The sequence below is a fragment of the Oncorhynchus nerka genome, linkage group LG11 (assembly GCF_034236695.1).
Source record: "Oncorhynchus nerka isolate Pitt River linkage group LG11, Oner_Uvic_2.0, whole genome shotgun sequence".
NCBI lineage: Eukaryota > Metazoa > Chordata > Actinopteri > Salmoniformes > Salmonidae > Oncorhynchus > Oncorhynchus nerka.
This window is the reverse complement of record NC_088406.1, coordinates 59,186,516-59,311,990: the sequence shown is the minus strand read 5'-3', so window position 1 is coordinate 59,311,990 and position 125,475 is coordinate 59,186,516. Positions and strand designations below refer to the sequence as shown.

The following is a 125,475-nucleotide window of genomic DNA, read 5'->3' as shown; positions in this document are numbered from 1 at the left end:
TGAGGTCAAAGGAACTGTACGTAGAGCTCCAAGACAGGTGAAGGGTAGCAAAACATTTCTGCAGCATTGAAGGTCCCCAAGAACACAGTGGCCTTCATCATTCTTAAATGGAAGAAGTTTTTCAACCACAAGAGTCTTCCTAGAGCTGGCCGCTCGTCCAAACTGAGCAATCATGGGAGAAGGGCCTTGGTCAGGGAGGTGACCAAGAACCAGATGGTCACTCTGACAGAGCTCCAGAGTTCCTCTGTGGTTATGGAAAAACCTTCCAGAAGGACAACCATCTCTGCAGCACTCCACCAATCAGTGCTTTATGTTAGAGTGGCCAGACGGGAGCCACTCCTCAGTAAAAGGCACGACAGCCCACTTGGAGTTTGCCAAGAGGCACCTAAAGGAATCAGACCATGAGAAACAAGATTCTCTGGTCTGATGAAACCAAGATTGAACTATTTGGCCTGAATGCCAAGCGTCACGTCTGGAGGAAATCAGGCACCATCCCTACGATGAAGTATGGTGGTGGTAGCATCATGTTGTGGGGATGTTTTTCAGAGGCAGGGACTTGGAGACTTGAAATAGCTGTGAAGCAACGCTCCCCATCCAATCTGGCAGAGTTTGAGATGATCTGTGAATGGGAATGGGAGAAACTCCCCAAATATAGGTATGCCAAATTTGTAGCGTCATATTCAAGAAGACTCGAGGCTGTAATCGCTGCCAAAGTTGCTTCAACGAAGTACTAAGTAAAGGATCTGAATATGTAAATGTTATATTTCAGTTTTACATTTTTAATACATTTGCAAAAATGTTTAAAAACCTGTTTTTGCTTTGTCATTATGGGGTATTGTGTGTAGATTGATGAGTAAAAAATACAATTGAATCCATTTTACAATAAAGCTGTAACGTAACAAAGTGTGTAAAAAGTCAAGAGGTCTGAATATTTTCTGAATGCACTGCAAATGGGAAAATCTGACAATTTCTTCACCCTGTGGAAACAAATAAGTTATACACCAAAATGACTAGGAAACTCAACACAGTTTAGTTAAACATGCTATATATAGATGTTTTAAACGTAACCATGCACACAAACTGGAAAACAGGATAACAAATAAGGATAACATGTGAACGTGAGGTTTTACTTATGGAGTTTTCTTACATGTGAAACGGCAAATGTGATTTTCACGACATTGTTTTACACATGTGAAACTGCACTTCACATGTGAGGTAAAAACATGTGATTATCTCACGTAAGAAAAGGTGATGTTAACATGTTGAATTCTAAATGTGGAAATATGGTTGTTTTTGTAAGCGAACCCTTGTCTCTAATCTTCTGAAACCGAAAATAAACTGAGGTAGCACAAGCCTGGAATCCACCCCGAAGTTTCCCTTCATTCGCTGATTCAGGCTGGAGCTGTCATGGATCTAAACCAGACACTAGTTTCCAAAAGGAAGCTGATTTGGTAGTTCATTTTCTGATCAGTCCCCAGGCACTCTACTAAAACAGGTTCACTGGATGAGTTTCAGAACATTCCATTGATTCTGTGACGTGAAATCTCCTCCCACTCGGGGGAGCCGGCGAGATACGTCAGTGAACGGACGTAAAACAATAGGGAAACAGAGCGACATCCAACGTGGAAACCAGTCTATAGTATTGCAACTCCCACAGAGAGTAAGCATCCTCCTCCATCTCTTGTTAACTTTACCCTCTTTACAACCGGACTCCAGACTGAATCAGTGAATGACATAAAACAATAGTGCAACAGTGCGGTGATATTCAGGATGGAAACCAGGCTATCGTACTGCACCTCCCTGAGAGAGTAAGAATTCTGTCAGCTCCAACTAGGGCTGTACCGACATGCCCATATTCATACACGTAAATTGACAGTTGATAGTCGAGTCGGATCAGATGATACTCGTGATCAGAAAAAGCGGAAGTGTTTTAATATGTCTGAATATGTTTACATATCTTGCATTACTCATCTCATATGTATGTAGTGTATTCTATACTATTCTGCGCTATCTCATTTACTTAATGTTTACATATCTTGCATTACTCATCTCATATGTATATACTGTTTTCTATACTATTCTACTGTATCTTAGTCCGTTCTGCTCTGACATCGCTCGTCCGTATGTATACTACTTAGATTTGTGTGTATTGGATATACTGTATGTTGTGTAATTTGTTAGATATTACTTGTTAGATATTACTGCACTATCAGAACTAGAAGCACAATAATTTCGCTACACCCGCAATAACATCTGCTAATCACGTGTATGTGACCAATAAAATTTGATTTGGTTTGAATAGATTTGGTAAAAATACCACCCTGCGTGTTCTCACTGCAAAAAAAGTTCTATATTATGAGCAGCGCGCCAACAAATGTGTGTTTGTGTCTGTGTCCTCAATTTGCAGCAGGTAGGCAAATTCGCTGTCACAGTCAGATTGCGCATAATCGTTTCGTATTTTTTTCTCTACCCTTGTCCCACTTGTTAGATATTATGTACTTTGATAGCCTGATAGCAAACGTCCTTGCCATGTGATTTATTATGGTAGCAGGCAGCAGCAAACTGAATGATCAGACCGAAAACGTGCAGGGAATATTGATCTTGTGAAATTATGAAGCGAGTGGATAGAGAAACACAGCTTCACTCTATCCATCTGACTAGGTATCCCCCTTTCCCTTTCATTTCCTTTCCAATCAGAGCAGCAGCACCAACGTACAGCCAGCCCTTCTGTTTACAGACAGGAAAACTAGCCAGTTGAATTATTTAGATCACGTAGAACCTCGCACATGACTGCCTGGCATGAGAAAGCTGCGTGCTTTCGCCCAGAAATAAATGTTTTTCTCCATCATGGAAAATTACAAAAAATATTCAGATAATAATCAAATCCAGAAAATTGCCCACATCCGTTACGAACCTGTACAACCTGACTCCAGATTGAATCAGTCAATGAAGTAAAACAATTGTAAAACGTGATATTCAAGGTGGAAGCCAGGCCATAAGAGAGCAAGGATTCTGAAAGCTCCAACCTGCACAACCTACTCCAGACTCAATCAGAAAATGAACTGAAACAGTAGTTAAACAGAGCAATATTCAGGGTGGAAACTAAGCTGTAGTACTGCACCTCCCTGAGAGAGGAAGCATCATGTCAGAGCCAACCGGTACAACCTGACAGAGTCCCCTCCCTAGACACATCAACCTTTCACACCAGCTCAGTCTCACTCAACCACCTATGTGCCCTTTGGTACTACCAACATCACAGCAACAGCTGGAACTGAATATAATTTGCATATAAACTAAGTGTACAAAACATTAAGAACACCTGCTCCTTCCATGACATAGACTGACCAAGGGAATTCAGGTGAAAGGTATGATCCCTTAGTGATGTCACTTGTTAAATCCACTTCAATAAAACCATGCAACTGGATGCTACTAATGTTTGGTATACTCATTGTATCTCTCATGTCGCCTTTTCCCCAGGCAAAGGATCCATCAAATCCGATATCTGTCAGGCAAATGAAACAATTAACATATAAAGCAAAAGGACATGGGCATGGATTAAAGAAAATACAGTTTGTGGTGTAAAGGTAAGGTAATAATTGGCCTATGAGCCGATCTGGTTATGCATCCACCGTAGTTGCTGAAACCGTGCTGAAAGACTTAGCCTATAATGTAGCCTATAATCAAAAGTAAACCATCACAATCTCCCAAAGGGTTAGTGCAACCAGCGAGTATAGATTTACAAAGCTCTTTGTTTCTTTTTGATTTGTAAATGTTTTAATGCAGGGGTATAGCATACACAGACGTTTCGGCTAACAAGTCTCTTCAGTGTGTAGGTTCAGTAGTAGTTTGGTAAAAAAAAAACACATTTGATATAGACTACTAGTGAACAACAGGTGAGCAACATGCGCTTCAGTTAGCTGATTTAATTAGGATTAGGTCCTGTATGACATACAGTATTACAGATAAAACACAAAATACAACAAAAGGATACTGTGAAAAGAAATGACCCAGGCCAGCACAGTTTGGTTCAGGTTGTCACAATGGTTTGGAAAGGGTATGATTAGAATGATTCAAATCATGGAAATAATAGGGGATATTATTATGAATATGATAATCAAGGCAATGATTAGGGCTGTGATTATACATTTTGAAACGTGTCTCTCAGGGCTCAATCCCGGGAAGGTTTGAATATTATGGACTCACTAAGTCTTGTGGTAAAGTGCTACCAATCATTTTTTACCATTGGAACAGATCATCTTTAGTAGTCAGGATTCGTAACCTCACTATCCAGCTTGAAATGTTTCCACCTGTGCTATGGAATTGCTATCGTTTTGGTGGCGCAGCTGGCTAGTGGCTAAGACGTTGTGAAGTGGGCAGTCACGTGTTTGCAAGACGGAGGATGTGAGATCAAGGACAAGTGCGGCCATCGCCAAACTATCACACTAACACCAGCATGCTTGACCGTTGGTATCTGTTTTTTAATAGATTTTTTTGGTACATTTTACCCCTTTTTCTCCTCAATTCCGTGATATAAAATTAGTAGTTACAGTCTTGTCGCATGCTGCAACTCCCGTATGGACTCGGGAGAGGCAAAGGTTGAGAGCCATGCCTCCTTCTTGACACACTGCTCGCTTAACCCGGAAGCCAGTCGCACCAATGTGTCGGAGGAAACATCGTACAGCTGCCCCCTGAAGTCAGCATTCATGCGCCCAGCCACCACAAGGAGTCGCTAGAGCGCGATGGGACATCCTAGCCGGCAAAACCCTCCCCTGACCCGGATGAGGCTGGACCTGTGTCGCGGCCGGCAGCAACACAGCCCGGGGATCGAACCCGGATCTGTAGTTATGCCTCTAGCGCTGCGATGCAGTGCCTTAGACTGCTACACCACTTTTCGCCAGGCATAATGGGACCCATGTCATCCAAAAGGTTATACTTTTTACTCATCTGTCCATAGAACGTTCTTCCAAGAGTCTTGATGATCATCCAGATGCTTTTTGTCAAACTTGAGTCAACTTTTTGGATGAAATGGGTCCCAGTATGTCTGCCAAAATCAAACATTGCATTCCACAGTAAGAACCTCATATCAATGTTCAAGCATGGTGGTGGTAGTGTGATGGTTTGGGGATGTTTTTCTAACTCATGACCTGGACGACTTGCCTTAATAGAAGGAACCATGAAATCTACTCTGTATCAGAGAATTCTACAGGAGAATTTCAAGCGCAGCTGGGTCATGCAGAAAGACAAACGTTCCAAAACACACAATTAAGTCTACATGAAAATGGTTAAAAACGAACAAATTTGATGTTTTGCAATGGTCTAGTCAAAGTCCAGACCTAATCCCAATTGAGATGTTGTGGCAGGACTTGAAACGAGCAGTTCATGCTTGAAAATGTCGCTGAGTTAAAGCAGTTCTGAATGCAAGAGTGGGCCAAAATTCCTCCACAGCGATGTGAGAGACAGATCAACAACTACAGGAAGCATTTGGTTGCAGTCATTGCAGCTAAAGGTGGCACAACCAGTTATTAAATGTAAGGGGGCAATTACTTTTTCCCACAGAGAAATTGGGTGTTGCTATAACTTTGTTAATTAAATAAATAAAATAAGTATCCATTTTTTTTTTTTTGTTATTTGTATACTCAGGTTCCCTTTATCTAATATTAGGTTTTGGTTGAAGATTGGATAACATTAAGCATAAAAAAATCAGAAAGGGGGCAATGCTTTTATACACGGCACTGTAAATGATATAAATGATCTAAAGATACAGTACATGCATATTTCATATATTAGTTAAATTATATTAATATGTTTTATGTTTGATACACACCCTTACATTTGTTTAAGGTATCTGTGACCAACAGATGCATATCTGTATTCTAAGTCATGTGAAATCAATAGATTAGGGCCGAATGAAGGTATTTAAATGTACTGATTTCCTTATATGAACTGTAACTCAGTAAAATCTCTGAAATTGTTGCATGTTGCTTTTACATTTTTGTTCAGTGTATATATATTTTGTAAACAGAACTAATCTAATGGGTGTACGTGCCCCTGTGCCCCTTGGGGCATTTCACCTCTGCCTTGGCCATTATGCCAATAGATCTGAACCTCATGACGATGTCACTAGGTGTTGGGTTAAGGTTGCAACAATATCCAAACCTCTTGAACAGTGTTGCCCCTCACCTTGTTATGTATATTTTTGTTTTAGAAACAAACAAGAAATACACCGAATGAATGCAAAGAACTGAATTTTGGCATCTGGGCCCCTTCACATCTTTTGGCGCATGACGCCACTGGGTTTAACATTCCTAAAGGAACAATTACGTACTCACAAGTTAACGGCTCTAGTTAATTGCAGAAATTTCATAGGCGCAAAGATTTTCGTGAAACTAATGTGAAGTTCTAGATTAGAGAAACTTCATACTCGAATGTGGAGGACACACCAACTCATTCAAGGGTTTTTCTTCATTTTTACTATTTTATACATTGTAGAATAATAGTGAAGACATCAAAACTATGAAATAACACATATGAAATCAAGTGGTGACCAAAAAAGTGTTAAACAAATCAAAATATATTTTATATTTGAGATTCTTCAAGGTAACCACCCTTTGCCTTGATGACAGCTTTGCACACTCTTTTTTATCAGGTTTTTCAGGGGGTGATGCAGCTTTGCTAGTAGATTGAGAAGCAGTTTTGTATCAGAAAGTCAGTCAGTATCTGGTGTGACCACCATTTGCCTCATGCAGCATGATACATCTCCTTCACATAGAGTTGATCAGGCTTTTGATTGTGGCCTGTGGAATGTTGTCCCAATCCTCTTCAACGGCTGTGCAACGTTGCTGGATATTGGCAGAGACTGGAACACACTGTCGTACATGTCGACCCAGAACATCCCAAAAAACATACTCAATGGGTGACATGTCTGGTGAGTATGCAGTCCTTGAAAGAACTGGGACATTTTCAGCTTCCAGGAATTGTGTACAGATCCTTGCAACATGGGGCTGTGTATTATCATGCTGAAACGTGAGGATGGCGGCAGATGAATGGGCCTCAGGATCTCATCACAGTATCTCTGTGCATTCAAATTGCCATCGATAAAATGCAATTGTGTTCGTTGTCCGTAGCTTATGCCTGCCCATACCATAACCCCATTGCCACCATGGGGCACTCTGTTCACAATGTTGACATTAGAAAACCGCTCGCCCACAGGACACCATACGCGGTCTGCCATCTGCCCGCCACAGTTGAAACTGGGATTCATCAGTGAGGAGCACACTTCTCCAGCATGCCAGTCGCCATCGAAGGTGAGCATTTGCCCACTGAAGTCGGTTACAACGCCAAACTGCAGTCAGGTCAAGACCCTGGTGAGACCCTGGTGAGGAAGACAAGCATACATATGAACTTCCCGGAGATGCTTTCAGTTTGTGCAGAAATTCTTCAGTTGTGCAAACCCACATTTTCATCAGCTGGTCTCAGACAATCCTGCAAGTGAAGAAGCCGGATGTGGAGGACCTAGGCTGGCATAGTTACACGTGCTCTGCCGTTGTGAGGCCGGTTGGACGTACTGTCAAATTCTCTAAAACGACATTGGAGGTGGCTTCTTGATATGCCACAAGTGTCATGTGGATTGTCTTGGCAAAGGAGAAAGGCTCACTAACAGGGATGTAAACAAATTTGTGCATAAAATGGTAGATAATAGGCTTTTTGTGCGGAAGGAAAATTTGTAAGATCTTTTATTTCAGCTCATGAAACACTTTACATGTTCATATTTTTGTTCAGTATGTACAGTACATCACAAAAGTGAGTACACCCCTCACATTTTTGTAAATATTTGAGTATATCTTTTCATGTGACAACACTGAAGAAATGACACTTTGCTACAATGTAAAGTAGTGAGTGTACAGCTTGTATAACAGTGTAAATTTGCTGTCCCCTCAAAATAACTCAACACACAGCCATTAATGTCTAAACCTCTGGCAGCAAAAGTGAGTACACCCCTAAGTGAAAATGTCCAGAATACTTATTTTACAAGAGACCTGGCCAAGAAGGGAGCTCAATAAAAAACACATAGATCAAACAGATTTCAGTGCATGCACAACACCCAAAACATATTAAACTCAAACTATGAATTGAGTTGACAGTCCACTTGTCTGTCAAGTGTCTACATCCCATTTGGCCTTCGAATGGCCCCTCAGCACAACCAAGGCCACTCTGCTGCTTAGCTACAGGAAGCTAATTAAGGTTGAGAAAAACGGAAATGTTTGTGTATCACAGGAATGCATTTCCTTCACTGTCTGCCTGGCTGCATGCCTCCGGTCAAACCCGCTGGGTTGTGGGTCAATTACTCAGGATTATTCCAACATCATCAAGAGGTCCAACAGAGCAGATATGGAGGGGGGTGTCACAAGGTTTGACTGCACGTGATGAATATGATCTGGGTTCAAGTAGTTATTTGTTTTCTTTAAAATACATAGAGAGAGTTTCAATGAGCCTGCCTGTAGAGCCAGATGGGAGGGGTTTGCACTTTTGGGAGGATTCAACTGGTTCAATTGTCGGAGGCATGCTCAACCAAATGCAGATATAGTGTTTGAAAGATAACCAGAACGATTTGAACCTAAATCCCAAACACGAGAAGCGTACGGAACAATAGCCAAAACCAATACTGCCTGATGACTGGATGGTGATAAAGTCCAGGTGTTCTTAACGATGGTGAGCAGGTGTGGGCAATGATGGTTGCCAGAACCTTTGGTTAGTAGACCGGCAACATCAAGCACCAGAGGGAGGGAGCAGGAGTAGGCTTGACACCACCCGGCATCCCACTGCTTAACAGGTTTGATCCTGCTTGGTTCCTGGATGGAAGACCAGATGGTGTTGGAATTATAGTGTGGTGTACAATGCACTGCTGAAATGAATTTCAAGCAGAGAGACAGGCATCAGATGACATGTAGAAATGGTGATATTGCACTATGTTGCACAGGGCAGAACTGGCATACAACACTGTGTTATGTTTTTACAGTAGCCAACTGCTTTACAATACTCCTATTTCTGATGATTTGTCCTACATTCAGTGTGTATTGTTGGGTTCTGAGAATATGAAATATACGTTTTCATGTCACTGAGGGAGAGAGGGTAATGTATAATGTTTACATTATGTCAGGATATGTTATTGTTAGCCATCAGGGATCCTATGGGAGGGATCCTCTGGGAGGACACAGTCTGGTACCAGGCACCATGACAGCCGTGAGTTGGGGAGGAGTGAGCACTTTGGGGTAGAAGTTAGGTCGGATGAAGTGAGGAAGAACAGATATCACTAAGGTTCTGTCTAGCAACAGAACCTGTTGGCTGTTGGCTGTTCAGATGTGTAGGAGGAGACTCAGGAGGAAGGGTTAAATATCAGTGCTTGTGTGAAATGTCGTTGTCTAATGCAGCTGTATTGATCTTCTGGGAATAATAACAGTATTGTATAAGGATAATAAAACTGTAAGAATGACATATTTCTCAAAATGCTCACAACCTGCCATTGGATACAAATTATTGAAAAAAAATTGCAATAATATTAATTGTAAAAATGTATAACAAAAAAGGCAACACTGATCAGGAGGCTAAGGGATTATTGTATTATAGCAACCTTAGCCCAACACCTAGTGACCTTGTCAAGAGGTTTGGCTCTCTTGACGTAATGGCTGAGGTGTTGGGTTGACAGTCGTTAGGCCCGGGTTCTTCCCACCCAAATTCGATATACAATATATAAAGGGAGGAGGGAACAAGGGATGTTGTGGCTCTGTTCTAATATCCACACTAGCATACCACTAAGTATGAAGCAATGTATGTATAGGTCTGCATAGGCATGCATACTGAGTCCCATTGAGGTCAGAAGACCTCTTTTAATGAGGAAGAGCTGGGTAAAGAGGGCATCTCAATAAGAACACATACTGTAGATCAAACATACTACAGTGTATACACAACACCCCACCCTTACGATCATTTTGTTTGCTGATTCACATGTCAAAATCCCATTTACATGACAGAAGCTTTCAAATGTGAAAATCTAACATTCACATGTGGAATTCCTAGTTCACGTGTGAAAAACAAACATATGTGTTTTTGTTGACGTTTCCCATTCACATTTGAAAATCTAACTTCCACATGTGAAATTGCAAGTTTACATGTGGGGGTGAAATAGTGTTGAATTGAATTTGAATTGAAGTAGTAAACAGGATACTGAATTGCAATTCAAAATGAAATGAAATGAAATATAATTAAAATTCAGTGAAATTCAATGAATTTCAAATGCCTCTTCTATTGTATTTTAGGTGTAGTCTATACAGATATGCATCTTGTACATAAAACATATACGTTATATAAAATATTCGTTATATACATTATATAAAATATTTCCCAGAATGCATTAGTTTAACCCTCAAGTTGACCCTGAGGCCTTCAAAAAGAAGCCAAACTAATTAAATGGTTAAATGGCTATTCTAAGAACTAAGGTTTAAAAAATCTATATATGAATATTGTTTCCAAAGAATAGTGACATATTCTTTGGTATCTGGAAGTGTGACCTGTTCTATGAGTGAAATTTATTTAAATTGCCCTAAATAAAATCTCTACTTCCTGTCACTCAAACTCAAATTCTTATTATAGAATTCCAAAATTCTGAATTGAGCCCAACCCTGGTAGCAATCTTTCCACATTCTGCAAATTGAGGGCAAGAAAAAAAAAAAAAACTTTCTACAAGAAGATTAACTTGAATTGAACAGTCAATATTCTGAGCGAAATTGATATGTCATTTTTATTTGAAAGAAATATTCTGAGATTGAGCGAAATTGATATGTAATTTTTATTTGAATGATACATGTGAAAACCACACATTTTATTTATTTTTTAAATCTGGAGATATTTCTTTTAAAGTTTCACATGTGATGTTTTGTGTAAGGGCAAACACATTAAGCTCAAACTATGTGTTGAGTTGACAGTCCACCTGTCTGTCAAGTGTCAACATCCCAGTTGGCCTTCTATTGGCCGCTCAACACAACACAACCAAGGTGACTCTGCTGCTTAGCTACTGGAGGCTAATTAAGGTTGAGAGTTAAAACACTGTACACATGACATTTCAAATGTCTTTATTCTTTTGGAACTTCTGTGAGTGTAATGTTTACTGCTAATTTTTGTTTATTTCACATTTGTTTTATCTACTTCACTTGCTTTGGCAATGTTAACATATGCTTCCCAAGCCAATAAAACCCTTGAATTGACTTGAAACTGAAATGTTTGTGTATCACAGGAATGCATTTCCTTCACTGTCTGCCTGGCTCCATGCCTCCGGTCAAACCCACTGGGATGTGGGTAAATTATTCAGCCTTACTCCAACATCATTAAGTCCAACAGAGCAGGGGGTTACTGATTTTTATGAATACACGGTCTGAGTGCACGTGATGAATATGATCTGGGTTCAAGTAGTTATTTGTTTTCTTTTAAATACTTTGGGAGAGTTTCATTGAGCCTGCCTATAAAGCCAGATGGTTGGGGTTTGCACTTTTGGGATGATTGCATTGGTTCCATTGCACCAGGCAAACTCAATCAAGCACAGATAAAGTGTTCGAAAGAACAAGAACTATCTGAACCCAGGTTTAGACATAGTAATAGTTGATGCCAGAAGATTTGCTCATGATGTACTGACACAATGAGGTTTTGCTGTTAAATTGCCTGATAATAAAACCCAAAATAATGTTTGATGGTGTGTGAATACTGAACACAAACTCAACCAAGAGTAATCTTTAGAAGAGTAGTGCAACTATGCCAGGTGAGGAATGTGTGCATGCATGTGCGAGTGTGCATGTGCATACGAGTGTGCGCGTGCGTGCATACGAGTGTGCATGTGAAGTTTCTGTAATCTGGTATTGAAAGAGCAGAATCTTCTCTTATTGTGGATTTCAGTCACACTTCACATTAGTGTTCCAAAAACCTGTGGGCCTATGCAATTACTGCAATTAACTGGTGCAGTTAACTTAATTACATAATTGTTCCCTCTGAAAACAGATAATGCATTTGTACTTTAGAATGACATAAGATGTACACCAGTCCAGACACAGTATACGCGCTTCTCCACTGAGTGTTATCTGTTCCTATAGACAAGAAAGTTTATTACAGTAACCATGCTGTGACTTTGAGGTACATTTACAATGAAAGTAATACTATTCCCTGTTCATACCTGAAATTTTATTTTATTTTTATTTCACCTTTATTTAACCAGGTAGGCTAGTTGAGAACGAGTTCTCATTTACAACTGTGACCTGGCCAAGATAAAGCATAGCTGTAACGGCTTTCTAATGGTGAAGGAGAGTCGGACCAAACTGCAGCGTGTCTATTTCGATTCATCTTTAATAAACAAACGTAACACACAACAAAACACTAACACTACAAAACGAAACGAAACCCGAAAACAGCCTATACAAGTGTCTACTAACCTCTAACCAGGACATCAAGACACACAGGACAATCACCCACAATACAACCAAAGAATATGGCTGCCTAAATATGGTTCCCAATCAGAGACAACGGTAAACACCTGCCTCTGATTGAGAACCACTTCAGACAGCCATAGACTCTCCCAGAACACCCCACTAAGCTACAATCCCACTATACACACATACCAAAAACCCAAGACAAAACACACCACAATACAAAAACTCTATGCCACACCCTGGCCTGACCCAATACATGAAGAAAACACAAAATACTTAGACCAGGGCGTGACAATAGCAGTGTGAACAGACAAAACACAGAGTTACACATGGAGGAAACAATAAACAAGTCAATAACACAGTAGAGAAAAAAAGGGAAAAAAAGAGTCTATATACATTGTGTGCAAAAGGCATGAGGTAGGCGAATAATTACAATTAGATTAATACTGGAGTGATAAATGATCAGATGGTCATGTACAGGTAGAGATACTGGTGTGCAAAAGAGCAGACAAGTAAATAAATAAAAACAGTATGGGAATGAATTGGGTGGGCTATTTACCGATGGACTATGTACAGCTGCAGCGATCGGTTAGCTGCTCAGATAGCAGATGTTTAAAGTTGGTGAGGGAGATAAAAGTCTCCAACTTCAACGATTTTTGCAATTCGTTCCAGTCACAGGCAGCAGAGAACTGGAAGGAAAGGCGGCCAAATGAGGTGTTGGCTTTAGGGATGATCAGTGAGATACACCTGCTGGAGTGCGTGCTACGGGTGGGTGTTGCCATCGTGACCAGTGAACTGAGATAAGGCGGAGCTTTACCTAGCATGGACTTGTAGATGACCTGGAGCCAGTGGGTCTGGCGATGAATATATAGCGAGGGCCAGCCGACTAGAGCATACAGGTCGCAGTGGTGGGTGGTATAAGGTGCTTTAGTAACAAAACGGATGGCACTATGATAAACTGCATCCAGTTTGCTGAGTAGAGTATTGGAAGCTATTTTGTAGATGACATCGCCGAAGTCGAGGATCGGTAGGATAGTCAGTTTTACTAGGGTAAGTTTGGCGGCGTGAGTGAAGAAGGCTTTGTTGCGAAATAGAAAACCGATTCTAGATTTGATTTTGGATTGGAGATGTTTGATATGAGTCTGGAAGGAGAGTTTACAGTCTAGCCAGACACCTAGGTACTTATAGATGTCCACATATTCTAGGTCGGAACCATCCAGGGTGGTGATGCTAGTCGGGCGTGCGGGTGCAGGCAGCGAACGGTTGAAAAGCATGCATTTGGTTTTACTAGCGTTTAAGAGCAGTTGGAGGCCACGGAAGGAGTGTTGTACATGTGAAAACCACACATTGTAATCTCCTGCTTCTCTCTCCTGCTTTTTGTACGACTTACTGTGACATTAAGGAGCATACCCCAGCAGCCTGAGAACAATAAAATATACAAATTCAAAAGTACTACCAGCATACATATTCAAATGGCTTTCTCACTAACAGAAGAGGTACTAATCCAGAATTCCTTCAATGTGTGCGCAATTACAATGCTAATTTAATGTGGTATATTTCTGAAAATGTGATATAACATAAACATAGTGTTGACAAGTAGGCTATGGTGTAATAAAATGTTTTGCCTTGTGTGCTAGGTTTAGTTGGTTTTTACACTCTTATGTAGGTGTCAGTACCAGCCATAAAACAATGCAATATATGTCACAACAGGCCAAAATATACAGTTGGAGTCGGAAGTTTACATACACCTTAGCCAACTACATTTAAACTCAGTTTTTCACAATTCCTGACTTTTAATCCTAGTAAAAATGTCCTTTCTTAGGTCAGTTAGGATCACCACTTTATTTTAAGAATGTCAAATGTCAGAATAATAGTAGAGAGTGATTTATTTCAGCTTGTATTTATTTCATCACATTCCCAGTGGGTCAGAAGTCTACATACTGTACACTCTATTAGTATTTAGTAGCATTGCCTTTAAATTGTTTAACTTCGGTCAAACGTTTCGGGCAGCTTTCCACAATAAGTTGGGTGAATTTTGGCCCATTCCTCCTGACAGAGCTGGTGTAACTGAGTCAGGTTTGTAGGCCTCCTTGCTCGCACACGCTTTTTCAGTTCTGCCCACATATTTTCGATGGGATTGAGGTCAGGGCTTTGTAATGGCCACTCCAATACCTTGACTTTGTTGTCCTTAAGCCATTTTGCCACAACTTTGGAAGTATGCTTGTGGTCATTGTCCATTTGGAAGATCCATTTGCAACCAAGCTTTAACTTCCTGACTGATGTCTTGAGATATATCTTTAATATATCCACATCATTTTCCTGCCTCATGATGCCATCTATTTTGTGAAGTGCACCAGTCCCTCCTGCAGCAAAGCACCACCACAACATGATACTGCCACCCCGCCGTGCTTCACGGTTGGGATGGTGTTCTTCGGATTGCAAGCCTCCCCCTTTTTCCTGCAAACATAATGATGGTCATTATGGCAAAACATTTCTATTTTTGTTTCATCAGACCAGAGGACATTTTTCCAAAGTACGATCTTTTCCCCATGTGCAGTTGCAAACCATAGCCTGGATTTTTATATGGCTGTTTGGAGCAGTGGCTTCTTCTTTGCTGAGCGGCCTCTCAGGTTATGTTGATATAGGGCTCGTTTTACTATGGATATAGATACTTTTGTACCTGTTTCCTCCAGCATCTTCACAAAGTCCTTTGCTGTTGTTCTGGGATTGATTTGCACTTTTCGCACCAAAGTACATTCATCTCTAGGAGACAGAACGCGTAACCTTCCTGAGCTGTATGGCGGCTGCGTGCTCCCATGGTGTTTATACTTGCGTACTATTGTTTGTACAGATGAACGTGGTACCTTTAGGCATTTGGAAATTGCTCCCAAGGATGAACCAGACTTGTGGAGGTCTACATTGTTTTTCTGAGGTCTTGGCAGGTGTCGTTAGTTGTCTCTGATTGAGAATCATACTTAGGTAGCCTGGGTTTCACTTTTGGTTTGTGGGTGTTTGTTTCCGTGTGAGTGTTTGGGCCACACGGTACTGTTTCAGTTTTGTAAATTCACGTCATCGTTTATTGTTTTGATTCAGTGTTCAGTGCTTTCTTTAATTAAAATCATCATGAACACTTACCACGCTACGCTTTGGTCCTCCTCTCTTTCTCCCGACGACAACCCTTACAAGAGTGTCGAATTTGGTCAACAAAATGTTTTATTGCTAATTTGCTAGGTGAGGCTCTTTTGGTCCAATAGAAGTTTCGTAATGGTTAGATTGTTAGAAATGCACTGATATAAGTGGACTCACGTGGCATTTCGGCAACTTTGAAAAAATGGACTTCATATCGGGGTTGTGCCTGTTGTCATAGAGATAGAGGACTCCACATGCATATAACTTAACTATCTTTATGACAACAGGCACACCCATTTTTTGCATGGACATTGCCATTGAGGGCTTTCACCATTTTAAAGTAGTCAACTGGGTGGGGATTCTTATGAGTTGGGAGCAATGGGCCAATGAAGAAGAACATTGAATACTTTAAAATGAGATTGCCTCAATAGCGCTGCCCATGCTGTCACAGTATTTCCATCTCTTATCAAAATGAAAAGAAACCAATAAATACATGTAATGAATAAAATGTTATATTTTTTTATATTTTGGCTACCTCACTGCAGTTCCCCCACGACCCCAACTTTGAATACCACTGCCCTGGAGTGAAGCAATGTTTTGGACCCTGCATTCTATGTGGTAGGTCTATGCAGGTATGGACATTAAATTGTAGCCTGGAGGGCATCGGGTTTGGTAGGGAGTGAACATATCATATTGCCTATGTATCCCTATCTGTATCTGAAGTCGAGCACATGAAGTTTTCCGTTACTTCCATCTCTTCTTCCCGCCTGCTCTCTCACCACCAATCAATCAGTCAATCAAATGTATTTATAAAGCCATTTTTACATCAGCAGTTGTCACAAAGTGCTTCCACAGAGACCGAGCCTCAAACCCCCAGAGAGCAAGCAATGCAAATGTTGAAGCTCAGTGGCTAGGAAAAACTCCCTAGAAAGGCTGGAACCTAGGAAGAAACCTAGAGAGGAACCAGGCTCTGAGGGGTGGCAAGTCCTCTTCTGACTGTGCTGGTTGGAGATTACAAGAGTACATGGTCATTAAGTACATGGTCATTAAATAAAGGTTAAATTTTAAAAAATGAAAGGCTAGATTGCTCTTCAAGATGTTCAAACATTAATAGATGACCAGCAGGGTTAAATACTAATCACAGTAGTTGTAGAGGGTGGAACAGGTCAGAACCAATAAATTGATGAACAGAGTAGGGTCTACCCACTTCACCTAAATCAGACTTAATGAATTCATAAAAAATGCATCAGCTGTTTTCCAATTACTGAGTAGCCTACCCTAATTACAATCTCACATTTAGCATACCAGGAGTGATGCTCACATAAATTGAGGGATCAATGTTTCATTGGCTCAAATGTCTTTTCAACCAGTTCGATGGTAATGATTTGAACAATAAGCTGTAAGAGGAAAACCAATCATCAAGCACTTTAGTAAAGCAGCGCACCTGCGCTGGCTGGGACTCGTTGGGTGGAAGGTTTAACGCCATGACGACCTGTGAGCAAAGGCTTATGCCGAGCAGGGCGCGGCGGGAACTTCCCCTCCTTTCAGAAACGCTCTGGTAAATGCAAGTGACAGGGGCATTGGCAGAGATTTCATGGCTGTCACTCGGGTTCTGATGAGGCGAAGAGTTTTCTCCCTCCCTGTCTCGTTTGTTACGCACTGACTGCCCAAAATGGATATTGCCAAAGTGGAGGGGAGTTAGGAGAATAATTGCTTAAATCCCCCTGATCTAATATCCACTTTGCTGCAGTGGCGCAGGCGGGTTTAAACCGATGCTTTCTGGGTCAATGTGTAGTCCATAAAGGACCAGGTCCCTTGGAAGAAGCCATGCTGTACTTGCTTATAGCAGGGACAATACAATAATCTGATAAGAATCTGATATTTTTTTCTGCAGTCTGAACAACCAAAAAGCACATGGAATTAGATATTTCAAGCCACATTTCAAACCAACTCTGTAGTCCATGGCAGGCATTGTTGTCATCTTAGCTTGCTACATAACTTCTGCGTGATAGGAAGCATGAGCACCACCACCAATCAGCCTACACCACTGCGCAAACACCCGTTGTTACTATGACAACTAGCGTAGCCATGTCGGCAATGACTACAGTCTGAACACAGATTCATCTTATTTGGTCACTCGTAACATGCTGTTTGGACAGTCAGTATTCCAAAATGTTTTTGAAAAACAAAACTTATTTGAGGCCTGCAGTGTGAACAAGGCTTAAGTGGTCTTGAGATACCATCAAAACTACAGGTCATGCACCCCACTACAAAAGTCCGATTTTCAGTCCACTTCCCAAATGCCACGGCCATGTTATATTCATTCAATACATTTAAGACTCCTAAGGCCATATTGTGCAGTGGTGTGTGTTAACTCTGGTTTTCTCACAGATATTTCAATAGTGTGGTACTGCTCTAGACCCAACACCCAATCATATCCATACTGTAGGAGAACACAATTAGGTCTCCTTTGGGAAATCACCTCCTGATTTTATTTTGCATACCATTTATCCTATCCACACTCTAGAGAGGCCATGATTCTCTCAGCATGTGTTGAATAAATTTGTGTCTACAGGGGCATTTCTCAATATAACCTTTATTTAAACAAGGCAAGTCAGTTAAGAACAAGTTATTATTTACAATGATGGCCTAGGAACAGTGGGTTAACTGCCTTGTTCAGGGAAACACCAGATTTTTGCTTTGTCAGCTCAGGGATTCAATCTAGCAACCTTTCGGTTACTGGCCCAACGCTCTAACCACTAGGCTACCTGCCATCCCTATTACCAACACAAAGGCTACTCCACAAGGAGTGTGCGAACGAAACAATGTTAGCTAACTAACCAACACACACAATTATTTAAATGGTTTGGGTCCTTTGCACCAAGTCAGAATTATAGGGCTGAAAAAAAGTAGTTTATCGTGATGAGAGTAAGGGCCGAAGAATGGGCTAGAACAGAGCCAACTAATTACCTCTTTCTATATTGTGTGTACTTTATGTGGGCGTGTATACTGTATAGCCCAGTTGTAAAGCCTACATACAGTATCTATGAGAGCCTTGGTTCTATATTAAAGAGGTAGTCAAGCATAACGGTTGTGTTCCTCAGGCACCAAACAGAAGAAAGCGGACTGAAATAGGGAGGGACTACCTGGACTAAGAAATCGTTTTTTGTTCTTAAAAAGTTTTGCTGTGGTGTGCTTTACTGAACACCACAATGTCTTCTTAACTGACATGCCTGGTTAAATAAAAAATGAAGTGGAGGCATATGGGTCTTCCAGGAACCACATACACTCAATGTAAAGGTGTCCTCTAGATGAACTCTTTTTCAAGGGATAATATGAATGTTAATGTTGAGCTTGAAAGGGAAAGAGACATATAAGGAGGTCTGCATAACTTATACGTAAACTGACAATTTACGAGGAGATAGGAGCAGGTCAGGTCTTCCTAATGCAAAAGAATGAAAAGAATGAAAAGAATGAGGATAATGAATGAAAAGAATTAGGATAATGACACTGGCATCCAATCCATCCAGATAGATACGGTTGAAATGTTCTTTCAATGTATTTTAATGTTAACTAAAATATAATTTGGACACAAAAGAAAAGACAAATGAAGAATTAGCCTAGTCCGAGATAATAACTCTCTTCGAAATACAATAAATTCACATAACAAGCTACTGCAATCCACATCGATATGGCACCTCGGGGAACTATGTGAACCGCACTTGGCCCCAAATGAAACGTGCTTCTGATCTTAAGACTCCCTTCTAGGCTGCTTTTCGTTTCAGGCTTCTGTGGTTATTGCTGTGTCTCAAACTACCCCAAAACGATACATTTGTGGAATGAAATGAGTGTCCCTGTGTGTATGCTCCTTTTCCTGTCTGTTTCATTACCGTACCTTTAGCCTAGGCTAGCCTACTTCTCATTATGTCCTGCTGTGCTTAGTTATTAGGCCTACTGTGACTCAGTTAGGAAGCTAAAATGCTACATTGGTGAGTGGAGATTGTTGTATGCTCCCTAAGAGTCTGTCTCCTGTCTGTATCATTACGAGAATATGAGATATTTCAAAGCAAGAGCTAAAACGGTAGTTTCAAAGGACCTGTTTGACGTAACTATCACCAGTCGGATTGCTGCAGAGGGACTCTGTCGGGTGGAGTCTCACTTTGAGCCACAGAGGAATCAGGGATGAATGTCCAAATAGGATGTTAAATAGAATAGGCGTTCTTTCTCTCATAGTCAATGCTCGGCTGCACTCACATCGGCCATCGTTGTCTATGCTGAACAAAATTATAAACGCAACATGCAACAATTTCAAAGATTTTACAGTTCATATAAGGAAATCAGTCAATTTAAATCAAGTCATTAGGCCCTAATCTATGGATTTCACATGACTGGGAATACAGATATGCGTCTGTTGGATATTAACGGGAACTGGAACAGGCTGTCGTACACGTCGATCCAGAGCATCCCAAACATGCTCAATGGGTGACATGTCTGGTGAGTATGCAGGCCATGGAAGAACTGGGACATTTTCAGCTTCCAGGAATTGTGTACAGATCTTTGCAACATGGGGCCATGCATTATCATGAAATATAAGGTGATGGCGGCGGAGGAAGGGCACGACAATAGGCCTCAGGATCTCGTCACGGTTTCCCTGTGCAGTCAAATAACCATAGATAAAATGCAATTATGTTTATTGTCAATTTATGCTCCGTCGCCATCTGGTTTAGTTTTTCGGTCCCATGGCTTGGATCTCCTGGGTTGACCCCCTGGCAGTGCAGCAGAGGTGCGATACCATCACTGATAAATTGTGTTTTTACCACAGTGGTGGTAGGAGATGTAATCACTCTTTCTTGCTGTTTTCTTTCATAGTCTTTGTCCTGAAGTTACCTACAAATGTCTGTAACAAACTCAGTTTTGATAATGTATTTTCCAACACTTGTCTAATGACAAAAGCAATGTACACATCTGCACAAATCTGCACAGATAACATATACCCACACTGAAATCAAACACGCACACACATATTTGGCCTACACCAAGGCTAGAATAAACAATCAAATGTTTCCTTGAACAGGAAAGAATGCAGCCAGGGTGTCACCATGTAAAGCAATGTACTTGTACATGTTTTTTTGCTGGGGAAAATGGTTTTAAACATTCATGTGAAGTGCAAAATAATATACACGTACAGACACACACACACGCACACACCAGTTTTTCTCTTTCTTCAATACTATGTCAACTTTAACAAGACAATTATTTGAACCAAAAGGCTTTCTCTGGTTTCTATGAATAATGACAAGGCAATTGAGGAAGAATATAGATTAATTAATGAGATTCATACTGGGGCATCCCACGAGATGTGAGACAGGACCTAATGCCCTGTGTTACGTCTGTCATCATGGGTAATTGTTTAACTCCTCTCTTCTCTCCCACCTATCAGTTCTTGCCTCTAAACACGTTAAAGTTCATGGCCAAATACAGCACGGCAGTAAAAGGATGTGGAGCTGAGGATAGTTACACTAACAATGGAAGCATTACCATAAGGTAGAGGTCATTATACTACGTGATTTACAGTCAAATGTGAGGCTATTCGAGCAGCATATACAGTGCCTTCGGAAAGTATTCAGACCCCTTGACTTTTTCCACATTTTGTTGTTACAGCCTTATTCTAAAATGGATTAAATAAAATAAAATCCTCAGCCATCTACACAAAATAACCCACAATTACAAAGTGAAAACAGTATTTTTTTTAAATGTTACCAAATGTATTAAAAATAATTAACAGAAATACATTCCTTTCATAAGTATTCAGACCCTTTGCTTTGAGACTCGAAATTCAACGCATCCTGTTTCCATTGATCATCCTTTAGATGTTTCTACAACTTGATTGGAGTCCACCTGTGGTCAATTAAATTGATTGGACATGATTTGGAAAAGCACACACCTGTCTATATAAGGTCCCACAGTTGACAGTACATGTCAGAGCAAAATCCAAGCCATGAGGTCAAAGGAATTGTATGTAGAGCTCCAAGAAAGGATTGTGTCGAGGCACAGATCTGGGGAAGGGTAACAAAACATTTCTGCAGCATTGATGGTCCCCAAGAACACAGTGGCCTCCATCATTAAATGGAAAAAGTTTGGAACCACCAAGGCTCTTCCTAGAGCTGTCTGCTCAGCCAAACTGAGCAATTGGGGGAGAAGGGCCTTAATCAGGCAGGTGACCAAGAACCCGATGGTCACTCTGACAGAGCTCTAGAGTTCCTTTGTGGAGATGGGAGAAACTTCCAGTTGGGCAACCATCTCTGCAGCACTCACCAATCAGGCCTTTATAGTAGAATGGCCAGGTGGAAGCAACTCCTCCTAAAAGGCACATGACATCCTGCCAAAAGGCACCTAAAGGACTCACAGACCATGAGAAACAAGATTCTCTGGTGTGATGAAACCAAGACTGAACTCTTTGGCCTGAATGCCAATCGTCACGTCTGGAGGAAACCTGGCACTATCCCCACCCACGGTGAGCCATGGTGGTGGCAGCACCATGCTGTGGGGATGTTTTCAGTGGCAGGGACTAGAAGACTAGTCAGGGTCGAGGCAAAGATGAACGGAGCAACGTACAGTGAGATCCTTTATGAAAACCTGCTCCAGAGCGCTCAGGACAATGACCCTGAGAACACAGCCAAGACAAGGCAGGAGTGGCTTCGGTTCAAGCTTGTTGCATCATACCCAAGAAGACTTGATTCTGTAATTGCTGCCAAAGGTGCATCAACAAAGTACTGAGTAAAGGGTCTGAATACTTATGTAAATGTGATATTTCCATTTTTGTAATACATTTGCAAAAATTTGGAAAAAACATCTTTTTGCTGTGTCATTGTGGAGTATTGTGTGTAGATTGATGAGGGAAATAGCGATTGAATCAATTTTAGAATACAGCTGTAACGTTACAACATTTAGAAGAAGTCAAGGGGTCTGAATACTTTCCAAAGGCACTGTATATTATATTCAATAACATCATCCCAGTTCACAATTATAAAAGGAAACCATTGGGAGGGGTTGAGATTAAAATCAGATTGAAAATGTGAGTTGAGGAGTTATAGGAGGTCGTTCGATCTAACACGCACACACAATAAGAATTGACTGGAAAACGCTTCAATATTAGCAAAATGATCAACTTAATTCTTATCAAAACATCATTAGACATGTAAATAATGTCATCTAAAATAAAAATGTACCAAAATACACAGATATTTTCGAAAAATTCTGTCAAGTGAATTCGGTCATATTAAATATAGATTTTTCCTTTATATAATGTGCATCTTTTTTCCAAAGTAGAATCCACATAAGTACTATAAAGAAGATTTACCATAATTTCATTGTTGTATCATTTAGTTTTTAGAATTTTGTTTTTAAAAACACATTTTGTTATATTTACATTGGGGCAAAAAAGTATTTAGTCAGCCACCAATTGTGCAAGTTCTCCCACTTAAAAAGATGAGAGAGGCCTGTAATTTTCATCATAGGTACACTTCAACTATGACAGACAAAATGAGAACAAAAAATCCAGAAAATCACATTGTAGGATTTTTTATGGATTTATTTGCAAATTATGGTGGAAAATAAGTATTTAATCAATAACAAAAGTTTATCTCAATACTTTGTTATATACCCTTTGTTGGCAATGACAGAGGTCAAACGGTGGAAAATAAGTATTTGGTCACCTACAAACAAGCAAGATTTCTGGCTCTCACAGACCTGTAACTTCTTATTTAAGATGAATACACACCAATACAGCACAGTTCAGCACAGTTCACAGTTCTACCAAGTATTTATGCCATTGACAGACATTTATGAGCTGTTTTTACTGCAACTAAGCAAATATCTAAGGCAATTTAGATTTTTTTATGCGATCATACTTAGTTATAACCAAAGGTGAGTACATAACATGCTCCATCTTTGCAGGTGATCTGTCTATCAGGTAGAGATCACTCCAACAGACCCCCCCCCCACCCTCTGAGGATATGTAGAACTTAATAATATGTCTCCAAAGAAGCCAGGATTCAAATAAATACGTTTTTAGATTTGCCCAAGAATAACTCGTTTTCCGAGAATACACATCGATACAGGTCTCTGTGTAGATTCAGAGCGCATTCGAGTTCTGTATTGCAGTTCTATCAATTATACAGTATATACCATTAGAAGACTTCGTATACCATTGTCAGTTGTTAATATTCACAAAAATACAATAATCTTGGTTTTGTACACGATATGTGGTATAGAAAAGTACATTCTTAGATGAGTACATGGGGAGCTACATCACTGCAGATGATTTGTCTATCTGTTAAAAATCACTGATACAGGTCTCCCTCCAACCTCTGGTGTTATTGATAACTTGTTATTATATCTATAGATAAACCTAGATTCCAAACAAGGTCCTATCTATCAAATTACGATAGGTGGAATTAGTTGTTTTTGGCTGGGGTCGAAATTACCCCAAAATACTTGCCTTTTTTAAAAGTCCATATTGATACAGAAACACTAACCAATGATATTGATGTATTAAAAAAACATTGATTGACAAAGTCATGAAACATTTGAAGAATTTAATAAACTAACTTTGGGCTATGCTAAAAAATATTGATAGTAGTTTGAGTAGTTTGAGGGTTAACCACAGCACAATAGTCAAGCTTGGGCAGTATTGCTTTCCGACTGGCAGTTTGCCAATTCATATCATATACTTTCTTCATGTGGTCAATTTGTGTGTTACACATGGGGTCCAAACATTTAAAAAATACCCGTGTGAAAGTAATGCATGTAGTTTTATGGCCTCTGGTGCCCTCTAGTAGTTGAATTATCTTAATAAAAATAGTGTAATAAGTCTGTTACATCAGCTTTCAATAATCATAGATTTCCCAAAAGCTGAAAACCCTTCAACCAGAAAAAATTGCCTTTTGTTTTAACCAATATTCAAGCAGACTTCAATTCAAGCAGTTTTTATTTTTCTAATGGTCTATATCCAGTTAGCTCAAATTGTGTTAAGACCACACAAAAAACGTTTTCTTTTTAAAATCTCACAAAAACTCTACTTCTCCTCCTCCTCCTCCTCCTCCTCCTCCTCCTCCTCTTTCTTCTCCTCATCCTTCTTCTCCTCTGCCTCCCCTTCCTTTTTCTCCGCCTCCTCTCCCTTTTTCTCCTCCTCCCCTCCCTCCTTCTCCTCCTCCCCTCCCTCCTTCTCCTCCTCATCTAGGTCCTCCTCTGCTACAACCTCTCCAGTCAGCCTCTCTATCTCAGCGATGCGTTCCCTCGTTGCCCTCTGGCTGGTGCTGTAGTCTCCCAGCAGCTTCTTCAGCTTGGTCTGCATCAACTCCAGGGTGCTGTACATGCGGTTCACCTTAAATAAAAATAATAATAATAAAATGTCACATTTAGAATGCACTTTACATTGTACAACATTTTTAAAGTCATACAGTTTGTGCATTAAAATACTAAAAACAAGAAACAGATAACTGTACAAAAAGGCAGTTATGCAAAGGAAATGTATTTTAAGGCAAGTTTTAAAAGTTCCAACCTTTTCCTCGATTTCTGTGGTTTCGGGGATAATTTTGGAAGGGTCCAGTTCCAGCAGGCCGTCCTTCAGCAGGATCTGACGACCTTTCTCCTCCAGCATGCCCTTGGCTTCCGGGTACTCGGTCAATGACTCCATCAGGTCATCCTTGGACAGGCAGAAGAGATCTGAGTAGCCAATGCTGCGGATGTTGGCCGTCCTCCGGTTCCCTGCCTTAGAACCCTTTATCGCTAGGATACTAATCTCCCCAAAGTAGCTGCCGTCTCCCAGCACGCAGAACTGCTTGACGCCATCGTCAGCCACCACCGCCAGCTTGCCCTCCTTGACAATATACATCTCACGGCCGATGTCACCCTTCTTACAGATGTAGTCGCCAGGGCTGAAGACCTGAGGCTGCAACTTGAGCACCAGCTCAATAAGCAGGCCTGCTTCGCAGTCAGCGAAGATGCGGACCTTCTTGAGAGTATCCAGGTGGACGTTAATGGCGATTTCGGCCCTGAGCTTGTCGGGCAGGTACCGCAGCGTCTCCCTTTCGTCCTGAGCCTTGTCGTTGGTCCACAGGTAGTCGAACCACGTGATGACTCGCAGCTCCAGTTCCTTGTCCACCTTCCACTTCTGTAGAGGTGTTATAGGGAGAAATTGACTCGTATTCATGATATATAAGACCTACCGTTGTGACGCACCACTTGCCCTTCCAACCCCACAATGGGCGTTAACATAATTTCTATAAAGTGTAATAGTGCACTAACATTTGAGTCAACAAATCCTCAGTACTTTGATGGCTCCTTTACGAACCCCACACACGCACCTGCATGTACTGCTTGATGTTGTCGATGCGTGCCTGAAACTCGACCCGCGCTGCGCTGATGTTGGAGATCATGGAGCTGATGTTGCCCACCAGGGTGGCGAAGATAAGCACACCCACAAGGAAGTCCAGCACATGGAAGAAGAACTCTGAGTCCAGCTCCGGTGATGGCGTCTCGCCGATGGTGGTCAGCGTCAGCGTGGACCAGTAGAGGCTGAAGGAGTACTTCCTCCCCAGTTCCCCGAACTCTGGCTCTTCTGGGTCATTCAGGTCCGGGTAGACCCAGGGGTCAGAGCCGAAGCCGATGGACTAGATTAATTGATTAATTGATTACTCAATTTTTGTATAATCAATGTACACCATAAAAGCACAAAGAAATGAAAGCATTAAACAAGTACTATTGGGCATAGGACAAAACAGGTCTAAGAAATGCATATGAAAAGCAGACATCGACATCACAATAAATACATCCAGCAGCTGAGAAACTCAAAGACCTTAGAGAAGGAGTAGTAGAGGCAGGCGTTCCAGTGGATGATGATGATGATGTACATGACCAGGTTGGAGATGCGGAAGAGGTTGGTGTAGTTGGTCTTGGTCTCGGTGCGGGTGAAGAACTCCATCATACGCGTGATTCGGAGGAGCTTGTTGAGGCGGATCTCGGGGTAGTTGATCCCCAGGTAGATGTAAAACACATCGGTGGGCAGCATGGAGATGGCGTCCAGCTTGAACTGGAGGCTGCTGATATAACGCTCCAACAGCAGCTTCTTGTCTTTGACCAGCAGGCCTTGCTCCAGGTAGGCTGAGAAAATATATTGGAAGAAATAATAAAAGTAGCATGCATAATAATAGAACTGCGACATGTGATTTGAAAGAGCGGACATAAAACATTAAATGAAAGGAAATTAAAACACACTCACTCACACACGCACGCACGCACACACACACACACACACACACACACACACACACACACACACACACACACACACACACACACACACACACACACACACACACACACACACACACACACACACACACACCTGTCCTGGTCCTGAAGGCCATGTCAGCCAGGTAGAGGACATCAGAGATGTAATCCAGAATCATCCAGGTGACTAGGTGATTATGCTGCAGCTCCTCAAAGCAGGCCCTGACACACAGGACACAGAGCAGAGAAAACTGTTAGATGCTCAACCATGCTTTAATACAAGCATCTCTTAAACAAAATGTGACAGTCTTTAAAGAAATGCACTCAGTACTTCGAGTGAGAATTTACTTGCAGGTGAGTAGGAAGATAATGTGAAGTTACACAAAAGAAGAATTTACTGGAAAAGCTATTTTTGTCTTACACTTTGTTTATATAAAGTACCAGTCAAAATGTTGGACACATCTACTAAGTCAAGGGTTTTTCTTTATTTTTACTATTTTCTACATTGTAGAATAATAATGAAGACATCAAAACGATGAAATAACACATTTGGAATCATGTAGTAACCAAAACAGTGTTAAACAAATCAAAATATATTTTATATTTGAGATTCTTCAAAGTAGCCACACTTTGCCTTGATGACAGCTTGGCAAACTCTTGGCATTCTCAACCAGCTTCATGAGGTAGTCACCTGGAATGGATTTCAATTAACAGGTGTGCCTTGTTAAAAGTTAATTTGAGGAATTTCTTTCCTTCTTAATTAACGCATTTGAGCATATCAGTTGCGGTGTGACAAGGTAGGGGAGGTATACAGAAGATAACCCTATTTGGTAAAAGACCAAGTCCATATTATTACATTTACATTTAAGTCATTTAGCAGACGCTCTTATCCAGAGCGTACAAAGACCAAGACATCCAGTGGAACAGCCACTTTACAATAGTGCATCTAAATCTTTTAAGGGGGGTGAGAAGGAATTCCAAGGTGTCTCCGGAAGGTGGTGATTGATATTATGGCAAGAACAACTCAAATAATCAAAGGGAAATGACAGTCCATCATTACTTTAAGACATGACAATCAGTCAATGCGGAAAATGTAAAGAACTTTTAAAGTTTCTTCAAGTGCAGTTGCAAAAACCTTCAAGCGCTATGATGAAACTGGCTCTCATGAGGACCGCCACAGAGTTACCTCTGCTGCAGAGGATAAGTTCATTAGAGTTAAATGCACATCAGATTGCAGACCAAATAAATGCTTCACAGTGTTCAAGTAACAGACACATCTCAACATCAACTGTTCAGAGACTGTGTGAATCAGGCCTTCATGGTCGAATTGCTGCAAAAAACACTACTACTAAAGGACACCAAAAAGAAGAAGAAACTTGCTTGGGCCAAGAAACATGAGTAATGGAAATTAGACCTGTGTAAATCTGTCCTTTGGTCCAAATTTGAGTTTTTTGGTTCCAAACACTGTGTCTTTGTGAGACGCAGAGTAGGTGATCTCTGCATGTGTGGCTCCTACCATGAAGCATGGAGGAGGATGTCTGATGGTGTGGGGGTGATTTGCTGGTGACACTGTCAGTGATTTATTTACAACTCAAGTCACACTTGACCAGCATGGTTACCACAGCATTCTTCAGCGATACGCCATCCCATCTGGTTTGCATCATTTGTTTTTCAACAGGACAATGACCCAACACACCTCTAGGCTGTGTAAGGGCTGTTTGACACTTACACAGAGAATGTGCGGTCCTCCACGGACACTTTGACCCATACTGGAGAAATGAGAAACTGCGACTCCGATGGCAGGAGGATGAAACTCGAGAAACGCTTTTAATTTGATACCATTGTGTAAAATAAATTGAAATGTTACCTCTCACGTATTATGTATGAAGAGTTCCCTGGAGTGCACAAAAAAAACACGATTTAGGATAATACATACAAACCGAGATATGTTTTTGAAAAATAACCCCTAATATGTTGTACAGTTTAATTGGGATTCATATTTAATTGGATATGTAATTATTTACCAATACTTGCATGTTATGAAATACATTCTAATAAATAATAAGGTGAATAGTAGCACAAATTACGTTTAAATTGATGACGGTGCAGATAGGAGTGCACAGTTTCATACATTGTTTTCACATGTTTGTTGCGCAGAACTGTCAATGTGATAATGGCCCTGTCATTGTCAGTTACAATCAGGGTAATTACCACACCTGAATGTGTTACGTAATTTTGTAGCTTTGACAATCAAATGGGTGGGTATTTAAAAGGCATGCAATTACAATGTGTAATGACACATAATGGCTGCTTTGGCACTGTTGGAAGATTTGGCAAATGGAAGAATTCTGAGAACGAATTTCCAGAGACCAAGATTTACTGGCCGATGATGATGAGTGGCTTATGAGCCATTTCCGATTACCAAGCGCTGTTCTCTTGGATTTCTGTGCTGTAGTGGGCCCAGTTCTACAGAGAAGGACCCGCAGAAACCAAACCACGCCTGTCCCACTTCAACTCCTTGGCAACCTCATTAATAGCGTTGATGGTGTCTCTTTGCCTTTGCAGGACTGCATCTGTGAGGACATGGCCTCTGGAGGGTTGTGACGCACGAGGTGCATTGGAGACACCGAGCCTGGGGGCACTCAGCTCCTGCTCAGCTGCAGCACCACCAACCCCACTGGAACACACAGTGACTCATTTTTTTTTGAAAATGTCACAATTGTTTGTGTAAATAAATGTTTAAACACCAACTTCAATGCATTTGGTTTACTCTATTCAAATAAAAAAAATACTAATTACATACCCGGCTCATCCGGTGCATCTTGCCATGTCCCCCTCCACCTCCGTCACTACTCCACTCAGGAGGGATTCCCCTATAATAACCGGCAAGTCGCTCATTAAGGGGTTGAGCTCCGGTGTCCCCTTTCCCCCACCTGTGGCACAAACACTTTGTCTGTGTAAGGCCTTTTGGCCTCCACTTTTATGTCGGACCACTTCTTATTTCTGAGAGGGTCTGACCTTCTGAGCGAGCAACGTTCATAGCGCCCGCCACATGCTACCACTCTAACGCAGTTTTGGCATTTGTAATGGCCACACCAAACAATGTATTTTTTCTTCACAATCAACTTCCCCCTACAAGAACTTCCATTTCACACTGGGTGAAATATATATTTTGTTGCCTTTCTGTCGGGATTTGCCGTCATTGTCGTCATGCAGTCAGTATGGAAGAATATTAATTAGGGGTGTTTCACTGACTATTTATAGGCAACTATGGGCGTTAAAAGGGTGGGACAAGACGCTCGCCCACGTGCGCCAAATTTCGAGTTGATTGTGATTTATAAAGGGAAACCGTGCGTGTGCACTGTCCCACGTGCGTGTGCACTATATTTTTGTGCATAGGCACTTTCTGTGTTTGGTCCATACGCCATCTTTTGACGTGAAACCTACGCATAGTTTTATAAATGAGGCCCCTGGCCTCCACAATCACCAGACCTCAAGCCAATTGAGATGGTTTGGAATGATTTGGATCGCAGAGTGATACAAAAGCAGCCAACAAGTGCTCAGCATATGTGGGAACTCCTTCAAGACTGTTGGAAAAGCATTCCATGAGAAGCTGGTTGAGAGAATGCCAAGAGTGTGCAAAGCTGTCATCAACTACTACTTTGAAGAATCTCAAATATAAAATATATTTCAATTTGTTTAACACTTTTTTGGTTACTACATGATTTCATATGTGTTATTTCATGGTGTTGATGTCTTCATTATTATTCTAAAATGTAGAACATAGTAAAAATAAAGAAAAACCCTTGAATGAGTAGGTGTGTCCAAACATTTGACTGGTACTGTATAAAAGGGGAAACTTTGTAAAAAAATAAAAATAATAACTTGTTTTATAGCCTCAGAATCCATTCAACGCCACTAACTAACCATATATTTTAAACAAACTACATATTTTAAACAGTAGATTTTTACCTGGCTATTATCATGGTCCAATTGTACATGACTGGTATTGTGATAATGAACAGCCAGTTGTAGTACAGACTGCCAGCTGGATTAATGAAAAACCCTTCTTTGGGCCTGCAAGGAAAGGAAGATGGAGAATGTAATACTTAATACATTATACTTAATAATAATAATGTACTTCATATTTAATTTAAACATAGTCATATACAGATATCAATGCTGATATCAGTATATCGCTTCGGGTGAGATATTGCTATCATACACACCCCTCCTTTTTCTCTTTCTCCTTTTTCTCCTTTTCCTCTTTTTCCTTTTTTTCTTTCTCCTCCTTTTCTTTCTCCTCCTTTTCTTTCTCCTCCTTTTCTTTCTCCTCCTGCTCTTTCTGCTTCATCTTTTCTTTCTTTTTCCTGAGAAAACAAATACAAGTTTTTGAAGCTTTTCTGCATGTCACCTCTCTTCTATCTAACTATGCAGCATTCATGGAAAAGAGGGACAAAATAGGTGTTTACTCTTTTTTCTCTTTCTTTTCTTTCTTCTCCTTTTTCTTCTTTTTCTTCTCCTCCCTGGGGTAAAAGGACACATCTTATGACACACACACAGACACAGACACACACACACACACTGAGAGTTGCCATGGCAGCCGTAATGGCTAGCAGACTGCGCTGCTGTCTCTGTAAATAATTTCTGATACATTGTAACAGGCAGGAGATCCAAAAGGGTGGGCTTATTTCAGGCAAAGTGAGGGCTGCCCTTGGGGTCACATGCTGTGGGGCCAATGTGGAGCCGATAAGAAAAGGTGCATATGTCCAATGTGGGTAGCCTATGCGGAGACAATATTTTCACCCACATTGGTCCCACATCGTGCCATTGTGGACATTTGCTAGGTAGCTACTAGCTAGCAAACTGACTAAGTAGCAGTGTTGTATTTTTAAATGCCGTGGCTTGAGGTTGAGGAGAAGTCCGAAGCGGACGGACAATTGAGATGGCTTGCGGTGATGGCAGAGGCTTGAGGACTCTAATAGCCTACTTTGCACTACTGATAACGGGTGAGCTTTCTGGCCCCAGCGACATCACCCAGGTGGGTGCTACTTTTTGGTAGTGCAGGAGTAGCTGTCAAAGTCAAGTGGCTACGCTACGGGGTGCGCTGCTTAATGACTCTGAACCTATCTGATCCTGTCCCACGACCCCCCTGGCTGTGACCGCCATGCTTCACCCCTGTGACCGTGATGCTGCCTCCCACCACTCAGGAGGACATCCTGACTTCGGGGCGTAAGCCTAGTGGTTAGAACGTTGGACTATTAACCAAAAGGTTGCAAGTTCAAATCCCAGAGCTGACAAGGTAAAAATCTATCTTTCTGACCCTGAACAAGGCAGTTAACCCACTGTTCATAGGCTGTCATTGTAAATAAGAATTGGTTCTTTACTGACTTGCCTAGTTAAATAAAGGTAAAATAACAAATAAAGTTTTAGCTGTTTTTGCTTACTTGTATGTGCTGTGTATGAATTTAGCTTTTAGTTGCCATTTATGGCCAACATGTAATGAAATAAAAATACTACTACCACCACTACACACACACACAACACACAAACACACACACAGTATATGTGGATGGACTCACTCCTCATTGTTGTTACTGTTGTTCACATTGAACAGACGCCCTGGGCCAGGAGAGGTTTCATCTCTGGAAACAACAAACAATATTTCAAATACAGCCAATAATAACACGGCGACATCAATAAAGTTCCGTAGCAAACTACAATTGGACCAACAGGTCCAGTTATACAGAAGTTGGAAGTTTACATCCACTTAGGTTGGAGTCATTGAAACTCGTTTTTCAAACACTCCACAAATGTCTTGTTAACAAACTATAGTTTTGGCAAGTCGGTTAGGACATCTACTTTGTGCATGGCACAAGTCATTTTTCCAACAATTGTTTACAGACAGATAATTTCACTTATAATTCACTGTATCACAATTCCAGTGGGTCAGAAATGTACAGGTTCAGAAGTATCTAAATCCACAGTAAAACAAGTCCTATATCAACATAACCTGAGAGGCCGCTCAGCAAAGAAGAAGCCACTGCTCCAAAACCTCCATAAAAAAACCAGACTACGGTTTGCAACTGCACATGGGGACAAAGATTGTACTTTTTGGAGAAATGTCCTCTGGTCTGATGAAACAAAAATATAACTGTTTGGCCATAATGACCATCGTTGTGTTTGGAGGAAAAAGGTGGAGGCTGGCAAGCCGAAGAACACCATCCCAACCGTGAAGCACGGGGTGGCAGCATCATGTTGTGGTGGTGCTTTGCTGCAAGAGGGACTGGTGCACTTCACAAAATAGATGGCATCATGAGGACGGAAAATTATGTGGATATATTGAAGCAACGTCTCAAGACATCAGTCAGGAAGTTAAAGCTTGGTCGCAAATGGGTCTTCCAAATGGAAAATGACCCCAAGCATACTTCCAAAGTTGTGGCAAAATGGCTTAAGGACAACAAAGTCAATGTATTGGAGTGGCCATCACAAAGCCCTGACCTCAATCCCATAAAAAAATTTGTGGGCAGATCTGAAAAAGCGTGTGCGAGCAAGGAGGCCTTCAAACCTGACTCAGTTACACCAGCTCTGTCAGGAGGAATGGGCCAACATTCACCCAATTTATTGTGGGAAGCTTGTGGATGTCTACCCAAAACGTTTGACCCAAGTTAAACAATTTAAAGGAAATGCTACGAAATACTAATTGAGTGTATCCAAACTTCTGACCCACTGGGAATTTGTTGAAATAAATACAAGCTGAAATAAATCATTCTCTTTACTATTATTCTGACATTTCACATTCTTAAAATAAGGTGGTGATCTTAATTAACTGACCCAAGACAGGGAATTTTTTACGAGGATTAAATGTCAGGAATTGTGAAAAACTGAGATTAAATGTATTTGGCTAAGGTGTATGTAAACTTCCGACTTCAACTGTATGTGTTGTTTACATTTCATCCTCACTGTCCTCCTCTGTGTCTGTGGCCATGTTTGGAGAAATGCGAGGCGCAACCGCCAGGAACGGACGAGTGCTTGATGTGCTGATCATGGCAGCCAATCTGGGTAGCCTGTCAAACACAAAGCAAATCGAGACATATTGTCCTTATGCCAAAAACACAAATGTTCTTGCATTGTGAAACTGCATGTTTAGATATAATGAATGTATTCAATACAACAGGGTTTACATAATGACAACAAAGTAGATTAAAAAATATATTTTGTGAATTACAGAGGCATACTCGACATCCGTATATTACTGCTAATGTTGTTATGGTTTTATCTTGACAGCAGACAGAAAAAAATATCACAATTACAAGGACCACAACTTTGTTTACTGAATAAAATGCTACATTCAGTTTCATGTAGCCTTACCTTTACCTCTAGTCAGCATAGTGCACTGTCCATAGTCATCACAGACCTCAAGATAAGCAGTCCTAGAGTTCCCACTCCACACTGACACTTAATCCAAGTGTAATGTAAATATAGATGAACAGACTTTCAAGTTATATATCACACCGATATACAGCTAATTTGATGAATGGATACAAAATAAGCATGGGTGCAGTAGTGGTGTCATTGAGTCCTCCTGACTGACCCTGAGTGGGATTTGAGGATTATGGTGCTGGATGAAAGTGGCTGTGGTGGCAAAGTCTCAGGGCGGTCACCCTCCTCCACTCCCTTTCTATGTTTAGGGCCCTTTGCGGCACCACTCCAGAATGAATGCATTTCATTTGACAATAAATAGTCAAATACATCAAGTTGCCTCATCCATCCAACAATACACAAAACAGAGAAATTGATCTTCCCTTTCACAGCTTCTCACGCTGTCATAACAAAACATCAAGTGGGGGTGTGACGCTTTGAAACTCTGGGATTGCTGCTGATACACAAGGGCCATCTCAATAGTCTAAAGTGGCGTCCTATCCCCGCCCTATTTCCTTTGTCTGAAAACACAGAGGGTAAATCTGTCGGATACCGTTGAAGAGCCTGTGCGTTTCACTCTCACAGTTCATTTTAGGGCAGATGAAGGAAAGGAGTTAAGAGGAGGACACAAAAGTATTGAGATTAAACCACATGCTTTACAAATGATATAAACCAGACAGTTGGGTTGCTTTTGCATGCCTGCTACTATACCACACCTGTGTGTTGGTTAGCTCACCTTGAGTCCCTGAACAGTGGGGAACAGACAGTGGAGTAGGATTTAGTCTCAGGAGGGGCCGGCTTTAACCCTCTCTCCTGCTCTGCCAGCACTTTCTATTCTATCCCCCTGATCCTATTAAAACAAGCCAGCTGGGTAGAAGTTGCCTTCAACCACAGATCTAGGATCAGATGACTCGTCCTTAAATTCTAACATACACTGAGTGTACAAAACATTAGGAACACCTTCATAATATTACATTTCACCCCCTTTTGCCCCCAGAACAGCCTCAATTAGTCGGTGCATGGACTACAAGATTGTTACAGGGATGCTGTACAGGGATGCTCTATAGGGATGCTGGCCCATGTTGACTCAATGCTTCCCACAGTTGTGTCAAGTTGGCTATGTGTCCTTTGGGCGGTGGACCATTCTTGATACACAGGAAAATGTGGAGTGTGGAAAGACCCAGCAGTGTTGCAGTTCTTGACACAATCAAACCGGTGCGCCTGGCACCCACTAGCATACACAGTTCAAATGTTGTCTTGCCCATTCACCCTCTGAATGGCACACATACACAATCCATGTCTCAATTTTCTCAAGGCTTGAAAATCCTTCTTTAACCTGTCTCCTCTACACTGATTGAAGTGGATTTAAAAGGTGACAACCACCCCCTCACATATATTTCACCTGGATTCACCTGGTCAGTCAATGTAATGGAAAGAGCGAGTGTTCCTAATTTTTGTACACAAATTATAAGGGGTTGAAAATACATATAATCCTGGGTCAGTTTTTATGGGCATCCTCTGAGTACCTGTGGATGTGTACTAATCATCCACTGTGGCCCTAGGGCTCCTCTCGATGGTCGTATTGGAGATTGATTTCCCTGTTTATTGACAGCAGGGTATTACAAAGGGCCGGGATTAAATACGATTAACAGTAAATCCACGTTAAATAGATCATGATTTGTAAATGCCATATTGTATTTATTTGTTTAGGTACTTTTCCCAATTAGCTGAAATCATTATTTTTCAAAGCCATTTTACATTTCAACTGTCGCTCTAGCTGTTTGCTTCAAACAGATTCACAAATCATGGGACTTTGTCTCTCTATGCAGACCTAGTCTTCCTCCCAACCCGCCCAGACCAAAAGTTAGGACACACCTAATCATTGAAGGGTTTTTCTTTATTTTTACTATTTTCTACATTGTAGAATAATAGTGAAGATCTCAAAACTATTAATTAACACATATGGAATCATGTAGTAACCAAAAAAGTGTTAAACAAATTGAAATATATTTTATATTTGAGATTCTTCAAAGTAGCCACAGCTTTGCACACTCTTGGCATTCTCTCAATCAGCTTCACCTGGAATGCTTTTCCAACAGTCTTGAAGGAGTTCCCACATACGCATAGCACTTGTTGGCTGCTTTTCCTTCACTCTGTGGTCCAACACATCCCAAACCATCTCAATTGCGTTGAGGTCGGGTGATTGTGGAGGCCAGCACTGATGCAGCACTCCATCACTCTCCTTCTTGGTCAAATAACCCTTACATAGCCTAGAGGTGTGTTGGGTCATTGTCCTGTTGAAAAACAAATGATAGTCCCACTAAGTGCAAACCAGATGGGATGGCGTATTTCTGCAGGATGCTGTGGTAGCCATGCTGGTTAAGTGTGCCTTGAATTCTAAATAAATCACTGACAGTGTCACCAGCAAAGCACCCCCTCACCATCACACCTCTTTCTCCATGCTTCACGGTGGGAACTACACATGCAGAGATCATTCGTTCACTTACTCTGCGTCTCACAAAGACCCAGTGGTTGGAACCAAAAATCTCAAATTTGCACTCCTCAGACCATACAGATTTCCACCAGTCCATTACTCGTATGGAGTCTTTTATCTCCCTCTCTAACTTTAATCATCAACTGTCAGAGCAGCTTACCTGTACCTGTTCACAGCCAATCTGGAAATAGCACACCCAACTACCTCATCCCCATATTGTTATTTATCCTCTTGCTCTTTTGCATCCCAGTATCTACTTGCACATCATCATCTGCACATCTATCTATCTATTAACACTCCAGTGTCTTATACATTTGCACACACTGTACATAGATTTTTCTATTGTGTTATTGACTGTACGTTTGTTTATGTGTGACTCTGTGTTGTTTTTGTCACACTGCTTGGCCAGTTGTAAATGAGAACATGTTCTCAACTGGCCTACCTGGTTAAATAAAGGTGAAATAAAAATGAAATCAAATATAAATAAAATAAAAAATTGAATTAAAGTAATGATGGACTGTCATTTCTCTTTGCTTATTTGAGCTGTTCTTGCCAGGAAGGAGCTGGTACGATGTACATTACTGTCGGTTTTAGATTTGAGTGATGTTATATATATGCAGGCCTCAGCCACTACCCTGAGAGCACTTGATTCAGTGTATCATGCAGCCCTCAGGTTCATTACAAATCAGAAACGTCTAACACATCATTGTGATCTCTACAGCGCTGTTGGCTGGTCGTCATTGACCTTGCGTAGGCTTAAACACTGGTATACACTGATTTACAAGGCCATATTGGGTAAAATTATATATCTGTTATTTTTTTAGCCAGGTCCGTAAATAAATATTAATTACGGTCCCATTCTGATTTGCTTCTAACAGCACCAAAAATTAGAACAGGTCATGGTAGAAATAGTTTTAGTTACTTCGCACCGTGGTCCTGGAATTCTCTCCTGAACATTTTAAAATGTGATGATCTAGTTTCGTTGGTGGAGTTTCAACACTTGATCGATGTTTATATCATAGAAGAGTGTAATTGTTTTTAGGCCAGCTGTTTTTAGTCAAGATGTTTGTCTTTTTAATGTAATATGTAATTGTTGTACTGTATGTGTGTTTATAGTTTTGTTTAATGTTGTGTTGGTGTATGTAAGTTGTTTTGTCTGAAACGTTGTTCCCCCTGCTGCTATTGGACAAGGTTTCTCTTGGAAAAGAGATATTATCTCAATGAGAAGAAACCTGTATAAATAAAGGTAAAATAAAAATAATATGGACTTGGTCTTTTACCAAATAGGGCTATCTTCTGTATACCACCCCTACCTTGTCACATCTCAACTGGTATGCTCAAACGCATTAAGAAGGAAAGAAATTCCACAAATGAACTTTTATCAATGCATACCTGTTAATTGAAATGCATTCCAGGTGACTACCTACCTTGTCACAACACAACTGATTGGCTCAAACACATTAAGAAGGAAAGAAATTCCACAAATGTAACCGACCGGCTCAAATCAGTCTTATGTAGCAACATTTGGAAATGGTGATTTTTACATTGGATAAAAGTAGAGACTAACATTAGTTACAAAATGGCATATCATACACTGCATTATTTGAGGAACAATGGGAAAGTAGTTCTGCTTTGAAAGTTGATCAACTTGTTAACTCACTTATGAGAAAATGGCCTTTGAATGTTTTGGTACGTACTGGAGAGCTCTCCTTTGTCTACACCCATTCAGCGTTGTTCACACCCTCTTAAAAGCTAGCCCCACCCATCTCTTTAAGGATTCACATGAGGTCATGTGCTAAAACAGTGGGTAGTGTAGCAAAGATTAAGACTAAAAGTGGTAAAAGTAGTAGCCTACAACAAGGACAAATTCCAGGGAAACAGAAAGTGTCCAGATACATTTTTTAAATAAATATTAGATGACGCTTACCCAGACACACTTGTCTAAATTGATCGGTCATGTGAAAGAAATGCTAAAAACCTTAGCCACATCTAGCCAAGTGGATGGGTCTCTACAGAATGTGTAATTGGTACAGCCCAATGGTTACTTGCATAGTAGCAATATCAGGAATAGATAGTGTCAATATAAATAAAATAATATACAGTATGTACAATAACAATATCAATAACAATAGCAGTGGTAGATGAGGAAGTTATATGCATACAATCAGGGATAAAGTGACTGAGCAGCAGGATACATTTTTTTTAGCAGCAACATGTGTTAGAGAGTCATTTGAATAGAGGCACTGCAGATAGTGCTGACTGGTCCGTCCAAGCCATGCATGAACAAGGGAACCTATATTTGGAGAGCCTGTTTCTGTCCTCCCCTTGACTTTGGTGCAGGGCATGTGATGTCCATAGCCTCTACGTCGCAAAACTCCCTGATCTTCTCTAAAACATACGTTTGTCTAGCTGTGTCCAGTCCAGGTGGTGCTTCTACAGGCAGACCATCTATGGGAGGAATGATGTCAGCGCTGCGCAGCAGCTGAAACCTGGTCCCGACTGAGTACGAACACTCCTTGGCGACAAAAACACCAGGCTCCAGAGCATCGAAGCTGTAAAACAGGAAATAACAAAAAATTGAGAAGACATTACAACCTTGCACTACATCAATTCACCTCCCAAGTTTAGATAAGAAGGATGACCTCATACAATGCAATTAAAATGATATTTACCTTATGTGCTGGTACTGCTTGAACTGTGGCACAGGCCTGAAGTACGGAGTCAGGTGTTGTTGACAGCCGTAGCTTTCCACCAGCACCGTACCATCTTCCAGTCCAACAAGCTGTGGGATGGTGACCCCTGTCACAGTGCTGTCTTTCACAACACCAGAAATCTCAGACAAAGTGTTCACTCTGGTCTTTCTGATGCGCTGCTTGATGAGGCTGAAGCACCAGTCGGGGGTGTGGCCTGTGATCAGGAAGTGAAGGTCCAGATTGTAGTGGAGCACGTGCATGGTCCGCCAGGCACAATATCAGAGCACAAACTTGTTCTTGTTTTAGCCACTGCAGTTGCGAGAGTTAAAAAATAGATGGAACCTGGCTGCATAGGGTCAGAACGATAGTGCACCTGCAAACAACAAAATAACATTAAGTTAATGGAAAGAAAATATAACGTGAAAGGTAATATCCTTTTTTTATGCATCATTATCAAGTAAGTTTCACTTACCTACAAATGTGTAGAGCAACAGCACTGCATACAGAAACATCATCTTGGAAACTGGAAGTTAATAACACTACCAGCTACACGTATCTCTGGAAAATACAAAATTATGTGAGATCAATAAAAGTAGAGCCAATCATGTTGGAGGTCAATTAAATAATCAAAACATGTTGTTTATGCTTTACATACCAAGTGTTGTCATCGATTCCTTGTAGAGACGCCACAATGCTGCTTTGTCACATGGGATGGCAGCAGCTTTCCACCAAAGGGTTTGTGTCCTGGGTGGCGTCCTGGTAACACTATTGCATTATTGTCTACGTAGTTGTTGATGAAATTCACAGCTCGCTGCAAGGCCTCATGCTTCAGGTGTAACCTGTACTTGCTTGGACCAGCTCTCTTTTTGATGGGAGGCATTAGACCATTCTCAATGTATGACTGGAGGAGAGTCAGGCGTGTTCTACTGATGCTGAAAGACAAATTCCAGATACAAATATTTTGGCATTATTATACAATAGATAGCCGTAATCACTGTCAGACACACCTGGCTAACTCGATGGGTCATGTAATCATCTGGCGAAGTGGAGTCTGTTGTTAGACATGCTAGCTAAACAACTAACCATAATCCTAATCCATAGAGTACTAGCAATACAAACCGATTGTCATAGCTAGCTAAAGTTAAGCAAATAGGTTCAATGTTAGCTAGTTAGCTAGCTAATATCTGTAACTGTAGCTAGACTCTTACCCATAAACATGGATGAATGCTTCACGGCAGACTGCAACCCCTTTCATTATATAAGATGTCCTGTGACATTTCCGTTTTGTATGTACAGCTTGCTTGGCCCATTGTTGTGTCAAGTCACTCTGGTTGACACTGACCGGGTGCAATGCCATAAGAATCATCTTAAACTTTAGCCCCCACCCAAACTCTGACCATTTTACTCGTCCTAGCAGAGCTGGTTAGGCTGTTTTCATGTTATCCAGAGCGTTGGTGACTGTAACTGTGCTCCTGGCAACAATTTCATTATGCTTTCTTGCTGAATGTTTACTGACACCGGTCATATTCAACTGGTGTTGAGCGTTTGTAAATTCATCAGTTATCCTGGGCTCTGGTACACTCAGACGAGAGTGCTCTGAAACAGTTGTTGCAGTGACGTTCTATTGAAATGGATACTTGCACACTGGAGTCTTTTGAAACGTTTGAATTCTGATACATAAAAAAAGCAGCGTTAGACAGGATTACTCTACACATACTGACCAGCTCAATTAGACAGAAACGTGCTATATGGCAGGACAATCGCCTTCGCCCAATCTCGCTGCTTTCTCTTCCTTAACTCCGTCTAGTCCAGAAGTTCTGTGCGTCCATGAATCCATGTCCACCGAATCTGTTAACTTTTCATCTGAACTATCTGTTGCGATCAGGAGAGCGGGCCATCAGTTATTGCTTACAGTTATTACTGCAGAGCGTGGCTTAAAGTGCACGCTTCAAACCTATTGTGTAATGTAAATGGTCAATGATCACGGCCCTACAGATCATCACAGGCCAATCATGCCATCGATATATGGTTAATATGTAATACAGTTACATGTACAGTCGTGGCCAAAAGTTTTGAGATGACACAAATATTAATTTCCACAACGTTTGCTGCTTCAGTGTCTTTAGATATTTTTTTGTCAGATGTTACTATGGAATACTGAAGTATAATTACAAGCATTTCATAAGTGTCAAAGGCTTTTATTGACAATTACATGAAGTTGATGCAAGAGTCAATATTTGCAGTGTTGACCCTTCTTTTTCAAGACCTCTGCAATCCGCCATGGCATGCTGTCAAGTAACTTCTGGGCCACATCCTGACTGATGGCAGCCCATTCTTGCATAATCAATGCTTGGAGTTTGCCAGAATTTGTGGGTTTTTGTTTGTCCACCCACCTCTTGAGGATTGACCACAAGTTCTCAATGGGATTAAGGTCTGGGGAGTTTCCTGGCCATGGACCCAAAATATTGATTGACTTATGGCAAAGTGCTCCATCATGCTGGAAAGGCATTGTTCGCCAACAAACTGTTCCTGTATGGTTGTGAGAAGTTGCTTTTGGAGCATGTGTTGGTACCATTCTTTATTCATGGCTGTGTCCTTAAATTGTGAGTGAGCCCACTCCATTGGCTGAGAAGCAACCCCACAAATGAATGGTCTCAGGATGCTTTACTGTTGGCATGACACAGGACTGATGGTAGTGCTCACCTTGTCTTCTCCGGACAAGATTTTTTCTGGATGCCCCAAACAATCGGAAAGGGGATTCATCAGAGAAAATGACTTTACCCCAGTCCTCAGCAGTCCAATCCCTGTACCTTTTGCAGAAAATCAGTCTGTCCCTGATGTTTATCCTGGAGAGAAGTGGCTTCTTTGCTGCCATTCTTGACACCAGGCCATCCTCCAAAAGTCTTCGCCTCACTCACACCTGCTTGCTGCCATTCCTGAGCAAGCTCTGTACTGGTGGTGCCCCGGTCCCGCAAAGAAATGATGACGGCACGTGTTTCCTTGCAGGTAACCATGGTTGACAGAGGACGAACAATGATTCCAAGCACCACCCTCCTTTTGAAGCTTCCAGTCTGTTATTCAAACTCAATCAGCATGACAGAGTGATCTCCAGCCTTGTCCTCGTCAACACTCACACCTGTGTTAATGATAGAATCACTGGCATGATGTCAGCTGATCCTTTTGTGGCAGGGCTGAAATGCAGTGGAAATGTTTTCTGGGGATTCAGTTCATTTGCATGGCAAAGAGGGACTTTGTAATTAATTGCAATTCATCTGATCACTCTTCATAACATTCTGGAGCATATACAAATTGCCATCATACAAACTGAGGCAGAAGCTCTGGACTGGGAATCGTCGCCGGAAGCTCTGGACTGGGGACCGTCGCCGGAAGCTCTGGACTGGGGACCGTCGCCGGAAGCTCTGGACTGGGGACCGTCGCCGGAAGCTCTGGACTGGGGAGGCACACTGGAGGCCTGATGCGTGGGGCCGGCACAGGTGGCACCGGGCTGGTGACATGCACTTCAGGACGAGTGCAGGGAGCAGGCACAGGACGTACTGGGCTGTGAAGGTGCACTGGAGACCTGGTGCGTATAGCCGTCATCAAATATACCGGAACTTTAACACACTTCACACGGTGAGTACGAGGAGTTGGCACAGGACGTACTGGGCTGTGAAGGCATACTAGAGACTTGATGCTTAGAGCTGGCACAGATGGTGCCGGGATGAGAACACGCTCCTCAAGGCGAGTGTGGAGAGCTAGCAGGACGTACAGGGCTGGGAAGGCGTACTAGAGACTTGATGCTTAGAGCTGGCACAGATGGTGCCGGGATGAGAACACGCTCCTCAAGGCGAGTGTGGAGAGCTAGCAGGACGTACAGGGCTGGGAAGGCGTACTAGAGACTTGATGCTTAGAGCTGGCACAGATGGTGCCGGGATGAGAACACGCTCCTCAAGGCGAGTGTGGAGAGCTAGCAGGACGTACAGGGCTGGGAAGGCGTACTAGAGACTTGATGCTTAGAGCTGGCACAGATGGTGCCGGGATGAGAACACGCTCCTCAAGGCGAGTGTGGAGAGCTAGCAGGACGTACTGGGCTGGGAAGGCGTACTAGAGACTTGATGCTTAGAGCTGGCACAGATGGTGCCGGGATGAGAACACGCTCCTCAAGGCGAGTGTGGAGAGCTAGCAGGACGTACAGGGCTGGGAAGGCGTACTAGAGACTTGATGCTTAGAGCTGGCACAGATGGTGCCGGGACGGGAACACGCTCCTCAAGGCGAGTGTGGAGAGCTAGCAGGACGTACAGGGCTGGGAAGGCGTACTGGAGACCTGGTGCGTGGAGCCGGCAGAACTTTTAACAGACTGATAGCACGCTCCTCTGGACGAGTACGGAGAGCTGACTCAGGTGGCATTAAACCGATAACACGCTCCTTAGGGCAAATGTCGTGCATCCTCCAGCAATTCAATAACTCTCTCATTTCTCTCTCCTCCAAATTCTCCCTCAACTCACTGACAACTCTCTGATTTTCGGGCTGTTTTTGGGGCTTTCTATGTGGCCGCGAACCCCGGTGTCATCGCTGTCCTCCATCATAACCTTCCGTCTGCCGCTCCTGCCAAGGAAGGCAATCCTGTCCTGCCACGATTTCCTCCCAAGTCCAGAATCCCTTCCCATCCAGGATCTCATCCCAAGTCCAGGATACACTCTCCTCCTGGGCACGCTGCTTGGTCCTGTTGTGGTGGGATATTCTGTCATGTCCGTGTGTAGAGACGGACCAAGGCAGAGCGGAGGTTGAGTTACACATCTTTATTTCTAAGTGAAACTTAAGCAAGACAAAACAATAAAGAAACAACGAAACGTGACTAAGTGGTGCACATACACAAAACACAAAACAATATCCCACAAACACAGGTGGGAAAAACAGCGATTACCAGCTGCCTCTAGTTGGGAATCATACAAATCACCAACATAGAAATAATAACCTAAAACCCCACATAGAAATAATAAACTAGAATACCCCCCAGTCACACCCTGACCTACGTCACCATAGAGAAACAATGGCTCTCTATGGTCAGGGTGTGACAATCAGTCAATTTCAAGCCTTATTCATACAGTTTTGTTGAATAGGAAATACATCATAAAATATTTAATTTTCATATTTGTACTTTTGCGCTTGAGGTTGTGTCCTCAAAAATGACTACACCTCAGCAATTTATAAGTATTATTAAAGGAAAGGTGAGATTTTAAACCTTTTTGGAATATGCAGCATTACTAGCTATTGTTTACGGCCCTCTCATAATAAATAATTACTTTTGAAAATTAAGTAGATTACATTTTCGATTACATTTAGTTACATGTAACTGGTTAATGAGGCAATACAAATGTGATGTAACTCAAATAAAAGAGCATTTACTTGACTACAATGGCCAACTGTTTTTGTGATTTTGACAATAACTAGACTAAATGTTTGAATCAAAATTGTTTCCACATCCTTTCAATGAAATGAAGTTGAACCAACATGGAATAGACGTTGAATTGACGTCTGTGCCCAGTGGGTAACATTTAATAATATTTTTGTCAAAATTACTCATTTAAAGTTATTATTTTTTAACGAATGCCAAAATTAGAAGTGCAATATTGGAACTATTTCATATAACTCTCGACAGAGAATTTTCTCCGAAACATTCACTGGGATGGAGACACCATTCAAATGTGTGCAGACTCATTACAACTTCAGCTTCAAGCACAAAGTAATTTCATACATCTGTGACCAAGAAAATGTGATCTTATTTCAATTCGATTAAATTATTTAGTATTTTTTCATGTTGAGAGTTCTAAATCCAGCTGAAAATATAACAGTGAGATGGCGTGAGATGGGGAGAGCAGGGAGAGCAGTGAGATTGCGTTTTCTGGCACGATAAGACACGGGACCCTATGACATACACAGAGTGCATAGTACACCAAAACGTAAGTCGGAACCAGTCCAGAACCACTTAAAGTCCCCCATATTGGGGACTTAACATCTAAGAGGATGTCTTATAGGTTTAACATCTAAACCTGTTATATTAAATGAAGTGCCCTTTAATGTGAACCACATGGAAAATTTGATAAATATCATTTCCTCTGTCCTGTTTATAGGACTTCTAGGAAGATTTTAACTCACATAACCCCAACATGTTTATACGTTTTCACCATCATTGTAAAGCCGTAGTTATTTTGTTGCTTTGACAAAAGCCATTTATCAAAATGATTCTTTAGTTAAAGTGATTACTTAATTTACATCTCCCTAATTTTAAGGTCAACCCTATTACGTGAACTGAACTCTCATTTTATTATGGTGCAACTATTGCTTTTCAAAATAAACATATTGAGCATTTAATAGTGAAATTATAGTGTAAGAGCCGGTGAGCTGGTTCTACTCTTTTTGGCAATTTTCTGCTGTTTTGTAGTGAAAACTGAGCACATCGAGCATAACACGTCAACCCTGTTAGATAGGCACATTTTGTTATTAACAATTTCAAAAATATATAAATAGCATTCCATTGCCACTCCCTGTTACACAGAACAAGCTGTCCTTCCCCCTGTCCACAAAGGGACTTATGGCTGATTCAAGATTAAATCCTCTACCTTGTTACTATCAACCATGTTACTTTCATTGGCCCCTAATTGACAGCTAATATAGTCTTTCTTTGTCTCTCTTGAGATGGGAAAACATGTTTTATGAAGTTGACGTTAGACAGACCAAGTACTCTTTAAGACAAAGTTAAAATTAGGTTAAATAAATAGACTACCGAATAAATAAATAAATAAATTACAATACCCAAAAAGCCTCGTTTTTGTTTTTTTGGGAGGGTGCCCTTTTTTCACTTTGAGCACCTGCCCCCTCAACTGGTAGTTGTTATAAGCTAAAGTGAGTTTGTGTAAAGACACAATCTAGGATATAATTAATAAATCTACCTAGGCTGACACTATTTGTTCATCCACATGTGGAATTTGAATTCCGTTGTTAATGTTGTCGGAAACCTTCCATACATCTGCAATGAGTACTTGTTTATTAAATAATAAGTAAACATGTAAAATAAATTATGTTGTTTTTTAATTATTCATATCCTTTATCTCTAATGCTGAACTGCCCTTGAGCAAGGCAACAACAACAGCTCCCAGGGCTCTGATGAAGTGGACGTCGATTAAGGCAGCCCCCAACATCGCTTTGATTCAAAGGGGTTGTGTTAAATGAGAAAGACACATTTCGGTTGAAAGCATTCAGTTGTGCAACTGACTAGGTATCCCCCTTTCCCCATCATTGACATTGACTATCCCACAAAGTGATACTCGTTTTCTCAACCTCTTATTCTCTCTTTAAGTGAATCTGATAAAGCAAAGCACATTCTTAGCCTTTGAACTGGTTTTGGAGGTAGGTGAATGAGATAAAGAACGCACTCTGTCTTTAAGCTGGTTCTTGATACTTTATAAACAAATAAGATAAAAGTCATACTCAGCCTTTGAGCTGGTTCCACAGTTTTGGATGTAGATGAGAACAATAAACAACATACCTTCCCTTGGATCCGTGGATCTAAGACAGTGAATATAATAAAGGACACACTTTTCCTTTGAGCTGGCTGTGGATGTAGGTTATTGTGATAAAGGACTTCGCGCTAGTTGTTGATTTAGGACAGTGAATATGATCAAATGAGTCATTTTCCTTTGAGGTGGTTGTGGAAGTAGGTGAGGATGAGGGAGGAATCTCCACCAGGGTGGTGATGAAGGAGCCTTTGGCCCCGGTGCCCAGGTGGTTAGGGGCCCAGATGCAGCATAGACGACAGGATGGGGGACAGTTGCAGCTGAAAAGAAGAGGAAAAGAAGAGTTAGAAATAGTATAAGTGGTACGAGACAGACCTGCGTTCAACTAGTATTTGTTTTCTGTGTGGGTTAAATGCGGAAGACACATTCCAGTTGAATGCATTCAGTTGTACAACTGACTAGGCATCCCCATTTCCCTTTCCCTTTCTTTCAGATACTTTGAGTGTTTGATTGTATGGAGTGCCAGAGTGGTGGGGTTTACACTTTTGGGACTATTTCATTGGTTTCCTTGCACCATGCAAGCTCAATCAAGTGCAGCTAACGTATTTGAAAAACAAATACTTTGATCCCTGGTCTGATACAGGACTATTTCCGAGGGAACATTTCACCACTTAGCATTTCATTACATTTACCACAACACTCTCTCCTGACCTGGTGAAGTAGTAGGTGACCACAGCTCCGGCCACAGTCATCTGCTGGCAGGCCAGGATGAACTGACTGATCCAGATCTATTTATATTTATTTAACCAGGAAAAAAGCCCATTGAGACAAGAGTCTCTTTTGCAAGGGAGACCTGGCCAAAAAATCAACAGCTAACATTACAACATGTAAAACACAATACAATTAGTACAACAATGCAATCCGACCTACAGGAAACATTTACACTCCTTCTGAACAGTTTTTTTTTTAACCCGAGTTTTAAACTCATTGAGAGTTACAGAAGAAGCCCACAGTGTGGTACCATAACATGTACTGACACGGTACTACACCAGCCCTGTCTCCTCACTCTGCACTGGGCTGCCTAGAGGGGTTTACACACAGCCAGGGTTAGGGGTAGCTCTGCACAGGGCACCCTATTGGGGCTCACAGCTAAGGTTAGGGGTCAATCTCATTCTTTACTGGGGTCCTATTGGATAGGACGGAGTAGACAGGGCTAAGGTCCGATCACACCTGAGCTGTATTAAATTTGTGACTTGAAAAGCTCCTGGTAGAAAAAGTATTGAAACATTTTCAGTTAATTAAATTGACTGGAGTCAAATGCAAATCCAAACACTTATAGCAACAATACAGCAAGGTGGTGCTATTTTACAGCAAAAAAAAAGACTTCAGCTCAGATGAGTTTGGTATGGGCCCTCTCTTAATTCAATCTTATCTGGTTTATCCGACGGACTCAAGAACGCTTTCTATTTAAAGGATGCTCTTTGTTGTTGTTGATGATGATGGATTTGGTTGAAACAAACAGTTTCTTTGACTCTGTGCCGGAACTGCCACCCACAGCGTTAGACTGACCCAAGAATCCAAATAAGAGTGGCTGGTTGAGTCGTGTCCGTGGCAAAGCAGGAGAAGAGCATGTCCATCACGATTTCAAAGACAAACAGAAGCAGCTGGCCACCAGCAAGGTGAACAGGTCAATTATTATAAGGGGCAGCAACCACACTGTGTAATCCCCTTACAGAGACTACACACAGACAGGGTTAGAGGTCGCTCTACTGGGCTCCCTATTGGAGCACACAGCTAAGGTTAGGGGTCAATCTCAATCTTTACTGGTTCTCTATGGGGGCACACCATATAAAAGTCATGGTTAAGGGCTGATACCAAACGAATTTCATTCATGGATCATGATTTTGTACCAGCTCCTGGTAGAATTTAATAGACGGGAGTCAAATGGAAATCCTGATAGTTACAATACAGCAAGGTGGCGCCATTTTGCAGCAAAAAAAGACTTCAGCTCAGACGAGTTTGGTATGAACCCTCTCTTATTCAAGGTTTTCTGCTTTATCACACTACAACACAACAACATCCATGCATAGCCAAAAGGCAGGCAGGGAGAAATAGTGGGCAGACCAAAATTCAACAAAAACGTTTTGTATTTGAGGTTGCTCTGTTGTTGTTGGGGATGGAGAACATGAAGAGAGTGGGTCGATTTCAGAGATAAGTCATTTCTTTGACTGAGCCCGAGCTGCCACCCACAGCACCAGACTGATCCAAGAATCCAAATAAGAGTGGGCGTTGAGTCATGCCACTCTATCCATACGCTTTCAGGTCCAAAATGTCACGAGTGTGTTAAGGAAAACTAGGAGGATGAAATGCACCAAACAGCCCACATGTACAGTATCCAAACGTTTGGAGAAAAAAAAAATCTAACATTGATAAGAATCTGAAAAAAATGTGTGTTCTCGCCACAATGGTCTATTTAGTTGTAAATATCTTATTGACTGGAGTCAAATGCAAATCCAAACACTTATAGCAACAATACAACAAAAGACAAAAGACACGTTTCCGTTTCATAATGGGACAATGAAGTCACATTGGATTATATTCTGAGCTGTGGGTCTGAGGAAGAGCAGCACAGCAAACTAGGACATCCAGAAGAGCTACGATATAAATGAATGGTACGCTGGCTATCTGAGAATAGAGAGAGGAATAAAGTTGAATGTGGTATACAGTATATTTATTCAGTGCTAGTTATCAAATGATAGGGGTATGTAGGAGTGGTGGATCAGGTCATTTCTGTTTGTGTTATAGACCAAACACTCTGAGAACATGTTTTGAGGCTATATATACAGAGTTGGTTTAAAATTGCGTTGTTTACAAAGACATAAAACCATCTGATATGACAAAACATTTGTTTTTCCTGTTATAATTACATTGGTATAATAAAAAACATGAGTTAGAGCACGCCCATAAAAATGATTTTGTGTGGAGGTGCTGACTAATGGCGAATAAACTATACAAATAAAGAGAGTCGCACACCATATGTAAACTCCCAGTAATTTATTGGGTAGATCTTCAACGTTTCGGCATCACTGTGCCTTCTTCAGGGTAATGTCATTAATACTTGAACCAGGTTATGTAGACAAACCATGCAATTAGTGCAACCAATGTGTTAGGTCCGGGGTGTAGTGGGTGAGAAGTCAGGCGCAGGAAGCAGAGAGTTCAGGGTAATGTTAACTTTTTAATGCACAAAAACGGTGAACATAAGCCAACCCCACGAAACACAGGGCGCACACCAAAACAAATGCCCCAAAAACGGGGGACTTAAACAGTCCAGCAAAACCCCACGAAAATGGGAAAACCGTAACTCACAGACGTGCACACAAGTACACCAAACAATCTCGCACAACCAGCAGGCGGGTAAATAAAGCACGACTAATCAGCCTAAAACACCAACAGGTGAAGCCAATAATCAGAAAGGGGGAAAGGGATCAGTGGCAGCTAGTAGGCCGGTGACGACGACCCCCTAAGCGCCACCCGAACAGGAAGGGGAGCCACCTTCGGTAGGAGCCGTGACACAATGACAATATCAGGGCACAAGGCGAGACCCAGATGCAGACACAGGAGGCATATGGTTGGACTCTTAGGTGTTTATTGATACAAAAAGGGGTAGGGCAAGAGAATGGTCGTGGACAGGCAAAAATATCAAAACCAGTTCAGAGTCCAGGAGGTACAGAGTGGCAGACAGGCTCGAGGTCAAGGCAGGCAGAATGGTCAGACAGGCGGGTACAGAGTCCAGAAACAGTCAAGGGTCAAAACCAGGAGGACTAGCAAAAAGAGAACCACACTTGTTGACTTGGACATACAAGATGAACTGGCACAGAGAGGGAAGGAAACACAGGGATAAATACACTGGGGGAAAAAATCGACACCTGGAGGGGGTGGAGACAATCACAAGGACAGGTGAAACTGATCAGGGTGTGACAGACAATAGTGAGGGGTGTGTCATAATGTTAATTAGAATGAATTGAGTGAAACTGTTAAAAAACTATAGTTTATGGCATATTAAATATATTCGGCTATTGTTATCATATGCAAACATAATTGAATATTGTACATAATATTAGCATCAACATACATCATTGTTTAATTCAATTTCACATATTTAATTGTTTCCTATTTCATTTATATTTGGTACATGTATAGAGAATTTATAGAGAATTGAAGGGCCTGAGATCAAAGTCAATATTCAGAGCTCCTGGGGTCAATGTTTTTAGACAGGATATCCAGTAAGCCTCCCTTTGTAGTAGTAGGATCTCGATGTTACCTCCTCTCCTTGGGAGCGCAACATGCTCAGTGCCTGTGTATTAGAGGGAGGAGATTAGATGGTTAGCTTCAACAAAGTGAGCTACTACTAGATAGTCAATGTTCTCACACCTGATTGAGCTATGCGTGTTCAGCTTGGCGTTGTTTTAATGGTCTTTTTTGTTTGTCCTACGTAGGCTTTTCCACATGAACAGGTGATGAGATAGATTACTCTCTTGGTCTTGCATGAGATGATATTTTACCTGTATGTGGCTGTCTAAAGAAGAATGTTTTTTATAGTGCTATTGGACTGCGCGCATGAGCCATGTTTATAGTTCCCATTTGGAAAGGGTGTCAGGAGTGTCTGAGTGGGCTCAGGAGGCATGTCAGATCTCACCATGCTATCTCCAATATTGCAACCACACTTAGACCACCAGTGTGGGTACCTTGAAGAGGTGTGTGATTTTTGTTTTGTCTGATTGCAGAATATGCCAGTGCTAATTACATTGGTAACCAGTTTATAATAGCAATAAGGCACCTCAGGGGATTGTGGTGTATGGCCAATATACCAGGGCTAAGGGCTTTATCCAGGCGCTCCGCGTTGGTTCGTGCTTAAGAACAGCCCTTAGCCGTGGTAAATTAGCCATATACCAGACCCCTCGTGCCTTATTGCTTAGTTATTATATGTCATTGAAAAAAATGTATCAATAGGAATTGCATGTGGACATGGCCTCTCTGTCCCGGTCTGCGCTGCTGGCAGGCCCGGTGGCGCTATAGTGGCAAAACCGGGCAAGGTCATACATATACTATTTCTTATGTTTATGGTGAAACAAAACTGGGGGTGCACAAATTCTATCTGAGTGGGGTGGGCCCAAGCCTTTTGGGGGTCCTCCCACCTTGCTGGGAAAGCATTTTAGTCGACACCCTCTCGATGGCGGAGAGAGAAAAAAACAAGTTTAGAGTTCATTTCCTGCAATTCTCTCTGTGCTAATTTACCAATCTACATTTTTTTTTTGCTGACATTGGCAGATTGAGTAACTGTCAGTTGTTTTCCTTCCCATAACACCGGGCCTGATGAACTAAACAACCAGTAACCATCACATAACGTGACACACCTTTACAGTTGAGAACTGCTTCCTGTTTCAGGTATTCTAATAAAACGTTTGCTCAAACTCTTAAGTTCCTCACGTCAATTGTATTAGCCTATTATGAATGTGACGGACTATTTTCTGCACTGAAACATCCATGTTGCAAACTGGACACAATGAGTTCAGTACTTTTGAACAGGCCTCAATGGGATAAGAACACAAATATAATTTGACAGTTTGTCAATCAAAGTTAATTGTTATTACATGCCTACAAATGCCTGAGTACTATGTATGTACATGTTGTATTGTAACATAAACCAGACAGGTGCAGTGAAATGTGTTGTTTTACAGGGTTAGACATAGTAGTACAGCACCCCTGGAGCAAATGAGGGTTAAGTGCCTTGCTCAAGGGCACATCAACAGATTCTTCACCTTGTCGGCTCGGGTATTCAAACCAGCAAGCTTATCAGTTACCGGCCCAATGCTCTAACCACTAGGCTACCTGCCACCTGCAGTTATGAAAATGTTGACGTGCTGAATTAAATATTTCTGAGCCCCCTTACAAACTCAAGTTAATGTACAACGCATTTGGCACAGGCACAACGGTTGTGAAAAAAATATTATGCCCCCCTACATTCTGACATTTTATTTGGGAAGTTTTATCATTGGAATGTGATATAAAACGAGGCACCGGTGTGCCTTAGGACCACGCGGACACTTCCAAGCGGTTGGGTAGGCTGTTTGGAGTGTTGACCCGACTGGATAAAAACAATAATAATTATGCCCCCCCACTTCTAAAACCAAAGTTGCTCCACTGACTAAAACTATATCACAAACATTGTGTCAAATGTGTTTTACATTACAGGGCCTCAGATATACAGTATCTTATTCAGCAGATTCTGAATACAACAGGTGTCCCAGACCTGCACTGTATCACATTCTGTCTGAATAAATGATATGTTCTCTGTTTCAGACTCTTTACTCACTAGTCAGAGATGGTTTGGACAGCTGACCTCCTCTCCAATCGGCAGACTCACCTCTGAGAAAGCTGGACCTCAGCAATATGAAGCTGTTTACCAATAATCCTCATTGTGATTGTCATCGTCATAATGATGATGAGGAGGAGGATGAGGAGGAGGAAAATGATCATGTGGATTGTGATGAAGATAGTGGTGATGGGGATGACTGAGGGTTCTCTTAACGGCATTGAAAGGTCCACTCTGTAAACTACAGACACTGAGGTCAGTATTAGTTTTCCAATAAAAAAAAACATGTTCTGACACATTGGGTGTTTCTCAATATGCATACTACCGTGCTCCAGACTCTCATACACCGAGTGCATTCTACGACCACGTTCTCTTGAGTACGTTCTTGTGAGAACGAGTGTGGAGAATGGCTAAAACAATATATTTGAGAAGCACTATCACTCCCCCTGCTGTATTACCTCACTTCCTTTCACTGGACCTTCTTCCAGCCAGGTCAATGGCAACAACAGACAAAACAATATATAACCTAAGCAAACGTATTACTTCATCATTATCAGCGGGACATCCTACAAATGTAGCTAACCAGATAGTTTAACAGGCAGAAATGACCTAAAACTAATATTAAGCAAGATAGATGTCAATAATTTGTGGGTAGCTAGCTAACAATTCTTCGTGGCTATATGGCTAGCTAACAGTACTACTAGCTAGCCAGTTAGCCCTATTGACTTATTATGGGCTTGCTATGTAGACAGGTAAACATGCCTAAATTAACACAGAATGTATTTATTAACATATCAAGATAAAATATTGTTTTCAGGCAAAATATGAGAAGTCGGAGTGTATTTTCTCTCGCTTCGGCTCAAATAATGGCCACCAAAGATTTCATTATATTTTTCATAATTTCTTACATGGTTGCTTCATATGTCTTTACATACTTTCTGTTGAAGCTTGCATTGATGCATGCCTCAAAATACAGTGCCTTCGGAAAGTATCCAGACTTTTTTTATATTACAGCCTTATTCTAAAATGGATTAAATACAAAAATGTCCTTATTAATCTACACACAATATCCCATAATAACAAAGCGAAAACAGGTTTTTAGAATTTTTTGCAAATGTATTAAAAATAAAAACAGAAATAAGAATTATATAAGTATTCAGACCCGTTGCTATGAGACTCAAAATTGAGCTCAGGTGCATCCTGTTTCCATTAATCATCCTTGAGATGTTGCTACAAATTTATTGCAGTCCACCTGTAATAAATTGAATTGATTGGACATGATTTGGAAAGGCACACACCTGTGCCATAAGGTCCCACAGTTGAAAGTGCATGTCAGAGCAAAAACCAAGCCTCAGGTTGAAGGAATTGTCTATAAAACTCTGAGACAGGACTGTGTCGAAGGCGCAGATCTCGGGAAGGGTACCAAAAAATGTCTGCAGCATTGAAGGTCCCCAAGAACACAGTAGCCTCCATCACTTGGAACCACCAAGACTCTTCCTAGAGCTGGCCGCTCCGCCAAACTGAGCAATCACGGGACAAGGGCCTTGGTCAGGGAGGTGACCAAGAACCCGATGTTCACCCTGACAGAGCTCTAGAGTTCCTCTGTGGAGATGGGAGAACCTTCCAGAAGGACAACCATCTCTGCAGCAATCCATCAATCAGGCCTTTATGGTAGAGTGGGCAGACGGAAGTAAAAGGCACATGACAGCCCGCTTGGATTTTGCCAAAAGGCACATAAAAACTCTCAGACCATGAGAAACAAGATGCTCTCGTGTGATGAAACCAAGATTGAACTCTTTGGCCTGAATGCCAGAAGTCACGCCTGGAGGAAACATTGCAGCATCCCTACGGTGAAGCATGGTGGTGGCAGCATCATGCTGTGGGGATGTTTTTCAGCGGCAGGGACTGGGAGACTAGCCAGGATTGAAGCAAAGATGAATGGAGCAAACTACAGAGAGATCCTTGAAGAAAACCTGCTCCAGAGCGCTCAGGACCTCAGACTGGGGCGAAGGTTCGCCTTCCAACAGGGCAACGACCCTAAGCACACAGCCAAGACAATGCACGAGTCCGGACTTGAATCCGATGGAACATCTTGGGAGAGACCTGAAAATAGCTGTGCAGCAACGATCCCCATCCAACCTGACAGAGCTTGAGAGGATCTGCAGAGGAGAATGGGAGAAACTCCCCAAATACGGGTGTGCCAAGCTTGTAGCGTCATACCCAAGAAGACTTGGGTCTGTAATTGCTACCAAAGGTGATTCAACAAAGTACTGAATGAAGGGTCTGAATACTTATGTAAATTAGTGTTTTTGATAAACTAGTGAACATTTCAAAAACATTTCTTTGTCATTATGGGGTATAGTGTGTAGGTTGATGAGGGGAAAAACGATATAATACATTTTAGAATAAGGCTGTAACGTATCAAAATGTGGAAAAAGTCAAGAGGTACTTGACTTTCCGACGGCAATTTCTTCTACGTGCCCTTTGGTTTCCATGGTCTTGTCGATTATTGTTACTATGTCCATTGGTGCGTGTGAGGACCTGTGCTGTGTGTTTTGGGCTTTCGTACCCTTGTGGATTGCGCAGATGATTACGGGTCTCGTCCCATGTAATCATTGTGCGCTTGTGTTATTTATTCGAGGTACTCCTCGCTCTTTTGTTTGGCTTTCAACCCTGTGTTTTTTCTATGTGTTTTTTTGGTCTTCGTCCCGTGCCTTTACACCGCACGCCGTAAACTGGGGCTTAATAAAAAAAAACTATTACGCATTCCTGAGCCAGTCTCCCAAATCTCTTCATACCAACGGGACAATGAAGATGTTTCAGCCTCCGAGCAGAAGCTAACGACTCTTCTCCTACAGCTTTTTGTCTTGTTACTTTGTGATCTATTGTCATTCTGTGTTCATCCGATAGTCTGTCTGCGCAAACAGCAGAGATCAGAACGTTGGCGTTGAAACAGTCAACCATCACCCACAGAAATAGCTCATAGGAGTCTAAAAAGCAGATCTAGGAGCTGCATATGTAATTGTGTTTGTTGAAGTGAATTTGTACAGCTTGTAACAAGCAACGATCACTATTAGACAAGAACATTGAAATGTCTGGGATGAAAATGAATGATTTGAACCTGTTCTGTTCTTCTCAGATGAACCCTGGATGAATTCAGAGGGACAATTTCATTTCAAAAGGGTACAATCTGTGACAATTTAATACTTCTTCAAGTGTAATATGACAACCAAGTGTGCTATTATCAAACAAGCCGTTTAGTTTCTGAAGAAAGAAAGCAATTTAATTTATGCAATTTTTTAACAAAGGCTTCAATAAAAAATCATATTATCAAAAATTGTCTCAATGTTGGTTGGCGGATGCCATTTTTATTTTTATGGGCGTATGGACTGTACTCTCCCCTTGTTTGTTTACCAATAGACCAAAAGAAATTAACGAGAAATGACATTCACACAATGTGGTCAGAAATGACAGATGCTGTTTCTTGAACAATGTATAGTTTGAACCATGTTTTGAGGCTATACAGTGTTTGTTTACAATTGTTTATAAACATTGGAGTAAAAAAGCTTCTATTTTTAGGTTCTGATGGGGTATGACAGTTGGACTAAGCTCATGAAGCATTCGTAAGTTATATTCTTCAAGAGTCCCTGGTTATGTACTGTAATATTAAAATAAATAGAAAATGGACTTGCAATCGCAGATTGACTCTTTCACAGAAAGTTTTACCACAGAAAAGGGAAGAGTTTCAATGGTCCTTTGTAGCTCAGTTGGTAGAGCATGGTGCTTATAACACCAGGGTAGTATGTTCGACCCACCCATATGTAAAATGTATGGTTGCTTTTGGATTAAAGCATCTGCTAAGTGGCATATATTATATTTTTACTTAGATGCTGTGAGAATTTCAATCATTTCAGTGGAATGGGGAAAAACTTATTTCAGGATATCTTTGGCTCCTAAAATGGTATTTACATGTAAGTCAATTATACTGGTTAAAGGAATGGCAACTTAAGTGTGATTATGTTCCTAGCTATTAACTTTAGCAACATTATAGCACAAGGGTGGGTAAATAAGGAAATTGGTCTAGTTTTGGTGATGTGAAACAAGAATATTTTAAAACTGGCATGGTTTATGGCTATAAATATGACACTATGTTTGGGGCATAAGTACAGGCATGAAAATGAAAGCTGTGTGAATGTCCTGGATGTCTGGAATATACAAGTAAATCCTCTAGTGTTTCCTTCTAAAGCCTGACCAGAGAGTCTGCTTTTATCACATGACCCTGAATAAACCAATTAATTTAGATTTCCCCCTTATCTTCCCCTTTCTTACCACTGCCCACTTCTCCTTTCTTATCACTGCCCACTTCCCACTTCTCCTTTCTTACCACTGCCCACTTCTCCTTTCTTACCACTGCCCACTTCTCCTTTCTTACCACTGCCCACTTCTCCTTTCTTACCACTGCCCACTTCCCTTTCTTACCACTGCCCACTTCTCCTTTCTTACCACTGCCCACTTCTCCTTTCTTACCACTGCCCACTTCTCCTTTCTTACCACTGCCCACTTCCCTTTCTTACCACTGCCCACTTCTCCTTTCTTACCACTGCCCACTTCTCCCTTTCTTACCACTGCCCACTTCTCCTTTCTTACCACTGCCCACTTCCCTTTCTTACCACTGCCCACTTCTCCTTTCTTACCACTGCCCACTTCCCCTTTCTTACCACTGCCCACTTTTCCTTTCTAACCACTGCCCACTTCCCCTTTCTTACCACTGCCCACTTCTCCTTTCTTACCACTGCCCACTTCCTTACCACTGCCCACTTCTCCTTTCTTACCACTGCCCACTTCTCCTTTCTTACCACTGCCCACTTCTCCTTTCTTATCACTGCCCACTTCCCCTTTCTTATCACTGCCCACTTCCCCTTTCTTACCACTTCTCCTTTCTTACCACTGCCCACTTCCCCTTTCTTACCACTGCCCACTTCCCCTTTCTTACCACTTCTCCTTTCTTACCACTGCCCACTTCCCCTTTCTTACCACTGCCCACTTCTCCTTTCTTACCACTGCCCACTTCCCCTTTCTTACCACTGCCCACTTCTCCTTTCTTACCACTGCCCACTTCCCCTTTCTTACCACTGCCCACTTCCCCTTTCTTACCACTGCCCACTTCTCCTTTCTTACCACTGCCCACTTCCCCTTTCTTACCACTGCCCACTTTTCCTTTCTAACCACTGCCCACTTCCCCTTTCTTACCACTGCCCACTTCTCCTTTCTTACCACTGCCCACTTCCTTACCACTGCCCACTTCTCCTTTCTTACCACTGCCCACTTCTCCTTTCTTACCACTGCCCACTTCTCCTTTCTTATCACTGCCCACTTCCCCTTTCTTATCACTGCCCACTTCCCCTTTCTTACCACTTCTCCTTTCTTACCACTGCCCACTTCCCCTTTCTTACCACTGCCCACTTCTCCTTTCTTACCACTGCCCACTTCCCCTTTCTTACCACTGCCCACTTCTCCTTTCTTACCACTGCCCACTTCTCCTTTCTTATCACTGCCCACTTCCCCTTTCTTACCACTTCTCCTTTCTTACCACTGCCCACTTCTGCTTCTTATCACTGCCCACTTCCCCTTTCTTACCACTTCTCCTTTCTTACCACTGCCCACTTCTCCTTTCTTATCACTGCCCACTTCCCCTTTCTTATCACTGCCCACTTCCCCTTTCTTACCACTTCTCCTTTCTTACCACTGCCCACTTCTGCTTCTTACCACTGCCCACTTCCCCTTTCTTCCTCCAGATCTACAGGAGACTTGTCATGTGGTCGTCATGGTGTTCCCTTTCCTCCTCTACTACCCCATGAAACACACTGACCTTTTCAAAACCCAGTGCATGTACACACTCTTTTAAGGAAACTCAGAGGCGGACCACTCAAGTGGAGCCATATATGGGGCTAAGTGTTCCGACACAGGGCTTTTGAGACAGAGTGAACCTAAAATACCTGTGCAGACTTTGTTCAAGAAACAGCATTTCTGACCACTGTGAGCGTACCAAGTAATTAGGCGTCACTCTAAAGCGGGAAGGTGGAATAAACGAGTCAGGAGTAGGTTTTTCTGATTGAACACGGTTCTCTATTGAGGGTATTTTGTCAACAAAAACATTCTAACATAATCAATGAAAAATCTTCCAAGGAAAAACACACATCTTCTTCTCCAGATGAAACAAGAACACAATAGGATAATCTTTAAACTACAACAAACATAAATCACGGGCTTGTCACCGTCTTAGTGGTTCTTTCAGCACAGCTTCTCTCTCTCGGTGGCCATCTTCCAGAGATAGTTTCCCCTCTCTCTGCTGGTTCCATACTCTCTCTTATAGGGGAAGGAGAGTATGTCATTAGTACCGTCAGCTGTGCTTAATTGCCTCTGGTTACCTTTTCTTCCATGACTTGTTGTGCTACTATCCATGAGCCCAGCCTGCCCTCTGGTGGTCCTTCCACACCACATTGTGTGAATGTGATTTCTCGTTAATTTATTTTGGTCTATTGGTAAACGAACAAAGGGATAGTACAGTCCATATACCCATAGAAATAAAAATGGCATCCGCCAACCAACATTGAGATCATTTTCGATTACATTATTTTTTATTGAAGCCTTTGTTTAAAAAAATTGCATGAATTTAATTGCTTTCTTTCTTCAGAAACTAATCAGCTCGTTTGATAATAGCACACTTGGCTGTCACATTACATTTGAAGAAGTATTACATTTCACAGATTGTACCCTTTTGAAATAAAATTGTCCCTCTGAATGCATCCAGCGTTCTGACAAATGTCATCCGAACAAAACAGGTTCAAATCATTCATTTTCATCCCAAACATTTCAATGTTCTTGTCTAATAGTGATCGTTGTTTGTTACAAGCTGTACAAATTCACTTCAACAAACACAATTACATATGCAGCTCCTAGATCTGCTTTTTAGACTCCTATGAGCTATTTCTGTGGGTGATGGTTGACTGTTTCAACGCCAACGTTCTGATCTCTGCTGTTTGCGCAGACAGACTATCGGATGAACACAGAATGACAATAGATCACAAAGTAACAAGACAAAAAGCTGTAGGAGAAGAGTCGTTAGCTTCTGCTCGGAGGCTGAAACATCTTCATTGTCCCGTTGGTATGAAGAGATTTGAGAGACAGGCTCAGGAATGCGTAATAGTTTTTAAAAATTATACCCCAAATTACGGCGTGCCGTGTAAAGGCACGGGGACGAAGACCAAACAAACACGTAACAAAAACACTGGGTTGAAAGCCAAAACAAAAGAGCGAGGAGTACCTCGAATAAATAACACAAGCGCACCTACGGGACGAGACCATCATCTGCGCAATCCACAAGGGCACGAAAGCCCAAAACACGCAGTTGGATTGCTATAAGAGTGGCCCGTAAGGCCCTATTTTAAGTTTCTATTTTAGCTGACCGAGGAACGAAGTTGAGTCCAGAGAGAGGTTGGATGGGGATCGTTGCTGCACAGCTATTTTCAGGTCTCTCCCAAGATGTTAGATCGGGTTCAAGACCGGACTCGTGCGTTATCTTGGCTGTGTGCCTAGGGTCGTTGCCCTGTTGGAAGGCGAACCTTCATCCCAGTCTGAGGTCCTGAGCACTCTGGAGCAGTTTTTCCTCAAGGATCTCTCTGTAGTTTGCTCCATTCATCTTTGCCTAATTCCTGACTAGTCTCCCAGTCCCTGCCGCTGAAAAACATCCCCACAGCATGATGCTGCCACCATAGGGACGGTGCAAGGTTTCCTCCAGGCATTCAGGCCAAAGACTTCAATCTTGATTTCATCACACGAGAGCATCTTGTTTCTCGTGGTCTGAGAGTTTTTATGTGCCTTTTGGCAAAATCCAAGTGGGCTGTCATGTGCCTTTTACTTCTGTCTGCCCACTCTACCATAAAGGCCTGATTGATGGATTGCTGCAGAGATGGTTGTCCTTCTGGAAGGTTCTCCCATCTCCACAGAGGAACTCTAGAGCTCTGTCAGGGTGAACATCGGGTTCTTGGTCACCTCCCTGACCATGCCCTTGTCCCGTGATTGCTCAGTTTGGCGGAGCGGCCAGCTCTAGGAAGAGTCTTGGTGGTTCCAAGTGATGGGGGCTACTGTGTTCTTGGGGACCTTCAATGCTGCAGACATTTTTTGGTACCCTTCCCGAGATCTGCGCCTTCGACACAGTCCTGTCTCAGAGCTTTACAGACAATTCCTTCAACCTCAAGCTTGGTTTTTGCTCTGACATGCATTTTCAACTGTGGGACCTTATTTAGACAGGTGTGTACAAACGGAGTACGCATTCAAGAAGTGCCCTCCGTGCTCCGTTTTGCATACTTCGATTTGGACTCATACTCCGATCCCTCCCGTGCTCCAATTTGCATACTCAGAGCACGGTAGTATGCATTTTGAGAAACATCCATTGTTATTATTTTCTGTCACAACTATTTTACTGGGCAGTGGGCAGTCATAAGCTTACAGATACGTATGTAGCCCTATGAATGCATACATCACATTAAAATGTTAATACCCTGATTACTGTCTAAAAGGAAAGAACATATAAGACTCTGTGTACAACAGGTACAGTATGTATAATATCAATACCACCACTATTGTATTCACTGGGCATTCACAGCCATGTAGATACAGACATACACGATTAAAAACTACCCAACTTGTTGACACTTTGTGTTGCCTTCACCAATCATTTGTCCTCATATTGACACATGCACTGCTGGGAGCAAACTTACCATAACAGTTCAGATAGACAGGAGCTCCTAATTTCATTGCATTTACCGCGTGTATAATAATTAAACTCCTTATTGAATACAGTATAAATTATGCCGCAGATCTGCCCTATGTGAAATGTTATGATTATTATATAAACATATATATATATATATATATATATATATATATATATTAAACCGGTGAAGTAAAACAACACATTTCAATTAAATGGTGCTTTCTCTGTCTTTGTAGGCTTGCTGGCTGTACACTTACAGAGGAGTCTGAGGATTTGGTCTCAGATTTCACTTCAAAACTGGATCTGGGTAACATTGACCTGCAAGATTCAGGAGTGGTGCTGCTCTCTGCTGGACTGGGGAACCTGGAAATACTGAGGTCAGGGCTTGTATTAAAAAAACATGTAGCTTTAAGCCTAGTCCTGGACTAAGAAGTACTTAGAGTGGTACTTTATAGGCAAAACTAGGCGGTAACATGAAGCTTATTAGGCCATAAGGATGTGCTCATTCACTTGGTAATGTTTCCTCAACATGCTATTGGCTGTTCCTCAGCATGCTATTGGCTGTTCCTCAGCATGCTATTGGCTGTTCCTCAGCATTCCGGACACATTCAATCGACATCATTGCGTTTCCTTTGCTTTAGTAGAAATTGTCATAATCATTAGCTGGAATGTAATTGCTTTAACTCTACCTGAACAGCTTCACAATATGGTCCTGGTATTTTAGTCCAAACGTAGTTTTTACCGTAACTCTGAGACGTTTGATGATTAGTGACCCAGTTTTCATCACCAGAAGGAAGTTGTTGTAAAATCATGATGATCTCTCTCTATAGGCTGGTATTCTGTGGAGTCACAGAAGAAGGTAGCGCTTTCTTGGCCTCTGATCTGATCTGATGTCTTCTCCCACCTGAAATTGCTGAAACTGAGCTTCAATCACCCAGGAGATGCAGGAGTGAAGCTGCCCTCTGCTAGACTGGAAGATCTACACTGTAGAAACTCAAGTTAGTAAAGTGACTTTTCAAAATGTTTTGTTTGGGTGTACCTTTACAACTTGTTTCACAGTAATAAGAATTCTGATTGAATTCTTGTTGTGGCAATCGTGAATTCTGACATAAATAATGGCATCTTTCTAATAGAAATAATGTAACTGATGCTGTAGCCTAACTTATTGAACTGATATTGTGTCTAAAACTCTTAATTCCCACTGGGCACACACTGGTTGAATCAACATTGTTTCCACATCATTTCAATGAAATGACTTTGAACCAACATGGAAGAGACATTGAATTGATGTCTGTGCCCAGTGGGTTTGTCATTCTACTAAACTGCAGTTTATACACTGGCTGTGTCTGTCACTCACTGTCTGTTCTACTGCCTCTCCCACAGTATGGATAATAATGAAGAGTTCTGAGTGAGTATGTGTGTTTGTGTGTTTGATATAAGAATTTCAAGGCAATAAAAGCATTTCCTTAATTTCATACACAGACACAGGTTCTGATCCAGCGAATTCTCTCTTCTCTAACTTATTTTCTCATCAACAGAGGCTTGTGATCTCACACTGGACTCAAACACAGCCCTTGATGGCATCTTTCTGTCTGAGGAGAACAGAATGATGGAGATGTTGTTTACACAGTGTCTGTGATATCCTGATACTGTAATCCAGAGAGATTTGACTTCTGGGCACAGGTGCTGTGTAGACAGGGTCTGACTGTATGCTGCTACTGGTAAGTAGACTGTGAAGGGCCAGGGGTTGTGATAGGAGTGACATGCACTATCGTTCAAAAGTTTGGGGTCACTTTGAAACGTCCTTTTTTTTTTTAAAGAACAGCTAAAAAAGTTGTCCATTAAAATCACATCAAATTGATCAGAAATACAGTGTAGACATTGTTAATGTTGTAAATGACTATTGTAGCTGGAAACGGCAGATTTTTTATGGAATATCTACATATGCGTGCAGAGGCCCATTATCAGCAACCATCACTCCTGTGTTTCAATGGCACGTTGTGCTAATCCAGGTTTATCATTTTAAAAGGCTAATTGATCATTAGAAACCCCCTTTGTAATAATGTTAGCACAGCTGAAAACTGTTGTTCTGATTAAAGAAGCAATTAATCTGGCCTTCTTTAGACTAGTTGAGTATCTGGAGCGTCAGCATTTGTGGGTTTGATTACAGGCTCAAAATGGCCAGAAATAAAGCACTTTCTTCTGAAACTCGTCAGTCTATTCTTGTTCTGAGAAATGAAGGCTATTCCATGTGAGAAATTATCAAGAAACTGAAGATCTCGTACAATGCTGTGTACTACTCCCTTCACAGAACAGAGCAAACTGGCTCTAATCAGAATAGAAAGAGGAGTGGGAGGCCCCGGTGCACACCTGAGCAAGAGGACAAGTACATTAGTGTCTAGTTTCCATATGACTGCGCAATCCACTGTCTCATCAGCTCAGCCAAGCAATTTATAAACTCTAGACATTATCTCACATTACTTTTAGACTAACGTTTATTTTTCAACAGCAGAGGTTTGTATAAACCTTGCTGTCTGTCTCTCCAACATTTGCAACATTGTTTCAATGTTCAAATTCGATCTTCAGCTGTGCCATAGCAATGCATGTTTCGGGAGTTGGGATGAGACAGACAAGCAGGTAGGGTTTCTTAGCCAGTCGAAATCATGAATCAGCTGGCCTCATTTTTATGCATATAAACAAAGAAATGTAATTTGAAAAAAGGTAAAAAGAAACTAAGTGCAGCTAGTTTGCAGTCTTTTTAGCTTCTGTTTAACGTGACTGTGTTTGCTTTGTTGTTGGCTAGCTCCTCTGAACAACAGTGACTGTGTTTGCTGTGTTGTTGGCTAGCTCCTCTGAACAACAGTGACTGTGTTTGCTGTGTTGTTGGCTAGCTCCTCTGAACAACAGTGACGGTGTTTGCTGTGTTGTTGGCTAGCTCCTCTGAACAACAGTGACTGTGTTTGCTGTGTTGTTGGCTAGCTCCTCTGAACAACAGTGGCGGTGTTTGCTGTGTTGTTGGCTAGCTCCTCTGAACAACAGTGACTGTGTTTGCTGTGTTGTTGGCTAGCTCCTCTGAACAACAGTGACTGTGTTTGCTGTGTTGTTGGCTAGCTCCTCTGAACAACAGTGACTGTGTTTGCTGTGTTGTTGGCTAGCTCCTCTGAACAACAGTGACGGTGTTTGCTGTGTTGTTGGCTAGCTCCTCTGAACAACAGTGACGGTGTTTGCTGTGTTGTTGGCTAGCTCCTCTGAACAACAGTGACTGTGTTTGCTGTGTTGTTGGCTAGCTCCTCTGAACAACAGTGACTGTGTTTGCTGTGGCTAGCTCCTCTGAACAACAGTGACGGTGTTTGCTGTGTTTTTGGCTAGCTCCTCTGAACAACAGTGACTGTGTTTGCTGTGTTGTTGGCTAGCTCCTCTGAACAACAGTGACTGTGTTTGCTGTGTTGTTGGCTAGCTCCTCTGAACAACAGTGACTGGGTTTGCTGTGTTGTTGGCTAGCTCCTCTGAACAACAGTGACGGTGTTTGCTGTGTTGTTGGCTAGCTCCTCTGAACAACAGTGACTGTGTTTGCTGTGTTGTTGGCGAGCTCCTCTGAACAACAGTGACGATGTTTGCTGTGTTGTTGGCTAGCTCCTCTGAACAACAGTGACTGTGTTTGCTGTGTTGTTGGCTAGCTCCTCTGAACAACAGTGACTGGGTTTGCTGTGTTGTTGGCTAGCTCCTCTGAACAACAGTGACGGTGTTTGCTGTGTTGTTGGCCAGCTCCTCTGAACAACAGTGACTGGGTGAGCAGTTTCTATGCCAGGAGAAATCGTGCCTCATTAGCTCATTGTTATGAATGTTTCGAAATAAATGTCACTAGAAAACAGCTTAAAAAAATGCAAATGCTGCTACTTTGCTGTTATTTTGGATGCAAAAATATGAAAATATGTGAATCATTATTTGAACATGTTGGTAACCTGTTTTATAAACGTGATAATATCTCGACTTTGTCTCGGGCCTAACAACACCCGTGCCAATATATCCTCCAAACACCGGTTTCGAGGGCATTATCACTTAAATGACATCTCCACTGATACAATGACCCATCTGTACACATTCCAGACCATAATCACTGAGCCCCTCTACCCAGCATTTGGGGGCAGACATGATGCGTCCACAGAAGAGCTAATGTTCATACTCCCTGCTTCTGTGTCCCTGTGTCAGGTAGAGTAGCCTCCTGTGTCCTGTAGAAAACACCTGAGTCTCCATGGAAACACCCTCTTGTTGTTATCCAACCGTTGTGACATGATAGGGTGTTGTTGACAGTGTTGACTTCAGTTATGGACATTGTTTGTCACCAAAAGCACTCACAAACTTCTACAGATGCACAATCGAGAGCATCCTGGCGGGCTGTATCACCGCCTGGTACGGCAACTGCTCCGCCCTCAACCGTAAGGCTCTCCAGAGGGTAGTGAGGTCTGCACAACGCATCACCGGGGGCAAACTACCTGCCCTCCAGGACACCTACACCACCCGATGTTACAGGAAGGCCATAAAGATCATCAAGGACATCAACCACCCGAGCCACTGCCTGTTCACCCCGCTATCATCCAGAAGGCGAGGTCAGTACAGGTGCATCAAAGCTGGGACCGAGAGACTGAAAAACAGCTTCTATCTCAAGGCCATCAGACTGTTAAACAGCCACCACTAACATTGAGTGGCTGCTGCCAACACACTGACACTGACTCAACTCCAGCCACTTTAATAATGGGAATTGATGGGAAATTATGTAAATATATCACTAGCCACTTTATACAATGCTACCTTATATAATGTTACTTACCCTACATTATTCATCTCATACGCATACGTATATACTGTACTCTATATCATCGACTGCATCCTTATGTAATACATGTATCACTAGCCACTTTAACTATGCCACTTTGTTTACATACTCATCTCATATGTATATACTGTACTCGATACCATCTACTGTATCTTGCCTATGCTGCTCTGTACCATCACTCATTCATATATCCTTATATACATATTCTTTAACCCCTTACACTGTGTATAAGACAGTAGTTTTGGAATTGTTAGTTAGATTACTTGTTGGTTATTACTGCACTAGAAGCACAAGCATTTCGCTACACTCGCATTAACATCTGCTAACCATGTGTATGTGACAAATAAAATTTGATTTGTTCCAAATAAAGTTGTTGAGAGTGATCATGACACCAGATATGGACATAAATAATCACAATGAGGTTGTAATGACATGAGTGATTGTTATATTCCTGTGACTGTGCATCCCTTTTCTGAGGTGAAAGGCCTTTATATCTAAGTAGGAGACATTTAATAATTGTGTTGTTGTTAAATCAGTGACACTGATCAAATCTATAGTTTGCAAATATTACTGTTTGGCAAATGACTATGTTGAATAATACAGATAACATACAACACACTTCTCTGTCTTATTACCACAAGAGAAAAAAAAGCTTTTATGAAAGAAACTGTGTGTGTGTGTGTGTGCGTCCGTGTGTGTGTGAAATCTTCTGCCCTCTTCACCTCTTCTTAATTTCACTTGTCCAACTCTTTCAGATCTTTGTAGATCACAGGTATCAAACTAATTCCATAGAGGGCCGAGTGTCTGCCGGTTTTTGCTCATCCCTTGCACTTAATTGATAAATTATGGTAACTGAGCCCCTAGTTGTCAAGGTCTTAATTGGAAATAACAAAAAACAGCAGACACTCTGCCCTCCACGGAGTTTTTACACCCCTGGTGTAGATGAAGGTAAGAGACAAGGTGAGGAAGCCCCTTTTGACATGGGGGAAGATGGGTTGGGCAGGGCGCCTTTTGATTGACACCTAAAGTGGCAAATAGCCGGTGTGGTGATACTGATGTTTTGTGGGGACTGATGATTTGTTGACAACTGCAGAATTTTAGCTCATCCTAACCCAGGTATGGACCGAAGTGAGTTTACGTAACATGTTAGGAGAACTAACGAGGCAGGTTAGGAGAATTAATGTAGCAGATTAGGAGAATGAGGTTAAGGTCAAGGTTAAGAAAAGGGGCAGGGCTTCGAACACACCGACTGCGTCATTGCATCACTGCTGCGTAACATTTTGCGCAGCTAGGCAACTATACTGATGCATATACTTTTTGCAGATAGTTGCATGCGGTTGGACACATGGAGGAGAGAATCATTTTCGCAGTATCCTCAAAACCGTGTCTTTTTGATACAACTGCTGGCAGCGATAGGGACATAAACACAAAAAAATGCTGCTTGGAGACAAGTGTCCACGATAGTAGGATTGCCAGGTCAGTTTAGTAGTGAGCTTGTGCTAGATGTGGCTAGTTAGCGTTAGCTAGCTAGCTAACCTAGCCAATGAGGTGTGCGTGTGAAATAAATAGTCAAATAAATTATGCTAGTTACTACCCCTGATAACTTTACCAAATAATCATGTTTGAAAGAGTGTGCGTGTATGCTAGATTAATATAAATTGTAGATACTACTGTACCCCTGATAATTTGGTCAGATAACCGTGTGTGTCTGTGTACAGTAGGTGACATGTCCATGATAGCTATCTAATAACTATAGTTATGCTAGGTAATGGTTTGGCTTATCATGTTCATATCTATGTAGAAGAAGACTGTAAGAGGAAGTGGATAGGACTCATGGACAGGTATCAGAGAGAGAGAGAAGGGCAGAGAAAGAGAAGAAGAGGTCTGGGTCAGCAGCCACATTCTTTTCTGGATCCATTTATTGTGCCTAGGGCAATGAGTGGCAATTTTACAGCCAGACCCTCTACTACGTCATCCACAAGTGTTGTCCCCACCGGTGCATCAAGACCCTCAACAACGTCTACATCATCCACGAGTATGACCACCACCGGTGCAGCCATGGAAGATTATGAAATGGAGGAAGCACCTCTGGATCTAGGACCACCTGAGATTATTATGAACCTCACGGAAGTGACCGCTGAGGACCTCGTTGAACAGCATGTGGCCCGTGGAGAGAAACGAAGAGGAACGTCAAACCAGGCGTCATCGGAGGTACCAGCCCCCAGATCCACTCAACTCATTTCAGCAGAGGCTCCTCCAAGCCGTCGAGAGGGATGCAGCCCAACCTGATGCTCACAGGAAGGAGGATGAAGAGACCCTCTTTGCCATGAGCCTGGTGCCAACACTGAAGAGTTTGACCTCCCTCATTGTACCTTTCTTTTCACACACGTCAGTTCCGTTTAAATTCAGTCAATTCATAAAGTCATTTGTTTATAAAGTCTTAGGATAGCATTCATTATTAGTGTTACATAGATTTCTGAATTGACAGAATTGAAACTCACACACCGGAGAATTCACAGATGCTCTTGTTGGTCTCTTACGAGACTAAAGGTGAATATATTTATTTCATTTAAAACCACTTGAAAACCAGTGTGTTGAAACTGTTTGTGAAGTTATGTTCCATCGACTGGTCCATGACGTCCAGGGGCCATTTGTTTGTTTAGCTATGTTATGGTTCACCTTATTTTATTTTTTTACCAGAGACACACACCTCTTCTCCACTCCTCTCTGTCCCTCAGATCTCCAGTGCCCTGCCCTCTCTCTTTATGGCCATGTCTGAAGTTCCCCTACTACGTCTAGTCTTTATGAGTTGTCCCTGTATCTGTCTGCAGTTGTGCCAAAAATACATGCTCTTGTTGTTCTCTTACAGATTACAGGCTACACATTCATTTTATTTATTTTTTACATGCACACACACCTCTTTTAATAGATCTATTATAAAAAAAAAAAAATACAACACACATACCTGTCATGTTCTTTCCTGTACTTGAATACTAATTAAATAATGTTTTCATAGTCAGTTGTTTCAGTTGTTTATTAATATCTCATTTAGACTTAATATGCTTATTTCTTGATGAAAATAAAAACACATTCTCTTCCTAATTAGTTTTTTTTTCCACCTGTATTTTGTCAGGCCAGTGAACATGGTGGTAAACTGTACTATTTGTATGGACCCTAGGTTACCCTTTCCCTTTGTTATCATACTAAGTATGTCGTATAATCTTAATTAGTGCTCCTGCTCACCTGGTGTACCATGCCAGGTGTGTATAATACTGACGTTAATGGGAGAGGGAAGGGGTTAAAGGTGTGGTCTTTACTCCCAAATTTCACTTAAATATAACTTCCAAATGAAGAGAGACAATGATACATAATGTAATCTGGGGGGAAAATGCAACTTTATGGACAACGGTGGATGGTTCTTAAAATAACCTTTGTGGTAGGGGGGTCTTAAAAGAGCTGTTTCACTCCACGGCATACTGCCATGGGACTTCACGTGCTGGCGATGAGAAGTAGGTGGTCAGCTTCTCCATCACCTGGAGTGCCTGTCTGGGGGCGTTGTTGGCACCTGCCCTGGTGACATCAGGAAGGTGACCATTTGGCATTCCCATCTCCATCCGGAGCGGCTCCTGGAATGACCTCCGCAGGTAGTTGTAGAGAACATATGTGGCCTTCATACAGGCATTGACATTTGAGGGGCTGAGACCAAGCACTCTCCAATACATTCTCCATCGGGCTTCCAGAATCCCAAAGGCGCATTCAACAACTAACCTGGACAGTTGTTTGTTAAAGATCCTTACAGGCTTTGGCAATGGCAGCAGGCGTCCAGCGTAGGGCCTCATGAGTCTTAAAGGGAAGGCCGCATCGCCGACGAAGACGTGGGGAACAGGTCCCAGGTCTTCAGCCCCAGGGAGTGATGCAGGTGGTGGAATATCCAGGGTCCTGAATATATATCCTGAAGTGCCTGGCCAAAGGCAGTCTCGGAGGGTCCCGCCATCACTTCCCTTGCCGTAAGCACCAACATCGACAACACGGAAACAGTAGATGGCATCTACTACAGCCAAGAGTACAACTGAATATGTACCCTTGTAGTTGTAGAATTGCGAACCTGAGCACGGTGGAGCCAGGATTACTACATGTTTCCCGTCAATGGAGCCAAGACAGTTGGGGAAATTCCACCTCTCCAGGAACTCGGCAGCGATGGCCCTCCAGTCTTCCTCCTTGGGGACAGGCATGTTTTCACCAACCAGACAGTCCCAAATGGCTTGTGCCACAGAGGGGACAATGCCTGCCATCGTGGACCATCCAACTCAGAAGCTGAAACCTATGGTCCTGTAGGAGTCCCCTGTTGCCAAGAATCTAAAATATAATTCAAAATAATGATCAATATTGTGTATAATTTGAAATCCACCCACATATTATATCTACCCATATATATATATCTACCTCATTACTGTTTATTATGCTTTACTAATTATATTGTAATACTCATCAACCATCATTAACAATGCCTTGAAACAGTACAATTCAGTCTATGACTAACTATATCAATAAACTGTAGTCCAGGCCAACTCTACTCTTAGAAAGAATGGTAATATCTACTTAAAAGGGTTCTCTGGCTGTCCCCATAGGAGATGCCTTTTAGGTTCCAGGTAGTACCCCGTTTGGTTCCAAGTAGAACCCTATTGGGTTCCATGTATTAAGTATTATACCTGGAACCAAAAATGGTTATCCTATGGAGAAAGCAGAAGGACACTTTTGGAACCTTTTTCTCTAAGAGTGTATGTGAGTCCAATAAGAATGTAATGAATTACTGTAACTGTCTTGAACAACAATGGGTCCTGGAGAAGACTAGCCTACCTTCATCAGGGCAGAAGGCACCTTTCTTTTCATTTGGTAACATTGCATAATTAAAAAAGGATTATAAACCAACTTTGGGAAAATATATAGTCCCAATGAACATTCTGTAAAAGTACATCTGATGTCAAATAGGGACTATTAACTAGAGCCCTTTAGCTAGCTAGGTTGCACATAAAAACAATGTATCAAATATCAATCCATTATGGTATCAAAGGCTTTAAAAATTTACTAGAATGTAGCTTACCTGAGACAAATCGCCAGGCGTTCAACTGGGCTGATGGACTCCCGGTAGTTGGTATCCATCCGGGTGATCCTGGCTCCAACCATCTGGAGCAGGTGATCGAACTGGCTTCGGTCCAGACGAAAGTAACTTCGGAATTCCTGTCCAAACAGTCGAAGCTCTTGAATTAAACGGTGGAACTCCCCTGCCTGCTTTCGGGACTTTAACCATCTCTGGACCCACACAGACCTGCGCTTTCGGCGGTACTGGTCTCGGCCCAACAGCGTGATCAAGACCACCTTCCTCAACTTTGGTCTCATTGTTGAAAGAGCCTACTCTGCTATCTTGATGATTTATTATTGCATTTTGCTCCAAAACTGCATTTAGGAGGGAAATTATACTATGGCTATCACAATTCATTTGTGGATGTCATCGAATAAATAATATACTTGGCAAATAAATTAATAAAAAATGTGAAGAAATTATGCAATCAAACTGTTTTTATGTAATCCCACATTTTTACTGAATATGTGTGCAAAAAAAAAATCTACATTCACATTTTGCTACTTTCTGTTAAGTCTACACATACAATTTGATGCATACGTTCGATTTACAACTGCCTCTGCAACGCAATGCTGCAAGGAAAATGCAGCGTTCCATTGGAAATGAAAGTACTTCTGGTGTATCGAAACGCATTTCACAGTCGGTGTGTTCGAAGCGTTAATTAAGCTTGACTAAAACGCTACAGCTGTCAACAACTGTTATCCCTGACATGACATCTAGATGGAGCTGTACTCCATCTAGACACAACCAGACAAAACATCAGTATCATAACAGGGTGCCCAAAACCAATGCCCATTCTCCAAAACACTGAAAACGATTAACTAATGATAGGCTGCTACATTGACAGGCACTGTGAAAGACATATAAGGAGAGGTATCTGCATTTTAACCCAAGTGCCATGTTCTCTACAGAAGATATATCAGGAACAAGAATATTGCTAGGTTAAGAATATTGCATCTATAACAGTAGATGACAGATTATCTTACTAATTATGATTAGACAATTATGAACAGCAGAAATAATACGTTTAGGCCTACATTTAAGATAATACACTTCAAATGATGTGACTAATTACAGTACCATCTTTTGTGCATTAATATTACTTGCATTAGATTTTCTGGGGACTTTGACATGTTCTTTAACTTTATCTAAACACAATTTATTCAACATATTTTAATCTGATTCAATAATAGCAACAACTAACATATGTGCTGATGAATTTAACATTCCATCTGGATGTTTAAAGGTTAAATACTGTACCTCACGTGACCTAATTAGAGCTGACAGGCAGTCAAGGCCACGGACACTCGCGTCATTGAAGGTGCGTGCTGCGCGCTCTAGTTGGGTTGCGGGTAGTACCAGCGCGGTTTCAGTGTGTATTCTTACCCGACGGATTTCGGGGCATTACTATTTTTCCAATATTATAAATATTTCGAGGGACCTAATCATATTACGTTAAATAAACTGTGTAACCATGTTTTACATGTTGAAGAGTGAACTATCCTCTAACCGAGCGCAAGGATGTGTTGTTACCTGTCCTCATTTCGAGTGTCTGTCTGAAACGTGAGTAACGTTATCTTCAAGACTCGCCGTGTTTGAGAGTCATTTTACACGGAAATATGTAAATTAAACTTCGGAATATAAAATGTCGATTGCAAGAATTAGCCGTCGAAATGCGGTGACTTTATTTCAACTATTTGCTGTGTGTCTTTTGTGGGAGCGCTCATTTGCTCAACAGGTGTACAACCTCAGTCTCTCAATTGAAGAGGGACTACCTGCGAGGACTATTGTTGGGGATATAAGAGCGGGGTTACAGACTCCAAGCAGTGGATTTTTTATATCTGAAAGTAGAGATTCTTATGTTTTTAAAGACTTGGAAATAGATGCAGACACTGGAATAATTTCAACAGCTGTGGTGCTGGACAGGGAGAGCAGAGGTCAGTATGAATTTGTGGCAGCCACTCTCACAGGTGATGTGATTAAGGTCAAAATAGTGGTTAAAGATGTAAATGACCATTCTCCTGTATTCTCCACTGAAAAGGTGGAGTTGAATGTGTCCGAATTAAGTCCTCCAGGAACTCGCTTTGAATTTGAGGGGGCTAAAGACCAGGATGAGGGTGAGTTTGGAACTCGGGGTTACCGCATCACTGAAAGTGAGATGGGAAATATTTTTAAGGTGAAATATCGTGAGGGGGTTGGAAATCTATTCAACCTGGACCTCATCCTCACTGACAAATTGGACAGAGAAACAAGAGATTTTTATTCCCTGACCATTGAGGCATTTGATGGGGGTATCCCGCCTAAAACGGGGCTACTTAAGGTTTATATCCACGTTTCGGATGAAAACGACAACCCACCTGTGTTCAATCAGACTGAATACCAAGCTTCAGTGTGGGAGGATGCTCTGGTAATGTCACCTGTGTGTCAGGTCTACGCCACAGATCTGGACCTCGGAGACAACGGGCTCGTAACCTACGAGATCAACCGACGCCAGAGTGACCCGAATGAATTCTTTGTCGTCAACGGAACTTCTGGTGTCATCCATGTTAACAAACCCTTAGACTTTGAGACACAGCCGTTTTATGAGTTGATTGTCAGGGCGAGGGATAATGGTGCCCAGCCGGAGTATAGCAGCACCTTTGTAGCCTTGAGGGTACTAGACATCAATGACAACAGCCCCATTATCAATGTATTGTTTCTGAGTGAGACTGGGGAAGCCGAGGTGTCGGAAGGGGCAGGTATGGGGGAATACGTTGCGAGGATATCAGTCTCTGACCCCGACCTGGGAGAGGTCGGGAGGCTCAGGGTCACCCTCGAAGGTGGCGACGGGAAGTTCACCCTGAAACAGACTGATGACTTCCTGTACGCCTTGTGCGTGGACGGCGAGCTGGACAGGGAGAAAGAGGGGCTGTACGAGTTAAAAGTGGTTGCCTCTGACTTCGGTAGCCCACCATTGAAGAGTGAAAGCACATTGGTGGTGAGGGTCACCGACACCAACGATTGGCGGCCGGTTTTTGACCAGGACATCTACACTGTGTCTGTATCTGAAGATGTACCCCAGGGTAGTTCCCTACTGAGTGTGCAGGCCAGAGACTCAGACGACGGGGTCAACGCAGCCATCCTCTACTCCATCCTACAGTCAGACCAAGACCACCTGGTCAACGTCGACCCAGAATCAGGCCTCATTACCACAGCAGCCAGGTTGGACCGTGAGAGGGAGACAGAGGTGCGGTTCCTGATGGTTGCGGTCGACGGGGGGTCACCAGCCATGTCCTCCACAGCCACCATCACCGTTATGGTTGAGGACGTCAATGACAACGAGCCTGTGTTCCAGCAGCAGCTGTATAATGTGTCCGTCCCGGAACACACCCAGATTGGGAACTGCTTTTTACAGGTATGTTGGCTAGTTTAGTTTGTGTATTGCATAAATGAATGTGAAAAAAATATTCTGGGCAATTTCCATGTAAAAGGACCCATGAGCACCAACGTCAAGTTCATAGGAGCACATCAAATTTGTTGTCAAATTAAATCAAAAGCTTTAAGGTATTTGAAATGCATCAAAACACAATGTTAAGGCCCTTGCCAACCAACATCAACATTTTATATCTAATTTTGCAGAAATTATTTGCCTAGTGTATTGTCATTCTGTTACAAAACCCCACATACAGTTGAAGTCGGAAGTTTACATGCATTTAAACTCAGTTTTTCACAATTCCTGACATTTTAATCCTAGGTAAGATTCCCTGTCCTAGGTCAGTTAGGATCTCCACTTTATTTTAAGAATGTGAAATGTCAGAATAATAGTGATTTATTTCAGCTTTTATTTCTTTCATCGAATTCCCAGTGGGTCAGAGGTTTACATACACTCAATTAGAATTTGGTAGCTTTGCCTTTAAATTGTTTAACTTGGGTCAAACATTTTTGGGTAGACTTCCACAAGCTTCCCACAATAATCTGGGGGAATTTTGGCCCATTCCTCCTGACAGAGCTGGTGTAACTGAGTCAGGTTTGTCGGCCTCCTTGTTCACACACGCTTTTTCAGTTCTGCCCACATATTTTCAATAGGATTGAAGTCAGGGCTTTGTGATGGCCACTCCAATACCTTGACGTTGTCCTTAAGCCATTTTGCCACAACTTTGGAAGTATGCATGGGGTCATTGTCCATTTAGAAGACCCATTTGCAACCAAGCTTTAACTTGCTGACTAATGTCTTGATGTTGCTTCAATATATCCACATAATTTTCCTGCTTCATGATGCCATCTATTTTGTGACGTGCACAAGGCCCTCCTGCAGCAAAGCACCCCCACAACATAATGCTGCCACCCCTGTGCTTCATGGTTGGGATGTTGTTCTTCGGCTCGCAAACACATTATGGCCAAACAGTTCTATTTTTGTTTCATCAGACCAGAGGACATTTCTCCAAAAAGTGCAATCTTTGTCACCATGTGCATTGCAAACTGTAGTCTGGCTTTTTATGACGGTTTTGGAGCAGTGGATTCTTCCTTGCTGAGCGGTCTTTCAGGTTATGTCGATATAGGACTCGTTTTACTGTGGAAATATATACTTTTATACCCGTTTCCTCCAGTATCCTCACAAGGCCCTTTGCTGTTGTTCTGGGATTGATTTGCACTTTTTGCTGCGTAGTCCCACGGCTGCGTGGTCCCATGGTGTTTATACTTGCGTACTATTGTTTGTACAGATGAACGTGGTACCTTCAGGTGTTTGGAATTTGCTCCCAAAGATAAACCAGGGCTACAATTTTTTTCTGATGTCAAGCAAAGAGGCACTGAGTTTGAAGGTAGGCCTTGAAATACATCCACAGGTACACCTCCAATTGACTCAAATTATGTCAATTAGCCTATCAGAAGCTTCTAAAGCCATGACATAATTTTCTGGAATTAGATGTCCTAACTGTCTTGCCAAAAGTATAGTTTAACCCCCCCCCGTGCTGCTATTACAGCCTCCATTCTTTCCACTAGATGTTGGAATGTTGCTGAAGGGACTTGCTTCCATTCAACCACAAGAATTAGTGAGGTCGGGCACTGATGTTGGGTGATTAGGCCTGGCTCGCAGTCGGCATTCCAATTCATCCCAAAGGAAATTTGACAAACTGAATTGTAGGAAAGGTGGCATCCTATGATGGTGCCACGTTGCAAATCACTGAGCTTTTCAGTAAGGCCATGTTTCTTTAGACCTGACTAAAATAAATCATGGATTTATTGTGCTTTGGTATATTAAATTGATTTAGACTTCTTAAATGTAGACGTGCCATCAGCCGCTTGTATGCAGGTTGTATGCGTGGAGGCCGGTCGTTACGAAGTCTTTATGTTAATTAATGGTAAATTACCATGAGACCCGAACCGACTTTTGCATGACAATAACCGGCTGAGGAAATGTCATGACTGCCACAGCCCTGTAAATAGATCAGATATCCTTATTTATGCATTTCTATATAGTACAGATCAGGCACCCATGATCAAATCAAATTTAATTTGTCACATGCGCCGAATACAAGTGTAGACCTTACCGTTAAATGCTTACTTACAAGCCCTTAACTAACAGTGCAGTTAAAGAAGAGTTAAGATCTCAGCCTGATCTTTTTTCCTCCGTCTTTTCTTCACGCAAATCTTGTGGATCTGGGCCTTTTCCCGGTAGAGCAGTATATCTTTCTCGTCAGACTCGTTAAAGGAAAAAGCTTCTTCCAGTCCGTGGTGAGTAATCCCAGTTCTGATGTCCAGTAGTTATTTTCAGTCATAAGAGACTGTAGCAGCAACATTATGTACAATATGCAAAAAAAAACGATGCAAAATCAATGCAAAAAAATGAACAAAATAGCACAATTGATTACGGGCATGTAACACTTAAGCCATCCTCTAGGGTACCATTTTAAATAACTGATGTCAGTTACCATCATTCTGTTATCAGATGTTAATGCACTCGACTTGTTGTTCAATAATAAAAGCAAGTTGTCAAATCACAACGGGGACACAATTCTTTCTGCAGACATTTAAGAGTTTTTGGAAAACTCTGTTACGAAGCTTTACATCTGCGCTGTTCAAGTATGTGTTTTTGTCAAATTCAGTGTATTTTTGTGAAAAAAAATGTCCTTGTGGATAGTTGGTTGGTTTAACTTTGCAACCAATGGCTTTTGTTTAGCATGCATTTTAAAGTGAAAAACCTGAGTCTCGGTGTCACTGTTACCATGGTATTACCCTATGCACAGCAGTATAACATTTGTTTTTTTTTAATTAAACACAAGTATGTTTCTATGAAATTATTGTTTAAATAATATGGCCCTTTATTTTAAAAGGTGAGGCCTATCAGCCCAAATGACAAGATTGTGGACAAATTAATCATCAACTCTTGCGGGTACGAGCGCTCTCTCTCGCTCTCGCTCTCTCTGTCGCTCTTGGGACAGTGGCATGCTTTCTCTGTGTTCACAAAGCCACCAGTGTTGTCCAGGCTGGATCCAACACACTGACCCAGTCCAGCCCAGTGTTTATGTGATATGACAGATCTGATGCTTGGTACCACCTCCTTAGCTTGGCACAAGTCAAGGGCCATGACAATGAACCATTAATCACAAAGTTTGTCTGTGTAGTTGCCAATGGGCAGGTTTGAATGGTGGGAGAAACAAGGACAAGAAAATTCAGTTTCAGCAATATTGGGATGCTATTAAAAGCACCGTCCTTAATTTTTTTCCAGCCACACAGCACTTGCTATGCTGAGGAATGGGGTTGAAGAAATAGACATTAACACTCATTGTGTTCATAGGTTGAACAGTAAGACAGCTGTTATAAAAGGGCCACTACTGGGCATGCTGATCCTGAACCCATTTTCTGCCGTCCCTCATTAGAATTCTTCTGAGTAGGACAATCTGTTAACAAATTAACTTCCGAAACGTAATTGCGGAAGACTAATTGCTATCAGAGGGGAAGACCGTGCACAATAAGTAGAAAAACACAAATTGGGAAAGAAATGGCAGTGGAAAAGGGGTATTATGAAAACGAGTAAGGAGTCCGTTTTTCCTGATTCAAGGTGCACTATGCTTATATATATATATATATATATATATATATATATATATACACACACAGAGTGCCGGAAAGTATTCAGACCCATTTTTTTGTTACAGCCTTATTCTAAAATGTGTAAAATAAAATCCTCAGCAATCTACACACAATACCCCAATACACCATAATACCATATCACGTCTGTTGGAAACCTGGCACCATTCCTACGGTGAAGCGTGGTAGTAGAATCATGCTGTTGGGATCTTTTTCAGTGGCAGAGACTGGGGAAACTAGTCAGGATCTAGGCAAAGATGAACGGAGCAAAGTACAGAGAGATCCTTGATGAAGGACCTCAGACTGGGGCGACGGTTCACCTTCCAACAGGACAACGACCTTAAGCACCCTGCCAAGACAACACCCAGCCAAGACAACACGAGTGGCTTTTGGATTGGTCTCTGAATGTCCTTGAGTGGCCCAGCCAGAGCCCGGAATTGAACCCAATCTAATGTCTCTGGAGAGAACTGAAAATAGCTGTGCAACCAACACTCCCCATCCAACCTGACAGAGCTTGAGAGGATCTGCAGAGAAGAATGGGAGAAACTCCAAATACTGGTTTGCTAAGCTTGTAGTGTCATACCCAACAAGACTCGAGCCATCGTTGCCAAAGGTGCTTCAACAAAGTACTGAGTAAAGAGTCTGAATACTCATGTAAATGTAATATTTCAGTTTGTTTTAATAAATTAGCAAACCTTTCTAAACCTGTTTTTGCTTTGTGATTATGGGGTTGTGTGTGTGAATTAAGGGGAGGGGAAACAATTTAATACATTTTTAGAATAAGCCTGTAACCTACTAAAATGTGGAACAAGTCAAGGGGGTCTGAATATGCACTGTATATTTCCACTTCCACGTTGTTTTTCATTTATGATAGCACTGTCTGACTATACTCACCAGTAAATGAACAACTTTATAGATTATATGCATTACATCAACAAAAAAGTCCCTAGAACCAGTATTAGGAAACGCTTGTAGTATTTCCCCCTCATTCCCCTCGATTCTATGTATACAGTATCCTAGCTGTCAACTGTAATACAGCTGGACACGGTCAAAGAAAAGAGCCATGCAATGTCACACGACATGAGGCAGAACCTCTGCTTGGGCTTTTCAATGTGATTGCATTGTTGTGCGTATAGTGTTAGCTGGTATGTCAAACAATGGGGTAGTTCTCGTGCCAGTGTGCCCTCTGTGTACACACACAGCAAGGGGTCATTACATTTGCATGCATATGAGTAAGCAACAACTAAAAACTGTTGCAGACCTTGACCTGTATCTAACACCTCATCTCACGGTCAATAAAGCCCGGCATGATATCACTTTTATGGTGGGAAGGGAAGGGCACCATCAAATGGGGACGGTGAGATGAATCTGTCATATACGTTCTGAAACGTACCTGCAATCTCCCCATGTTTTGCGTTGGGTGTATGTGTAAGACAAACGGTCATAAACTCCCATCAAAGAATCCCCAGGTTCAAAGGCGGTCTTTATCTAGCTTCTTGGCTCCGCTTGTTATTTTACGGCCTGTATGCGGATTCACACTTGATCTTTGCTGGTAGACATTGTGCAAGTCCTTTACAAGTGAGTGATGTCTCACGTGGTCTTTGCTTTGATCCAGGTCTTCTGCTCATACTCTTTTCCCCTGGGATAAGGATGGCTATTTATCGTCTTGTCTCACTGTCTCCAACCAGCTCACTGTGCCTAGTACCACCAGTTATGGGAGAAGAAACTTACGTACCTACAACATTTTTTAAATGCCCTCATTCAGAAATATGGTATTTGTCAACCCACTGTGTGTGTTGGTTATAATAGATGGCGCCATATCCACAGAGATGATACAATAACCTCTAAGATGAATAGGTCAATGTGCGCCTGCCTTACGCCTGGGTTATATCATTAACGATCTAATGTCCAGCTCATGAGATGTGCATACTTGTAAAGGAAAGGGTATCTGTAAAGTGGAGATTAATACGACAAGGTTTATGGGGAAAGAACATCAGATTTAGGCAGACCTGCCAAGTAGACACGTCATTGTTAAAGCCCCAGGTGATATTGTCAGACTTTGTCCGAGGTAGTAACACAGTCATCATTAAAAATTAAATGTATAACATAAGTTGCTAAAACTCTTTTGTACTATTCCTGAATGATGCTTTTCCCCCCACATGAAGGACAGTAGAAAGTGTTGCGTGTCTTCCCCTTTCAGGTAGAAGTTAGTTTATGGGATGCTAACTTGATGTGATGCCGTCCTCTGACCTCCTTAATGTGACCTGACAAAACATGTTGTGATTAGGGTTTTGGCACCATTCCACCCAACTCCCTGGCTTTAGCGCTAAACCCAAACTTCAAAGCGATTTGCAGGTAGAGCTCCTGGAAAAGGTGCCCTCATCCTCTACCTAAGCAACTTACTACATTTGCCAAAACCATAGAAAGCGTATTACGCACACCTCTTGTATGGCCACAGATTACTGTAATTCCTCCGTCAGAGCCAAGTCGAGGTTCTCCTGAAGAGCTATACCGGCGTAAATACGATTTCGGTTACAACCACATGTTCAATCCCTTCACGTTTCCGCTAACGTACACTCAGACTTGGCTTAGGTAATCCTTGGTGGTCATGATCCTTAGGGTCATTATCCAATTGTTTTGTCATGCGTTTGCTGTGCCCCTTGCCACGAACCCTCCCCCATAGCTAATGTCTTAATGAGATAAAGGAAGCAGCCCAGATGGGCAACCTGGTATCTCTCGTCAACCAACACATGGCGTCAAGATTGAGCCCCATCATAAAGGTCATAGGCCACATAGGAGCTTATGGGTCAGCAGCTAAAATACTGGGCCCTGAATTCTTCCCTGGTGGTCCTGTATGGGGAAAACAACATTTATGAGAGAAACTAAAGGGCCTTACCTGGCCAACAAACACATGTGAAGTAAATTTATTTTTTAAATTGTGGTGTGAGTCACGCCCCACTCCCTTTAGTTTGCGACCACAAGCTGAATTGCTAGAATTTGTTACATTCCTATGGATATTTTAAAATATTCCAACTACAAAGACCTATATCAACCTGTGTTTAGAACTTTGACTTACAACCCATGTGATTGAGGATGTTTCCTTACCCTCTGCAGGTTGTGGCCACTGATGTGGATGGCAGGGATTTCGGTACGGTACGCTACTCCATCTCTGACGGCTTTGATAAACAGGACACGCACCCACTCTTCCAAATCAACCCAGACTCTGGAGAGCTTTGCATCTCACAGGATATCGACAGGGATTCAGGCCTGGCGACCTATGATTTATTAGTGAAAGCTGAGGATCAGGTGAGTTGAGAATGATCAAGTAGTTATATTAGTAGTTATACACTGTGTACAAAACATTAAGAACACCTTCCCAATAGTGTGTTGCGAATCCCCAACCCTTTTGCCCTCAACAGACTCAATTAGTCCAGCAATGGGCTCTAAAAGGTGTCGAAAGCATTCTACAGGGATGCTGACCCATGCTTCCCACTGTTGTCATGTTGGCTGGATGTCCTTTGGGTGGTGGACCATTCTAATATAAACAGTACCAGTCAAAAGTTTGGACACCTACTCATTCAAGTTTTTTTGTATAAAAAAAAAAAAACTATTTTACATTTGTCTATGAAATAGCACACATGGAGTCATGCAATAACAAAAAGTGTTAAACAAATCAAAATGTATTTTATATTTGAGATTCTTCGAAGTAGGCACACTTTGCCTTGATGACAGTTTTGCATTCTCTGAAGCACCTTAATGAGGTAGTCACCAGGAATGCATTTCAATTAGCAGGTGTGCCTTGTTAATTTGTGGAATTTCTTTCCTTATTGCGTTTGAGCATATCAGTTGTGTTGTGACAAGGTATGGGTGGTATACAGAATATAGCCCTGTTTGGTAAAAGACCAAGTCCGTATTATGGCAAGAACAGCTTAAATAAGCAAAGAGGAGGAAAATAACACTGGAACATGCATGAGAACACCAGCTGTACCGGAAGACTGTGATCACTCTCTCCGCGGCTGATGTAAGACCTTTAAACAGGTCAACATTCACAAGGCCACAGGGCCAGATGGATTACCAGGGCGTGTACTGCGAGAATGCGCTGACCAACTAGCAAGTGTCTTCACTGATGTTTTCAACCTGTCCGAGTCTGTAATACCATAGTGCCTGTGCCCAAGAACACGAAGGTAACCTGCCTAAATGACTACCAACCTGTAGCACTCATGTCTGTAGCCATGAAGTGCTTTGAAAGGCTGGTCATGGCTCACATCAACACCATTATCCCAGAAACCCTAGACCCACTCTAATTTGCATATAGCCCCAACAGATCCACAGATGATGCAATCTCTATTGCACTCCACACTTCCCTTTCTCACCTGAACAAAAGGAACACTTATGTGAGAATGCTATTCATTGACTACAGCTCAGCGTTCCACACCATAGTTCCCTCAACTCATCAATACGCTAAGGAGCCTGGGACTAAACACCTCCCTCTGCAACTGGATCCTGGACTTCCTGACAGGCCGCCCCCAAGTGGTAAGGGTATGTAACAACACATCTGCCACGCTGATCCTCAACACATGGGCCCTCAGCGGTGCGTGCTCAGCCGCCTCCTGTACTCACTGTTCACTCATGACTGCACGGCCAGGCACGACTCCAACACCATTAAATTTGACTGATACAACAGTGGTTGGCCTGATCACCGACAACAATGAGACAGCCTATAGTGAGGAGGTCAGAGACCTGGCTGTGTGGTGCCAGGACAATAACCTCTCCCTCAACGTGATCAAGACAAAGGAGATGATTGTGGACTACAGGAAAAAGAGGACCGAGCTTGCCCCCATTCTCAACGACTGGGCTGCAGTGGAGCAGGTTGAGAGCTTCAAGTTCCTTGGTGTCCACATCACCAACAATCTAACATGGTCCAAACACACCAAGACAGTCGTGAAGTGGGCACGACAAAATCTATTCCTCCTCAGGAGACTGAAAAGGTTTGTCATGGGTCCTCAGATCCTCAAAAGGTTCTACAGCTGCACCATTGAGAGCATGGTTGCATCACTGCCTGGTATGTCAACTGCTCAGCCTCCGTCCGCAAGGCACTACAGAGGGTAGTGCGAACGGCCCAGTAAATCACTGCGGCCAAGCTTCCTGCCATCTAGGACCTCTACAGCAGGTGGTGTCAGGAGGCCCTAAAATTGTCAGACTCCAGCCACCCTAGTCATAGACCGTTCTCTCTGCTACCACACGGCAAGCGGTAACGTAGCGCCAGGTCTAGGTCCAAGAGGCTTCTAAAACAGCTTCTACCCCCAAGCCATAAGACTTCTGAACAACTAGTCAAATGGCTACTCAGACTATTTGCATTGCCCCCCTCACACTGCCCCGCTCTGTTGTCATCTATGCATAGTCACTTTAATAACTCTACCTACATGTACATATTACCTCAACTAACTGGTGCCCCCGCACATTGACTCTGTACCGCCCCCCCCCCCCCCGTGTATATTATTTTTTACTGCTGCTCTTTAATTACTTGTTATCTCTTATCTGTAATTTTTTGCAACTGCACTGTTTGGTTAGGGGCTTGTAAGTAAGCATTTCACTAAGGTCTACATCTGTTGTATTCGGCGCCTGTGACTAATACATTTTTTAATTTGAATTGTGCAAAGAAACCGCTACTGAAGGACACCAATAAGAAGAGTTGCTTGCGCCAAGAAACATGAACAATGGACATTAGACTGGTGGGAGAAAAAAAATTGGTTCCAACCGCCATGTCTGTGTGACGCCGAGTAGGTGAACGGATGATCTCTGCATGTGTGGTTCTCACCGTGAAGCATGGAGGTGGTGGTGTGGGGGTGCTTTCCTGGTGGCGCTGTCAGTGATTTTATTTAGAATTCAAGTCCCACTTAACTAGCATGCCTACCACAGCATTCTGCAGTGATATTCCATCCCATCTGGTTTGTGCTTAGTGGGACTATTATGTTTTTCAACAGGGCAATGACCCAACACACCTCCAGACCAAGAAGGAGAGTGATGGAGTGCTGCATCAGATGACCTGGGGTCTAATTTATAAATATTGTGTAGGCACAAAAGAAAGGCGTACACCACTTTCTAAGCTAACTTTGAGATTTATAAATCTCAAACTTGACAGGAGAATGTGCTGTCCTCCACGGACACTTAGACACATACGTACAGCACATAAACTGGAGAAATGAGAAACTTAAACTCCGATGGCAGAAGGATGAAACTCGAGAAACACTTTGAAATGGATACCATTGTGTAAAATAAATCAAAATATTACCTCACAAACTCAGCAAAAAAAATATCCTCACTGTCAACTGAGTTTTTATTTTCAGCAAACTTAACATGAAAATATTTGTATGAACATAAGATTCAACAACTGAGACATAAACTGAACAAGTTCCACAGACATGTGAGTAACAGAAATTGAATATGTCCCTGAACAAAGGGATGGTCAAAAGTAAGTCATGTGTGGCCACCAGCTGCATTAAGTACTGCAGTGCATGTCCTCTTCATTGACTGCACCAGATGTGCCAGTTCTTGCTGTGAAATGTTACCCCACTCTTCCACCAAGGCACCTGCAAGTTCACAGGCATTTCTGGGGGGAATGGCCCTAGCCCTCACCCTCCAATCCAACCTGTTCCAGACATGCTCAATGGGATTTAGCTCTGTCTTGCAGGAAATCATGCACAGATCGAGCAGTATGGCTGATGGCATTGTCATGCTGGAGGGTCATGTCAGGATGAGCCTGCAGGAAGGGTACCACATGAGGGAGGAGGTTTTCCCTGTAACGCACAGAGTTGAGATTGCCTGCAATGACCACAAGCTCAGTCCGATGATGCTGTGACACACCACCCCAGACCATGCCGGACCCCCCTCCTCCAAATGGATCCCGCTCCAGAGTACAGGTCTCGGTGTAACTTTCATTCCTTCTACGATAAACGCGAATCCGACCATCACCCCTCGTGAGACAAAACCGCAACTCGTCAGTGTCCTGAAAAGGGGACGTTTCTTTTTTTTGCAGAGTTTATTATATATGAAGAGTTCCCTGGAGTGCATACAAAAAATGATATGATTTAGGACAATAAATTCAAACTGGGATCTGTTTTTGCAAAATAACCCCTCATATGTTGTACAGTTTAATCGGGATTCATATTTAATAAGGTGAACAGTAGGACAAATTGTTTAAACTGATGCCGTTTTGATGCCTCAGGCGGGCAGATACACGAGTGCACAGTTTTAATGTTTTCACATGTTCGTTACGCAGAACTGTCAATGTGATAATGGACCTGTCATTGTCAGTTACAATCAGGGTAATTACCACACCTGAATGTGTTACGTAATTTTGTAGCTTTGACAATCAAATGGGTGGGTATTTAAAAGGCATGCAATTACGTGTAATGACTCACAATGGCTGCTTTGACACTGTTGAAAGATTTGGCGAATGGAAGAATTCTGAGAACGAATTTCCAGAGACCAAGATTTACTGGCCGATGATGATGAGTGGCTTATGAGCCATTTCCGATTACCAAGCGCTGTTCTCTTGGATTTCTGTGCTGTAGTGGGCCCGGCTTTACTGAGAAGCACCAGTAAGCAATTTGTTTCGTCCGTACGCCACCTTTTGACGTGAATCCTCCGCACAGTTTTATAAATGATGCCCCTGGCCTCCACAATCACCCGACCTCAACCCAATTGAGATGGTTTGGGATGTGTTGTTACCAGAGTGAAGGAAAAGCAGCCAGTAAGTGCTCAGCATATGTGGGAACTCCTTTAAGACGGTTGGAAAAGCATTCCAGGAGAAGCTGGTTGAGAGAATGCCAATAGTGTGCGAAGGGTGGCTATACTTTGAAGAATCTCAAATATAAAATATATTTTATTTTTTTTAACATGATTCCATTCTACAATGTAGAAAATATGAAAAATAAAGACACCCTTTTTTGATTGGGTGTCTGTAATGTACACTGCTCCAAAAAATAAAGGGAACACTTAAACAACACAATGTAACTCCAAGTCAATCACACTTCTGTGAAATCAAACGGTCCACTTAGGAAGCAACAATGATTGACAATAAATGTCACATGCTGTTGTGCAAATGGGATAGACAACAGGTGGAAATTATAGGCAATTAGCAAGACACCCCCAATAAAGGAGTGGTTCTGCAGGTGGTGACCACAGACCACTTCTACCAGGAGACAGGCCAGTACATCAGGAGACGTGGAGGCCGTAGGAGGGCAACAACCCATCAGCAGGACCGCTACCTCTGCCTTTGTGCAAGGAGGAGCAGGAGGAGCACTGCCAGAGCCCTGCAAAATGACCTCCAGCAGGCCACAAATGTGCATATGTCTGCTCAAACGGTCAGAAACAGACTCCATGAGGGTGGTATGAGGGCCCGATGTCCACAGGTGGGGGTTGTGCTTACAGCCCAACACTGTGCAGGACGTTTGGCATTTTCGAACACCAAGATTGGCAAATTCGCCACTGGCGCCCTGTGCTCTTCACAGATGAAAGCAGGTTCACGCTGAGCACATGTGACAGACGTGACAGTCTGGAGACGCCGTGGAGAACGTTCTGCTGCCTGCAACATCCTCCAGCATGACCGGTTTGGCGGTGGGTCAGTCATGGTGTGGGGTGGCATTTCTTTGGGGGACCGCACAGCCCTCCATGTGCTCGCCAGAGGTAGCCTGACTGCCATTAGGTACCGAGATGAGATCCTCAGACCCCTTGTGAGACCATATGCTGGTGCGGTTAGCCCTGGGTTCCTTCTAATGCAAGACAATGCTAGACCTCATGTGGCTGAAGTGTGTCAGCAGTTCCTGCAAGAGGAAGGCATTGATGCTATGGACTGGCCCGCCCGTTCCCCAGACCTGAATCCAATTGAGCACATCTGGGACATCATGTCTCGCTCCATCCACCAATACCACATTGCACCACAGACTGTCCAGGAGTTGGCGGATGCTTTAGTCCAGGTCTGGGAGGAGATCCCTCAGGAGACCATCCGCCACCTCATCAGGAGCATGCCCAGGGATTGTAGGGAGGTTATACAGGCACGTGGAAGCCACACACACTACTGAGCCTCATTTTGACTTCTTTTAAGGACATTACATCAACGTTGGATCAGCCTGTAGTGTGGTTTTCCACTTTAATTTTGAGCGTGACTCCAAATCCAGACCTCCATGGGTTGATCAATTTGATTTCCATTGATAATTTGTGTGTGATTTTGTTGTCAGCATATTCAACTATGTAAAGGAAAAAGTATTTAATAAGAATATTTAATTCATTCAGATCTAGGATGTGTTATTTTAGTTGTTCCCTTTATTTTTTTGAACACTGTATAAAGTTGTGTACTTTTTACCCCCTTTTCTCCCCAATTTCGTGATATCCAATTGGTAATTAGTCTTGTCTCATCGTTGCAAATCCCGTACGGACTCGGGAGGGAAAAAAGTTGAGAGCCATGCGTCCTCTGAAACCCGACCTTGCCAAGCCGCACTGCTTCTTGACACACTTCTCGCTTAACCAGGAAGCCAGCCGCACCAATGTGTCGGAGGAAACACCATACAACTGGCGACCGAAGTCAGCGTGAATGCGCCCGGTCCCGCCGCAAGGAGTCGCTAGAGCATGATAGTAGTGATGTAGTGATGCCTCAAGCAATACGAAGCAGTGGCTTAGACCCCTGCGCCACTGGCGAGGCGGTGGAAACTTAAGCAGGAAACTTAAGCGTGGAAAAACCCAGCAGCGTTGCAGTTCTTGACACAAACCAGTGCGTCTGGCAGCTACTACCATACCCCGTTCAAAGTAACATTTTGTCTTGCCCATTCACCTTTTGAATGCCACACATACACAATACAAGTCTCAATTATCTCAAGGTTTAACCATTCTTATTTAAACGGTCTCCTCCACTTAATTTAGACTGATTTTGAAGTGGATTTAGCAAGTGATATCAATAAGGGATCATAGCTTTCACCTGGTCAGTCTGTCATGGAAAGAGCAGGTGTTCATAATGTTTTTGTTTACTCTGTATTACGTCATATTTACAGTTTCACATATCCCTTAGATTTACTTCCTGTCACTGAATCTACAGATAGTGTCTATTTTGAAAAAGGGCCAACTTGCAATAACTGTGGTATCTGGTTGTTTTTTTCCCCTTAACTAAGTTGAATGTGTTCTCTGTAAGTCCCTCTGGATAAGCGGTTATGCTAAATTACAGTACATATATAAATATATTTGAATATTGTTTGTCTGATATTGAAACATGGTACAAGATTGCTGGTGTTTGTCACTGTCCTGGACGGTCTTACTGTTTGTTAATATTCTATCCTATAATATTCTTCTCTCCCTCTTTGCCCAACAGGGAGGTTTGAGTGCCCAGACGTATGTCCACATCGAGGTGGATGACTTGAATGACAACCCGCCGGTGTTCAACCCAGAGAAGTACGTGACCAGCGTCAGCAGCCACGCACAGCCCGGCACAGAGGTCCTCAACGTCATCGCCACTGACAGGGACTCTGGGGACTACGGTCACGTTACCTACCAGATCCTGGCCGGGGACCTGTCCTCCCTTTTCTCAGTGGATAAAACTACAGGTAGGATGACAGCAGAGATCTCTGGGGTAAGAATGAAACAGGGTTGTGGTCAAATATTTTTTTCAATTCAGTGAATTAAGTCCTCGTAGAAAACCATGGGCGATTTTCAATACAGGAAGTGAATTGAAATTCACTTCTTGAATTGACTGAATTGACCACAACTCTATGTCTTGGTTGTTGTGTCGTGGAGGAACACCGTGTTAAGGGGCTGCTTAGTGTAGTACTATGTTGTGTTTACGAAGTCCCCTCCCTTCCTCCACTGTATACCCAAACCACTTAGTATTCTTACTGGACTAATTGTGCCACAGCCCAACCCCACATCACAAGCACAGCACAGGTAGTTGTAGTTTTACCAAGTGCTAATCAGGTTTTGCACTGAACTGTGTATGTTACATCAGGTGTCTTTAAACCCATTTTGTCCAGGGGACACATTTGGTCTTCACCATGATCTGGAGGTGAATATTATTGCCTTGCTGTCATTATCCACAAAATACCATACTCCTCTGTACATAATCTTTTGAAAAAATATTTATGCTCCCTGACTTTCTAGCTAGTGGTGATTAGCTTTCTGGACACAATGTTAACTACGATTACTGAAAGATTAAATTATTACATGGTCCAATATAATTTCGATCTTGCTTGTCATTCAATTTTAGGCTGTAGTAGGTTTTTTACTAAGACCACCACTCGCCACATTAAATTGTCTCGCAGGCTGCATCTTGCTCATGGGCTGACAGTTTCAGATTCCTGTACTACACCTGTAATGTCAGTCCTATGTCAATGAATTCAAATCATTCATTTGTACACTACTTGTAGGTATGACTTGTGTCAACCTTCGAGCTTTCTAAACTCCACCACAATTTTTTTCCAATACAAAATGAAGAAATACATTTGTGGATGACTTTGACAATGTAGTATTTTTCTTGCTTCGTTTACTGTATTCACCTCAATGCCTTCACGCAGCTGGTCAGTCACATTGACCATGCACTAATAACATATAACCTGCAGCTAGAAGTCTCACTTGCACCCTGGCATCATTTGATGCCAGTAGCCACGTTGCGATAAACATGTGCTTACTCGGCATAAGCCCCCAGTAGTGGACATGATTACTATAGTCACCTCACAGCAGGGATCCTGCAGATTTAGGAAGGCCTGCCCTTGAAGTCTGCAGTAGATACCATTGTCCTAAATGATGACACACTACCACGATTAAGATTAATGCATTCATAATGGTACAAGCCGGTGACCTTTTGAAAGGCACCCTACAGCCGTGATATTGTAGAGTGAGTTATTGCAGTTTGACATGTTTGTGTCATGGCGTCAAAGCACATGATTTTTATAGAGCCGAGTGAACTCATACACATGACATCGTTGTAATAAAAGCATGAATAATTCTAACCAATAGTTTCCAGAACAATGTCTATTTGCGTATTACTATGACGCAGGCTCATAAATATAGTTTGAGGGTAAATTAATTAACTACTGCTAAGCTAATTGTTACCATTGCTATTGCTCCAGCCATCTGTGCAGGCCCTGTGGGAGCCCTTTTATTAACTGAGGCTTTCCAGTACAATACTGCCTGAAATCGGTGATTTGAGGGTGAATTCGGGTGACAAAATTAGCTGACCCCTGACCATATGTCCTGTGTCTGTTGTGCTCCACACATAGTCTACCATTCAAGAGAAGCCCAATTGTGAAGGTGCAATATGCAGAAATCATTCTGCCATTTCCTGATTGTTAAAATTAGAATAGTTTGCCTAATTTCAGTTTGTGTGACAAAGCAAGCACTCTGTGTAAAGAATCATTGTACAATCCAGACCGCTGTGAAATCTTTTCAATAACCAAAAATATAACATTTTCAGCTGTTTGAAGCTGGTGTACAAAAACGAAATTTAAGACCAGGACGCATAGAAGTAAGACACACAGAACAGATCTACCACTTCATAGACTTGCTTTTAATGAGAGTGATAGATCTATAACTCACATTTCCATGTGAATTTGGTCGGGTCGCCCAAAAAGTTACATATTGCAGTTTTAAGAGGGCCAATCATGTGAATAATCCTTCCCTACCATGGCAACAAGTTTAATATAGATTCATACCCCTGATTTAATTAATAAAGAAAATAGTAATGTTGATTTTTAAATTATATTTTTTTCTCCAAATTTACAAAATTACAAATATAACTCTAGCAATTGATTTTCCCCTATTACTTCGAACAAAAAATCCAAAATGTTGACCGTCCTCATCCTTTTGCCTCTACAGGTGTGGTCTACCTGACCTCCACCCTGACCCACCTTGGCACTGCGAGCATCAAGCTGGCTATTACCGCCCAAGACAGTGAGGGTGTGACATCGGCCCGACCCGCGGAGGTCACGGTGAACGTCCTGCGCAGTGCCCAGGCCCCAGCAGTTTTTCAGAGGTCACGCTATGCCTTCACCGTGCCTGAGAACGCCCTGCCTGGCACCCCGGTGGGAATCGTGGAGGCCCTCAACCCTGCTAGTGAGTAGTGGATGGACGGGTGTGAGAGATGTTGATTGGGCTCTTATTGTGTGGGTTAGATCAGTGTAAACCAGATGGTAATGGCTCTTTCTTGTCCACTGGAAGACTAGGTGCAGTTCAACCATGTTGCTTACAGCGATCTAATCCATTCAGATGCGAAATGAGTCTAGTGGCCCAGTCACTAGTAGGTGGAAGTAATCCATGACTTGTTTTTTTTGTCCGTTAAAGTGACAGACTTCTGTCACTCCCCTTTTTTAACTGTCCCTGTTCTTCCTGACCAGGCTTAGTGCAGTTGTCAGCTGAGGTGGATGTAGGGTGAAGATGCTCTTAGACCCTAATCTCGGTCAGTTTAGCATTTTCCTCACTAATGGTTAAGGTTAGGATTGGGGGAGGGGAAGCTGATCATAGATCTGTACCTAGGGGGAAACTTCACCCCAGAGCGCTTAGTTGAGTGCTGAGCAAAAGGCTGTAGAGCAGGCCGCCTGCCAGGGCTGGTGGGTGTCGGGGGGGTGTAAGTCTCTCCCTCCTGGATGATCACACAAAGGGGATTTGGTAGGCTTTGGTGCTCTTCAGCACCTGGCAGGGCCATAGGTGAATGGGCAAATGATTGTGACACAACAGGAGGCAAAACATTCCACATTAACTTCTCACTACCTATGGCTCACAACACCTTGCTATTAAAATATAAACAAAGCGATATTTTGTTATTACCCTTTACTGTGTTCTACCTTGTTTTGATTTGTCTGCTAAGCAGGTGTGTTAGTCTGTTAGTGGATTGACTACAATATACAACTGGCAATGAGGTATTTGCCAACAAAGGCAATGAGTATTAGGCTGATATGAAAACCTGGTGTTTTGTCCTGTTCATGCTGCATGACCAAACTGAAATGGACAGAATGGCACGGCACATTATCCAAAGTGAATTCCAATATACTGCTACTGCAACTTGCAACTTCTTCCCACCGACATTGTATTGTTTAAGAAATGTTGCAACATAAATTGTAAGATGCAATGTTCAGAATTGCCTCCCGTAATGTGCCATCACATCTTAAAAAAAAAAAAAAATTCAAACGTGATGTGATTTTTCACCTCATATCATTCAGCTGTACATGGGTAGCTGACACGGGCCCATATTCAAGTGTCTCCCTGATCTTCAATAATCCAAGTGAACTAGCTTTTCAATAAGACCTGTACTTTTTCCAGGAGGAATTCCTTTGGGGATTCCCTTACTGTGGAGAGTTTCCCCACTTTTCCATTTCCCTGGTTTATCCCGTCACTGGCCACTCAGAGCAGTGTCACTCCTAGCTCTGGTCCAAGGCATTAGTGTGGCTTGCTAACACCTGAAGGCTCAGCGTTAGCATGCACCGCACTAATGCCCTGGACCAGAGCTATGCCACTCCTTTCAGTGTATCTAAACGACTAAACCTTTCTTCAGCAGTAGACAGTCATTTAAGGTTGTCTCGTTGGTTAACAGATTAACCCCTTGGAGATAAAACTGTGAAACATCAAGAATGTCTGCTTTGAGGGAGGGGAGGGAAAGCCCCCTCTTAAGCCCCCCTCAAAGCTTTACTCTTCCCCTTGGCTGTTAGGGTATAGTTACTGTTAAAACACAAGGGGGGATATTCCCATTATCACATTTTGTGAAAGTTGAATTGGTTGCTCGAGTTATCGATTATGTTCATTGATTGACTAAATAGGACTAATTATACAGGTCAGCCAAAAATACCTGATATTGTGGGGCCTAGTTTTATTTTAATATTTATATCCATCCATAAATGTTTTTCTTGTCATCCCAGACTCCGTGGACTCCATGTCGTACCGCATCTCGTCGGGCGACCCCCACGGTCTGTTCTCTGTCCACTCCAGTTCGGGCCTGATCAGTACCAGCCATCCGCTGGACCACGAGTCCCAGCCCTATGCCCTCCTGGTGCTCCAGTGCCATGCGGGCACCGCCTCGCCCGTCTACAGCAGCACCCAGGTCAACATCACCATCGCTGACATCAACGACAACGCGCCTGTTTTCCCCAAAATGGCAGACACCGTTGCCGTGTCCCAAAATACGCCTCCCGGAACGGTTCTGTTCATTGCCCATGCCCACGACGCAGACAGTGGCGCAAACGGGAGGGTGCGGTATTTCCTGTCACGTGGTAGTGCTAGGGGGAGTGTGCCATTTTATGTGGATGCCGACCAGGGTACAGTGTACTTAAACCAAAGCTTTTCTCGGGACCCTCGACCAAAGTACACCTTCGAAATACTGGCGAAGGACATGGGCGAACCTTCGCTCACCGCCACGCTGATGCTCACGGTCAACGTGGCACGCAGTGCCACTGAAGACACCCTGGCCTTCGAGACACTAGTCTACCAGGTGGAAATGGGCGAGAGCACCCAGATAGACACCCGGGTCATCCAGGTGAGGGCGCATCAAAGCCGAGGAAGCAGCAGCCACCAACAGGGGTCCAACCCCAATCCAGTCCTCTCCTACTCCCTGGAGCCTGACCCAGACTTTCCCCCTCCACCTCTCCGAGTCCACCCCGCGAGTGGGTGGCTCTTTCTCTCCCAAAACCTTGACTACGAAACAGAGCCCATGTTTCGCTTCAAAGTCCTCGCCACTGTTCAAGACGAAACAACACTAGCTATGGCTAACACCACCGCTACAACCAATGTTATCGTGCTTGTCCTAGATGAGAATGACAATGCACCAGTGTTCACCAGCCTGGCCTACTTCTTCACGGTCCAAGAGGGACCTTCGCCCCAGGGCCTGGTAGGGATGGTGCAGGCGGTGGACCGAGACTCCAGGAAGAACGCGCAGCTGTCCTACATCCTGCTGTCGGACGGGAAACACTTCCGCATTAACACCAAAACAGGTAAGAGGCCCTTTCCAAAGACTTGTGCATACTTCCTTTCATCCCGTCATTGAAGTAATCCCTGATCTGACATGACTTTCTAGTATGGTGCCCTCTGGACCACTAATACATTGATTTTACCTCAAATACACAGCTATATTCTCAGGTCTGATTGGATTTTCTTATTCAACTAGGCAAGTCAGTTTAGAACAAATTCTTATTTACAATGACTGCTCACCCCCCCCATAGCTAGAGGCACATGGTTTTCAGTAAAGTAATGGTGAAACCAGGGCAGTGGCAAAGCTGTGCTTAGATTTTTTTTCTATGGCACTCGGGCTGCGCAAGGTAGGCAAATCATTATTATAATTGATAGTTTATGACTTTGGAAAAGGTAGCTGGTTCAAAATGAGTCTGTTACCGGCTATTTGGCCGATGACCAGCGCTTACGGAAAACACTGATTTTAAAGCTGAAATCAGTAATGGTTAAATTGCCACATCTGTTTGCAATATTACAACAGAAATTACTTCAGTCAACTATTGAGGATTCCAGCTTGAAGAATCTCATACAAGATTGCAGATACTTATATTTCCCTATGCCTACCCTATCTTTGGTAATGGGGTTGCAGGTAGCCTAGCGGTTAGAGCCTAATAGTTAGAGCATAGGCGCTAGTAACTGAAAGGTTGCTAGTTCAAATCCCAAGACAACCAGGTGAATAATCTGTCAATGTGCCTTTGAGCAAGGGACTTAACACTAATTGCTCTAGGATTGCCGTTGATTATGTCAAAAAGACAAATTTCCAATTCACACATTCATATTAATACACACTTGTACATGTAAAATAGGACAAATATAAGCACCCACCAAAATAATTATTTCTAACATTAATGCTTTCTCACTCTCTTGCCCATCCTGCTCTCCCAGGGGAGATAATCAACTGGGTGTCTCTGGACCGGGAGCAGCACGCTGGGCACACCCTGAAGGTGATGGTGACGGACCAGGGCCAGCCCCGCCTCAATGCCACTGCCACCGTTCACATCCTGGTCACCGACATCAATGACAACCCACCCCAGTTCACCCACCTGCCCGCCTCCGGCAAGGAGCTCAACGTCCAGGTAGAGAGAGACACACACATTTTCACCAGGCAGCATGTCACATGAGCTGAAACATGTAACACTTAAAATCGTACTTTCTAACTAATATTATTAGATTATAAATGGCTGTGATAACTGGATGATGATGATTATTATTATTATTATTATTATATTATTATTCATTTGTTAACTGCAAATGAATTAACAACTGACGGAAATTATCATTTTGAAATTTGATAAAGAAAAGTTACTATATCGTTCCTGTGAAGTCACGTGTACTAACTCAAAATATTCAACTTGACTGCATGTCCATCGGTATAGTATTTTAGAATGACCCACTATTATGAATGTTATTAATTATGCATGCAGTAGCATGTACATGTTTTTAGTAACACTTGTTTTGTTCATTCGTTCTCTTGTTGGTGTTCATTTAGGTTTGGGCAGGTCTGCCCACAGGCTCATTGGTGACCACCATGTTTGCCAAGGACCTCGATGCAGGAGAAAATGCAACAGTCAGGTTTTCTCTCACCACAGGTGTGTGAATTTTTTGTGTGTGAATTTGACCCCTTTTTCTCCCCAAATTCGTGGTATCCAATTGTTTAGTAGCTACTATCTTGTCTCATCGCTACAACTCCCGTACGGGCTCGGGAAACTTAACGTGTAAATATTTGTATGATCATAACAAGATTCAACAACTGAGACACAAACTGAACAAGTTCCACAGACATGTGACTAACATAAATGGAATAATGTGTCCCTGAACAAAGAAGGGGGTCAAAATCAAACGTAACAGTCAGTATCTGGTGTGGCCACCAGCTGCATTAAGTACTGCTGTGCATCTCCTCCTCATGGACTGCACCAGATTTGCCAGTTCTTGCTGTGAGATGTTACCCCACTCTTCTACCAAGGCACCTGCAAGTTTCCAGATTTTTCTGGGGGGAATGGCCATAGCCCTCACCCTCTGATACAACAGGTCCCAGACGTGCTCAATGGATTTGAGATCCGGGCTCTTCGCTGGCCATGGCAGAACACTAACATTCCTGTCTTGCAGGAAATCACGCACAGAACGAGCAGTATGGCTGGTGGCATTGTCATGCTGGAGGGTAATGTCAGGATGAGCCTGCAGGAAGGGTACCACATGAGGGAGGAGGATGTCTTCCCTGTAACACACAGCGTTGCGGTTGCCTGCAATGACAACAAGCTCAGTCCGATGATGCTGTGACACACCGCCTCAGACCGTGATGGACCCTCCACCTCCAAATTGATCCCGCTCCAGAGTACAGGCCTCGTTGTAATGCTCAATCCTACGACGATAAACACAAATCCGACCATCACCCCTGGTGAGACAAAACCGTGACTCGTCAGTGAAGAGCACTTTTTGCCAGTCCTGTCTGGTCCAGCGATGGTGGGTTTGTGCCCATAGGCGACGTTGTTGCCGGTGATGTCTGGTGAGGACCTGCCTTACAACAGGCCTACAAGCCCTCAGTCCAGCCTCTCTCAGCCTATTGCAGACAGTCTGAGCACCGATGGAAGGATTCAGCGTTCCTGGTGTAACTCGGGCAGTTGTTGCCATCCTGTACCTGTCCCGCAGGTGTCCTGTTCGGATGTACCGATCCTGTGCAGGTGTTGTTGCACGTGGTCTGCCACTGCGAGGATGATCAGCTGTCCGTCCTGTCTCCCTGTAGTGCTGTCTTATGCGTCTCACAGTACGGACATTGCAATTTATTGCACTGGCCACATCTGCAGTACTCATGTCTCCTTGCATCATGCACGTTCACGCAGATTAGCAGGGACCCTGGACATCTTTCTTTTGGTGTTTTTCAGAGTCAGTAGAAAGGCCTTTTTAGTGTCCAAAGTTTTCATAACTGTGACCTTACTTGCCTACCGTCTGTAAGCTGTTAGTGTCTTAGCAACTGTTCCACAGGTGCATGTTCATTAATTGTTTATGGTTCATTGAACAAGAACGGGAAACGGTGTTTAAACCCTTTACAATGAATATCTGTGAAGTTATTTGGATTTTTACGAATTATCTTTGAAAGACATGTTCCGAGTTTATTTTAATTTGTCTTACTCGGATACCATACCAGACTTAAAGGGACAGTTCATCAGAAAGTTAAGATTTAGGTTAGTTCAGGCCCTTTAGGGTTAATGTTTTTAGAGCTCAAAGTTGGTGATCCAAAGTTAGTTCCAGCTATACCCATCAATCCAAAATAAGGAAGATGAGCACCATATCATTTTTATCTGTCTGTATGATGTGTATTTTTCCTCTCCTCTTTCTTTTTTCGGTCTCTTTCTCAGATGAGGAACGGGGCCACTTTGAGATAGACAGTCAGAGCGGAGACATACGGAGCACGGAGCTATTCACCCAGAACGCCAAGACCCAATACACCCTGTCAGTGGTTGCCACCGACAATGGAGCTGTCCCCCTAGAGGAGACAGCCGTCATTCACCTCCAGGTGCCCTGACCTTCCTTTTGCATAATGGGATTTATATTGGCCCAGTTCTCACGGAGTACTACTATGACATGCCTCTACATGTTTGTAATTTACCTTTACCAGTTGCGCTTGTCCAGGGTATCATGCAATTAAGATACATTATCTTATAATATGTTATAGACAACTGATGATTACTGTGGATGGTTTGGAATTCTAGTGTAATTACTATAATTTAGTAGCATTTGTAACATGATTTGCGCTACTTGTCTGCATTGGCAATTAGACATTTAATGGTTTGAATTGAAGTTGAATTCAACCCATTTCCAGGTTCAAGCTGCAGAGAAACAGCACGGTGGCACCCACCCCCAAAGTGTGCGACTCTTCTCCGTGAGGGAGGACACCAAACCCGGCACTGTCATCGGCTCCGTCCACCTCTCCCCATCCCCAACAACCAATGGCAGGCTGCGTTACTCCATCGCCGAGGGCAACGGGGTCCTTCACTTCGGCCTGGACAGCTCGTCCGGAGACCTGTACCTCAACCAGCCGCTGGACTATGAGTCTACATCACGCTACTTTCTGGTTGTACATGGCGAGGACGCCACCAGACCAGGGACGAACGTAACTGCATTTGTGAGCGTAGCGGTGGAGGACGTGAACGACCACGTGCCCTGGTTCCCCTGCGAGGTGATCACGTTGGGGTTGCTGGAGGACGTAGAAGTCGGAACGCGTGTGATCGCCTTCAATGCCAAAGATGGTGACGGGAGCCTGGCCAACAGCGGCCTGCGTTACTCATTGGCCTTTGATCCTCAGCTGGGCAGGTCAGGAGGATCATTGTTGTCCTCCACAACATCATCATTTCCTTTCCGCATCCACCCACTCACCGGCACTCTCACCACGACAACTCCCCTGGACCGTGAGAGGACCGTGAGCTTCACGTTCATGGTCACCGCCACCGACCAGGCAGCAAGGGCGGTCGACCGCAAGTTCGCGACTGTGACCGCTCAGGTGTTCCTGCTGGACGTGAATGACAACCGTCCGGCGTTTGTCTCCCAGGACACGGTCCTCGTGATGGAGGATGCAGAGTGGGGAGCCTGGTGCATCGTGTGGTGGGCGTGGATGATGACGTCGGTGAAAGCGGCCAGGTCACCTATTGTCTTGTCTCTGGGAACAAGGAAGGGCTCTTTATTTTGGAGGAGAAAACAGGTATGCTCTTGGTAGATTTTCGATGAATGACGAAAGTATGATTCTGGAAAATGTATGAGGAATCATTTACCTCACTAGTCGTTCCGTAGTTTAATTTCCAGGCGAAGCACAAAGGCCCCCCAAAGCAAAGCATCCAGGTAGTCTAATGAATCACACTAAATTCTTCTGCTGCCCTGTTGTTCTCTACATACTTTAGTCTGAGACTGCCATCAATGAATTTGTTTGTGGTGACAAGGGGCGTTGTACAAAAAGTCCTCAGAGATTGGATTGTCTCCAACCAATCAGAGTATCAAAGCCAATGATGAATTTTCGAACCACTGCTTTACCCCTGTGTCTGGCTCTGGTCTGACCAACCGAATTGGTGATTGGACCAATCATATGGCGCTGAATGTGTTTGCATTCGGTGAAGCGATACTCCGATCCAAACCCATTGCGAAGAATAAAACCAATTTCCTTGGGCGTAGCGTTTGCATAGAGCAAGGAGTCTGGGTAGCCAGGCAAACATCCAGATCCTCTGACATCAAAAATGGTCAAATAAATCCTTGATCTAAGAATCACTTTGCATCCTAAACAACTGCTCATGATTTGATCATGGCTCGATTCTGCGCCTTGCCTTGCTCTAACTGATCCCTTCAGACACACTGAATCGTTTTAGGGGTAGCAGCACTAGGTAGTGGCCCGTCCTATCAATACAATGGCAGGGGAACACTGCCACAGTACATCAGTCTCAACTCGCCTCTTCTCCCCCCGTAGGTCTGCTGTACCTAGCATCCCCTCTGGACTACGAGCTCCAGACCTCCCACTCCCTGACCATCCAGGCCTCGGACCAGGGGCTCCCCTCCCTCTCCTCTATCCAGACCCTGATGCTGGAGGTAGGGGATGTGAACGACCAGCCTCCTCTGTTCCAGCAGGACGTCTACACAGCCAGCGTTGCCGAGAACAGAGAGCCTGGGGAGAGTGTGGTCACGGTGTCCGCCACAGACAAGGACTCCGGTACGTAGCACTCTGGATACTGTTTTTTTTTTTTCAAATTGTGTTTCATTGTTCAGTTCAGATGGAGAATACAGAGCAGAAAAACAAGTTGCACAGTTTTCTCTCCATTTGCAGTGCTTCAATTATTTATAGGAGATATTGTTCTGCGCTAGCTAGCGCATCATCTCAAAGGAAGAAGTAAGCTTTGTCAGGGCCAAAATGGTCTATAGGGAAGGAGCCTCATGTTTCTGTAGCATAAGGCAGTTATGGAGATCACAAGGCCTTACCTACCCCCTTACCCCCAATCCATCTCCTTAATGCGCCGTGCCAAGCCGAGGCATTAGGTACCATTTTTAGAGTTTTTATGAATCGACCCATGATCAAACCCCCAACCTAATTCTCTAGATAACCTAGAGCCCACATCACTCATTGTAGACAAACCCATCCACAGTTTAGATTTACACAGTGGTCACATTACAGTATGTTAGTTTAGCCTCTAGGTGGCAGCATCGGCACATGAATTCTGCTTTGAGAGACCTTATGCGACTCTTCTCCATGAGGAGGACACCAAACCCTGCACTGTCATCAGCTCCGTCCACCTCTCCCCATCCCCAACAACCAATGGCTGAGTTGTGCTGAGACAGATCCATCCTGCGATTTAGTGGTCAACAAATACTGCTGATTATCCTTTCTAACCCAAAATCCTGACCATAAAATTGCATTTGATAATATAACCAAGTTGGCTATGGTTTGGATTGCGGTTTGGGACATTTTTTTTATACTCGAATTTGATTCTTATGTTGCTCTCTCAAACTGTTCACTATCCTATGGTAGGTTAAATTATTTTTGATATGACGTACTGTATCTACAGCAGAAAAGACACAGGAATCTCAAATGTTTCCATAAGCTATCTCAAATAAGTATCAAGTAGGTGCAACTATGTGGTAACCTTGTTCCCTGAAAAGCCACACAAGTCTACCATAAACCCCCCCCCCCATTTTCCCTTTCACCCCCTGTCCATACATGGTTCATGTCAATCACCAGTATATCACACTGACAGGGGCGCCATTAACTGACAATCCTCCTCAATCTGTGAGTTTTCAGTAGAGCCCTAGAGGCCTGACAGGTCAAGAATTTCTACTTCTCTGTTGGTCCCATTCCATTTGGGTTTCTTCCCAAATGGCACTCTGTCCTCTACATAATGCCCTATGGGCCCATATTTCCTATGGGCCCTGGTCAAAAGTAGTGCACTACATAGGGAACATGGTGCTATTTGGGATGCATCCTTTGGGTGTGATTGAAATTGAGGGAGAGCCGCAGTGCGCTCCCCTGATCTTGTCTTCTGTTTTCTCTCTGCACAGGCTAGTTCAAGCATACATCCCACCGAATTACACTCACGACCCAACTTAATCCTGTAAGCACATCCACACGTTGGCCCTTGTTTATTGGAACACTTTTCCCTGCAGTAGCCCGCCGTCCCCCAAATCACGTTTCTTAATTGCTCTCCCAAATATTGAAAGTTGAGGAAGAAGGTGAAGCAAGGGAGGGTGTGTGCTCTTTTTAAACACCAAGGAGGTGTGTGTCTGTGTCTCAGCGTGCGTCCATGTGGGTGTATGTGTGCGTGAGACATTCTTTGGGGTGAGAACAGTCTCTAAGAAAAGCAAGCAGACCGAAAGCCCCCACTCCTCCAGGAGATGTGAAAGGTCCCACCGACGATGAGTCCATAATCCCAACCATCTGTGCTAATAGGCCTTGAGTGTTCATCTGTCTCCTCCAATCACCTCTCTCCGGAGTGGCCTGAATCTGTGGCGTGCCTCAATGGCCGCTCTCTCTCCATCTGTCTCACAATTAAATTGAGGAAAGTTGTATTTTATATTTATTTATTTTTGGCATTGATCTTTGTCTTTTGCTTCAGTGTTGGAGAAATTGTGAGGAGAAAGAGTGACTGGTTGTTCAGTACTTCACTCCAAACCTTGCTTTAGGTACAGTTGAAATTGGAAGTTTACATACACTTAGGTTGGAGTCATTAAAACTTGTTTTTCAACAACTCCACAAATTTCTTGTTAACAAACTATAGTTTTGGCAAGTCGGTTAGGACATCTACTTTGTGCATGACACAAGTGATTTTTCCAACAATTGTTTACAGACAGATTATTTAACTTATTATTCACTATCACAATTCCAGTGGGTCAGAAGTTTACATACACTAAGTTGACTGTGCCTTTAAACGGCTTGGAAAATTCCATGGCTTTAGAAGATAATTGACATCATCTGAGTAAATTGGAGGTGTACCTGTGGATGTATTTCAAGGCCTACCTTCAAACTCAGCACCTCTTTGCTTGACATCATGGGAAAATCAAAAGAAATCAGCCAATACCTCCACAAGTCCACAAGTCCACAAGTAGACCTCCACAAGTCTGGTTCATCCTTGGGAGCAATTTCCAAACTCCTGAAGGTACCACGTTCATCTGTACAAATAATAGTACGCAAGTATGAACACCATGGGACCACGCAGCCGTCATACCGCTAAGGAAGGAGACGCGTTCTGTCTCCTAGAGATGAACGTACTTTGGTGCGAAAAGTTAAAATCAATCCCAGAACAACAGCAAAGGACCTTGTGAAGATGCTGGAGGAAACGGGTACAAAAGTATCTATATCCACAGTAAAACTAGTCCTATATCGACATAACCTGAAAGGACACTCTCAGCAAGGAAGAAGCCACTGCTCCAAAACCACTGTGTAAAAGCCAGACTACGGTTTGCAACTGCACATGGGGACAAAGATTGCACTTTTTGGAGAAATGTCCTCTGTGCTGATGGAACAAAAATATAATTTTTTGGCCATAATGACCATCGTTACATTTGGAGGAAGAAGGGGGAGGATTGCAAGCCGAAGAACACCATCCCAACTGTGAAGCACGGAGGTGGAAGTATCATGTTGTGGGGGTGCTTTGCTGCAGGAGGGACTGGTGCACTTCACATCATGAGGACGGAGAATTATGTGCATATATTGAAGCAACATCTCCAGACATTAATCAGGAAGTTAACGCTTGGTCGCAATGGGTCCTCCAAATGTTCAATGTCCCCAAGCATACCTCTAAAGTTGTGGCAAAATGTTTTAAGGCCAACAAAATTAAGGTATTTTAGTGGCCATCACAAAGCCCTGACCTCAATCCCATAGAACATTTTTGGAGAGAACTGAAAAAGTGTGTGCGAGCAAGGATGCCTACAAACCTGACTCAAACCTGACTCAGTTACACCAGCTCTGTCAGGCCAACATTCCCCCAACTTATTGTGGGAAGCTTGTGGAAGTCTACCTGAAATATTTGACCCAAGTTAAACAATTTAAAGGCAATGCTACCAAATACTACTTGAGTGTATGTAAGCTTCTGACCCACTGGGAATGTGATGAAAGAAATAAAGGCTGAAATAAATAATTCTCTCTCCTATTATTTTGACATTTCACATTGTTAAAATAAAGTGGTGATCCTAACTGACCAAGACAGACATTTTACTAGGATTAAATGTCTGGAATTGTGAAACTGAGTTTAAATGTATTTGGCTAAGGTGTATGTAAACCTCCGACTTCAACTGTGCCCATCTTATATTTTTTGGCAATAAAAGTAGTAGTAGTAGTTTTATTGGTGGAAAATACAAAATAATACTTTATTTTCTCCCCAAGTTTACAATCTTTTACTGACATTTTGCGTGACTGTTTTTCTTGTTTCTCTTCACTTTGTTGTACAATTTATAGTATAGCAGAAATATGTGATGTTTTTCCAATGTGTTCCCACAAGTATTTTTAAAAATATATATCTCAATGTTAACAGTGAAGAGGCGACTCCGGGATGCTGGCCTTCTATGCAGAGTTCCTCTGTCCAGTGTCTTTTGCCCATGTTAATCATTTATTTTTATTGGCCAGTCTGAGAGATGGCTTTTTCTTTGCAACTCGGCCTAGAAGTCCAGAATCTCGCAGTCGCCTCTTCACTGTTGACGTTGAGACTGATGTTTTGCGGGTACATTTTAATGAAGCTGCCAGTTGAGGATTTGTGAGGAGTCTGTTTCTCAAACTAGACACTCTAATGTACTTGTCCTCAGTTGTGCACCGGGGCCTCCCACTCCTCTTTCTATTCTGGTTAGAGATAGTTTGCGCTGTTCTGTGAACGAAGTAGTACACAGCATTGTACCAGATCTTCAGTTTCTTGGCAATTTCTCATGGAATAGCCTTCATTTCTCAGAACAAGAATAGAATGACGAGTTTCAGAAGGACAGTTTTATTAATTTAATCAGGACAACAGTTTTCAGCTGTGCTAACAGGATTTCAAAAGAGTTTTCTAATGATCAATTAGCCTTCTAAAATTATTAATTTGAATGAGCTAACACAAAGTGACATTGGAACACAGGAGTGATGGTTGCTGTTAATGGGCTTCTGTACGCCTATGTAGATATTCGGTATAAAATCTGCTGTTTCCAGCTACAGTAGTCATTTACAACATTAACAATGTCTACACTGTATTTCTGATCAATTTGATATTTTAATGGACAAAAAAATTGATTTTCTTTAAAAAACAAGGACATTTAAGTGACCCTGAACTTTTGTGTGATAACTGTACAAAACAGTCCACTGTAATCACCGGGGCTGCTAGACAGGGAAGAGAATATACCCCACAGTCACCCCTGACAATTAGTGGTTGAGTTATATTTGTCCCGTGAAAGTGTGTGGTGATGTGAACCACATGCGAAGACCTGCTCTGGCTGGTGCCTGATGGGGCTGCTCTACCACCTGACCTCTGTCGGGAGGGCGGAGGGCTATAACTAGGTCAGGGACATCAGTCTGTATCTGTTTGGTACTCTACTAGCAGCACTTTCCCTACTGCCACCTCTCCCTGTTCTTCCTCGAAACCACCAATCTGGGTTGTGTTCATTAGGGCACGCCGTAGCAAAACGTTTTGCAATGGAAAACAAGGGTTTCCTATTGGACATGTACCTATCTGTTTTAGGGGAGGCGAGTGAGATGATTGGGGGGGTGATCGTTGTTGTGCATGGGTGATCCACTTGCATTGAATCATGCCGCAGCACTTGGTGGGGCTCATGTGAAGGTTAGCTAAATATTTTCATTCGTTTTTTTCCTTTATTTAAGTGACGGATCATATCTCGAGGTGATTTACCCCTGTTAGCACTGGTTTCAATCTGGGAATCAGATAAGGCCCCTTGTCCCAAACGCCTCTTTCTCTCCAGACGGGCCCCTAAACATGGCACCGTATTCCCTGCCATTTGGGACACGTACATGGGCTGACCTAACGAGATGCTAAATGGCGACATCAGAGTCGAATGTTTATTTATGCGCCCCTAAACTTCAAGTGTGATTATGTCCCAAATGTCGTAGTGCACTTAATTTGACCTATTTTGTATATAGTGCACTACTTTTGGTCTGGTCAAAAGTAACGTGCTATAAAGGGAATAGGATGCCGTTTAGGACACAACCCAAGATGTCTAAAAAGGAGCCAAGTGGAATTTGCTCGGTTATCATCCATCATATTGCCAGAAGAAAAAAGTATTTCATTGGTTTTGATGGAAAGCATGAGTGAATGTTGGTGGGAAATGTTGGAGGCTGGAGCGCTAGACTCGCCGTAGCAAGGGTTGTTAATATTGAAATGGATGGTTTTTATGCGCATACCTGCCATTTATTGAACAATGTCCTATTTATTACATGTTCCTTGTTTTGAATGCCTTTGATTCAAACCATGAGCTGGACGGATGGTGCCATGGCTACGTGCCCTCAACCTTCATACTGTTTTCGTGTGTGTGCCAGACCAGAGTTCAAATAATGTTTTCTTTCAAATAGTTCATTTCTGCTTGATTGAGCTTGTGTGACACAATGGAACCAGAAGTTCAAACCCTGCCTATCTGGCACTCAAGGCTCAAGCAAACACTGGAAGTATTTGTAATATTGTATTATTTTCTGTACCATGCATCTGATATTGATGTGAACAGTACTCCACCTGTAATCAACACTGTCCATCCATCTCTCTACCACAGAAGAGAATGCTGCGGTGTGGTACAGCCTGTTGCCCGGGCCGGGCTACGACTTCTTCTCCATCGACCCCCATTCTGGAGAGCTGAGTACCACCTCCCAACTCGACCGGGAGCTGCACCAGCACTTCACCCTCAGAGGTTCTACACATTACACACAGCAACTCATTACTGTTAAATGTGCAGTTTGTCACTTTCATTTCAGGTAGCAGTGACATCCTCTGTACTTTTTTGTAAATGGCGGCATTGAGTCAATCTTGAATGATTATTTTTGTGTGTGTGCGCAGACTGGCTTGTGGTTGGTTCATTGAGGCTCTGGAAAAGTTGAAGATGCACTGCGCCTTTCAACAACTGTTGAATTACCATGAAAGTGACAGTATTTCTGTAGTTCTAACAGTCATAGTGCATTTTGTAAGTCAATCAATGCTCATCTCAATTACACGCACTCGCGCGTATATCGGTAACATAAATAATTAGCCACACTCAATTTAGTTGGTCGATATTTAACTCATTGTTTCTCTGCAGTGAGAAAGTTCCACCTGAAGACTACAAGGGTGGATTGCAGTTCAGCGATGTCCAGAGTTGGGGTGGCGGGGGGGTCCATATCTGGGGATATTGTAGCACCATTTTCAAATCAAATTGTATTTGTCATATGTGCTGAATACAACAGGTGTAGACCTTACAGTGAAATGCACACTTACAATGCAGTTTAAGGAAAATATGTCTCTTATAGTATTTACTAAAATAAACTGAAGTAAAATAACAAATAATTAAAGAGCCAAAATAAAATCCAAGTAATGAGGCTCTATACAGGGGGAACTGGTGCAGAGTCAATGTGCGGATTAGTCAAGGTAATTGAAATAACGTGTACAGTACCAGTCAAAAGTTTGAACACCTACTCATTCCAGGGTTTTTTCTTTATGTTTTACTCTTTTCTACATTGTAGAATAATAGTGAAGACATCAAAACTATATATATGAAATAACACATGTGGAATCATGTAATAACCAAAAAAGTGTCAAACAAATCCAAATATATAATATTCTTCAAAGTTGCCACCCTTTGTCTTGATGACAGCTTTGTACTCTTGGCATGTATTTTGATTCGTTAAAAATAAATTGGTTTACTACATGATTCCATATGTGTTATTTCATTGCTTTGATGTCTGCACTATTATTCTATAATGTAGAACATAGTAAAAATAATAAACGCTTGATTGAGTAGGTGTTCAAACTTTTGACTGGTACTGTACGTCCCCGATTATCTCCGTCTCTTCGTGCAAATGACGAGGATTTTTGGCCCTTGTCTGGTGCCTGAAGTGAATCCTTTGCATCCAACTCACTAATATTTAAAAGCCCCACCATGCGATACGTGGAGACAGTTATCCCATACGGCAGTCCTCTCTCATTTAGGGCACCTCTCAGCTTGTCACATCTGTTTCCACCATAGGGCTTAATAAAATATCGAGAATTTTTTTCCCCCCTCTTGCTCCTTCTCTCTCCCCCTCTTTATTGCTTTCTCTTTCTCCCATTCTCTCTTTCTCCTGCTCACTCCTTCCTCGCTCTCTTGAGCTGTCACTCTCTCGCGATTTGCTCACTCTCGCCTCTGCTCTCTCGCCCTCTTTCAATCTCTTTTTTGTTGTTGTATGGTTCACAGCCAGAGTCATAAAGAACTCGGTCTACCCACTTTTTGAAAGCAACATTATTCACCAGATTTGATTTATCTTGAGGCTAGACGTTACAAGGGTACGTCCAAAATGGTACCTGATTCCCTACATGGTGCACTGCTTATAGGGAATAGGGTGCTATTTAAGACTCTCAGCTTTGTTGCTAGACTCATGTTCCACGGACTGTTTCATGCCTTGGACTAGGGTATTTTTCGTGTGCTCCCCCAGCCTCCCCCCTCTTTACAAGAATACAATTACATCCAAAATATGCAATAATATTTTGTGATAAACTGCTTTCAGATGTGCACATGACGATATTTGTACAGTCTGGAGAGAGTTTAAACAATTAAAATCGAAGGAAATATAATCACAGGAAAGCCGTGATTTGAAGTCGTGCCAGAATCGACCCGGTGATTATTGTGAAATACCAAGAGACGTCGGGCCAATTTTCCACTGGTACGGTCAGATTAAAACAAGGGGGAAAATGAACCCTGAAAAAAAATCTGTTTCATATCAGCATTTTTGTGGGGGGAGGGGTGGGTGGGCAGTATAAGATGTTGGTACAATGTAGAGAGAAGCTGCGAAAGAGGTACGTCTTCAGTTATGACTTTCAAAGGACAGTTTATTTTGCTAAGTTGTTGGTCTGTTAAATCTGAAGGATACAAAACGTAGAACTCATGAAATAAAGAAAATCTGTGAAGGAGCCGCTGTTTGTTCATGCCGATGTTTGTGGGGGGAAAAAGAGCATTCGACTGAAGTGGTGAAAACCACAAAGTTGATCCCTTGCTCCCACCTTTCCAAATGTTAGTTCAGCTATCACATCAAGGAGGGGTGGCACACTTGCGTTTTTATTCTATTCTCACTAGTACTATCTATTCATAAAACCGCGGCTATTCTCGAGCAATGCTTTTACTTGCAGTGATCGTGATATGGCCGTCTTACCTACTTTTGTCAAATGCACTGATTGCATGTCAGTCTGGATAAGTCTCCAAAATGACACAAATTTAATGAAGAAAGTTTGAACAATATTCAAACACAATATTTCAGAAATTCCTATTTAAAATCATCGTTCCCGTATGATTCTGGGAGTCTTCCAACTGGGATTTCTAGAAAATCTAGGAATTTTGCAACCCTATTCAAACAGGACCTAAACTATCACCCTCTCCCTAAACCCTCACCTTCCTCTCCCTGTTGTCCCTCTGCATCATCTCCCTCGTCCCCCTCACCAGTCCAGGCTCGGGACAGCGGCGTCCAGCCCCTCTCCAGCACATCCACGGTGCTATGCTCTGTGCTGGACGACAACGACAATGTCCCTGAGTTCATGCAGGCCTCCTTTCAGCTTAGCCTGCCAGAGAACCTGCCCCCCGGGGTCATCCACACATCCCAGGCCTCGGACCCAGACCACGGAGCCAACGGCACCATCACCTACGCCATACAGGGTGAGATTCCTAAAGGGAACACCTCAGTGTTTCAGTGGAAAATTACTTTGTGGTTTCAACAAGATTTAATCTAACCGGAGTGTATTGACTTATCCCTCCAGGCGAGGACTACGGCGGGCGTTTCACCATCCACGCCACCACGGGCGCCGTCAGCACCATGCGGGCCCTCGACCGGGAGGAGCGGCCCAGCTACACCCTCTGCATCCAGGCCAGCGATGGTGGCCAACCCTCCCCCCTCAGCTCCTCCACCCAGCTCCTGGTGCTCCTGCTGGACCAGAACGACAACAGTCCGTCTTTTCACCGCAAGAGTTATCGCGCTTCCTTGGCTGAGGGGCTCCCCGCAGGGGCCGAAGTGCTGCGTCTGGAGGCCCGAGACCCGGACCAGGGTCCCAACGGGGAGGTGACATTCTCTCTGGCCGAGGACACCCTGGGGTCCTTCTCGGTAGAGCCCACCACGGGGGTAATTCGGACCACCCGGCCCTTGGACAGGGAGAGCCGTGCTCAGTACACCTTCAGGGCCGTGGCCACCGACGGCTGCGCCAGAGGTCCACGGAGCTCCGCCACCGCGGTTACCGTGCAGGTGGAGGACGCCAACGACAACGCGCCCGTCTGCACGGAGAACCCCATTGTCGGCTGGGTCACCGTGGAGACGATCCCAAACAAGATTGTCGCCACGGTGACGGCAGTGGACGGTGACCGTGGTGAGAACGGGACTGTGTGGTTTAGCTTGGTGGAAAACAACCCTTTTTTCACCATCAACGGTAAATCGGGAGACATACGATTGAATGGTTCCATTAGTCAGAGTTTCTTGGGTGCTAACCTGCAGGTGTTGGCTGCAGACCAGGGGAGGCCAGCTCTCACCTCTACCTGCCTGGTCATTATTCACGTGAAGGGAGAGGACGAGCCACTGCACTTCACTGAGACGCTCTACGAAGCAGTTGTGGTGGAAAACAGCAAAACTGGTACGGAAGAACTGCTCTAATATCAGTATATGAACAACTATTCAAGACAAGTGCATTGATATGTACCAGATCTGGTTTCAACTAATATTTGTTTTCTATCATATATATGTTTGATTGAACTTGGCTGCTGCAATGGAGCCAATTGAATAGTCCTAAAAGTTGGATCCCAGCCCGTCTGGCTCTCTAGTCAGGCTCAATCAAACACTTTAGTCTGCTGTGTATGTTCAATACTTTATCCAAACTATTTACTGGCCTCACGCTATCTATCAAACCCTTTGAGTTCAGGTTAGGGCTAAAAGCCATTGAGTTATCTTTTTTTCCATCTCTTCTCCTTTCACCTTCAGGCGCGTGGGTGGGAAACGTGGTGGCTCACGACCAGACCGACGACAGACGGCGAATCGAGTACAGCATTTTCAACGGCAACGAGAACGGTGCCTTCGCCATCAACCGACACACGGGTATGAACCTTTCCAATACTAAACTATATTTCTCATGTGGTCCAGTGGTTAGTGCCACCATCCCCGGCACACATATACCAGAGTCAGAATGTGTTTAAATCCACCTTTTTGATTCACAATCTCTCCCACCTTTTTTGTCTCTTCACTGTCCTAATCTTCAATAAGTACATTTAAAACCCTGAAATAACTTGTTCTCCTCACCAGAACACTTCTCTGAGGCTGGAATCATAGACATAGATTAGGCTCCAGTGTGCTTGTTGGCATAAGCCAGTTAAGATTCTTCCATTAGTTGCCTGCAGCAGGAACTTAAAACCATGCTTGTCTTTTCTTCCTTGTTCGTTTTTCAGGTAATTTTTTGACTCCAGGGACACACCAAAGCCAGAACCTCCGCCTATCCCTGCATCCATCTGTCTAGTTTTCTGTATCTCCATCCAGGCTAATAACCCTGGCATTCCAGACTCCTCAGATCCCTTTCCCAAACAATACTTTACTCCCTTTTCTTCCAATTAGCGCGACTAGCCTCTCAATCCCTTTGGACCATCGCTCGCTCTCTCTCTCGCACGATCGTTAATTTCCACGTAACACATTGGGGACGATGAACAAAGGAAGGAACTGAAGAGGGCGGGGAGACCGTTGGGCAATGCGAGCTTGGACGAGGGAGCGTGAATAGGGTGTAAAAACACGAGTAAATCAGCTCAAAGTGACTTCTATTCTATTCCCACGCACAAAGAGACATGATCGTAGGTTTGAAATAGAAATAATAGTTTTAGACAAACATATCTGTTAGCAGTCTACAAATATTTTTGGCCCCCCGACCATCTGCTCAAGAAACAAATCGGCCCGCGGCTGAATCTAGTTGATGATTCCTGCACTATAGTTTCCAGCCCCTACTGGATTGTCTGTAGATGCCTAGCCTGCTTGCTTGTGTAAACAACGTCACGCTGCTTAGTGTGTACCACTTCCTCCTGATTTGGACCATACCTGGCACAAACTCGGGACCTCTGCCTCACACATGACTCTCCTCCCTCAAGCATCTTAGCCGATCGTGCCACCTCAAAAGCTAGCTAATGAGGCTACACAAGCGGGACACTCAAGGCTGTGGCGTATGTGTATCACATCCCCATGTGCTACACTAGCACGCACATGAGGGCGACGCTAGAGTGGCTATCCAAATTATCGTGTGGAAATCCCCTTTTAGGATTATTGAAGGCATTGTCTACTACAGCAGTCAAGAGGTTGTTTTCCCATATCCCCCTGTTCCGAGAACTGGACTTGTATCCCAAATGGAACCCTATTCCCTATGTAGTGCACTACTTTTGACTAGGGCCCATAGGGCTCTGTTCAAACACAGTACACTATATAGGGAATAGTGCGTCTTGCGGGACGCATACACAGGCTTTGCTGTGGATTATGGACTGCTTGCCTTAGCCAGCATGGATTCATTATGGCCCAAACTCTCCCTGAGCCCCTATATACGCAGCGTGGCTGAAGTGGAATGGGTGGGGGGGGAACATCAAAGTCCAGATTACATTCTTGTTTGGATACTCAGAGGAATCAAGTTGTTAATGGAATGTGTACATATGTTTTGAATGCACAACTGCAAAACATGGATGCAACATGGTGCTAGAATAGGCTCATGCGCAACGTAACTCCCTGTGAATTCTATGAACTTTTTATCGTACATCCATCATACAATCTTTCATTTGTGCTCACGCTCTCCCTCTCCATCTCTTCTCCCACTTTCCTGTCTCTCCTTCTGTTCGTTCGCTCGCTCACTAAATCCCTCTATTTCTCCCTTTCTTTGTCTTTCCACCTCTCTCCCAGGTGACATCACAGTGTGGGACCAGGCCAGTCTAGACTACGAGGCCAACCGGAGGGTCCACCTGGTGGTGCTGGCTGACGGCGGCCCCATGCGCACAGCCCACTGCCGGGTCACCGTCATGCTGCAGGACGTCAACGACAATGCGCCGGCCTTTGAGCAGGGCCACTACCGCACAGCCGTGTGGGAAGGCCAGGTACACAACACCTACGTCATGCAGGTATGGATTGGAGGCCAGCCAATCGAGTTGTTACTGTGTCATTTTGAGCTAAGGCAGAAACATAATTTGTCGTTACCAATCAGTTTCTTTTGAGCTATGTTCCTCTCTAGGTTTCTTCCATCTCGGGTGTTTTTCCTGGGCACTGGGCTCTTGCTTTTGCTTTAATTGATTGATTGAAACATGGCTGTAAAATGTTTTTTAAAAAAGCATTACAATCCATTTCAAATACCAAATGCATAGCATTATTGTAAGTGTTGTGTGGCCTGTAACAGTCTGAACTGACTCTTGCAAATGTTATTTTTATATTTGCAAATGTGCCATGCTTACGCTGGGTATTGGCTATGAAGAAATAGGCTTCCTAACTCTATAATGCCTTTCTTCCTGTTGTAGGTGTTTGCCTCTGATGCGGACAGCGGTGTGAATGGTCAGATTGATTACTCCATCTTGTCTGGTAACCAAAACGAGGCGTTCATCATCGACTCTGTGCGCGGGATCCTTGCCACCAACACTGTTCTAGACCGGGAAATCACTTCCTCTTACAAGTACGCTAGCTTACATTACACTTTACGCTACTATTAGAGTTGTCACTTGCTATGGTAATGTATTGTGAGTTGTGTGTATCTAATCCTACATGCTAGACAAAAGATTGCAGTGCCCTTGAACGGGGTATGGTAGTAGGTTTCAGGCACACCGGTCTGTGTCAAGAACTGCAACGGTGCTGGTTTTTCATGCTCAACAGTTTCCTGTGTGTATCAAGAATGTTCCACCACCCAAAGGACATCCAGCCAACTTGACATAACTGTGGGAAGCATTGGCGTCAACATGGGCCAGCCTCCCTGTGGATTGCTTTCAACACCTTGTAGAGTCCATGGCCTGACGAATTGAGGTTGTTCTGAGGTCAAAAGGGGGTTCAACTCAATATTAGGAAGGTGTTTATAATGTTTGGTATACTCAGTGTTTTTCTATACTGAACAAAAATATAAATGCAACAATTTCAACAATTTTACTGAGTTACAGTTCATAAGGAAATCAGTCAATTTAAATAAATTCATTAGGCCCTAATCTATGGGTTCCACATGCCTGGGCAGGGGCGCAGGCATTTGTGGGACTGGGAGGCCATAGGCCCAGCCACTTGGGAGCCAGGCCCAGTCAATAATAATTAGTTTTTCACCACAAAAGGGCTTTATTACAGACAGAAATACTCCTCAGTTTCATCAGCTGTCCGGGTGGCTGGTCTTAGACGATCCCGCGGTTAAAGAAGCTAAATGTGTAGGTCCTGGGCTGGCTTGGTTACACATGGTCTGCGGTTGTGAGGCCGGTTGGATGTACTGCCATAGTCTCTAAAACAACGTTGGAGGCGGCTTATGGTAGAGAAATTAGCATTCAATTCTCTGGCAACAGCTCTGGTGGATATTCCTGCAGTCACCATGCCAATTGCACGCTCCCTCAAAACATTAGACATCTGTGGCATTGTGTTGTGTGACCAAACTGCATGTTTTAGTGGCCTTTTGTTCCCAGCACAATGTGCACATGTGTAATGATCGTGCTGTTTAATCAGCTTCTTGATGTGCCACACCTGTCAGGTGGATGGATTTTCTTGGCAAAGGAGAAATGCTCATTAGCAGAGAAGTAAACACATTTGTGCACAAAATTGGAGAGAAATAAGCTTTTTGTGCATATGGAACATTTCTGTGGTCTTTTATTTCAGCTCTTGAAACATGGGACGAACACTTTGCATGTTGCGTTTTATATATATTTTTCAGTATATACAGTACATGTCTATCGATCTCTATGTCTTCTACCTACACTGGCTAGTTGGAGTCCTAGTAATGTAATGGTGTGCATTTCCTTGTTGTGTTGATTTCCCAGGTTGGTACTGCAGGCGTCAGACAGGGGTAGCCCTCCCCTTAGCAGCATCACCACCGTCCGGGTCCAGGTGGTGGACATCAACGACAACAGTCCCGCTATTCCCCCCATGGAGCCTGTGGTCATGGCAGAGAGTAAGACACCACCCCTCTCAAATGGCACCCTTTTCCTTTTACAGTACACTACTTTTGACCAGGGCCAATGGGGTAACCATTTTCGGTCTACATTTTCTAATCAGATTTTTTTTTTTTTTAAGTGTTTTATTTATTTAAAGCATATTCACAGTAGGCCCAGATTTGGTAGCTGGCGTTGAAAGGATGAAGTCCCTCGTTGTAACAGTTCCACAGGCTGTTGTGCCTGAGGCAAAGCTCTATCCTTATGCCACTGTCCTGAAGGAGTGAAGATCACTTCCTGAAACAAATTGCTTGGGAGACAAGCCCACCCAATGAGCAAAATTAGTTGAAATCGGTACATCCAACCAAAAGACGTATTTTCAATGTCTTTCCAATGTATTTTGCTCATAGGGCAGTTCCTAGCCCCTCACTGACACGCTGATTCAGCTAACCAAAGTTTTTATGATTAGTTGAATCAGGTGTTATAGCAGAAGATTTTATTGATTGACAGAGATTTCCAAGAGAATTGTTAACTTAAGATAATGTTTCGGTTTAATTTGTAATACTAAATACCTGTAGAGATGAAGTAGGACCTGTACACACAATTGCACTTCGGCTCAGGCCAGGTCAGTACCCCCTAACAAGTTGTGTGCGTTTGACTATATAGACTATTTGGTACTAAATACTTCTTACACTGTTATCTTGTTGGTCACCAGACCTCCCAGCGGGCTACATGGTGACCCAGGTAAGCGCCAACGATGTGGACCTCAGCTCCACCGTGACCTTCAGTTTTTTGGACAATGCCAGCACTGCCGGGAGCTTTGCCATTGACCGCTACACGGGCGTGGTGACCTTGACACAGATGCTTGACCATGAGGAACAGACGACGCACAGGCTGGTGGTGTGGGCCTCGGACTCCCTCCACCAGACCACGGCAGAGGTCCTGGTTCAAGTGCTGGATGTAAACGACAATGTGCCCGTCTTCTCACAGGACTCCTACCAGGTAGCTAGAACTGCAATCGATTTTGTATTTCACTAATGATGCATTACAAGACACAGTTATAGTTATGGAACACAAATCCCTGAACACACACACACACATCTACTTTGTGGGGAGCCTTTCCACATTAGTAAAACATGATTATTTAGGAGGCAGAAATGAAGTCGTTTAAAATGTTAACATGACTGACTCACTGAGAGGATGAGGTGATTTGTGAATGTCAAGTTGGACAATGTCTGATCTATCCATTTGACACCATTGTACTCCCTCGGTGATGTCTTGTGACTCCAAGTTCTCCTTGAGTCCTTAATGAGATGTTTATAAATGCATGTAATTCTTCCTGGCAATTGACATGAGATGTTTGTTTGTTTGCACCATCAGGTGAAGTTGCCAGAACTGTCTCCTGCCAACATGTTGATCCTGACTGTGGCAGCCACGGACCGAGACTCTGGGCTTAACGGCAAACTCGCCTACAGACTCCTCTCGTCACCTCTACACGGCTTCTACATACACCCAGACAACGGTAAGCACTATTAGATTAACCAATTAGATTGAAATGAAATGAATAGCTTTCATCAGAATTAGCCAGATATAGTCAACTCGCCTGTTCTAATTACAAAATATATTTACTTTAGTGTTTTTATTGAAGAGAGAAATGATGACCGAGATTGGAGGGAGAATGTGTCATTGTGAAGAATGTGTAGGCCGGATATCACCCAATGCCGACGTGTACATACAGTATGCGTACCAGAGACTATGGCCCTAACTACTGTACCATCCAGTCCATTCTAAATCAATTTGAATCAAATTGAAAGGTAACAATGGAAGAACTTATTTAGGCACGAAGTCTCTAAAGTGCAAACTCTTGGCAGAGGCCTCGCGAAAATGTTTTTAATGGACCCAGGACCATTATCCCAATCATACCCAGAGTCCAAGGACGAGTCAGTCAGAAATTCCAAGGCTGAATCTATATAGCTGCTGCTAGGTCTTGAAGAAATAGGCCTAATCCTCCCGCGATGCTACAAAATGTGCTTCTCTTAATTCCTACGATTGACTGTCAAAATGTAGTAGGAGAAGAAAAGTTACCGCCACATGCTTTCCAAGGTCTTAAGACTGTCTGGTAGCCCAGTTTTCATATTAATAATTTATATTCCCTTGTTTAAAATCACATTTTTCTGGCGCGACACGCTTATTTTACACATGTTGGCCAAGAAATGGGGGTTTGCGCCAACAGTAAGTATATGCCCAGTTCTGCATGGTTCTACACATCAAGGGTTATTCAGAGTATTCACACTGTCAGTAGCATCAGTTTCTCCATCCATCCTTTCTCTTTTTACGGGCTTGGATGTGTGAAGGAGTGCAGTGGAGGGGGAGAGAGAAAAAAAGAAGGGGTGAGTGGGAGAGATTGCTGATGAAAGGTCACTAATATAGAGGTCTGCTTCAGAGCCGGGTCTGTCCTGTAATATCCAGTCTCAGGAAGCAAAGTCTTCGTCCTCCCCAACCGACAAGTGAAGAAGACTAATTGAACCCGACGAGGCTAAAAGAGAATACTACATTCTCAAACTCTCTTTTTTTTTTCTTGAAACATGTTTTTTTGAGGCCACCTTATTAATGTCACTGGCCCTCGAAGGTAACATCTGAGAAATGTGTTCTCTGTGTTTTGTGGTGCAAGTAACTAATGGGAAGTGAAATTTTGATTGGTGTCAATATTAGAATTGAGCCTCTCAGAATCGGGTCTTAATCCTAACTCGAACCAGAAACTAGATACTGACTGGCTCGTTCTTTTGTGTTTCCTCATGTTTCCAGCACTCATGTTTAACTTATGTTAATTATGTGTTTCAAGATAAGTTTCAATATTACAGGAGGCCGGGTGATATCCCAAACTGATTGACTATAAGGTAGTGCTCGATTCTATGTCATGAAAAATACCAATCTTGCTCGTTTTCAGTCTCAATTTACTGTGCTCACATCAGTAAACTCATTAGATAGTTAAACATTCTCAAAAGAAACTTCAGCAAAAAGCCTACAGAATGCACTTCTATAGAGAGCATTAAAGACACAATCCTGAATTTGGATTTCAGTCAAAAGGCGTCCCCGCCACTCGGTTTGCTATAAAGCTGAGGAATGGGGCTGGAGAAATGTAATTACGCTCAGATTCCTAGACCAACTCATGAGGTAGTGAGTGATATTATTCTACTGTACAGGTTGCCAGGTCTCCCTTGTATAAAATTCACCAGGGACTTTCCTGGTTAAAGGGGCAAACCACCAACTTTGCTCTATTTGATAGGGTGTTCTTTACCATAATAACAGCTAGAGAGCTGTGCGTTATCGACAGGCAGCATGGTAAAGCCTCCCTCATGGTAGCTGTAGACTGAGCGGACAGCTGAAACCCTACATTAGACAATGTTAAAATAGATCAGTTTGAGTGTTTGTCTAATTATAACATTTTTATTTTGAATGTGCTTTTAAATTCTGCATAGGAATAAAGCGATATCTAAAGGACCTGCAGCACTTTCAGTTGATTAAAAACACTAGTAAGATGTTTTTCACTGTTTTCAAATCGGAGACGATGGCTAACTCCAAACCCATTTGTCTTGTAGGGTCGGTGTTCACCAACAAGCCCTTGAAGTATGTCACCAACGGTAACGTGATCCAGCTCCTGGTGGAGGCCAGAGACTGGGGCGACCCAGTCCGCTCTACAGTCACCTCCGTGGACATTGTGGTCCTGGATGCCAATGACCACACCCCGTTCTTCCAGCATGACGCTTACACGGTCAGCCCGCTTGAGGATACCCCCGTCGGCACCACCTTGCTGACCCTCTGGGCAGAGGACCTGGACTGGGAGTACGAAAACACCCACCTGGACTTTGTCATTGCCAGTGGCAATGAGGACAGGAGGTTCTGTATAGAGGTAGGTGCGGTTGAAACAGAGAGCCAGCAGAGGACTGCTGGGAGTCTGGTTCTGTGCCAACTCCTGGACCGCGAAACCACTGAGGGCTACATCTTGACAGTGATAGTTTCTGACCGTGGCTCGCCTCCGCTCAACAGCTCAGCGGTTGTGGTGATGACCGTAGCGGATGTCAACGACAACGTGCCGGCTTTTGTCAGCGCAGAGTACCATGCTCAGGCCAGCGAGAGCAGCCCAGCAGGGACCAGGTTGGTTCAGGTGACCGCCCAGGACCCTGACCGCGGAACCAACGGTCTGGTCCGGTACGACATCATCTCAGGCAACAGCAAGGGTCACCTCAGGTTAGACCCCCACACCGGCGCCCTGGAGGTCAACCACAGTCTCGACTACGAGGAAGACTCCAAGTACGCACTGACTGTCCAGGCTTCCGATGGGGGCGAACCCGGAAACCGTAAAGTAGCTTTCACCGTGGTCTTTGTTATGGTGTTGGACGAGAATGACAACTCACCCTACTTTATCTTCCCCATAGTCAACTGCTCGGTGCCGGAGAACCTTCCTGCCTTCACCCCCACCTGTTCAGTCCATGCCATCGACCAAGACGCTGGGCCCTATGGCCTGCTCACCTACTCCATCATGTCCTCCTGCTTCATGGACTACGGCAGTGGCAGCCCTGACAGGAAGGAGGCCTTTGCCATTGACAGCCTCACTGGGGACATCCACACCCGGCAAACCTTTGACTTCGAGCGGGAGAGCGACTACTGCTTCATAGTGGAGGCCAGGGACAAAGGCGAACAGGCGGCCACCGTGCGGGTCCAGGTGGCCATCGAAGGGGCAGACGAATTCAGTCCTGTCTTCACCCAGAGGCAGTACCGTTTCATTCTCCCAGAGAACGCCAAGGCGGGGCAGACGGTTGGTCATGTTATGGCCATGGACCATGACGGAGGCCTGGATGGCATGGTGGAGTACTCCCTTGTCAACCCCTCACAGTTGTTCTCCATCAACAAAACAACAGGCGCAGTGTTCGTCTCGGGCCCAGTGTACCGCAAGAGAGGACGATTTTCCAACGAAGACGTGGTGGAGCTCTTGGTGACAGCCGGCAGTCCCAGAATGGACTCCAGGTCCACCACCAGCCTGGTAACAGTCAATATCTCCAATTCGGCTGAAGCTCTGGTCGGGGTGGCCCTCGGTGTCCAGACAGTCACTCTGGGCGTTTCGCTGGCCATCTTCCTTCTCCTACTCGTCAGTTTCGTGGCCCTTGTTCTGAGGTACAAGACCAAAGAGGCCGCCATCAAGAAGGCCGCTGCCCTCGCAGCCAACCTAAACTCCGGCACGTTCGGCAGGACCGGCGGTGCCCAACAGCACAATGGCATCGGCTTGCGGGAGCTGAGGGCGCCCATCACCATCCGAGTGAAGAGGGAGATATCCCTCCCTATCCGGAACTCTGACTCAAGCGGCCGCGGCTCTGCAGAAGGTGAGACGGCTGAGGACCATGAGATCAAGATGATCAATGAGTACCCGTGCCGCAAGAGGGCCGACTCGGCTAAGAGCAGAAGGGTCCCTGACTCTGGCTTGCCCAAGGACTCGGACCAGCTTTCCTGCCATTCCGAGGATGGAAACCCAGGAACGGTCATAACCACGGTCTCCAGCACATGTCTGGCCACAGGGATGCAGAGCTCCGAGAGCCTCCACACCTTCAAAGAGGAGGGAGGGGGGGAGGGGATGCTGCCGCGGGTCAGGGTGAGAGACATGGAGGAGAGCATGAGGGGCTACGTCCCTCTCTCGGATAGCCAGGCCTCGGTGGACGGCTCCTTCAGCTCGCTGTTGTGTCCGGAGGAGCAGCTCCGGGGCAGCTATGGCTGGGACTACCTGCTGGACTGGGAGCCGCGCTACCACACGCTGGCCTCAGTCTTCACCGACATCAGCCTGCTGCCCGACGAGGACCTCCAGGGGGGCCACGAGGGCCTGGCGTCCGAAGCCTGCTGTCTCATGCATCCACCACCTCTCATCACGGGCGTGGCGCAGCCAGGCCTCAGAGCCGTGCCCCCCCGGATGCCCCTGAGCAGCATGCACACCCTGACCCGGAGGCCCTCCTACCCAAAGTACGCCTACGCGCCCCTGGCCAGGAACACAGGGCTCACCCCGTCTGCCATGACGCCCAGTTTCTCTCCCTCGCTGTCTGTGCTCACGCTGCGGACCCCCAACGCCTCCCCGGTGGTCTCAGAGACTGGGCTGGGAGTCTTCAGGCTAGATGCTGGCAGCCTCCTGGAGGGAGAAATACAGGTGTAGACTTGCGGACCTTTTGATATTGACTTTGAAAAATATTGTATGATAGATGCCAAATACACTAGCATTAAATAATTTGATTCTCAAGCTTATTTTAAATCTGATTTTAACATCACTATTCAATTAGTTTCTTCAATTAGTTTCTCAACATAAAGGATCTACAAATCAATATTGGCTCATGTTGAACATTTGGACAATATTCTGTTGATCTGTGCATCTGGCACATCTATTAGTAAGGACATTATACAATGCAGATGCATGGGTGAAATCAGACATTTATTAAATGTCTTTGTACAATGAATGATTTGCATTGTGGTGCATTTAATATTTTCATAACTTGCTTTTGTAATAAAGTTATGTATGCAAAAGCCTGAACTCTGGTTTGCATTGCAATAGCACAACGCAGCACTCTGTACACGAGTGGATGTTTGAATCCACAATTAATGAACAAATGTATGGTCGTAAAAATGTTTGCATGCTAGAGACAATGAAATGCATTTTTATTTCAGTTGGCTATAGCTTTTTGACTTGGCAAGTATGCTTGTTGTTCTGTAATTGAATTATGTCAGAGTACCATGAGCCCATATTCTGTGAACTACTACATTTCAAATACCTACAGTATTTGAAATGTCATTAACAGCTGTACAAAGAGCCGGTGCAGTTGGTGTGGGACCAGTCTTTTGATATTGATGTGTGCGCTGATTGTGCACTATAGATACTAACGGCAGTTTTGTGTGTGTAACATTTCAAAATGAAAAGTGTTTTCTCTCAATTGTAAAATGTATATAAGCAAAGGTCATTTTAAGTAGGTAAAACAATGTCCTGCTATCTTTTAGCTCTATGGGGCAGTTCTAACTAACTTGAACAACAATTAGTGTACGATTCAATTCCACAATGGTTTGTGACTTTCTCTTCATTCATTTTCATCGTTGAACTGATTTGTTAATGTGGTTCATAAATTAAACGATTCCAATGGAAAATGTGTTTTTCTTACGGAGCAATAATTTTTCCAGACTCCCTCTGCAATTAGGACATTCTAAATAAGACTAAACTATCACATTTCAGAAACCTATTGATACCACATGGAGAACCAAACCCCCATAAGCCTTTATTGTTGTTCTTCACATGGTGGATCATGCTTGTTAAGAAACTGGAAGTCCCACTCTTTAGAAATGTCTTGGAATCACGATCGAATAGCATTTTGGTTCCATCCAACATTCTTCCACAAACCCATTTTCCACATGGCCACCCTGAATGTTTCCTTTAACCCAGTGTTGGAGAAGGTCTGATGCAAAACAATTGTTTTAATCAGTTTCAAATGGAATCCAGACCCCCGCCCCCCCCCCCCAAAAAAAAATAATAATAATAATAATAATGAAAAGTGCAACCATTCACTGGCTAATAGAATAGTTGCATTTTTAAAGGGTGGAATAAAAACAAGGTTTGCTTGTGGCTCTCTGAAAAGGTCCAACGTGAGAATCCCAAGCTTCAGAGGCTGGTATCGTTGCTCGGAGGTTATACAGTAGAACATGTTTTCCATGACACTAGATCTCGTTCCTCGCACTGTTTTTTGAGGTCTTTGTCCATTTTCCTCCTCACAGCTATGAGGAAAGAGCCAGATGAAGATACAGTATGCTTCTCTCTTTCCAAGGCAGCATAAATGGTGTCGGAGCTCAGGGGACCTAACACTCCTCTGCTTGGCTTGAGAGCATCCTTAATGTTGATCAGCTGTTTCCTCACTTTCTGGTCACAGTGACAGAGATGATGCATCAATTGTTTTTGGTTGGAGAGCAAGAGTCTATTGAAAGACCTTTGGTCTGGTGTGAAAGCTAGTGTGGTAATGAGGGGTCTCTTACTACCCCAGAGATCCTTGAAGCAACCAAACACTTCTTCAGAGCCTCTGTCTCAAGATTAACATATGGATTTACTGTCGATACATTTGGACACTGTGATGCGAAAATATGGAATTGCTTTTGGCCTTGAAACCCATTTTGGAAAAAAAGTGTAAGGATTTTGAATTAGCCTTTTTCAATGTGTTTTTTTACTCATTTTCAACTCAAATGAGACTCCACACGATTTTACGTCGAGGCTATAAAATGGCATCAGAAACTGCTGGTGAAAGACTCGTGGAGAAGTAATAGGCCCTGACATCCAAGTCTAATAAGGTCTGATGACTTTCAGCCATTTTTCCCTTGCGCCCACCCAAGCGTCCCTTACTGTCCATAACGGCCATCTGAACACCCACGCATTCCTTTGCTCCAAAAGCAATAAATAAAATGCAGGGCGATTTGACACGGCTTCACTTGGGCAGGTACTAATCCCCCCAAAAAAGTGTCGGTAGAGGTCTGAGCCCTTATCAGGAAGCTTAATTAAGGATAATAAACATTTGCGTGGCTAGTCGGCTAGCTGTGCAGGCTTCATACGTTCTGAGTATAGGCCATGATAGGCATCTTATTTATTGACTCAGTTCTGGGTCACTCCTTCCTGCCAGGTTGGTTTGGACTACAGCTCTGCTCGCTGATATTTGTGATTTCGGTTGGTATTTGGCTTTGGGAAGCACAGACGATGGAGAGATCTCTCCTGTGTCATGATCTGGTAAAACAAGCATCTGCATGTCTCGGCACACTGTAGCTGAGCGAGTCAGGGGACCCGGACAGGAATATAGAGATCCTCTGAGATGTTCCATCACCACTCCTTCGACGTCTGTCAGTCAGCTGACAATGTTTTGGACAGAGACCGGAGAGGAAGCCCGTTTTGGTCAACTTTCACCTTGTGGAATTTCTTCTGGAAATTTGACTGTTAATGGATTTTTTAGATGGTTTTATAATTATGATAAATCCTTTGCAGATGTAAAACCTCTTCATCCTTGAGTTATCAGACATTCTAGGCCAAACAGCCTTAGTATTAAGCACTTGTTTATCCCCCCCACTACTGTCATAAATGCGCTGTTACCTGCCTAATGTCAGTACTGGTCTGCTCTCTCATATCGTAATTTGAGAAGAGGTCGAGTTTCCCCAGAGGTGCCTTGCCTTCCGAGCACAGTAAAACAATCTCCTTGCGTCAGACACGAGCAGTTCATGCTCATGATTATGCAGGTCCGATGTTTAGTTGGACGGGGATGCGTGTTGGTAAATTCAAGACAGCTGCACTCTAACCTGGCTTAGATTTCATACTACTTCGCTTGATATTGAAATATGCATTGGCTTCTAAACAAGTCCTGCATTGTCTGTTTTCTCTCAGCGACTGAGCTCTGTAACGTCTCAAGGGGGTGGGGTGGGGGGGGTTGAGTCATCCGCTGCAAAATCTAGATTGCGTTTGGATTTGGCGGAGGAACACTCACTGAAGGGGGGTGTACAGTCCGGGTGACAAGTTGTTTTATAAGGATTCGGTTTCTGGAGCGCGATTAAAAGGCAGTGGTGAAATATTTAATCCAACGCTAAATCTGATAATGTTAAAACAGCTCTACATATTTGAGCAGGCAGAGCAGACTCTTGCCTCTTTCAATGTTTTCAAGTAACAGTTGACCGCCCTCACCCTTTAAACGTGTATTCTATTTTTGGAAGCCAACAGACTTTTAATGTGTGACTCATTTGTCAGTGTTCAACAAAGAATTTAAAAGCAGATGTTCTAACAATGTGAAACACGAAAATATAATTTTCTGTGGGCCCGCATCCAAAAGGTGATGTGGCTACAGAGAGAGATACTACAAAGCAGGATCAATGAGTTAGTCAGCTAACTTGCCTAAATAATCTGAAATTAAAAAAATATATATTTAAAGACCAGCTTTAAATGGGCATCATCAAATTGAATCATCAACCAGAAACAAATTAAAATTAACTATTGATTTTCTGATTAGTTGAAAAAGTTATT

The 125,475-nt window shown here is 43.1% G+C and overlaps 2 protein-coding genes across 3 annotated transcripts; one reads left to right on the top strand and one right to left on the bottom strand.

The window, feature by feature from the left end:
• Positions 1–24,441: 24,441 nt before the first annotated feature.
• On the bottom strand, positions 24,442–34,493 carry cnga1a (cyclic nucleotide gated channel subunit alpha 1a). Of its 2 annotated transcripts, none has more exons than XM_065024695.1 (11): positions 34,260–34,493; positions 33,839–33,955; positions 32,471–32,533; positions 31,361–31,414; positions 31,118–31,258; positions 30,861–30,965; positions 27,004–27,110; positions 26,455–26,759; positions 25,964–26,269; positions 25,159–25,770; positions 24,442–24,981 (listed from the first exon to the last, which is right to left on the bottom strand). In XM_065024695.1, exons 2-11 carry the CDS (start codon positions 33,934–33,936, stop codon positions 24,673–24,675), a joined length of 2,100 nt encoding a protein of 699 aa, XP_064880767.1. In that variant the 5' UTR covers positions 33,937–33,955; positions 34,260–34,493; the 3' UTR covers positions 24,442–24,672. The 2 variants fall into 2 exon arrangements, with proteins under 2 accessions (XP_064880767.1, XP_064880768.1); XM_065024696.1 differs by having other exon boundaries at positions 34,266–34,493.
• A 38,961-nt stretch (positions 34,494–73,454) lies between these two features.
• Positions 73,455–122,585, top strand: LOC115137250 (protocadherin-23). The gene is given in 21 exon segments (XM_029673456.2): positions 73,455–75,528; positions 82,317–82,508; positions 89,563–89,794; positions 92,058–92,294; positions 94,091–95,158; positions 96,060–96,250; positions 96,664–96,763; positions 98,528–98,685; positions 98,992–99,745; positions 99,748–99,867; positions 100,621–100,860; positions 106,878–107,012; positions 109,767–109,976; positions 110,078–110,938; positions 111,283–111,396; positions 113,221–113,435; positions 113,826–113,977; positions 115,305–115,435; positions 116,131–116,417; positions 116,796–116,937; positions 119,015–122,585. Coding segments are annotated over 21 exon segments (9,882 nt in total). The 5' UTR covers positions 73,455–73,779; the 3' UTR covers positions 121,609–122,585.
• The last annotated feature ends 2,890 nt before the right edge of the window (positions 122,586–125,475 follow it).

Excerpts from the sequence above, each read along its gene's own strand:
- cnga1a (XM_065024695.1), bottom strand. The coding sequence starts at position 33,936 with ATGATCAGCACATCAAGCACTCGTCCGTTCCTGGCGGTTGCGCCTCGC. Across the intron at positions 31,415-32,470 it reads AACAGTAACAACAATGAGGA|GGAGGAGAAGAAAAAGAAGA; the intron begins GTGAGTCCATCC and ends CTTTTACCCCAG. Across the intron at positions 26,270-26,454 it reads TCTACTACTCCTTCTCTAAG|TCCATCGGCTTCGGCTCTGA; the intron begins GTCTTTGAGTTT and ends CAATTAATCTAG.